The 111,782-nt window shown below is 37.3% G+C and overlaps 26 protein-coding genes across 26 annotated transcripts; 10 read left to right on the top strand and 16 right to left on the bottom strand.

The window, feature by feature from the left end:
• Nucleotides 1-16,529: 16,529 nt before the first annotated feature.
• On the top strand, nt 16,530-18,055 carry GCK72_021565 (uncharacterized protein; the record flags this gene model as incomplete). Its single annotated transcript, XM_053734356.1, has 2 exons — nt 16,530-16,823; nt 17,909-18,055. The coding sequence occupies 2 exons, from the start codon at nt 16,530-16,532 to the stop codon at nt 18,053-18,055; spliced, it is 441 nt and encodes a 146-aa protein (XP_053583269.1).
• Nucleotides 18,056-18,553: 498 nt separating this feature from the next.
• Nucleotides 18,554-19,014, bottom strand: GCK72_021566 (uncharacterized protein; the record flags this gene model as incomplete). The annotated part of the gene is made up of 2 exons (XM_053734357.1): nt 18,554-18,817; nt 18,922-19,014. 2 exons carry the CDS (start codon nt 19,012-19,014, stop codon nt 18,554-18,556), a joined length of 357 nt encoding a protein of 118 aa, XP_053583270.1.
• Nucleotides 19,015-19,142: 128 nt separating this feature from the next.
• GCK72_021567 (uncharacterized protein) lies at nt 19,143-19,455 on the top strand (the record flags this gene model as incomplete). Its single annotated transcript, XM_053734358.1, has 2 exons — nt 19,143-19,259; nt 19,303-19,455. 2 exons carry the CDS (start codon nt 19,143-19,145, stop codon nt 19,453-19,455), a joined length of 270 nt encoding a protein of 89 aa, XP_053583271.1.
• Nucleotides 19,456-20,317: 862 nt separating this feature from the next.
• On the bottom strand, nt 20,318-21,391 carry GCK72_021568 (uncharacterized protein; the record flags this gene model as incomplete). The annotated part of the gene is made up of 4 exons (XM_053734359.1): nt 20,318-20,398; nt 20,649-20,933; nt 21,030-21,140; nt 21,188-21,391. 4 exons carry the CDS (start codon nt 21,389-21,391, stop codon nt 20,318-20,320), a joined length of 681 nt encoding a protein of 226 aa, XP_053583272.1.
• Nucleotides 21,392-22,473: 1,082 nt separating this feature from the next.
• Nucleotides 22,474-22,677, top strand: GCK72_021569 (uncharacterized protein; the record flags this gene model as incomplete). The annotated part of the gene is made up of 1 exon (XM_053734360.1): nt 22,474-22,677. One exon carries the CDS (start codon nt 22,474-22,476, stop codon nt 22,675-22,677), a length of 204 nt encoding a protein of 67 aa, XP_053583273.1.
• Nucleotides 22,678-23,134: 457 nt separating this feature from the next.
• GCK72_021570 (uncharacterized protein) lies at nt 23,135-23,565 on the top strand (the record flags this gene model as incomplete). Its single annotated transcript, XM_053734361.1, has 2 exons — nt 23,135-23,172; nt 23,250-23,565. The coding sequence occupies 2 exons, from the start codon at nt 23,135-23,137 to the stop codon at nt 23,563-23,565; spliced, it is 354 nt and encodes a 117-aa protein (XP_053583274.1).
• A 3,442-nt stretch (nt 23,566-27,007) lies between these two features.
• Nucleotides 27,008-29,838, top strand: GCK72_021571 (uncharacterized protein; the record flags this gene model as incomplete). Its single annotated transcript, XM_003093450.2, has 3 exons — nt 27,008-27,329; nt 28,355-28,560; nt 29,668-29,838. 3 exons carry the CDS (start codon nt 27,008-27,010, stop codon nt 29,836-29,838), a joined length of 699 nt encoding a protein of 232 aa, XP_003093498.2.
• A 1,796-nt stretch (nt 29,839-31,634) lies between these two features.
• GCK72_021572 (uncharacterized protein) lies at nt 31,635-35,360 on the bottom strand (the record flags this gene model as incomplete). The annotated part of the gene is made up of 6 exons (XM_053734362.1): nt 31,635-31,694; nt 31,745-31,869; nt 32,803-33,273; nt 34,390-34,673; nt 35,017-35,067; nt 35,275-35,360. 6 exons carry the CDS (start codon nt 35,358-35,360, stop codon nt 31,635-31,637), a joined length of 1,077 nt encoding a protein of 358 aa, XP_053583275.1.
• Nucleotides 35,361-39,251: 3,891 nt separating this feature from the next.
• On the bottom strand, nt 39,252-42,191 carry GCK72_021573 (uncharacterized protein; the record flags this gene model as incomplete). Its single annotated transcript, XM_003093454.2, has 6 exons — nt 39,252-39,363; nt 39,407-39,561; nt 39,614-39,758; nt 40,991-41,264; nt 41,682-42,066; nt 42,117-42,191. The coding sequence occupies 6 exons, from the start codon at nt 42,189-42,191 to the stop codon at nt 39,252-39,254; spliced, it is 1,146 nt and encodes a 381-aa protein (XP_003093502.2).
• A 2,808-nt stretch (nt 42,192-44,999) lies between these two features.
• Nucleotides 45,000-47,727, bottom strand: GCK72_021574 (uncharacterized protein; the record flags this gene model as incomplete). Its single annotated transcript, XM_053734363.1, has 7 exons — nt 45,000-45,110; nt 45,378-45,652; nt 46,104-46,206; nt 46,336-46,530; nt 46,628-46,770; nt 47,481-47,555; nt 47,718-47,727. The coding sequence occupies 7 exons, from the start codon at nt 47,725-47,727 to the stop codon at nt 45,000-45,002; spliced, it is 912 nt and encodes a 303-aa protein (XP_053583276.1).
• Nucleotides 47,728-47,802: 75 nt separating this feature from the next.
• Nucleotides 47,803-48,799, bottom strand: GCK72_021575 (uncharacterized protein; the record flags this gene model as incomplete). Its single annotated transcript, XM_053734364.1, has 2 exons — nt 47,803-47,832; nt 48,620-48,799. 2 exons carry the CDS (start codon nt 48,797-48,799, stop codon nt 47,803-47,805), a joined length of 210 nt encoding a protein of 69 aa, XP_053583277.1.
• A 1,528-nt stretch (nt 48,800-50,327) lies between these two features.
• GCK72_021576 (uncharacterized protein) lies at nt 50,328-55,691 on the top strand (the record flags this gene model as incomplete). The annotated part of the gene is made up of 6 exons (XM_053734365.1): nt 50,328-50,420; nt 50,501-50,575; nt 50,974-51,179; nt 51,659-51,798; nt 54,988-55,423; nt 55,472-55,691. The coding sequence occupies 6 exons, from the start codon at nt 50,328-50,330 to the stop codon at nt 55,689-55,691; spliced, it is 1,170 nt and encodes a 389-aa protein (XP_053583278.1).
• Nucleotides 55,692-56,083: 392 nt separating this feature from the next.
• Nucleotides 56,084-58,364, bottom strand: GCK72_021577 (uncharacterized protein; the record flags this gene model as incomplete). Its single annotated transcript, XM_053734366.1, has 4 exons — nt 56,084-56,171; nt 56,840-57,100; nt 57,831-58,018; nt 58,284-58,364. The coding sequence occupies 4 exons, from the start codon at nt 58,362-58,364 to the stop codon at nt 56,084-56,086; spliced, it is 618 nt and encodes a 205-aa protein (XP_053583279.1).
• A 2,436-nt stretch (nt 58,365-60,800) lies between these two features.
• GCK72_021578 (uncharacterized protein) lies at nt 60,801-64,589 on the bottom strand (the record flags this gene model as incomplete). Its single annotated transcript, XM_053734367.1, has 4 exons — nt 60,801-60,962; nt 61,760-61,904; nt 62,539-62,996; nt 64,065-64,589. The coding sequence occupies 4 exons, from the start codon at nt 64,587-64,589 to the stop codon at nt 60,801-60,803; spliced, it is 1,290 nt and encodes a 429-aa protein (XP_053583280.1).
• A 1,447-nt stretch (nt 64,590-66,036) lies between these two features.
• GCK72_021579 (uncharacterized protein) lies at nt 66,037-70,243 on the bottom strand (the record flags this gene model as incomplete). Its single annotated transcript, XM_053734368.1, has 5 exons — nt 66,037-66,450; nt 67,330-67,570; nt 68,355-68,470; nt 69,445-69,651; nt 70,082-70,243. 5 exons carry the CDS (start codon nt 70,241-70,243, stop codon nt 66,037-66,039), a joined length of 1,140 nt encoding a protein of 379 aa, XP_053583281.1.
• Nucleotides 70,244-71,244: 1,001 nt separating this feature from the next.
• GCK72_021580 (uncharacterized protein) lies at nt 71,245-74,843 on the bottom strand (the record flags this gene model as incomplete). The annotated part of the gene is made up of 9 exons (XM_053734369.1): nt 71,245-71,391; nt 71,440-71,661; nt 71,711-71,859; nt 72,363-72,518; nt 72,584-72,699; nt 73,398-73,492; nt 73,543-73,758; nt 74,467-74,601; nt 74,658-74,843. The coding sequence occupies 9 exons, from the start codon at nt 74,841-74,843 to the stop codon at nt 71,245-71,247; spliced, it is 1,422 nt and encodes a 473-aa protein (XP_053583282.1).
• A 5,674-nt stretch (nt 74,844-80,517) lies between these two features.
• GCK72_021581 (uncharacterized protein) lies at nt 80,518-80,940 on the bottom strand (the record flags this gene model as incomplete). Its single annotated transcript, XM_053734370.1, has 1 exon — nt 80,518-80,940. The coding sequence occupies one exon, from the start codon at nt 80,938-80,940 to the stop codon at nt 80,518-80,520; it is 423 nt and encodes a 140-aa protein (XP_053583283.1).
• Nucleotides 80,941-81,304: 364 nt separating this feature from the next.
• GCK72_021582 (uncharacterized protein) lies at nt 81,305-82,698 on the top strand (the record flags this gene model as incomplete). The annotated part of the gene is made up of 4 exons (XM_003093447.2): nt 81,305-81,499; nt 81,545-81,689; nt 81,739-81,867; nt 81,917-82,698. 4 exons carry the CDS (start codon nt 81,305-81,307, stop codon nt 82,696-82,698), a joined length of 1,251 nt encoding a protein of 416 aa, XP_003093495.2.
• Nucleotides 82,699-85,768: 3,070 nt separating this feature from the next.
• Nucleotides 85,769-87,110, top strand: GCK72_021583 (uncharacterized protein; the record flags this gene model as incomplete). Its single annotated transcript, XM_003093448.2, has 3 exons — nt 85,769-85,960; nt 86,006-86,150; nt 86,200-87,110. 3 exons carry the CDS (start codon nt 85,769-85,771, stop codon nt 87,108-87,110), a joined length of 1,248 nt encoding a protein of 415 aa, XP_003093496.2.
• A 712-nt stretch (nt 87,111-87,822) lies between these two features.
• Nucleotides 87,823-90,704, bottom strand: GCK72_021584 (uncharacterized protein; the record flags this gene model as incomplete). Its single annotated transcript, XM_053734371.1, has 6 exons — nt 87,823-87,930; nt 88,227-88,494; nt 88,719-88,912; nt 89,570-89,970; nt 90,514-90,572; nt 90,700-90,704. 6 exons carry the CDS (start codon nt 90,702-90,704, stop codon nt 87,823-87,825), a joined length of 1,035 nt encoding a protein of 344 aa, XP_053583284.1.
• Nucleotides 90,705-91,796: 1,092 nt separating this feature from the next.
• GCK72_021585 (uncharacterized protein) lies at nt 91,797-92,368 on the bottom strand (the record flags this gene model as incomplete). Its single annotated transcript, XM_053734372.1, has 3 exons — nt 91,797-91,935; nt 91,986-92,192; nt 92,241-92,368. 3 exons carry the CDS (start codon nt 92,366-92,368, stop codon nt 91,797-91,799), a joined length of 474 nt encoding a protein of 157 aa, XP_053583285.1.
• A 2,259-nt stretch (nt 92,369-94,627) lies between these two features.
• GCK72_021586 (uncharacterized protein) lies at nt 94,628-95,929 on the top strand (the record flags this gene model as incomplete). Its single annotated transcript, XM_053734373.1, has 4 exons — nt 94,628-94,684; nt 95,253-95,397; nt 95,442-95,582; nt 95,778-95,929. 4 exons carry the CDS (start codon nt 94,628-94,630, stop codon nt 95,927-95,929), a joined length of 495 nt encoding a protein of 164 aa, XP_053583286.1.
• Nucleotides 95,930-95,985: 56 nt separating this feature from the next.
• Nucleotides 95,986-99,883, bottom strand: GCK72_021587 (uncharacterized protein; the record flags this gene model as incomplete). Its single annotated transcript, XM_003093472.2, has 10 exons — nt 95,986-96,150; nt 96,941-97,076; nt 97,135-97,306; nt 97,741-97,929; nt 98,455-98,585; nt 98,640-98,780; nt 99,147-99,243; nt 99,296-99,483; nt 99,543-99,622; nt 99,791-99,883. The coding sequence occupies 10 exons, from the start codon at nt 99,881-99,883 to the stop codon at nt 95,986-95,988; spliced, it is 1,392 nt and encodes a 463-aa protein (XP_003093520.2).
• A 408-nt stretch (nt 99,884-100,291) lies between these two features.
• Nucleotides 100,292-103,859, bottom strand: GCK72_021588 (uncharacterized protein; the record flags this gene model as incomplete). Its single annotated transcript, XM_003093455.2, has 9 exons — nt 100,292-100,442; nt 100,624-100,820; nt 101,335-101,817; nt 102,026-102,148; nt 102,194-102,425; nt 102,652-102,734; nt 102,784-102,969; nt 103,426-103,588; nt 103,834-103,859. 9 exons carry the CDS (start codon nt 103,857-103,859, stop codon nt 100,292-100,294), a joined length of 1,644 nt encoding a protein of 547 aa, XP_003093503.2.
• A 2,003-nt stretch (nt 103,860-105,862) lies between these two features.
• GCK72_021589 (uncharacterized protein) lies at nt 105,863-107,763 on the bottom strand (the record flags this gene model as incomplete). Its single annotated transcript, XM_003093452.2, has 2 exons — nt 105,863-106,228; nt 106,948-107,763. The coding sequence occupies 2 exons, from the start codon at nt 107,761-107,763 to the stop codon at nt 105,863-105,865; spliced, it is 1,182 nt and encodes a 393-aa protein (XP_003093500.2).
• On the top strand, nt 105,936-107,685 carry GCK72_021590 (uncharacterized protein; the record flags this gene model as incomplete). The annotated part of the gene is made up of 3 exons (XM_053734374.1): nt 105,936-106,087; nt 106,932-107,296; nt 107,393-107,685. The coding sequence occupies 3 exons, from the start codon at nt 105,936-105,938 to the stop codon at nt 107,683-107,685; spliced, it is 810 nt and encodes a 269-aa protein (XP_053583287.1).
• Nucleotides 107,764-111,782: the final 4,019 nt, after the last annotated feature.

Genomic DNA, 111,782 nt, shown 5'->3' on the forward strand with positions numbered 1-111,782 from the left:
TGTGGTCGAAATGAGAATGATGAGCAATCTATCATCTCTGGGAGAAGAAGTAGTGGGATGGGGACGGAGAAAGTGGAAGAAGATGATGGAGGCAAGATTGACACCCGCAATAATTGAAGTGATTTTTTGCTTGGAGGAAAACATTCGGAAAAATTCGAAAAAAATGGAAGAATTTAGGTGGAAGTTCGACATTTATTGGAATGGAACATGAACTCAGTGGTTTTCTCTTTGTCTATAATCCAAGAAATTTTTCCTGAATAGACCACAAAATAGCCTTTATTTTAAGCTAATTCTTGTCTGAAATGGACCAAAATGAATTGAGTTACAGATTTTCGAAAATTTTAAATTTAAATTTCCAATAATTCTACCGTATCTCAGCCAGTTTTGTGGCAAGACCCGGGAAATTTATATTTTCGAAATCAGCACGTCAAGACGCGTCAAATGAGTATAATCATGCCACACTTTAAAATTTTCCAAAATTTAGACCCGTGGGACCCAAAATTTCTGAAATTTTCAGATTTTTTCAAACTTAGTCATGATCATATTCATGTAAAAGCTCTTGATCTCCTGATTTCAAAAATATAGATTTCATTGGTCTTGACACGAAAATTCGGCGAGGTACAGTAGTTTTTGGGAAGTAAGGCTTATCATTATGTGTCAAGAGTGTTTGAGTTCAGAATTTGGTGAATGTCGGCATCTAGAATTTGAGTTAAGATGTTTAAAATCACGTAAAATAAATTTAAAAAAATTTTGCCGCCTAGAGGAATCGAACCCTGGTCGTTAGATTCGTAGGAGGTGTCCACCTTAGCCACTCGGCCAGGAATTTCAAAACTGTTGAAAATACCCAATCTTGATGGTTTTTGAAGGATTTTTCCAGATATTAAGGTATTTTAAGACATTTTGAACAATAATAAAGTATGCAAAAAAAGTTTGTCCTTATGTGGAGTCGAACCCTCGTTGTCTGATTAGTAGGAGGTGTCTACCTTAACCACTCGGCCAGGAATCTCAAAATTGACGAAAATTGTCGAAAATGATACATTTTCAGAATTTTTAGGTTATATTCCGGTGTTTTAGAATATTTTAAACCATAATAAAGTATGCAAAAAAGTTTGAGGGCAAGTGGAATGGAACTCTCGAGGTTCCTGCTATGCCTTACCCACTCGGCCATCACTTTCGCAAAAAAACCGATTTATAGTGTTTTTATTGATTTTTTTTAGCTTGTTCGAGCTTTCTAGGTGGTTTTAAATAACTGTGTTTCTAGGCTGGTGTAAAATCCGTTTTTTTGGATTTTGTTTAGATTTTCCTAACTATAATAAAACATGCAAAAAAAGTTTGAGGCTAGGTGGAATCGAAGTCTCGAGGCACCTGATATACCTCAACGAAAAAAAAGCTAAAAAAGTGTTCAAAAAAATGTTCAAAGAAAGGTGACATTTCCTTTTCACCCACTTTCACGGTGCTTTTATGTGAATTGAGGGGGGGACGAGGAAGAAAACGGGCGGCTCCCTTTTCGCCCCATTCAAAAAAGTAGTTTTTCTTGTGGAAGGATTATTTTATGGGCTCCGTATGTCACTTTTCTTCAGAGGGGCCACCCACTTTACGAAAAATTGTTCCAAACCTATAAACTATAATAGACTGAAATTCCAGCTAGAAAAAAACTATACCAAAAAGACTAAAAAAACCACCAACATTTCGTGACAAGCTTCTCTCAATTTTCGGAGGAGACGGGGGACCCTGTTGCCTAACGCCGGAAACATTGTCTCCGTCTATGTCAACTTTTGTGACGGAGGGGGGGGGGGGACATAGCATAATTTGTGTTGTGGAGAGAGATTTGGTAGGAAGAAAGACTTTTTTTGGGGTCCGCGAGAATCTGAGGATCCGAATCCGGTTCAAGGATAAGGGTCAGAGGTCAATAATTGGGTGTACTTAGTTTTTTTTCGGTTTTGAAATGCCCCGGTTTTGAAATGACTTGGTTTTGAGGAGGCCGCGTGTGGACACCTGTTTTAACCATACTTGTCAACCGGGCCGAAACGGGCCGACACGGGCCGGCGCGTAACTCGCTTAAAACTCAATATTATGAGCTGAAAAATATACCAAAATGTAGATCTCAACGAGTTCTATGTCTGTGACCTACTACGGGCCGGATGTCTATTTGTTAATATGCCGCGGGCCGGGATAGAATGTCAATTTTGTCCATTTTCGCGTTTTTTAGCACTTTTTCTAGGCCCGCAACATATTAACGAATAGCCATCCGGCCCGTAGTAGGTCACGGACATAGAACTCGTCGAGATCTACATTTTGGTTTTTTTTTCAGCTCATAAGACTCAGTTTGACGCGAGTTACGTGCCGGCCCGTGTCGGCCCGTTTCGGCCCGGTTGACAAGTATGGTTTTAACGAAACGTTGATAGTTTTTGTCGAAAATTACATTTCTAGCCAAAAAAAAACAGGTGTTTAACATAAAAATTGGCCAAAAACGGGGTTTCAACACTCAAAAATGAATAAAAACCGTAAAAAATGACTGAAAATGACTGAAAATCAAGAAAAAAATCGGTCAGATATTCTAAAACCATGACATCTAGAAACTAGAAAACATTTTTTTGAACCGGGAAAAACATGAGTGTAGTAACGTCATTTTGGTTTTGAAACATCCTGGAGCCGCCCAGAAATTCAATTTCCAAGAAGATATTAGAAAACGTTTTCAGCACCATTTTCAGACAAAAAATTTGACTAATTTTATGCTAAAACTCTTCAAATACATATTTTCAAAAAAAATAATTCAGCTTTTTCTATAACGCATAATTAAGAGCCCCCCTCTTCAGAAAATGTGCAATTTAATGTCTATGTACTCTTGACTTTGGGAGGTATTCAATAGAGCCAAGAAAGGAGAGGGGGAGGGAGCAATTATTTATGATAATGAGCCGAAAATGTTTCCGGTTTTTGGATGAAAAGTGGTAGGCAATTGTGGTGGGAAATAAGAGGGGTCTAGAGGCGGAGATTTTGGGGAGATCTAAAATTTTCAGTAAAATCTCAAAAATTCCAGACATTTTCTTGTTTTTCAGCCTAGTTTTCTTTTTCTTCTGTGTTTTACTGCTATTATAGGTCATTGAATATTCTATTAGAATATACAACAAGCAGACGAAGAATTGAAAAAAAGAGAGAGAAAAAGAACAGGGACGTTTTAAAACTGAGATAGAAGACGATTTTGGCCCTATTTTGTTATAAAAAGTTCATGAAAATGGTTAACTTTCTGTTAGGAAAAAATCTTAAAATGGCGGAAGGCGGAAGTCGGAACTTTGCCGTTTTAGAACCGTGCCAGTCTAGAACCGTCTGTTTCAAAACTGTCAGTTTTAGAACTAACTAACTTCGCAACACAATACGGGCGGCTCTAAAACCCATACTTGCAAACCGGGTAGCGCGCGCCAAACTCAATATTATGAGCTCAAAAATATACCAAAATGTAGATCTCAGCGAGTTCTATGTCCGTGACCTACTACGGGCCGGATGGCTATTCGTTAATGTGCCGCGGGCCGGGCTAGAATGGCTTTTTTGGCACTTTTTCTAGACCCGCGGCACATTAACGAATACGGTAGTAGGTCACTGACATAGAACTCGTCGAGATCTACATTTTCGTATATTTTTGAGCTCATAATATTGAGTTTGACGCTAATTACGCGCCGGCCCGTGTCGGCCCGTTTCGGCCTGGTTTGCAAGTATGCTAAAGCCTGGGTGCTTTCGTTTTTTTTACTCGAAAAAACTTCTTAGAACGATAAAAAATCATACTTGCAAACCGGTTTAACGTGCTTCAAACTAAGTTTTAAAAGCTGAAAAATACACCAAAATGTAGATCTCAAGGAGATCTATGTCTGTGATATAAGTTGGGCCAAATAGCTGGCCGTTAATGAGCCACGAACTGTGAAAAAGTGCCAATTGTCAAAAAAGCAATTCTAGCCCGGCATGCGGTAAATTAACAAATAGTTATTGCTAAAGTGCAAAAAATCGCTTAAAATGCTCCAAAGGGCTCCAAAGTAGTAGATCACTGCCATTGAACTCGCCGAGATCTACATTTTAGTATATTTTTCAGCTCATAATATTTTGTTTTAAGCGAACTACACTGCAAGTATGGTAGAAATCACAAAAACGCAAAAAATCTCTTCCAAAATCCCACAATCCAGACAACCAGCAGGTGTTCAGACGCATCTTCAGAAGAGAATTCTGAAGCCAGCCCCGTGAAGAATTCAAACCAAACGTGGCGTCACGCCCGGATGAACAAGTTTCTCTCCATCTTCACTTCTCTCTTAGGAGCCAAGAGAGAGCTCCAAAAACTATGTATATGCTCTGTGTAAGGGGGGACTCACGAATATTATATCACACTTTTGGTGAAAAATTTGAGAGAGAAATGGGAAGAGAGAGAGAGAGAAATTGGAAGTAAGTGACCAGTAGGAAAAGGACACCAACTAACAGAGAGAAAAAAGAAAAGGGCAAAAAGGGGGCGGGGCTTATTTGTCACTTTTTGGGATAAGGGAAAGGGGGGTGATAAGAGGAGGAGTTTTTGATCCCAAGACGTTTTGAAACCGAAAGTTACAAAACCGATTAGTTTTGAAAAATGTGTTTTCTGAACGTTGAGTTTCAATTAACGATGAGATTCGTATTTTTCAAAACCGTGACGTTCTGAAACTGGAAAAATATAACAGTTACATAGACTTATCATTTTTTGGTTTCAAAACGTACCAGTTTTGAAATGTTCCAAAACCGGACTTTTCAGAACCGGGGGAATTTCGGTTTCTCAACGTCTCAGTTCCAAAATGTCTGGTTTTTGAAATTTATCAGTTCCGAAACGTCTTGGTTTCATAATGTCCGGTACCACTGTGTCCCAAAACCGGGAATTTTGGCAATGAAGTTTTTACTCGGTTTCTAAACGTCTCAATTCCAAAATTTCTGGTTTTTTGAAATTTCTCAGTTTTGAAACGTCCTGTTTTCAAATAGAATAGTTTCAGAATATCTCAAAATTTATGCTTTGGTTTCAAAACGGCAGTACATCACAATTTTTAGTTTTTTTTTTTGTTTTGAAACGTCCCGGGTTCTAGAATGTCTGAATTTGTGAGCCTCTACTCTCAGTACATATTTTAAGATGGTTTCAGAACGGGATGCTGTGGTTCCAAAACGTCTCGGTTGTAAAACCGCTAAAAAGCAATCTTCCGAAAGCAGAAAAGAAACATTTCAATTTTGGAAGCCCCCCGCCTGCTTAATTTTGACCTTTTACGTCTTTCAATCCGGAAAGAATGAAATGAAAATCTTCTCGAAGCCATACAACTTCCCAAACAAAAAAACAAAACAGAAGGAAAAATTGAAGTAATTTCTCTAAAGGATGCGCGGTGTGCGCGCGCGAAATTAATTGGGTTCGAATATAAATTCCCCCTTGTTTTTTTCTGTTTTTTTTCACTCCTTCCAAACAACAATACTACATACTGGGTGAAATGTCAATTGGTATTCCAAGAGAACAATTTTATAGAGAAGAGACAAGAGACATGTTGTAGTTACTCGGGGACCCGGGTGCCCAAAAATGATAAATGATGGTGATGATGATGGTACTAAGCACTCCCTGGAGGGTGACAGGGTAAAACTAAGAAATGACTAATGGGTGAATATGGGCGACAGTAGTTTGGCACACATTTTGGAGGAAAACTTGGAAGGAATGCTTGTGACGTCATAGACGCCTTTCAAGAAAGATGGGGTGAGTGTGTATCTTTACTAATAATATTCAACAGATCCGTCTGTGTATTTATTTGTCGCCGATCATAACTCCCTTCGTAGTGGGCCGATTTTTATGAGACCCGGATAGATAGATTGGAAATTGCGCTTAGTTGATGCCCGAACTTTTCTTTTTTCAAAAATATCAAGTTTGACGTCTTCTGGAGACGATGAGGTTTTTAGTGCTAAATTTCGTCGATGAGGATGTGTCCCGACAGGGTGGTAGAAAGCTCAAAATATCAACCTAACACTACTGACTCGATGTTTCTTGAATGCACTCTCGACAGGCGCCGGCCGCGCGCGTGTGGTGTAGTGGTCTACATAGATGACTCTTACGCATGGGGTGGCGAGTTCGTTCCCATCAAATTGGAAATAATTTTTTTGCTTTTTCGTTATGGGACAGTAATTTATTGAGGCGCTTTTGGATTTAAATGGAGGGAAAGACAGCGACTACGATAAAAAATTTGTCAATAAGTCTGCTTCGCATCTTGCATTAGAGAGAAAATTGAATGAAAATTTGGTCAAGAGCCAGAAAACTCCCGTTGGCTACGGGTCAAAAGACTACCGTAATCTTAAAATTCATATTTCATCATGAACGACCCAGACCGATAGCATTCGGTATTTTCGGATTCGAAAGTTCGATTTGAGATTTGAATACCGCTCATCAGAGCTGTAAAATTTTCGAGAAAGGAAGTCGGAAGAAGGAAGAGGGATGTAAATTATTGAAAAAGAAAGACGGAAGAAGGAAGTCAGTCGGAAGTGGCAAAAAAATTTTCAACGGAAGACTGAAGCGGGAAGTCGGAAGAAAATTTTCTAAAAATGGAAGTCGGAAGAAGGAGGAAGAAAGTGAAATTTTCAAAACGGAAGTCGGAAGAGAGAAGAAGGAAGTGAAAAAAACCCAGAAGAAGAAAGAAGGTAGTCGGAGGAAGGAATTCCGCGCAGCTCTGCCGCTCACATACATAATGGGAATTGTAAGAACCGGGAGAGCATGTTTTCTGATAGCGAAGCCTAAAATAAATGGAAGACCACTACTCAAGAAGCTGATATGTGAATAAAACCCGTCGTAGATCGGCGTTGCCGCCGATCAGTTAAAAATAAAAATATATCGGCATGATCACTCGCCTTTTGAAAAAGGAAGAAAAAAGAGTTATCAAGTTCACGTTCTTCTGTGAGATTGTTTTGAAATGAGTAATACATAGGAAGAAAGTTCAAATTCGTAGGCGCTGTAAAACTGAGAAGGGTGGTGTAGGGAAGGAGGTTTAGTCGCCGTTAGGCGACGTAAACCGACTGGTTTACCATATTTGCAAACCGAGCCAAAACCAAGAAAGGCTTTTTGGCAATTTTCGCGTTTTTTGGCACTTTTTATCTCGGCCCGCGGCACATTAACGAATAGTCATCCGGCCCGTAGTAAGTCACGTACATAGAACTCGATGAGATCTACATTTTGGTATATTTCTGAATTCATAACATTGAGTTTGGCGCGCGCTACCCGGTTTGCAAGTATGGGTTTTAGAGCCGCCCGTATTGTGTTGCGAAGTTAGTTATGTAGTTCTAAAACTGACAGTTTTCAGTTTTATCTCTTCTGAAGATGAGTCTGAACACCTGCTGGTTTTCTGGATTTCGGATTTTGGGAGAGATTTTTTGTGTTTTTGTGATTTCTACCATACTCGGCAAGTTCTATGTCTGTGATCTACATCTAGCAAATTTTGCAATAATCTAGAGCACTTTGGAGCATTTTAAGCAATCTGTTTCGGGCTAGAATTGCTTTTTTGACAATTTTTGCGTTTTCGGCACTTTTTCAGAGTTCTTGGCACATTAACGGCCAGCTCCTTGAGATCTACATTTTGGTGTATTTTTCAGCTTTTAAAACTCAGTTTAAAGCACGTTACGCACCTCTAAGAAGTTTTTTCGAGCAAAAAAACGAAAGCACCCAGGTTTTAGCATACTTGCAAACCAGGCCGGCGCGTAACTCGCGTCAAACTCAATATGATAAGCTGAAAAATATACCAAAATGTAGATCTCGACGAGTTCTATGTCACTGATATAATACGGGCCGGATGGCTATTCGTTAATATGTTGCGGGCCTAGAAAAAGTGCCAAAAACCTCGAAATTGGCCAAAAAAGCCATTCTAGCCCGGCCCGGGGCAGATTAACGAATAGTCATCCGGCCCGTAGTAGGTCACTGACATAGAACTCGCTGAGATCTACATTTTGGTATATTTTTCAGCTTATAATATTGAGTTTGACGCGGGATAAGCGTCGGCCCGGTTTGCAAGTATGGTATTTACAGTAACTCGGGTATAGACAATATATAAACTGTCACTAATAAATACAGTAGCTGTAAAATGTCAGTGGAGCTTTACAGTGACTAATCAAAAGTATAATTTTTGAAAAAAATGACAATTTCAATAACTTGCGTAACTTATAGAACAAGATTAGAGCTTCATTTTTGTAGTTGACCATTTTTTTAATGCATTGAGTAAAAATATTGCTATTATTGAGAAATATACGGGATTTTTGGATAAAAAACCGAATTTCAGCTTAAAAAGGCATTTGGACTCGAAAAAACTGCACTAAGCGGGAAAAACACACGATATTGAGTAAAACTGCAAACTAGCCTTACTAGGGAAAGTCACTGTAGAGTTATGGGATGTAACTTATATCACTGGAAAGCTGATATCCCGCTGACTTCAAATATATATTTAGTTTTTGGCCTACGAGCCTTCGTAGGCGAGAAAAACGAGGTCAAAGTTTGGAGCACTGACAAGGGAGATTTATTTCCAAATGGTTTTCATCATAACTTTTCCAGTGTTTATCTTATCGGCGAAATGTTTATACCATTAGAAAGTCCGTATTTTTCTCTATCGATATAGACAGATTTCGAAAAGTTCTCTTCAAAAATAGAATTGGTCCAAAGGTTAATCTCGTTTTTTTTTTGAACGCCACGGTTTGAGGGCAAAAACTGAATATATATTTGGAATCAGCATTTTTTTCAGCTTTCCAATGATATAGGTCACGTCACATAACTCCGCAATCACTCGATACATTCTTAGAGGTAACCAGACTCTCCAAAAACCAACAAAAACTAACTCCAGGTAGAGTATAAGAAAACAAAAAAAGCAATCAGAAAACGTTGTCTAACTCTCTCCATTCCCCCTTCTAAAGTTTTACATATCAAAACGCTTATGTGAAAACAACAAGCGGAAGAGAGTGAGAGCAGATCTCTGAGTACCTATTCAATTTCCGGACATTTCATAACTTTTTTCTAGTCTTTTTAACCTCAGAAGCCTTAGAAATCGGAAATATCTCAATTACCGGTTTAATATCCGGAGATGGGATGACTGGGCAGAGGGAGGTGGGAGGAATTTAATAAAAGGGTATTAATCTGATAAAAAGGGGTAAAATGGATGTAACATCCATTAGGGAAGATGAGAAGAATACAAGGAGCGGGGAGGGATTTCAAAATTTCCTTTCTTTTAGAAATGAATAGGGGGGAGGTGTCAATGGCTATGGGGATAAAAGCAGAGGTTAGAATCTTAGAGGAGCAGTTAAGCATTCTCAGAATAAGGATAATTTCAATAATTTCAAATTAAAACAAAATAGACAAAATAAAAGTTATCCATATGTCTCAAAAACCTTTAAAACCTGCGAAAAATCAGTCTTGAGAAGTTTTTTTTCCATAAAAACAGGGCCGGAAGAAATCTTTTGGCATAAACATTATGGCGTTATTCAGGTTATGTAAAATTGTATATTGATACATATTTTAACATTTTCACAAACGGTGATAAATGTGTTTAAAAAAATATGTTTACCTCATTAAAAAAAATTTTATTTGTAAAAATAGTTTCTCGGACATGCCCTGAAAATAAATATACCGAACCCAAAAATATACCAAAATGTAGATTTCGGCAAGTTCTATGTCATTTTTGACGAAATTCTCTTTTTTGTTCGGAATTAATGTCACATCCTTCACAAAGAACTCGCAGGGATCTACATTTTGGTATATTTTTGGGCTCGTAAAATATATTTTGAAGAGAGTTACGTGGATTTTGAAAACAATTTGAAAAAGTCGAATACAAAAATGAAGAAACCACTATTAAGCGCTCGTAGGTCACATTCTAAGCTTTCCAAAAAGTACAAACTAGGTCAAAATGCAGGTCAAAAGGTGCCTCAAGCTCCCTGAGACATGAATCTGTGTTAGTGTTTGTAATGTGATCCCGGGAGAGTGGGGATTGAAAATTCATATTTATGAAGAAGAAGAGATTTAGTAGAGAGGTGTAACTTGAGAGGGGAGTAGGGTGCTAAGATGTTGAGCTTCTCTTCTTTTTTTATTGAGAATTAAAAAAAAAGTGAATTCGGAAAAAGGGGGGAGAGGAGGAGTCAGTTTATGAAATCGATAAAAAGTTGCCAATGTAAAACGTACATTCCACAACAAAAAGAAATATTTCCCCACATCTCCAAACATATAATAGTGTGAATGATCGTCTTCTAAACTTATCCCATGGGGGGACCATCATCTTCATCCCTCCCTTTTTATACTAAAGAGAGATGTTTAAGGAAGCGGAGGGGGGACATAAAAACGATGCAACAGAAGAAAAGGCGTTCGGAAAAACTGGGAGGGGGATGGAAACATGGCTAATGACAATGATGAAGTTCTAAAACTGAGAGGACAAATTGGTCCCAGGGGAGGAGGAGTTGGAGGGGTAAAAAGTGAGAGGGGGAAGGATTTTTGGGGGATCTGGATTACTAACTAGGGAATGACTCACACAAAGTATGGAGATACACAACATGGTATATATCGCTGGAACGCTGACGTTTCCCTGATTCCGAATCTATATTCAGTTTTTGCAGTGGCAGTCCCAGTTTTGAGAAATTCGGCTCCAAAGTTAGGGCAAATTTTAGTGCTCAAACTCAAGTTGCAAACCAACCCGCGTGTTGCATCAAACACGTAAATCCATTCGGTAAGATTCGTGAAAATGAGAAAAATTACACACTGTAAGAAATAGATTTTCCAGCTACCTGACAAGTTAACAAGTCAATAAAAAACATGCAAAAAACATTTGGCGCTAGACGGACTCGAACCCTGGTTGTCAGATTCGTAGAAGGTGTCTACCTTAACCACTCGGCGCCAGAAATCTCAAAATTGACAACAATTGTCAAAAATGATACTTTTTCAGAATTTTTTTGTAGTATTCCAATGTTTAGGATATTTTAAACCATAAAAAAGCATTTAAAAAAAGTTGGTCACTATGTGGGCTCGAACCCTCGTTGTCAGATTGGTGGTGTCTACCTTAACCACTCGGCCACCACTTGATTTTTGAAAATGGTCAAAATCGGATTTTGAAAGGTTTTTAGGGGTTTAATGTGGTGCCCAGCAGATTTTTCATGTTTTGGTACACTAAAACCATTATTGTCACAGAACGTTTGGTGAACATTTGGTGAACATTCGGTGAAAACCGTATTTGAAAATATACGGAAAGTCCATAGAATAGGCTTCTTTGAGACCGAGCGTACAAAAATTTGCATGTAGGAATTAGCGGTTAATTTACCATTCGATTTTTCTCAATTTCGGAAGAGCGGGGTTGTCAAAACTGAATTCTGCAGATAAAACCAAAAAATAGTATGTTTTCGGATGAAATGGGCGTGGTTTAGATAGAATTTACTTAAAATTTTTATAATTAATATGAAAAGTACTTGGCGACCTACAGTAAGGGTTACGGTCTTACCTATATACTGATCACAAATGACAGCTCTATCCGCAATTCCCAAAACCTACCTTCCCTTTTTTTTCACGTTTTTCACGTTTTTCACAGTAGTCCATTTTTTTAACCTTACCTGAGGACCAGAAACCAACAAAAAACCAAAATAAACTAACCTTCTAACGTCAAATTCACACTGAGATGATTGGCGGCCAGTATCAAATTGGTCAGCGGGAGATATAGCCCTGCCATGGCTGGAAATTGGGATTCTTCTTATCAGGTGTCTCTTCTATGGAGTCTTTTTTGGAGGAATGAGCAATGGGAACCTGGAAAAAAAGAAATAAGATTTCTTATTTTAGGTTGTCAGAGTTGAGATGTTGAGCGTGAGAAACATATGATATTCCGATTGAATTCTAAAAATTCAGAATACAGAAACCGTGGGAATTTATATGAAGTCATCAGGTACATGTAGATGTATAATATCGAAATATAAAGAATATAAAGAAAAAATCTCCAGGGGGTCCTGACAAATATAAGACAAAACGAAACATATGTAGAAATGAGAATGAATCAAGCGGAATCAAAATTCCATGAAAAAAGAAGGAAAAGGTGAGAGGGATATTTGTGTCTCAAAAAAGAGCCATGAGACAAGAACAAGAGAAAAGAAATTAAATATTCACAAGATTTGCTGGATTTGCTTTGATTCAAGTTTTTTTTTTGGTGTTGAGCACTTTTGGAAAAGTGGAAGTTTTTTGAACTTTTGGAAAGGGCATGGGACGCTATTAGCACGACACGCTTTTCAAAACCGCGCTCTACCAAAACCGAAGAAAATTGTGAGCAAAATTGAGAGGCTCAGAGAAAAATACACATTTTTTAAAGGCATTTCGGTAAACGCAGTTGTAAGAACAGTGCTGAGCTAGTTATAAAACCGAGACGCTTTGAAACTGTTACCACAGCAAAGCCAAAAAGGCTTTCATATTTCTTGTTTACAATGCAAATGACTATCTGAAATTTTTTACATTCTTGCTAACCGGGCCGGAGCGTAAATTGTTTAAAACTCAATATTATGAGCTGAAAATATACCAAAAAGGAAAGCTCAGCAAGATCTATGGGTGTGATCAACTAAAAACCGGATCTCAATTTCGAAATCGATCATGTCAAAACAGCGATGAGAAATGCATCCGTAGGTCAAAGCGGGAACACAGTGACACTTGGAGGTGAGTCTAGAAACTCCTCTTTAAAGGGGGACACCGCTATTAAAAAAATTGAAGATTTTTTTGGTGTGAGTCGATTCAGGCAACCAGGAAAAAAAGGAAATTCACTTGGAGCCCAGTCTGAAAATCAGTCTGAACTTTTTAGAACATTTCAAAGGATATTCCCTTTGTCGTGCATGTGAAAGGGATATTTTCAAAAATGTTCAAGGAAAAACCAAAAATGAACATTCACGTGCAAGCGGGGAGGATTTCTATTGAAATGTACTAAAAAAGTTCACAACGAGGGGCGATTATTGACACTTTGACTCGTTTCAGATTAATTTTTAAACAAGGCTCCAAAAGAGTTATCTCTTTTCCCTGGCTCTCTGAATCGATTCGTAACAAAAAACTTAAAATTTGGAATAGTTGTGAAACAGTTGTGTAAACTGGAAACGAGATTCAGAATCCTCACGATTTCCGGGGGTATCAAAGTCTTCTTAGATGATTTAAGCTAGATCATTTCCATAATTAAGCTAACATAATTAAGTAGACCCTTTAAGAATATAACCACACGAGAAAATACTTGAAATTTCAAACATGCTCACAGAAAGCTCCTCAGGTATAACCACCTCAATTATCTCCATCTCTTCAAAAGAAGGAGTGGAACGAATGAAATTGAGTGTGAAATTATTATACTTCGGAAACAGACACACTCTTTTATTTTATTGAGAGCCCCAGAGAGTAATTAGTTTCCGGTAAGCAATCTGGGGGAGAGCAGCGTTTTGGAATTCTGGAATACTTACTATGAGAAAAGAGTGATGTATTCTGTTCAAGTAAACAGGAAACTTCTGGAAACTAAAAAAAATAAGGATTTCTCAAGAAAACTAATAAATAAAGACTGGCGAAGGGTCACTGGTCAAAAAACCAAGAGGAAGAAATTGTCAAAAGTTAATCCCTCCACTCCCTCTGTCAACTCCCACACCATGATGGATGGTGTAAAATAAATTTATAGGAGAAAAAGGGAGAGAGGCTGGCGCGTCGTTGGCGCGAATGTCGGAATCCGGAAATCGAAATTCCACGCAACTCAGGGAAAAGGCTTTATAAAGGCCCGATGATCTGAAAACGCGCCAACGACACGCCAGCCGTTTTCATTTGAAAACAAAACAAGAGAAAGTTGTGGTGAGTCTAGTCATTTAAATCGGGGTAAATTGAGTTTAGGTAGAGGGAAACCTTTAAATTAGAATTCCCTTGATTCCATAGTGTGTCGGTTTGTCCGGATTTCCACAAAATGTTAAAGAAACGTTATGACCCGTGACATGTATGATTGGAAAGCTGAAAAAACACTGATTCCAAATATATATTCTGTTTTTGCCATCGAGGCGGTATTTGAGAAAAACGGGGTCGAAATTCGGCAAAAATTTTTGAAAATTTTTGTTGCAATTTTCAAAGATTCTTAATTTTCTGGAAACATAACCAAATTTTGGGATCTTTGAACATCCAGAGATTCGGACACACAAAACTCCACCAAATTTTCAAAGTATTGATACAATTTTAAAGGTCTTGATTTGGGTTTTCATATAAATTACGTTTTAAGGTACTTGGAGCCTTAGGCCTGAAGCCTTGGAGCTATAAATGCGATAATTCTCTATTTTACCGAATTTTGACCTTGTTTTTCTCAAATAGCAGATCTTAAGGGAGGCAAAAATTGAATGTATATTTGGAATCAATGTTTTCTCAGATTTTCAATGATATATGCCACGCCTCATAACTCCAACAGAATAAATGAACAAGAATTTTTTAAATTACCTAGAAAATTAAAAAGTGCAAACGGTTTCGTAATGTCTCGATTTCCCAATCTCTGATTTTGAAACGGATCGTCCATTTCTGGCAGAATCAGTCAAACTTCTCCCAATTTATCCAAAAAAAATTTGGACATCCGGACCAACCAACAACAATATCAAAAATAGAACACCACCCCGAGACCAAGAACAAAAAATATGTATATGTGCTCTTTGACTTTTTTCTTCCCTTTCCTCTCTCCTCCATTCTTCTCCTCCAGATGACAGCTCGTTTGACAGAATCATCACGATCTTTTTACACACACACACACCAGCATACTTATACACAAGTTGTAGGAATATAGAGGAGGAGGAATGTCTCATGGGAACAACCTGAATGTGCAATAAGAATGGGAATAGGGAAAAAGAGAAGCGAGAGAGAAGGCAGGGGTATTGGAACAAGACGCAAAAAATGTTTGGACTTGTAGATCCGTCTGTGTGTCCAGGTGTCCAGATGTCCATGATGTACAGTACTCGGTACTCAGAAACATTATACCGACTTTAGAGCTTCAAAAAAGGGTTTTTTACCTCAAAATTGCATTTTTCAACTCAAAAATCGCAGTATTGAGCGCAAAAATTGCGTTTTCCACCATAGTTACATGAAATTCCGACTTCCGACCCTCGTTTTGAAAAACATACTCCCTCACAGCTACGCTATTGAGTAGATAAGTTCCGGAACGATTTAAAACCAGACATTTCAAAACCGAGACGTTTCGAAATCGGGAACTGTAGAAGTTTGGAGTTTGAATACTGTGAACGATGGTTGGTTCAGTACTGTCCTGCTTTTCGTGTCGATGCCCGTAAAATGTTTTGTTTCGGAGTACTGTATGCTCTGTTACATCCTAAAACTCTTACCAACGATAAGAAAATTTCAATGAAACTGACAGACAGGTTGTCTGGAGATGACGAAACTTTATTAACTATCAGCTGAAACTAGAACCCCTTAGATAACATGTCAAATTCTGATGAAACTGTTTTTAATATCAACTGATAACAAACGATAACAACTATGTCAGACCACCATCTCGAGAAGTTTTTCGTTGAAATAACAAGATTGGGTAGTATAAAAGCAGGTAGTTCCCCAGATTAACCACCCACATTTTTGGCTAGATTTGAAGTTGTTCCGTTTTTCCCATTTTTCCCATTTTAACCTAGCCTCTTCTAATTTTTCTTTGTTACAGCTGAGCCTCTAAAACTCCCAAAAAACGTCAAAATGCACCACGACGAAGCCATCAATATCTACAACCGGTTCTCCGTCAAGAAGCAGAAATCGAATGGCTCTGAAAAGAGGTCTAAGTCTGAAACTTCTGGAAAATCTTCTTCATTTTCGAAACGACAAGACCGCGGCTCCTACGTAACCTCTTTGTGAATCTGGAATTTTGAAAATTCAAAATTTTGAAACTCTTGTTTAATTGTCTATTTTGGTGGTACTAAATGAATATTTCAACAGATTTTGTATAACAGAAAACGCGACAAATAGATTAATTCCAATTATACAAAATTTAAAAAAAAACGATTTAAGTAGTTTGAAAACGCGTCAAACGCGCACCAGTTTGTGTTTATGAGGTTTGAAGGTATTGACTAGAGTAAACGCGTCAAAAGTGCGCCAGATGGATTTCTTTTTTTATACTTGTCAAGGCCAGGAAAGCCTCAAAGGCCTGGCTTCAAAAAATGTTTCTTTTTTCGAATGTTTCATCGGAAATGTGAACATTTTGATGATTTTACAGAATTTCTTTGAATTTTGGTGCTTTGAATTTTGGTGCCAATTACCATGCCCAGGTATGCTTTTTCAAAAATTTTCAAAAACTCGCGTCAACGTCGCGCCAGAATTTCGATGTCAACATTTATTCCTTATCATTGTAGACTAAGTCTCCTCTCTTTCTCATCTTCATGTTTATCTTTCCTCAATCAACTATTGTTTACATGTTTGCCGATTGCTAATGATAAGAGAAAAGAGAGATAGAAATACTTTTTAACGATGAGAAAATTGTTCAGTTTCACAATTATTTCGGTCAGTTTCTTTTCATTCTTATTTCTATATTTCTCTCAACAGTATGCCGCACGAAGAAGTTCTCCGTACCGAGGAGAAATCCGCTAGCTACGAGATTCCTGGCGATAAAATCGATGGAGGTCTAATCTGTAAGACCGCAAAGCTCGAAGTGGACCAGGGAGTGAGCTCCTCTGCGAATTTCGCAATATTGGATGTTTCTCATCGAGACTATGAGAGTTCGAAGAGATTGGCTATCGGAAATATTGGAGCAAACTTCAATGTGTCGAGTAAGGACGGAGTGGATGTGGGAGTGGATGCGGATTTGGTGAGATACGCGTATGAAGGAGAGAATTTTAAGGTCAGTTATTATTAGAGCGCGTATGATACATAAGTAAATGAAAAATTGTTTTAATATTTAAAAAAAAGACCTTGAAATTTCCTATATTTTGGTAGAAAACAAGTAAAATCTATTTAAAAAACTGTCTGAATTACACTAACTTATCATTAGAGCATATTTTCATTTTCAAACTCTCAATAAATGTAAATCATTAATTAATTAATTAATTACCATTGCATTGTTCTCAAAATTTTCTACATGTTGGCATAATAATCATACTTGCAAACCGGGCCGACGCGTAACTTGCGTTAAATTCAGTATTATGGTCTGAAAAATATACCAAAATGGAGATCTCGACGAGTTTTATGCCCATGGCCTACTGCGGGCCGGATGGCTATTCGTTAATGGGCCGCGGGCCGGGAAAAAGTGACAAAAAACACGAAAATGGTCAAAAACGCCTTTCTAGCCCGGCCAGCGGCATATTAACAAATAGACATCCGGCCCGTAGTAGGTCGCGGGCATAGAACTCGTCGAGATCTACATTTTGGTATATTTTTGAGCTCATAATATTGGGTTTGAAGCGAGTTACGCGCCGGCCCGTGTCGGCACGTTTCGGCCCGGTTGACAAGTATGGCAATAATCATTAAAAATGACTGACTTACGTAGTTTTGGAGACCACAAAGTATGTTATCAGTAGAGCGCATTCTCTGAGTCTAGGAGTGGTTCGAACAAAATGGAAGTGCTTAAAATTTACTTTATTTTGTTATAAAATCATAAATTTCACGAAAATATTAAACAAGTTACAGTGTCTGCAAGTCAAACGTGTTAATTTTGAGAGGCAGATTGTCATTAGAGCGCATTTTCTTCCTTAAGAACGGAATAGAGTTTAAAATTGTCAATTACAGCTTTGTAGCCCTTTAAGTTTTAAACAAAAACTCATTTTTCTGTTTAGTTATCATTAGAACGCGTTTTCAGACCTAATTAGACGTCTAATCAAAATGAATTTTAATACAATTTGTAGCTCTTGAAATTCTCTACATTTTGGTATAAAAATCACTCAAAAAAAAAGAGTATCACGGATCTGGAGCTAACCTTGTTTATTTCAGATTGGTACCGGTCTCAGCTACTCGACTGGAGTAAAATTTCAACCTGAAAGTGTGAAGCTCCATTTCATGGGCTATGGATTCGAGTATGACGGAGATGGGTTTGGTGTGAGAGTCCCAATTTTGGAGTTGAAGTATAAGTGGTGGTGAATCAATTTGATTTTTTTTTGTGATTTTTTTTTGCATAATTCAGTGCTATAATAAACGGTTTTCCATATTTCTCTTTAGATTATTACCAAATCATATAAATTAGTACTGTGAAAAAATATAGTTCCGAAAAGGATTTTCAAAAGAAATTCGCGGACTGAACTGCAAGTGCGCCAGGAAGTTGTGGCTTAAAAGGAGATTCATAAGGTTAAAATAAACAAAACATTTGGGCTCTTGTCGGTTATTTTGGTCCTTAGAATTATTTTTGGTCCTTAAATTTTTTATTGGTTATTCACAGTGCCTGTGGCATTAAAATTTTTTTTAATTTAGCGTTTTTATTTGCCTTGTTAATTGTTTACAATTTCATAATTCAGTCTGCCTTCAAATTATTTATTAGCAAATATGGAACAACTGATAACGAAGTTGTAAACTCGTCGCGGCAGTCTATGAATACAATTTATTTAGTGTAATTCGTAAACTATTTATTTTCCTCTTTCACCTTTAGGCCTTCCAGATCGAGATGATTGTTACTGCTTCCGCCCTCGATGTTTGAACACGGCTGCTATGACCTCGTCTCAAATTTTGCCCTCTTCCTCTAGCTCTTGGAGCTCTTCCCGGTCTTCGTCCTCCTGTTTCAGTTGGCGATTGTCCACGTCGGTCACCCATGACACTTCCTGAGTTCACTCTAACTCGAAGTGCTCCTCTGCGAATCGTGACATCTCCACGGTCTTGATTATCGCTCAATTGCTCTTGTCTACCTCCTCTCTGTGTTTGACTACGGTCAGAACTTTGGCCTCTCCTTAACGGCGGCGTATTCCCATCAGTCCTTCTCTGTCCGCTTGTTGATTGAACTCTCCCAGCTACTGTACCTCTTCGTTGATGACCACGGACGTGGGTATTGCCACTCGTTCCTCCTCCTCCGTTAACAGACTCTCGACGACATTATTCTTATCTCTGTTCATGCTACAGGTTTGAGATATTTATCCACCACCACGGTGGTTACTCAGTAGTACCAATTTACATTTTGGTGTCTCCAAGTGAAGGGGTGAGACAAACGCGGGTTTTCCACTATAATTACATTTTTCAGATCATGACGTTCTCTAGTAAGAGAAGAAACAGGTGGGAGCTGGAAGAGAAGAAGCCTCTCCCTTCTCTTACTGGTGAACTGATAACGGTGAACCTTGCCGTCGAAGAGGATGGCTTCAAGGTAAGGCCTTACTATTACGCTACTTTAGAAACTTCAGTTACAGATTGTTGTAAACGAAGAATACCACCTGTATTATTATCAACGAATGGATCCCCATCATGCGGATCAAATTACCATTGCTGGAGATGTTCTCGTCAATGCAGTGGACATTGCTTATGCGGAGGAAGAAGAAGTGGAGGAAGATCATGATAATTAAAGATAGAGTTAATAATAAATTGTTATCAGCAGAGTCCCTTTCTGATTCTCATCACATTCACAAAACTATAAAGAAATATAGAAAACAAACAATGTGAAACATCAAAAAAAAAAGAGGAAAAAAAATTACGGCCGAACAACTTGGCGTTCTATGCGTTCGCGTTTTGCTGATCACTTTTTAATGTCACAGGCACTGTGAATAACCAATAAAAAATTTAAGGACTAAAAATAATTCTACGGACCAAAAATAATTCTAAGGACCAAAAATAATTCTAAGGAACAAAATAACCGACAAGAGCCAACATTTGCAGAGTCGCACCTTGGATTGATGGGTTTGATTGTCGTCCACGACACAAACTAGCCAACACAATTCTCTCTCTCCCAATTTCATGGATTGTGGCAGTCTTGCCGGAATTCGTATCATTTTCTGTTTAAAATAAGGTGGAAAACAAGAAAAGTTGGAGAAATTGAATCCAGGCTCGGAAATCAAAGCGACGACGAGATCGAATTCATCGAAAATTTTGAAAATGTGTTCTGAGAATTCTGAAGCCCAGAATCGATTTTCGACTTCAAAGTAATCACCGTCCAACAGAAAACGTCTGGAATTTTGTTATAATCTATGCGATGGCAGAAAATCTTGGGCTCAGCAAGTGCGCTCCAATGGCAAAAAACCACATACTCAAATAAGTTTATTTTCTGTTGAACTTTACTGTATCATTTTCAAAAACAACTTTTTTTTAATCCCAAAAATTACAAAAAAAAATTTAGAAACCCCGAAAGAAAAAAATCTTTTGAAAGTGTAACTTGTAAGCAAAACAATTAAATTATCAAAAGTTTTTTTCAAGGGAAAACAATTATCAATTTTAAAACGAAGTTTTATTGAACAATTTCATCATCTTTCCGGTTTTCATAGGTTTCATCAGACAGGTGTTATCGATACAGTTCTGAAAACATAATGTTTTAAATTTTAATATTTCAAGTCATCTTCCGAAAAACTATTAATAGAGGCGCACCCGCTAGCAAGAGTTTGGAGCATCCTATCTCGGGTCTCTTTAACGATATGGAAATTTTTTCAACTGAAGAAATATTCTATGAAAATTAAGCTTTTTTGTCAAATAGCAGCTTTTTAATATTTTCTCAGGCACCACTAGATGCGCCTCTATTACAGGTTTTACGGTGAGCTCCATTTCTTACCTGGCTTCTCTGCGCCATCTCAGCTAACATTGTTGCGTTGAGTGAGTTCTTATCATACATAGTTTTAATTGTTAAATCAAATTTCCATAGCAACACTTCGCATTGAAACTTCTGGAACTTGTCGTAAGGAGTATTGCATTTTCCATCTTCTGAGGGAGTAAGGTATTGGGACATTAGGATGTCGTATTTTAATGGCATGTATGTTTTGCAGTCGTGAAGATCTGAAATATTTAGGAAGCAACCCTTGCCTTCAGTGAACACTTTCTTTTTTAATAATGGATCTGTCTGAAAAAGAAATGTTTCTTGAGAAAAATAGAAAGACGCTCACCGTGAAAAAATCATATTTTTTAAACAATCCGGTTTATAGCTAGAAACGTATACGTCCTCCAATGCACCTTTGACGCATAGTGATTCGAACTGATGTACTTGAGTACCAAAAGACTCACAAGCGTTCCGGTAGTCTTCCAAAGCCCCGCAACGAGAAAGACAAGACTGAAACGTATTTCATTGAAAATAATAAGGAAGACTTTTAAACTCACCTCTGTTTCCTGGCACAGCAACTTAGTCAGATTGTACATATCCAGTGGTGGAGGGTAATATAAGTCGGGGAAGAATGTCAAGAGAGATCTTAACTCTAACATTTTTGACCGGCATTCTGGTGTCATGTAGGGACATGGACGGAAATCGGCGCCTATGTGGAGTAGGATGCAGGATAGTATGAGAATCGACGGGAGAAGATGCATTTCTGGAGGATTGAATGTTTGTTTGGAGAAGGTTAAATGGAAAGTTGAGAGTGATGGAGTAATTTTGACCCAAAAAAATGAGCAAAAATGGTTGAAAATGCACCAGAATGTATTAGAATGCACAAGAATGAACAAAATGCGTATTGTACATTTTTGAGCATTCTTGAGCATTCTTCTGAATCCTGGTGCATTTTCAACCGTTATGAACTAAAGTAGAGGACGATGGAGCTATCTAAGAGAAGACCTTTAGAATAAAATGACTGTCTCAGCCATTCAGGTGCCTCCTTTTATACCCGCCTGGTGTAGTTTTACTGGAGTTGTAAATCACAAAGACATCCCAGTCTGCTGGCTGCATTTTGGTTGCAGCTGTAAATCATGAGTAAGTACTTGTGGTCCTCGACTTCTGCACCAGCTGTATACCATCATAAAAAAACTCAAGATTAAAATCTATCAAGCACTCCACCGGCCATCATAAATTGTTCAGTAAACTGTAATTGTAAAAACCAGATTTGTCACGGGCAGAGCCGACTCGGACCGGTCCGATTTTCGACAAGCCTGGAAGAAACATGATAGTAAAAACGAATTCAAAACCTGCAACTCTAAAGCCAACACTTTTTAAAACGTTTTGATTAAAAAACGGTCTCCAATGAGAAGTTGTTAACCGTTTTTGTTAGAATTTAAAATCCGTTATTTCAAAAAACTACAAGTTTACCGTTTTCTCCCAAATGTTCCCTGTTTGAGAAAATGCGCTCTATAGAGAACATTTATTCTGCCCGTACAAAAAAGTTGTCAACTACAAAAATGAAGTTCTACTTTTGATTTGTATAATTCATTAAAAATCTACTAGGTGTGATTCTGAAGAGAACGGTAAAGCTGTGGATCTTTAAATTTATGGATTCTACATTTTAACAATCAAGTTGGTTAAAAAAGAAATTGCTTCAAAATTAAAGGTTTCGAATTCTTTTTTACAATTACATGTTTTTACCAGAATTGTCAAAAATCGGGCCGAGTTAGGTTTTTGGAAATTTTTGAATTTTCAGAGTAAAAGTGCTTAGATTAAATTAGATTTCTGAAGCCCAGATATGATTGTCGACTTCAAACTAGTCACCGTCAAACAGAAATATCTGGAATTTTCTGAAAATTTGGGTGTCCTTATCTCGGAATACGTGGCACGTCTTCAGAAGATCCCCGTCCTTGTCACCCTTCGTGACGTGGCCACTCTGACGAATGTGACGTCATCGGCGGAGAATACCGCACGGATTCCGTATAAGAAGCGGAAAATTTAGGTGATGTTGATCCCGATGGAATCAATTTCTGAAATTCTGGAACAAATGCGCTCCAATGCCAAAACTCCACACATACTCAAATAAGTTTATTTTCAGTTGAACCTTACTGTATCATTTTCGAAAAATCACAAAAAAAAATTACAAAAATAAATAAAAATTTAGAATCCCGAATTGACCCAAACGAGGGCGTCCTTCTTAATCATCAAAAACTCGCTGGTCGACTTGTCAAGTGTCTCCATTTCTCCATTCTCCGACATAATCTCCTTGATCTCGTTGACAAATTTCCGATTTTCAGCCAGAATATCGATTGATTCCATCTCCTCTAACAGGTAGATCATAACGGGCGATCCGTCCGACTCTTTCGAATGTTCCAGAATTTCAGAAATCGATTCCATCGGGATCAACATCACCTTCATTTTCCGCTTCTTATACGGAATCCGGGCGGTATTCTCCGCCGATGACGCCACATTTGTCAGAGTCGCCACGTCACGAAGGGTGACGAGAACTGGGGTCTTCTGAAGACGTGCCACGTATTCTGAGATAAGGACACCCAAATTTTCAGAGAATTCCAGATGTTTCTGTTTGACGGTGACTAGTTTGAAGTCGAAAATCTGTGGTGGATCCTCCTTCTCGTCTTCCGAATTCTCCGACGAATTCGGTGACGTCGTCGTCGTGGCGGCTTCTGAATTCTCAGAATCCGCAGATTCCGCCGAGATTCCCGAGTCGTCGTCTGGCATCGATTTCGCCATTTTTTCCGGTCTTCCAGCTGGTTTTGCACCAAAAATCGCACGAAGTCCGCCGAGAATCAAGCCGACTGGCACAATCATAATCATCCATGGAATCGAGGCGAGGAATGTGATGGAGAGGAACGTGTTGGCTAGGTGGTGACGCTGAAAATATGAAAAATTGAAAATCCGGTAAAATTTTATGAGAAATGAGCCTCATCACAGAAAAACAGGAGTAGTTATCATTAGAGCGCATTTTCTATCTCAGGAACTTATTGGATCAAAAAATAATCAACAAAAAAATTGTAGTTAAAGACATTCTCCACATTTTGTTATAAAAATCATAAATTTTAGACAAAAATTAAAGAAGTTTTAGCGGTTTCAAGTTAAACTAGTTAATTTTGAGCGGATTGTCATTAGAGCGCTTTTTCTACCTTTACAACTTATTGGATCAAAAAATGTTCAACTTACTGAATGTAGCTAAAGGCATTTTCTACAATTTGAGCTAAAAATTAATAAATTTAAGCTGAAAATAAAGAAGTTACAGCGTTTACAAGATTGGTACAGTTTATTTTGATAAACTAGGGTTAGTTAGAACGCATTTTCTACCTAAAGAACACTACAAACTAGAAAATTGTCTATTATAAAAATGTAGCTAAACACATTTCCTACATTTCGGTATAAAAGTCATAGATTTTTCAGCAAAAATTAAACAAGTTACACCGTTTTCAAGTTTTAACCCTGCTCCTCACAGTTTGTTTCGAAAAATTAGGGATAGTTATCATTAGGGCGCATTTTCTACCTTAAAAACTCAATAAAGCTAAAAATTGTTAATAACAGAACTGTAACTCTAAAAATTTCTTAAATTTACCAATAAAAATCATAATTTTTGAGAGAAAACTCAAAAAGTTACAAAACTTCAAAAATTGGAAAAAAAAATTCTAAATTTTTTTTCCAGTTTTTTAAATATTTTAACCATTCTCTACTGACAATTTTCTTTACTTATTTCTGTCCGAGGCTTACCATTTTCGAGTCGTGCCGAAACTTGAAGAGGTCGGGATATTTGAGATGGATCATTCTGTGGTGATGAAGAGGATCCGGCTGGTGGTAGGCGGAGAGGGCGGTCCTAGAAAAATGGTAAGTTTTTTTGATTAAAAAAAAAAGAAAATGAAAAAAAGCAGAAAATCGATTTAAAAAATACTAAAAATCGATTCAAAACCACTTCAAATTAGTGAAAATAGAGCTAGAAGTCAAAAAGTCAATCATTAAAAATTTCAGAACCAAAATGAAACCGTCATAGAAAAAATTTAGACGGTCATCATTGAAACACACAAATAATGAGAAAGAAGTGAGAAAAAATGCAGAGAAAACAATGAAATTGAAAGAGTTGGGACAGTAGATCAAAGAAAAAAGTAAGGTCAAAAAAATGTTTTTTGAAAAAATATATTGTATGTCTGAAATTAATTCCAAAAAGCATATTTAGGGTCCAGGACGTTTTGAAACCGGTCAGGATCAAAAGTAGACAAAAATACGGAAAACATGTCCGTTGAGCGTACTTGCTAAATTAAAAAAAGTGAGGTAATTCTTTTTTGAAAAAAAAAATCTTTCGTTTTTTTTTCGATTTTATAACTTATTGAGTTCTTACTCAAAACTTATGGTTTTTATGGGAAAATGTGAAACATTTATAGAGCTACAACTTTGTAGTTGACATCTTCCCGCTCTGTTGAGTTCCTAAATTAGAAAATGCGCTCCAATGACAAACTGCTCAAAATTAACTGGTTTGACTTGGAGATGCTGTAACTTCCTTGATTTTTGCCTTAAATTTATGATTTTTATATCAAATTGTAGGAAATGTGGTTGGCTACATTTTTATAAAAGACAAGTTTTAGTTTGTAGTATTCTTAAGATGGAAAATAGGCTCTAATAGTAACTACCTTTTATTTATCAAGAAAAACGGTAGTGAGCAAGCTTACAACTTGAAAACACTGTAACTTTTTTATTTTTATATCAAAGTGTAACAAATGTTGATAGCTTCATTTATGTAGTTGATAATTTTTTGATCCGTTAAGTTCTTAAGGTAGAAAATGCGCTCTAATGACAATCTGCTCAAAATTACCTTGGCAACGCTGTAACTTCTTCAATTTTTGTCTAAAATTTATGATTTTTACACCGAAATATAGGAAATGTCTTTAGCTACTTTTTCCTAATAAAAAATCTCTACACATCTTGTAAAATAAGCCATGACACCCTGTCCAAATTAGCACGTTCGTCCTACTCCTCCTTGATGCATAATGTGTCAAACAACCCCATAAAATCATCTCAATGAATATAATACAAATAATAATAGTCTATGTTTTTTTCTTGTCTCTTATTCTTTTTCTTGTAATAATAGAATAATAATACCACAATCATTTCTCATTCTTCACAAGACAAAAAACGAGAAGCGAAAGGAATAGTACATTTCTACGGAGAGAGTGAGAGATCACACTGGGCGGAGAGACGCAGACATTCTGAAAAGTCAACCGGAAGAAGATTGGACCAAGAAAAAAGTGAATGTGAACTGGTATTCAAAGATTTCGAGGTGGTATATAAGACGGGGAGTTTTCACAGGGAGAAGTATGCATCCGAGTGTTTTGTGTAGAGTTTTAGAGGTCTCTGGTTTTCTCATTGCTGTAATTCCGTCAGTTTTGAGAAATGTAGCATACAATTTATTTTATTTAATAGCAAATTTTGTTGGCTACATTTTATCTGTTAATTATTTTTCACGTAGATCAAATCCTGAGTCAGAAAATGCGCTCTAATGAACATCGGTGTAGTTTTCACTTCAAAAGTATTTATCTCACACAGTTTTTGACCATTTTTAAAGATTTTTACAGCTTATTATACAAATTAGCAAATCTTACTGGCTACATTTAATTTTTTTGTTTTTTTTTTGAATTAAATTAAATCCCGAGTCAGTAAACGCGCTCCAATGAACACAACTTCAAAATTGCTAGCGCATATTAAAATCTATATATCTCTGCCAGTTTTTGACCAGTTTTTGTGATTTTTACAGTTTATTATAGAAAATCAGCAAATCTTACTGGCCACAGTTTATCTTTTGGTTATTTTTTAAACTAAACTAAATCCAGAGTCAGAAAATGCGCTCTAATGAACACTGCCTCACAATTGCTGCTTCTCACTAAAAATGTATGTATGTTAGCTAATTTATGATCAATTTTTAAGATTTTTACAGTTAATTAAAGCGAATTTTATTGACTACAATTTACTATTTTTTATTTTTAAACAAAATTAAATCCTGAGTCAGAAAATGCGCTCTAATGAACACAACCTCAAAATTGCAAGCTTTCACTAAAAATGCACGTATCTAACCTAGTTTTTGATCAATTTTTACGGTTTTAACAGTTCACTGTACCAAATTTCATTGGCTAAAATTTACTAGCAATCTATTTTTAAACTCAATTATATCCAAAATCAGAAAATGCGCTCTAATGAACTCATGTCTCAAAACCATAATTTTTATCCGTTTCTCTTCATTTTTGCTCATTTTTACTCAATTTTACTCAATTTTTTCCAAATTTTCTTCACAATTTCAATTTCCAGCCATGACCCGTCGTGTGCTTCTCCTATCCGCCGCCTCCGTACTCATGGCCGCCGCCGGGTACGCGCCAGAGCCCGCCTACTACAACAAGTACGGCGGATACCACAAGGCACTCGACAAGAAGCACGGAGGATACGAAGCGGATCAAACCGGTTACGGTGGTCGCAACGGGATGTCGGATTACGGTAGTGAGCAGGGAGCATACGGTCATTACGACGGAAAGTATGGAGAGGCTGGGAAGAAGAGCGGTGGAGAGTACTATGCGAAGGGCGACGAGCACGGACATGGAGATGAGGCTCATGAGAAGGGGTTGAAGAAGAATGGAGGTGAGATATTTATTTGGTGTGAAAGGAGATAAAATTTGCAATTTTTTAGACTAAAAATCGGCTAAAAATGTGGAAAATGGATAAAGTTAAAAAAGTTTGAAAAATTTGAAAAAAAAATTTTTTCGGATTTTTTTAAATTTTCAAACTCCTCTAACTTTGTCAGTTTATACTCGTATTTCTTGATTTTAAGCTTAAATTAAAGCCAAAAACATTTGAAATTTTATAAGCTAAAAATTGGCTGAAAATGTTGGAAATTGGTAAAGTTAAAGCAGATTGAAAATTCAAAAAATTTTCAAAGAAAATTTTTTTTTTTTCGAATTTTTCAAATTTTCAAACACTCATAACTTGGTCAATTCTTGCCTATTTTCATTGATTTTTAGCTTAAAATGAAGCTAAAAACATTTAAATTTTTTTGAGCTAAAAATCGGCTAGAAATGTTAGAAATTGGTAAAGTTACAAAAGTTTGAACAATTCAAAAAAATGTTTTTTTTTTCGAAATTTTTAAATTTTCAAACCTTTGTAACTTTGTCAGTTTTTAGTCATTTTTATTGATTTTAACTTAAATTAAAGCCATAAACATTCGCAATTTTTTGAGATAAAAAACGGCTGAAAATGTTAAAAATTGGTAAAGTTTGAAAAGTTTGAAAGTTCAAAAAATTTCCAAAAAAACTTTTTTTGATTTTTTTTTAAATTTTTCAAACTCTTTTAACTTTGTATGTTTTTACTAGTTTTTATTGATTTTTAGTTTAAATTAAAGCCAAAAACATTTAAATTTTTTTGAGCTAAAATTCGACTGAAAATATCAAAAATAGGTGAAGTTTGAAAAGTTCAAAAATTCAAAAAAATTCCAAAAAAAATGTTTTTTCGAATTTTTTGAAATTTTTCAAACACTTCTAACTTTGTGAGTTTTTACTCTTTTTTATTGATTTTTATTTTAAATTAAAGCTTATAAACCGTACTTTCAAATCATATAAAATTTATATCATTTTTACACTTTGTGTCCCCCCACAACTCTCTCCTTCCAGACGCCTATGGTGGAAAGAAGTTCTCCTACTTCACATCGGGCTCCGGACCATACGGATCATACCAAAAGGGATATTACGGATCCGACGGTTATGAGCATGACGACCACAAGAGCAAATACTCATCACACAACGAGGATAACGGATTCAAGAAGGGTTACGATGGCGCCGGTGCGGGACATGATGATAAGTACACCAGTTATGATAAGGTATGTGGGGAATTTTGGAAAATAAATTTTATATTTGAATTCCGCATCAAAAACTGGTCTAGAAACCAGTTTTCTGAGTTTTTGGTTGCTATTGGGTTACTGTATCCCTGATTGTTTTTTGAACAGCACCCAAGAAAAATCTTGCAAATTAAACTTACCATAACTTTCACAATTTTGAAGATATTCTAAAAAAAGTTTTTTTTAATTAATAAGATATTTTATGATCTACAACTTTGTAGTTGACAACTTTTTTATCTGATGACATCTTGATGTAGAAAATGCGCTCCAATGATAATAGTCTCAAAAAAGTCTTCAAACCTTCATAACTTTGTCATTTTTTGATATTTTTAAAACTTTTTTGTTGTAATCAATGCAAAATTTCATGATCTACAACTTATCAGTTAGCAACGTTTTGATCTGTTAACATCTAGATGTAGAAAACGCGCTCCAATGATAGCAACTTTCAAATTCTCACTGATGAGTAGCAAGGGGCGTCCTGAGAGGAGTTTTCGACCGGTTTTAACGGATTTTATTGAAAAATGGAGAAATAAAACCAAATTTTTGTTAAAAATCATTTATAATCATCAATTTCTCACATTAAAAAATTTTTTTGAAAAAAAAAAAAAAAACCAAAAATGTTTTTTTTTTTGAAAATTACAAATCTCTCTAAAATTGCTCAATTCTGCTCAAATCACAGTCAAAACGGCTCAAAATGCTCCAAAATGTTTCAAACTGTCAAAATTCTTTAAAAAAAGCGGTTCGGAACAATTAGAATTTTTTTTTCAAAAATTCAAAAAAAATTTTTTTTTGAAAATTTCAAACTTCTCTAAAATCCCTCAATTCTGCTCAAAATCGGCTCAAAATAGCTCAAAATTCTCCAAATTTTCCCCATGATTCAAATTTATCAAAAAAGTTTTAGGAACATGGTTCGGAAACTTTTGAAACTGTTTATAAAAAATCCAAAAAAAAAATCAAAAAATCTTTTTTTTTCGAAAATTTCAAACTTCTCTAAAATCTCTCAATTCCGCTCAAAATCAGCTCAAAATAGCTCAAAATGCTCCAAATTTTCCCAATTTTTCAATTTTATCAACAAAAAAAGAATTCCAGGAGGACGGCGCGCACAAGAAGCACCACGACAAGTACGACGTCGGAAAGTACGGAGCGAAGCAGGGAGGATACGCGAAGCACGGACACGACGAGGGATGGAAGAATCAGGCGGAGAAAAATAGCTACGGATCACGTGAATCTGGATCCGAGTACGGTCATCCTTATTATTGATTTTATTGATTTTCTCTGTGCTCTCTGGTTTTCCATCATTTGTCTCTCTCTCAATTTCAAATTGCCCAATTTTTCGTTTTTTTTTTCAAAAATAAATTTTTAGTTAGTCCGGAATAAAACATATTTTGTACAAATTGATGTGGAAAAGAATGAAATTTGCCATTTTTTTCAGCTAAAATTCGCCTAAAAATGTTGAACATCGGAAAAGGTAGATAAGTTTCAAAAACTTTCTAAAAAATTTATTTCGCATTTTTGGAAATTTTCAAACACTGGTAACTTTGTCAGTTTTCAGTCATTTTTTTTTTTGATTTTCTGCTTGAATTGAAGCCAAAAACATTTGCAATTTTTTGAACAAAAAATCTACTAAAAATGTTGAAAAATTGTAAAGTTGGAAACGTTTAAAAGTTCAAAAAAAAGTTTTTTTTCGAATTTTTTGAAATTTTCAAACACTTCTAACTTTGTCAGCTTTCAGCCATTTTCATTGATTTTTAATTTGAATTGAAGTAAAAAACATTTGCAGTTTTTGAGCGAAAAATCAAGAGAAAATGTTGAAAATTGATGAAGATAGGAAAGTTTGAAAATTCAAAAAAAAATTCAAAAATTTTTTTTTTCAAATTTTTTGAAATTTTCAAACACTTGTAACTTTGTCAGTTTTCAGTCATTTTCATTGATTTTAGTTTAGATTAAAGCTGAAAAAATCCGCAAATTATTGAACTAAAAATCAACTGAAAATGTTGAAAAATGGGAAAGTTAGAGAAGTTTGAAACTTCAAAAAAATTCAAAAAAAAAGTTTTTTTCGAATGTTCTGAAATTTTCAAACTCTTCTAACTTTTCCAGTTTTTATTCGTTTTTGTTGATTTTTAACTTAAATTAAAGCCAAAAACATATGTAATTTTGTGAGTTAAAAATCAACTGAAAATGTTGAATAATGGAAAAGTTTGAGAAGTTTGAAACTTCAAAAAAATTCAAAAAATGTTTTTTGAAATTTTAAAACCTTTGTAACTTTTTCAGTTTTTAGCCATTTTTATTGATGTTTAGCTCAAAATGAAGCCAATAACATTTGCAATTTTATACATTAAAAATCAACTAAAAATGTTGAAAATTGATGAAGTTGGGAAAGTTTGAAAATTCCAAACATTTATTTTTCGAACATTTTTTGATATTTTCAAGCAGACGTAACTCTGTCAGTTTTTACTGGTTTTTATTGATTTTTTGCTTAGCTTAAAGCCAAAAACATTTACAATTTTTTGAGTTAAAAAATCTACTGAAAATGTTGAAAAATTGTAAAGTTGGAAACGTTTTAAAGTTTAAAAAAAATTGTTTTTTCGAATTTTTTGAAATTTTCAAACACTTCTAACTTTTTCATTTTTTATTCGTTTTTGTTGATTTTTAACTTAAATTGAAGCCTGAAACATTAAAATTTTTTTTAGTTAAAAATCAACTGAAAATGTTCAAAACTGATAAAGTTAGAGAAACTGATAAAGTTGAGAGAATTCACAAAAAATTCAAAAAAAAATTTTTCGTATTGTTTGAAATTTTTCAACACTTAAAACTTTGTCAGTTTTTAGCCACTTTCATTGATTTTAGCTTAATTTGAATTTAGAAAATTGCAACTTTTTGAGCTAAAAATTGGCTAAAAATGTAAAAAATTGGTAAAGTTAGAAAAGTTTTTTTTCAAAAATAGAAATTTAGTTAGTTCAAAATTTATTCATTTTTTTAACAAAACATAAATTAATAAATTAAAGCTTATATAATTACCTAGAACACAAAATTAATTACTCAAAATTTTAAAAAAATTAATCGCAAAACTGCTCACACTCTGCACGAGTCCTCGGGTGCGGTACGTTCTTCTCATGCTAAAAAATTAATTGATTAAATTGGTTACTGTACTTAATTAACCACTTACTAAACAATATCCATATGGAAACGACTGACAGACTCCGCCCACTTTCTCCCATCGGTACACGAATTGAGTGGGGGCGCCGGTGGAGCATAGGAGACGGTAGGCGGTGGCGGAGCAGGAGACGGATTCTGGAAAAAAATTGTATATTTTTATATTTTTTGAAAGCTGAAATTCCGGCGGTTATTTCGAGATAAAAATCACAAAATTTGGGCTGAAAATAGTGGAGTTAGAAGGTTTTGAAAAATGAAAAAAAAACTGGTAAAAAATTTTTCGAGCATTTTGAAATTTTTGTAACTTTATGAGTTTTGGGTGAGCTAAAATGGTTTTTATATGATTTGAAAGCTAAAACAATGACAACTATTTTAAGATAAAAATCTAAAAATTTGGGCTGAAACTATTGGAGTTAGAAAATTATGAAAAAATTGAAGAAATTTTTTTTTCGAAAATTTTCAAAATTTTATAACTTTGTGAGTTTTAGGTGTACTATGATGGTTTTTAGCTCAAAATAACCGCAAAATTTAGTACTTTTTATTTTTTATTAATACTAATGAATTATTATCCAAAATAAGTTTTTTTACCAAGCTGAAACAATTTGAAAAAAAAGCTTGAAAAATTTTTTCTCAAGTTTTTCTATCTTTTTCAATTTTGAAGATTTCTTTATGAATTTTAGCTCAAACTGCATGAAATTTATTGATCTACACATTGAACACAATTTTAAATGTTCAAAAAACGAAGTAAGGTCAGTAAACGCGCTCTAATGGCAACCTCCAATCGATACTGTTGCTCCCAACTTCAGCCATTCATATCTCTGCTAATTTTCAACATTTTTCTTCGATTTTTATACCAAAAGGTGCAGATTTTTAAACTCTACTTCATTCTGGTAATTTTTATCATTGCTTATTTTTTATCTGGTGAAAAAATGCGTTTTAATGACAAAAACAAAATTTTTTTAAAAAATTCTGCATTTTAGTCAATTTTCAATCAATTTTCCACTTTTTTCTTAGGTTTTTATCTTAAAAAACTCAAAAAATTAAATATTTTCAAATTTCCACTTTAATTACCTTTATTCCTCTGATAAAATCGCTCAAAACTGTCCTCCATCGATTTCACACTCTTCTTCCTCTGTTGTTTCTCAATTTTCAAGGGTTCTTCTTGGATTTTCGAACTTTTTTCTGAATTTTTGGATTCCAGGGATTCAGATGAGTCCACCACAGTATTAGATTCTTCAGAATTCTCAGAATTCTCCGTCTCCCCTGAAATCGTGACAGAAATGTGTCCGGACCCTTCTCCTCCATGGTCATCATTCACCACTTTCTCCAGAATTTCCAACACGTCTGAGGTTACTGTAGGAACTACAGTAGTCTCGTCTACAGTAGTCGTCAGTAACTGATTCTCGTCGATTTCTATGAATTTATGGCTGTCGGATTTCACGTGGATTACGTGAAGGAGGTCGGTTGGCGGCTCGATGGCAAACGGGCGGCCTCTGATGTGTTTCGACTCCTGGATGACGTCATCAATGGCTATTTGGGAAGCTGGAAAAAAAAAAATTAGTAATTTCGAGATTTTTGGAAACCTTTTAAAAATTCTTTGAAATTTTTTTTTTGAATTTTTTCCAATGGCTGTAACTTCGTCTATTTTAAAGGTAAACGAGTGTTTGTAGGCTCAAAATGTGCAGAATTTTCAAGCTTATTGAAAATATACATTTCAACTTCATTTGTAATAATCAGAGTAAAGAATTATTACTTGAAAGTTTTGGAAAAAAAATCTTTTTTCACGATTTTTGAAATTTTCAAACTTTTGTAACTTTTTTAGTTTTTAATCACTTTACTAAATCTTTAGCATAAAATACGCGAAATTTTCCGCAATGCTCAAAATATCAAAATTCATTAATTTCAAATAAGAAGTAAGCTTCAAAAAATACATTTTAAAACTTGAAAAAAATTATTTTTTTCAAAAATTTTCAAATTTTCAAACCTTTGTAACTTTGTCAGTTTTCAATCGTTTTTATTGATCTTTAGCTCAAAACATGCAGAATTTTTAGCACTGTTCAAAATCATAAAAATTTAATAATTTTAGCCAGAATGTAAGTTCCCCAAAAACATTTTAAAACTTGAAAACAAAATTATACAAAAAATTTTGAAATTTTCAAACTTTTGTAACTTGGTCAGTTTTCAATCGTTTTCATTGATCTTTAGCTTAAAACACGGCTAATTTTCCGCAAAGCTTAAAATTTTAAAATTCATTATTTTCAGTCAAAAAATAAGTTCACAAAAACATTTTAAAACTTGAAAAAAATTATTTTTCAAAAAAATTGAAATTTCAAACTTTTGTAACTTGGTCAGTTTTCAGCCATTTTTATTGATCTTTAGCTTAAAATACGCAGAATTTTTTGCACTGTTTGAAGTTATATAAATCATTAATTGCAGATAATAAGAAAACGGCCCAAAAAGCATTTAAAAGTTAGAAAAAAAAATCATTTTTCAAAATATGGTGAATTTTCAAACTTTTGTAACTTTATCAATTTTTATCATTTTTTTATTAATTTTTGGTTCAAAACATGCAGAATTTAAAGGTCTATCGTGTGTCAACCAAAATTTTTCAACTTTCCAGTTCCGAAAACTTCTGGAACCCCAAAACCAGCCACTCACCATTGACTCCCCTCGGCAACCCAATCGGTGCCTCCTTCTCAAAATTTTCAGTCGTCGTCAACGAGTTCTCCTTCAACTTATCAATAAAGAAAGTGTCTCCCAACGCCTCCTTGACTTTCGCCACGTCACATCTCTCCTCACATTCGGCACGTGTCCGGAGAGCCAGCTTATCCAGTGGGTCATCCTCACACATTCCAAATGGATACATCTCGCATGAAAGGGTTTGTAGATCAAAATACCATTTGGCAAGGGGTTGGGAGGTTGTAGTGTTTTTGCAGGATATTCTAAAATTTTTTTAATTAAAAAAAAAAGCTTTTTTAATTTTTTAATTAAAACCCACTTATAAGGAAACCGTTCACACGACATAGTCCTCTCGAACTCTGCGGAACTCTCCAATTGAAAATCTATGTTTTTCTTGCCACGAGGACCATGAGACTGCAAAAATAATCGATAATTTACCAAAGAAAAAAGAAACAAAAAAGAAAAAAAAGAAACTTCCCATGCCGGGAATCGAACCCGGGCCGCGTGGGTGAAAACCACGAATCCTAACCACTAGACCACATGGGAGGACAAAGGAGGGAGACGGCGAGGGCATAGAGGAGACTGCGGGGAAAAGGGGAGACTCACCTCAAGAGAAGGCAGCTGGGCAGTGATGGCCGTGGTGTTGGGGCAGCAGTGCTGAAACTTAAATGATTGTAACTTAATCTAGAATTGTCATAGAAAAAATCGGTGAACATCATCGGAAAGCCCACGAAATTCTCTATTAGTAGTGAAGTTTTTAAAGTACTGGTATTTTTCTGGAACTTGCTGTGCCGATTTGAAAATCATCCTTTGATTTTCAGCATTTTTTCAGCATTTTCCCAGTATTTTTCTAGTATTTCTCACCTGATTTTCACAATAAAAAGTGTCTGGACATCCTCTTTGACACGAAAAAAGGTGCAAGTTTTCATCGAGAAGCGGTCGATTCCCATCAAGACATTTTAGATCTGAAACTTGATTTTTAGATAATGACGCTGTCTGTGCCTCTGTCTGTGTGTCCGGATGTCTTCATTTTTATTTTCCTAATTGATACAGGTTATTCCAAACAATTCTAGCCAAAAATAATTTAGATACGTTGAAAATTCAAAAAGTTAGAGATTTTCGAAATATTACGAAAAGCAAAAAACGCTTTAAACTACCATAAGTCAGTCATTTTCGTGTCGAGACCCATGAAACCTAGTTTTTCGAAATCTGCAAAACGCGGGCTTTCAAATGAGTATAATCATGACTAGGTTCTGAAAATTTATTTTTTACGATTTTTTCGGTCTCACCACGAAAATTTTTTAGTAAAATCTTTTAGTGGCATGATTATACTCATTCGAAGCGTCTTGTCTCGCTGATTTCAAAAATTTAAGTTTCATTGGGTTCAGATTAGAAATTGATGAGTTGTGGTAGAAAGTGATTTTCGAAAAGTTTCGAAAATCGCTAATTTTCAAACCATTTCTCTTAATTTTTAGCTCAAAACAACCGGAATTTTTTGAACTTTCTGGGAAAATAAATTGAACCCCTAATTTCCGTACGGGCGGTTCAAAGAATCAGAAGAACATCGCGAACTTTGTATTCCCCTCATTTTGTGTCCGCCGGTCAAAAAAAGAATGAGAAAACCCAAAGGTTCAAGTGACCACTTGACTTAATTCTTCTTTCCCAATTATAGTCTCACCTGTAGCAAATGAGTACTGTAGCAATAGTAGTACGGTCAGTGGGGTACGGTAGTATACTGTCATGTCACGTGGAGAAGCAGAAAAAAATATTTGTGTAATACAAAAATTAAAATGAATCCTTTCGTGTTGGTATATTGGAATATGAGGCAGGAATGGAGAAACGGGCGGTATGTGTGAGAAATAGGCTCCGCCCCTTTTTGGCGCATCTCTCTTCATATTATCTAATAAACAAATCTCTTTCTTCGGCCCCCCTCCTTTTCTTTTGGAAATGCAACAATTATATTGGAGACCTCTTCAGAATCGGAAATGAATAATATTCTGCTGATTTTCCATTGAATGGAATGGACAAAAAAATGTGTGTAACGGGGGTGTTTTAAAGAATAAGGACAAAGATTAGACCTTTAGAATAGAGGATTTGAACGGTTTGAACGGCTTAAGGATAAAGATTTTGAAGAAGAACCAACACACAGTTGTCTTTTTGTAGTCTTTGTAGTTTGCGAGGTACTGTATGTCATTTTGAGAATGTGGTATTCTTCAGCAATCTCAATTTTTATATGAGGATTTAGATTGAACCTAGAGCTTCATTTTTGAAGTTGACAACTTTTTTGTATGGGCGGCCCCTAGCGAGATACAATGCCTAGAAGGTCAAACAACTAGCCACCACCACCTTCTACTTTTCTACCGTATCTTTTTAAGGATCGCCCGCACAAAAAAGTGATCAACTACAAACATGAAGGTCTAGTCTTGCTCTATAAGCTCCAATAAAGAATGAAGCAAATTGTTAATTTTTTCACTTTTTTCCGAAATAAAAAATTTTCAAATTTTTAACTTTTTTAAAAAACATTTTGCCATTTCGCCAAAAATGAATTTTCTGTCCTCAATTTTTGCCTGCCTGTAGATCAAACCTAGAGCTTCATTTTTGTAGTTGACAACTTTTTTGTACGGACATTCCCTAGAAAGTTATGGTCGTTTTAGGCATACTTGCAAACCGGGCCGGCGCGTAACTCGCGTCAAACTTAATATTATGAGATCAAAAATATACCAAAATGTAGTTATCGACGAGTTCTATATCCGTGACCTACTATGGGCCGTATGGCTATTTGTTAATGTGCCGCAGGCCGGGCTAGAAAGGCTTTTTTGGCCATTTTCGCGTTTTTTGGCACTTTTTCCCGGCCCGCGGCACATTAACGAATTCGGCCCGTAGTAGGTCACGGACATAGAACTCGTCGAGATCTACATTTTGGTATATTTTTGAGCTCATAATATTGATTTTGTCGCGAATTACGCGCCAGCCCGTGTCGGCGCGTTTCGGCCCGGTTGACAAGTATGCAAAAATCCCTTTATTTTGCCCTGAAATGAGACGATTTGAGGTAAAAATTACTGTAACTCTCTAGGGAGTGTCAGTACAAAAAAGTTGTCAACTACAAAAGTGAAGCTCTACCTTTGTTCTGTATGGTTTTAATATAATTTACTTTCTGGGGACAATTAGTGATACCGTAACACCCTCTGGTCATTTTCAACTGAAATAGGACCAAATTGTATATCTTACTGCACGATACTGTAGAAGATAGTCGTCCGGAATGCGGATTCCGGATTCCGAAATTCCGGAATTGCGGGTTTTTTTGACATTCCGGTTTTTGAGTTTCCTTTCTTCCGGAATCCACATTTCTTCCGGAATCCGAAGTTTGATCCTCAAAAATAGTTTCAAACTTTTTTATCATTAAAAACAATTTTTAAAGAAGGACTTGGCCTTGCAAGTTTAACGAATCATTCCGAATTCCGGAATTCCGGGTTTTTCCGTCATTCCGGAAATCGAAAATTGTCATTCCGTACAACTATGCTGTAGAAAATCAATATTATGAGATGAAAAATATACCAAAATGAAGATCTCAGCGAGTTCTATGCCCGTGACCTGCTACGGGCCGGATGGCTATTCGCTAATGTGCCGCGGGCCGGGAAAAAGTGCCAAAAATCGCAAAAATGGCCAAAAAAGCCATTCTAGCCCGGCCCGCGGCACATGAACGAATAGCCGTAGTAGGTCACGGACATAGAACTCGCTGAGATCTACATTTTGGTATACTTTTCAGCTCATAATGTTGCGTTTTGAGCGAGTTATAGTCAGTTTCCAAGTATGGATCAAATATATTTCCCCCACGTCATCTAACTAGTCTTCCGGTTTCCCCCATATGTCTCTTCCAGAATCTTTTGATATTTTGGAGGCTTACGCAACAAACCTCACATCCCTTTTTCTCTCGGTATTCTATAATTACCTTTCATTGTGTGTCCACTCGCATCAATTTGTAACTTTCTTTTCTTCTCGTGACGCGCGTTTTTGTGGATCTCTGGTCTACTGTAGGGCGCCTAACTGGATATTAATTATGGGAATTAGTTGGGGTAGCGGATCGGAGATCAAGAGGAGAAACCAATAAATATTTGATCTGTGTTTTGGATTGGTGGCCTAGAATCCCAAATTTTGAGTTTCTAGGCCACCAACAATAACTTTTTTGAAATCTTAAAAGTGCCTCATTTGCGCATTATTTCAATGTGCATGACCTAGAAATCCAAATTTTGCAAAAGTTAAGCCACCGGTATAAAACTCAGTCAGTTTATTTTACGAGTTTTCCCGTGCTCTACGATGTTTTTGGACCTGAAATTGGACAATTTTTAACCAAGTTATGACAGTTCAAAGTTGGTGGCCTAGAAATCCAAATTTTGCAAAAGTTCGGCCACTCGTACAAAACTTGGTCAGAAGATTCTACAAATCCTCCCGAGCTCAGAACTGCATCTAAAACTCAAATTGATCAGTTTCCAGCCGAGTTATGAACGTTCAAAGTTGGTGGCCTAGAAATCCAAACTAGGCCACCAACTTCAAACGCTTGTAACTTTGTTCAAAATCACTATTTTTTTACTCTGAAAAATTTGTCATATTTTTCACATTTTCAGCTACATTTTCTATATAAAACTCTCACCGCATACCGAAATAGGTGGCCTAGAAATTCAAATTTTGGATTTCTAGGCCACCAACTTCAAACGCTTGTAACTCGCTTCAAAATTGATATTTTTAAAATCTGAAAACACCATTCGATACTTCATAAAATAAACTTTTATTTCATAGAGATCTACAGTATGACACAAAATGAGATCAAAAATTTCAGATGACTTTTATAACTCCAACGTCTTCACAATCCTCTCTGCAATCAGTCGATGCGCCTCCTCGTTCGGATGAAAACTACCGTACTCATTGCCCTGCAGCATCATCGATTCGTTGCGGGACCTGGAATGGGTTACTGTGCTTTTCGGATTATTTAAATACCTACCGTATCAAACTCCTACTCGAACAGATGCCACGTGTCCTGAAAATGTCCGTGGTGTCTACAGTAATCCATCGGTGCTCCGCCGCTTTTCGGCGGAGTAGAGAATTCAAGCGTTGCAAAATTTTACGATCCGCTAGCTGGAGGTTTGGTAGGGATACCTGGAAAATTTAAAGGTACAGTAATCCAAGAGAAGTACAGTAACCCTCTCACCCGTCCAAACGCTCCACACGATCCGTCCACTTCTCCTTTTTCATTTTTGGTGACGTCATAGTAGTCCAAAAGGACTACACGGGAAACGTTCATTTCTTTGAGTTTCCAGGCGACACGATCGATTTGGTGGGAGACGAAGAAGAATCTGGAAGCTTGAGGGTGGCCGAGAATACAAAAGTTAGGCCAACAAGGGAATTTATAACAAAGTTAGAAAGGCTTGAAGTTGATGGCCTAGAAATCCAAACTTTGCAAAAGTTAGGCGACCGGTACAAAACCTGGTCGGAAGGTTCTACAAGTTTTCCCGAGCTCAAAAATGTTTTTGGAACTGAAATTGGACGATTTCTAGCCAAGTTACGAAGGCTTGAAGTTGGTGGCCTTGAAATCCAAACTTTGCAAAAGTTAGGCCCCCGGTGCAAAACTTGGTCAGAAGATTCTGCGAATCCTCTCGAGCTCAAAACTGTTTTTAAAACTTAAATTGTACAATTTCTAGCCGAGTTATGAAGGTTAAAAGTTGATGGCCTAGAAATCCAAACTTTGCAAAAGTTAGGCCACCGGTAAAAAACTTGCGCAGAAGAATCTACAATTCCTCCCTAGCTCAAAACTGTTTTCAACACTCAAATTGATCAGTTTCTAGCCGAGTTAGATGCGTTTAAAGTTGATGGCCTAGAAATCCAAAATTTGCAAAAGTTTGGCCACCGGTACAAAACTTGGTCAGAAGATTCTACAAATCCTCCCGAGCTCAAAACTGTTTTCAAAACTCAAATTGATCAGTTTCTAGCCGAGTTAGATGTGTTTAAAGTTGATGGCCTAGAAATCCAAAATTTGCAAAAGTTCGACCACCGGTACAAAACTCGGTCAGAAGATTCTGCGAATCCTCTCGAGCTCAAAACTGATTTTAAAACTTAAATTGTACAATTTCTAGCCGAGTTAGAAGCGTTTAAAGTTGGTGGCCTAGAAATCCAAATTTTGCAAAAGTTAGGCCACCGGTACAAAACTTGCGCAGAAGAATCAGCAAGTCCTCCTAAGCTCAAAACCGCTCTCAAAGCTCAATTTGATTGGTTTCCAGCCGAGTTATGAAGGTTAAAAGTTGGTGGCCTAGAAATTAGGTTTTGGTTTCCTAGGCCACCAACTTCAAACGTGTGTAACTTCGCTCGATTTCAATATTTTTCAAATCTGAAAAAAGCGTCATACTGGTGAAAACTTTGCGCATTTTTCAGGGTATTTGAGCTAATATGGCCTAGAAATCCTAACTAGGCCACCAATTTCAAACGTTTGTAACTTTGTTCAAAATCACTATTTTTGAAATCTAAAAAATGCACCATATTCCTCATTTTTTCAGCTACATTTTCCGTATAAAAACCAAAAAAAAAATCTCACCTCATATCAAACTTATCCGTGATTTTCGAGTCTCTCTGTATTAATGAAATGACATCGGTGAATCCAATATCATTCCCACCAATCGTCAAAAATAGCAAGTCGGGCGGTGCTCCGTGAGCCGTGATAAGACGTTGGAGATGTTCGAGCTGTCCATTTTTCGAAATAATCGAATTCTCGACGGTGGATCCGGAGCAGGAGAGGAAGGAGAGGGCGGAGTTGGGCGTGTGGCGGGAGATGAGGTAGGGGAAGGCTTTGGTTGAGCGGTAGCATGGTTCTGGAATGGGTTACTGTAGTTTGGGCTCCAATAATTCAAAAAAATCAAAAAATTCGATCAAAATCGATCGATTTTGAAAACTTTCCCATCCGGCGAGAAGGTTCGGTGGTCGAGGTAGACAGTGGTAGTAGACCGACCAGGGTTCGAGTCCGCCCCGTGGCAAAAACATGTTTTTTTCTTTTTTTTCGATTGTTTTGAATTCTCCGGATTTTCGGACACACAGACTGCCAAAAATTTTTAAAAATTGAGAAAATTGGCTGATTTTAAGCATTTTCCCATTCGGCGTGAAGGTTCGGTTGTCAAGGTAGACATCGGTAGTAGACCGACCGGGGTTCGAGTCTGCCCCGTGGCAAAAACGTTTTTTTCTTTTTTTTTTGTTGATTTTTTTTGCATTTTTTGGTTTCCTACTGTACCTACCATCCATCCACTCTGCTTTTTTCCCATTTTCGCTTTTCTTATCCGGATTCCCCTGTCCTGATGAAAACGAGTCGCCAATCGCAACCATCCAGAACTTTCCGTCCGCCTTCACCACCTCCGATATCCTCTGAATTTCTCCATGCGCCTTTAATATATCTACAGTAACCCGTTGTCCTCCCAGCTTATCGATTTTCAGTATCCGACTACAACTCGTTCCTTCAACTATGACGTCATCAATGCGCCACGTGGCCACTTGAATTGATACGTGACAAATCGATAGGTTTAGGGTACGGTAGTTGACATTGATGTCAGATGACGTCATCCATAGGCTTGGGGATACTGTAGATATCCGGAAGTGTTGAGATGAGTCGGATGGTGGAAATATCTGTAACAAAAAATATGCTGAAAAAATGCTGAAAATTTTTTTTGACCTACCATATTATTCCAGCTGAGCACCAACATCTTTGGGAGGTTTATAAGCATTTGTACAAAGTAGAGAAAGGCAAGCATTCTGAACTTGAGAGAATTCAAAAAAGAGATGAAATAAATGGGCGGTACCACGAAAATATACATTTTTTCAAAATTTTAAAATATGGCATGATTATACTCATTTGAACCGTCTTGTCCTGCTGAGTTCAAAAATATAAATTTCATGGGTCTCGCCACGAAATTGGTCTAGATACGGTAGTTTTAATGAGTTTCAGATTTTCGAAAATTTTCGAAAATCTGTAACTTTTTTAGTTTTTGGCCTAGCCAGCTGGTTTTAGGCTTAAAATTTAGGGAATTAATTGGACTTTTGGGAAAAAAATAGTATACTAGTTTGAGGTACTACTAGATACAAGACAATACCATTTTATCTTTTTGGTTTTTGGATTGAATTGTTTGAAAGAAGTTTTGGAAGATAATACGTTTAAAAAATTCAAAAAATTTGAGAAAAATCAGCCGATTTTGAGAACTTTCCCGTCCGGCGAGATGGTCAAGGTAGACAGTGGTAGTAGAACGACCAGGGTTCGAGTCCGCTCGGTGGCAAAAACTTTTTTTTCTTTTTTTATTCAAATTTTTGGGGATTTTCAGCAAAAAAAACAACAAAATAAATGAAAAATTCATAAAATTTTGAGAAAAATCTATCGATTTTGAGAATTTTCCCATCCGGCGAGAAGGTTCGGAGGTCAAGGTAGACAGTGGTAGTAGACCGACCGGGGTTCGAGTCCGCTCGGTGGCAAAAACATTTTTTCTTTTTTTTTGTTGATTTTTTTGCTTTTTTTACTGTAAGGGCGGGACATTCAAAAAATTCCAAAAAAATACAAAAATTAATACAAAAATGAAAGATGAAACCCTCTCATCTGGTGTCATATTGTTGTCGTCGGTGGTTGCAGAGTAAAAAGAAAAGATCAAAAGAGAAATGCCGCCAATTTGATTCTCGACCACACACACACACACATGCACACAGAGGGGGAGGAGACATAAACTTAATTCCCTAAAAATCTAAAGCCCCTTAACTCTCACGATCTGTCGGTCAACTTCAAAGAAGACGAAATAGAAAAAATACTTCAAAAACGAGACACCGCGTCTTAAATAAAAGTTTTGGGTCAATTTTTTTTTTGAGGAACGGATGATGCCGACAAAGAGAATAATTGTTGCAATATTAAGGGGAATGGTGTGGTTTTGTATAAAAATAGAATACTAGAAGGCGTAGCAGAGGGGGACAGGATGGGGTTACGGTAGGGAAAATCCTATCAAAAAATTAAAAAATGAAATTAAAAAAAGAGAAAAAAAAGTTTTTGCCACGGGGCGGACTCGAACCCTGGTCGGTCTACTACCACTGTCTACCTTGACCACCGAACCATCTCGCCGGATGGGAAAGTTCTCAAAATCGATCGATTTTGCTCAAATTTTTAAAATTATTCATTGATCTTGTTGTTTTTCTTCTGAAAATTCCAACAAAAAAAGAAGAAAAAAACAGAAAAAAAGTTTTTGCCACCATGCGGACTCGAACCCTGGTCGTTCTACTACCACTGTCTACCCTGTCCACCGAGACTCCTCGCCGGACGGGAAAAATTCTCAAAATCGATAGATTTTCTCAATTTTTTGAATTTTTTGAATTTTTTGAACTGTCTGTGTGTCTGTGAGTCCAGAGGTACAGTAATCCCAAAAGAGAGTACTGTAATTATGACTAGTCCTGAAGAACCTTACGAAAAGGTACAGTAGTCAGATCTAGGAATATTTTTTATCGAATCCTGAGGTACAGTAATCCTATTCTAGATCCTAGGAGACACTAATCCTATCTACAGTACCACTATTCGAAGATACAGTAACCCGATCACTGAGAAACAGATCCTGGGCTAGGAGTACTGTGATCCTACCCGCTGCTACAGTACCCCTCTCTTCCCATCTACAGTATTCCATGACCGATGGCCTAACTTTTGCAAAATTTGGATTCCTAGGCCATGTACACTGAAAAAATGCAGTTTTCATCAGTAAGACACATTTCAGATTTCAAAAATACTGATTTTGAACCAAGTTACACGCGTTTGAAGTTGGTGGCCTAACTTTGGTTTTCTAGGTCACCCCCATTTCATGATTATACTCATTCGAACCGCCTTGATCTACTGATTCCAAAAATATGAGATTTATGGGTCTTGATACAAAATTGGCCGAGTTACAGCCATAAATCTGAAAATAAGATTTTCGAAAAGTTTCGAAAATCCATAACTTCCTTAATTTTTGTCGGTTAGCGATGGTTTTTAGCTTAAAATGTAGGAAATTGAAAGGCCTATCTGGGGGAAATATAAAATTTTTGAAATAAATGAAATTTTGAAGGAAAACCCTCAGAATTCAGGAGACGTCTAGACTTCTGAACTAATAATAACATCTTCTCTTCTCTTTTTGATAATAATCTCTTTTGAGAAGACGGGCGGTCCCCCCCCCCCTCTTCCTCATCAATTACATTTTAACCCTTTACCCTTTTGTCGGCAACTTCAAAGGGGAGGGTAATCCCTTTTCCGTTGAAGTTTCTCTGTCTGTCTGTGTGTCCGAATGTCCCAAAACAATTCATTTCTTCCTTCTAAAATCACACATTAATTAACACTGATATGCATTTAAAGGGGTATATCCTAATAGATGGGGGGCGGAGCTTCAAAGAGGGGCGGAGCTTCAAAAAAAGGGGGCGGGGCTTATGAAAGAGCAAACTGGGCTGAAAATGGGTGTATATGACAAGTAGAAATGGAGAAAAAAGCATACAAGTAAAAAGAATACAATTACAGTAATACATGTGGAAAAAATTTTTGGCGGGAAAAAAAAATTTTTGGAATTAAAAAATTATTCATCCTGTGGATCGTCCTGCTCTTCGCCGAGCTCTCGTTCCAACTTTTTGATCTCCAATTCCATTTTTCGAGATTTCATACGGTAGTAGGTGCACATCGCGTCTTCCTGCAAAAATTTGTTGGAAAATTTGAATTTCTCACAAAATCTTTGAATTTGGCGCCAAAAATTCGAATTTTCGACATTTAAATTTTGGCGCCAAATTCAAAAATTTTGTGAGAAATTCAAATTTACAGGAAAAACGTCATTCATTTCTTGATAATTTGAAAACTGACCAAAATTTCAAATTTCGCGCTCAAAAAATTGAATTCTTCAGCTTTGGCGCCAAATTCAAATTTCGCGCTCTTTTTTCAATTTTTCCCGCCAAAACCGTACCCTAGCAATAGTCGAGTGCAACGACTGATTATACAACACTTTCGCCTCGAAATCCAAAATTTGCACCGCCTGTGCGTTATACTTCGCCGGGATCGCCGGGACACCTCCTTGTTGGATCATCGGCTGGTTGAGGAGTACGGTAGGTGGGAGTACTGTAGGTGGCGATGACGTGGCGGCGGCGGATAAGAGATGGTGAGGATGATGAGGAAGATGATGTGGTGTATGAAGTTGTGGTGGTGGTGGGCGCCGGATTGCAGACAGAATCGACATTGGGACTGAAAATATGAACATTTTTTATTTTTTCTTGGCAAAATGTGCTGTCTTTCTGCTGAAAATGCCAAAAAATCAACAAAAAAAAGAAGAAAAAGTTTTTGCCACCGTGCGGACTCGAACCCCGGTCGTTCTACTACCACTGTCTACCCTGTCCACCGAGACTTCTCGCCGGATGGGAAAAGTTCTCAAAATCGATAGATTTTTCTCAAATTTTTTGAATTTTTTGATCGATTTTGTTGTCTTTCTGCTGAAAACCCTAAAAAATCAACAAAAAAACAAAAAAAAGTATTTGCCACCGAGCGGACTCGAACCCTGGTCGTTCTACTACCACTGTCTACCTTGTCCACCGAGACTTCTCGCCGGTTGGAAAAATTCTCAAAACCAATCGATTTTGATCAAATTTTTTGAATTTTCTGTCTGTTTGTCTGTCTGTGCGTCCGGATGTCCACTCACATTTTCCACTATTCAATCCTGGCGGCATTTCCATCGGCTTCATCATCAACGCCTCCTCCATTTTTCGTTTTTTCGCACTTCCAGAACTCGAAGTGACTTGTTTCTGCAAAAAGTCGATAATTAAAGTAGGCTCCGCCCATTTTTTCGCTAAGCCACACCCCCTTTTCAGTTCAAATAAAAATTTCAAAAAAAAATTCGATTAAAAAAAAATTATCAATTTTTCGCTACCAACCTCCTCATCCGGATTCATCATAATCTGCTGTTGTGGCTGCTGCTGAATAGGCTCCGCCCCTCCAATGATGGCTCCGCCCCCCGTGGACACCGTCGCAATCACCTCCTCACACTGTCCATCGTCCATTCCCAACAGTTTTCGAAGGTCCTGATCGGGTTGTTGTTCTGACACTGGCACTCCGTTTTGAGCGGTTTCCTGAAAGAAAAAAATTAAAAATTTTCAAAAAAAAATTTTTTTTTTTTGGGAAAAATTTTTCTGAAAATTTCAGCATAATTTATATATGTATACTAACTTTTTTGAGACTTCTGATCACCTCGTCGATTTCCGAATCCGCCCGAGATTGTGGTTGACCAGTGGCGGCGGCGACGGTTGGTTGGGTGTGGAGGATGGGAGCAGGTGATGGGGAGGTCGATGATCCCGGATGGATACGTTGCACTGGAAAAAGAAGAAATTATTGATTTTTTTGAGTTCTTGACTTTGAAATTGCAGAAAAACACTAAAAATCAGCTCCGGAGCTCAAAAAGTGAGCTAATCAAGTTTTTAATTTTGAAAAAACATGTTGGCTTTGAACAATGCGCTGTTTTTCTGTTGAAAATTTTGAAAAAAAACTTTTTTTCGAAATTTTTTTGTTCTGGCGGGAAAGATAGGTAGTTATTGTAGGGAAAATTCCAAAAAAACCAACAAAAAAAGAAAAAAAAAGTTTTTACCACCGAGCGGATTCGAACCCTGGTCGTTCTACTACTACTGTCTACCTTGAGCACCGAACCTTCTCGCCGGACGGGAAAATTCTCAAAATCAATCGATTTTACTCAAATTTTGTGAATTTGTTATAGATTTTGTTGTCTTCCTGCTGAAAATGGCAAAAAACCAACAAAAAAAAAGAAAAAAAAAGTTTTTGCCACCGTGCGGACTCGAACCTCGGTCGTTTTACTACCACTGTCTACCCTGTCCACCGAGACTTCTCGCCGGATGGGAAAATTCTCAAAATCGATCGATTTTTCTCAAAATTTTTGAATTTTTTGATCGATTTTGTTGTCTTTCTGTGTGTCTAAGCAGCGCCAAAACCTAAAAATCGCTGAAAAATCACTAAACTCCACCTAAGCCGCTCCATTCTCCCAAATTTTTTTGGTAGCTGCTTAGCCTACCTGTATCATCCTGCAAAAACTGCTCCAACAAGTTATCCATATACGATTTGGTGTCCTCGGTGACAATTGTGTAGTCTGCAATTATTGATATTTTCGAGAAAAAAAATTCTGAAATTTCCAAAAACGCAAATGTGCTCCACTGCACAAAACTTTTCGAGTAACAATGCAAGTGCGCTCCACCGCACAAAATTTTTCGAGTAATGTTGCAAGTGCGCTCTATCGAACTTTTTGACCTACCTTCCATCATTTTCCGTTTTTTTCCGCCGAATAATTGGCGGCGGATTATCGGGATCGAAATTGATGGCGGCGGGGTGAATGGTTTTCAGGTGACGGAGGAGAGCAGACGTTCCGCCTGGAAGACTTTCAGAAAAAAGTTTTGAAAAAAAAATGTTTCGAAATTTTTTTGTTATGGCGGGAAAGATAGGTAGTTATTGTAGGGAAAATCTCAAAAAAATCAATTAAAAAAAGAAAAAAAAGTATTTGCCACCGGGCGGACTCGAACCCCGGTCGGTCTACTACCACTGTCTACCTTGACCACCGAACCTTCTCGCCGGATGGGAAAGTTCTCAGAATCGATCGATTTTGCTCAAATTTTTTGGAATTTTTTGAATGTCCTGTCCTTACAGTGAATAAAGCTAAAAAATCAACAAAAAAAAGAAAAAAAAGTATTTGCCACCGGGTGGAATCGAACCCCGGTCGTTTTACTACCACTGTCTACCTTGACCACCGAACCTTCTCGCCGGATGGGAAAGTTCTCAGAATCGATCGATTTTGCTCAAATTTTTTGGAATTTTTTGAATGTCCTGTCCTTACAGTGAATAAAGCTAAAAAATCAACAAAAAAAAGAAAAAAAGTATTTGCCACCGGGTGGAATCGAACCCCGGTCGTTTTACTACCACTGTCTACCTTGTCCACCGAGACTTCTCGCCGGACGGGAAAATTCTCAAAATCGATCGATTTTGCTCAAATTTTTTGATTTTTTTGAATTTTCTGTCTGTCTGTGTGTCTTGTGATGTCCGGATGTCCAAATTCGTCCAATTTTCACCGTTTTTCTTCGTTTTTCACCGTTTTTCTTCGTTTTTTTCCGCATTTTTTCGTATAACCAAGATTCTTTTCAATTTTTCAGACATTTGACCTACCCTTGATCTGAAATTCCGCCGGACAATAGTTACAAGCCGCCCGTTGGCTCTGAGGTACCCATGTGATGTGTTCCCACACAATGGACCGCCCTTTCGAGGAGGGAAACCACGCGGGAGCTTTCGGATCCGATGAATTCGGATTTTCTGGATTTTCTGAAGATTCTGCGCCGACGTCTTCATGGTTGAAGGCGTCACGATAGTCGTCGGTCGTCTCTTCGGTTTTTATCTCTTTTACTTCGGACATTCTGGAATTTTCCGCAATTTTTAGCGTTTTTAGGGGTTTTTATGTAAAAAAAATACGAAGAAAACGATTGAAAAACTTAAAAATTCGAAAAAATCGATTTTAAAAAATTAAAAAACAGTCAGATTACTCGAAAAAAGGAAAAAAACCAAAATTTCCACATTCCACACAATATAAAACCGAAAAAAACACGTTTTTCTACACTAAAATCAATGAAAAATTCGATTTTTCCACGAAAAACCACACAAAACACGTGAAAAATTAATTAAAATAGCAGAAAATTCGAGTAAGAGGGTACTGTAGGTTTAAAGGCGCATGCTCCGAAATTTTTTTCCGAAAAAAAAACTAAGATTTGAAAAAAAGCTAATTTCTAGTGTTTTTCAACTATTAAATATATTAAAACTATAGTTTTATACTAAAAAAAACTCCAAAAAATGCATTTTTCACTTGAAAATCAATAAATTTATCGAAAATATAGACGAAAACCCTCATTTTTCAAAAGTACTGTAGGTTTAAAGGCGCATGACTTAAAAATTAATGCGATTTTTCAGATTTCAATGAAAAAACTATTTCGAAGTGGTTCTTGCTGAGAAAATCATTGAAAAATAGGAATTTTCGGTTGAAAATTTCAAAAAAAACCGCGAAAATGACTGGAAATTAATTGACTGAGCCATTTTCAGCATGAGCAAGGGTACTGTACTTTTAAACCCCAAAAAGCCTAAAAACTCTCAATTTTTGACAAAAAATACGGAAAAATCGGTCAAAAACAGTCGAAAAACTCTATTTTCGTCGGAAAAAATCAGTTTTTACATGGAAAATTCAAAAAAAGTGCCATTAATCTACAAAAATATAAAACATTTGAGTAAAAAATAGGCTCTCACAACCGTAAAAAATCCTTAATGAAAGAAAATTGTTATTGATGGGAGGGGGAGGGCGAAAAGGATAAACGGTGTCGGTCCAGACCGCCCGTCTGTCTAGATAGTACTCTCCCTAGAAGAGACGCAGACATTCAACAACAACGCAGGACGGCCCGATCAATTCAGGCCCAACCAGCCTCATCTCACGCGGCCGCTTTCCGATGAGAGACTATGCAAAACGAGGAGGGTGTGAGAGAAAGCAAGGCGGCTGCGGCGAGCGAGGTGGCGGGGAGACACACTCTCCTCATGGCAGTGGAGGGGGAGAGTCATTGTGTGCCTTGATAGCTCAGTTGGGAGAGCGTTAGACTGAAGATCTAAAGGTCACCAGTTCGATCCTGGTTCAGGGCAATCGTTTTTTTCTTTTTTGATATGAATTGGGAAATGAGTTGGGAGCCATTTCAGTGGCCTCTTTCCCTATTTTTACTATATCCCTGGTGTCTAATCCTCTAATAGCGTCTAATAAGCGAGTGGGGGGGAAGACACGCAGAGAAAAGGTTGCCATGGTGATCCCCGCCATGAGAGCCCTCGTATGCTGCCAGTTTTCCTCAAAATGCTCCCGAAAAACGAGCGAGAAGCGCTTTTTGATGTGGATGATCGAATTTTGATGCTGGAACGGAGGCTGAGCAATGCCAAGGCAGCGAAGGTAAATTATTTTTTTTGTTTTTGAAATGAAAATTTGGTTTTTTTATTTTTTTGACAAAAACTTAATAAGAACGAATTCAGGACGCCTTCGTACACCATCTGCGTGGAAAATACCCGAATTGGACGCCGCCTCTCCCGGCATTGAGCTATCAGGAGGTAAATTTTCGAAACTATTTTGAAAACTTTCAAAAACAAAGCGAAAATGGTATTGTCTTGTATCTAGTAGTGCCTCAAACCAGTTATACTATTTTTTTCCCAAAAGTCCAATTAATTCCCTAAATTTTAAGCCTAAAACCAGCTCGCTAGGCCAAAAACTGAAAAAGTTACAGATTTTCGAAAATTTTCGAAATTCTGAAACTCACTAAAACTACCGTATCTAGACCAAATTCGTGGCGAGACCCATGAAATGTATATTTTCGAAATCAGGAAAGCAAGACGGTTCAAATGAGGATAATCATGACCGGGTTCAAGCAATTTTGAACATTTCGAATTTTTGGGTCTCGCCGCGAAAATTTTTTTTGACATTTTTTTTTTGACAAATTATCGATTTTCAGGGAAACTTCCCCGTACTAACATCCTCCAATCCCCATACCACTCCCAACTACCAAATAAACCGGGAACCCCTTCTGAGCCGCCTGTCCACTGGGGACTATCAGTGGGATGTCAACGAGCAGAGGGGGAATCAGAATCGGATGGCTATCAGGAGAACACCGAATTATCCGTCAAACTTCACAACGTCTCCAATCGATATTCCGACGAGGTACGGTATTCAGTTTTCGTGGTGAGACCCAAAAAATGCCGAAAATTCAAAATTTTAGAATTCGACCATGATTATACTCATTCGAAAGCCCTTAATTCGCTGATTTCAAAAATGTAACTTTTTTCGAATTCGGATGAAAACTCACTGAGATACTGTAGTTTCAAGTTTTTGGGTCTCACCACGAAAACTCAATTTTTTCCAAATTTTCAAAAACTAGGCATGATTATACTCTTGTGAAAGCTCTCAGCCCGCTGATTCCAATGATTTCAAAATTTTTGGTCCTACAACGAAAACTAGCGGTTACGGTAGTTTCAAACTTTTTTGCACTCTTGAAAAATGAAAAGTACCGTAACTCAGCTAATTTCTATAATTAATTGCTGATTTTTAGTGCAAAATGACCGTAATCTTAACGGCTACAAGATCAAACAATAAAAAATGTAGATCACAGATTCATAAAAGAGAAAATTTCCGATTTCCAGTGGTCCCCTCCTGGAAAGTGACATTCGTCGCTCGAAAATCCGACTCCGTGAGATTTCCGAAGAGTTGCGATCGATGAGAATCGATCGAATGAGTTTGAGTACGGATCAGTGGCTAGCCGAGCAGCCGTTCAGACAGAGAAGTGAGTTTTGGCTGGAATTAGGCCACGCCCCATTTCAGACAAAAAAAAAATCAAAAAAAAATTAGAAAAAATCGATAAAAATGGTAAAAAATAGGAAAATATACAGAGCAGACGCGCAAGTTCGATGGAGCACGTTTGCAGTGTGAACCGAAAATTCAAAATTTTCAAAAAAAAATTTTTTTTTCAAAAATTCCAAATTCGCGCCAAATCTTAAAATTTTTGACTGATGGAGCGCTTAAAGTAAACTAACCAATTTTTTTGATTGCATTGAGTCCGGCATACGCCAAAATCTCACGAAGAGCCATCTCATGCTTCGCCTCGAAATGACGTCGGAGAGCAGCGACACCGTCTGAAAAATAATTCGAAAATTGGATGATTAGAGGGCGTGGCTTAGCGCCCACTACTGAAAAATCAAATTTTTCGTGAAAATTTGAGTCATTTTCATCCAAAAACCATTGAAAACGGTCAATTTTCAAAAACGCGCCGGAGGCGCGCCAGTGTACAGTATTTTTTTGGCTAAATTGTGTGTTTTTGGACGGAAAACTAGATTTTTGAATCATAAAAGTAGATTTCTAAAAAATTCCCATACAAAGTACGATAATTTTCGTCAAAAAACCATCGAAAACGGTCTATTTTCTAAAACGCGCCGACGGCGCGCCAGTGTACTGTACTTTTTGGCCAAACATTGAATTTTTGAATCGAAAAAGAAGTTTTCTGAAAATTTCCATGCAAATTTTGTATATTTTCACACAAAAATTGCTGATTTTCGTCGAAAAACCATCGAAAACGATCGATTTCCAAAAACGCGTCGACGGCGCGCCAGTGTACAGTACTTTTTGACCAAATCGTGTGTTTTTGGACGGAAAATTAGATTTTTGAATGATAAAAGTATATTTCTAAAAATTTCCATACAAAGTACGATAATTTTCGTCAAAAAACCATCGAAAACGGTCTATTTTCAAAAACGCGTCGACGGCGCGCCAGTGTACAGTAGTTTTTGGCCAAATCGGGTCTTTTTGGGCAAGAAATTGAATTTTTGAATCAAAAATAGGTGTTTAAAAAAAAATCCATGCAAAATACAATAATTTTCGTTAAAAATCCACCAAAAACGGTCGATTTTCAAAAACGCGCCGATGGCGCGCCAGATATATATACATTTCTACTCATAATCAATAGTTTTTGATCAAAACTTTCAGATTTTTTTGATTTTTCTGATATTTTGGACTACTTGGCGTATCATTTAAGCAAATTTTTGCCAAAAAAGACTAGATACAGCCTACTTCGAAAAACGCGCCGAAGGTGCGCCACATTCACACATTTCTACCCAAAATCGGCCGTTTTTGGCTCAAAATTTTTGGATTTTTTTGGTTTTCTTAACATTTTCGGCTGTCTGGTGCTCTTAAACACAGAAAAACTCACTTTTAACATGATAATGCTTGTCACAACACCGACACTGGAAGACGTCTGGTTGGACCTCGTGTCCGAGAAGATATCGAAGAGCAACCATGGTTTTCAGGTGGTTTTGAGTGTTTTGGAGCTGAAAATCACTCAAAATGACAAGAAAATTATGAGGAAAAAGTGAAAAATTCAAAAAAACTGAAAAAAATTCTCGAAAAATTCAAAAATCGACAAAATTAGACCGCGTCTGGAAGGATCTCGATTGGGGGACACTTTTCCAGAATGTCAATTTTTTTCGTTTTCTCGCGTGGCCCAACACGGAAATCCGGATTTTTAGACGACGCGGGCGGCCCCGTCGGGGGGTCAATACGTAAATAACAACAAAAAAAAGATTACGGTGGAGGCCTTAGGCCAACGAGGCCAGGGTCACGTCTTTTTTGTTTTTTGCGTGAATTCTTTTTTATAGATTTTCACTTTTTTTCGGAGAGAAAACTCTTGAGATATCGACCTATTATTCGGATTTCTTCAAAAAAAAAATTTTTTTTCGAAAATTTTTTTCAGCATTTTTTTGATGGAAACCCTCTAAAACTGTGTAATTTCTCCGTTTTCTTGTGAGATTCCGACAGAAAGAAACAAAAAATCCAGTTTTTGAGACAAAAATTCAAATTCTGAGTGAATTCTCGGCGAAGTTCGGTAGAGCGCACTTGCATCGCCCCCTGCTGCCGAGAATATGAATATTTAGTGATTTTTCAGTGATTTTCTGAATTTTTAGCGGTAATTTTGTGTTTAGAATATAATGAATTGCTTTTTGAACCAAATCAACCATAATATGGCAAAAATTTCAGATTTTCCAGAATTTTTGAAAAATTGCAAAAAAAAATTTCGAAATTTTTTTCAGAATTTGTTTTTTTCAAAAAAGGTACTGAAACTGTGTGGTTCATTGTTTTCTCTGCTGATAGTCTTACAAAACATCCAGTTTTTACTCAAAAATTCAAATCGGAAGCGAATTTTATGTGGAGTTCGATAGAGCGCACTTGCATCACCGCCAGCTGGCGAGAATTTGAATTTTCAGTGATTTTCTAAATTTTTGGCGGTAATTTTGTGTTTAGAATACAATTCACTGTTTTCAGAACAAAATCAACCATAATATGGCAAAAATTTCAGATTTTCCAGAATTTTTTGAAAAATTGCAACAAAAAAAAATTCGCATTTTTTTCATATTTTCTTGAGAATGGTACTAAAACATCAAAAAAAAAGAGAAAAAATCCAGTTTCTGACACAAAAATTCAAATTCCAAACCAATTTTAGGCGAAGTTCGGTAGAGCGCACTTGCATCACCACCTGCTACTGGCAATTTGAATTTTTAGTGATTTTTGGCGGAAAAATTGTGTTTAAAATACAATTAATTGCTGTTTGAACGAAATTAACCATAATTATAGCAAAAATTTCAGATTTTCCAGAATTTTTGAAAAATTGCAAAATAATTTTTTTTTTCGAATTAAAAAAAAAGAATTTCGTCGCAAGAGCTCAAAAACTGCGTAGTTTTTGTATTTCCTTGCACTATTCCAACAAAAAACCCAGTTTTTGACTCAAAAATTCAAATTCCAAGCCAAACTCAGGTGAAGTTCGGTAGAGCGCACTTGCATCACAACCACGTGAAAAAAAAAGTGAAAATCAGTAGAAAAAGGTTTCTAGCAAGTGTTTTGAACATACCCGAGCACATTTTCAGGAAAATTTTTTACTTTTTGAGAAAAAAAATTCCAATTTTTTTTTCAAATTTTCCATTTCCAGCCGTCTCCCTTCACTTCCACCCCTCCGACCATCACCAAACCGATCATCTGGAGCAAGCACGTCTTCATCTCTCTCGTCTCGATCTGACCGAGACCACGCCCATCGACACGCCCACCGAAGAGCGAAAAATCGATATTCAAATGACTGAAAATCACGAGAAACTGTTGAACGAGATGAGGGCGGAGTCTTCGAGTGCGGTGGGCGTGGCCTCGGTGGCTCCGCCCACTCAAGCTCCACCCCCTCGTGTTGTCCAATGGGAACTTCCTCAACAACAAGTGGCTCAAGTTCAAGCCCCGCCTCCTCCAGTAGTCCAGGCTCCGCCCCCTCAGGTCGCTCCGCCTCCTCCGGTGGTCCAGGCTCCGCCCCCAGTCACCGGAGGCGTCTCTGACCTTTTCAAAAATATGGATTTGGACACGGATAGTGATGACACCCCGAGGTATGTAGATCAAATTTTTTTGCTGTTGAAAAAAATCAATTTTTTCAGACAAGCCCCGCCCCCTCAGCAACCACAACAGACAGTGGATTACGGTCAACTACTGAAAACTATCGGCAGTATGGCGGGAGGAGATTCAAGTAGTGATGAAGGGGATGCGAATCCTAGGCCATCGTTTGGGATTTCTAGGCCACCAGTAAGACAGCAACAGCAAAAAAGTTTGATGTTTAGAGATGATGAGGAGTCGGATATTGATGAATTTTTTCATTGATCGTCGGTGGCCTAGTTTTTGGAAAGTTAGGCCACCTAATTTCTTTCATATATTTATTGATGGCCTAACTTTTCAGGAAGTTAGGCCATCTTGAGTAGCACTGCATTTCTTGTCGGTGGCCTAGCTTTTGGGAAGTTAGGCCACCATTTCCGTTTTTTCCTTGGTGGCCTAACTTTCTCAAAAGCTAGGCCACCATTTTAAGTTATTGGCCATAATGAATAATAATCATCGCTATTACCCATCCCGTTTCAGTTTTAATGTCGGTGGCCTAATTTTCCTTTTAAAATTTCGGCCACCTTTCGATTTTCACTATTTAAAAAAATATTTTCTTCTCAAATCGATTCTCCTTGAATAAATGATACATGATACGAATAAAACACGAAAAAATATTATTATTGACTATGCTGAGCACTCTTTTTCGCCGCTTCCAATTTGGCCAAGTGTGGGAACATGTGTGGTGGGTTGGCCGGTGTGGTGAATCTGCAAAAATAGGTTGGAATTGTTTAAAAAAAAGCGAAAAAATCAACAAAAAAAAAGAAAAAACGTTTTTGCCACCGCGCGGACTCGAACCCCGGTCGTTCTACTACCGATGTCTACCTTAGCCTTCTCGCCGGATGTGAAAATTCTGAAAATCGACCGATTTTTCCCAATTTTTTTGAGTTTTTTGGCAGTCTGTGTGCCCGAAAATCCGGAAAACGGAAAAAAATCAACAAAAAAAAAGAAAAAAAAGTTTTTTGCCACGGTGCGGACTCGAACCCTGGTCGTTCTGTCACCGATGTCTACCTTTACCTCCGAACCTTCTCGCCGGATGTGAAAATTCTCAAAATCAATCGATTTTTCTCAAATTTTTTTTAGTTTTTCCGGCTGTCTGTGAGTCTGTGTGTCCCAATGTCCCCCACCGTACCCTGCAGCCGCTTTGGCCGGCTGATTAGGGCGTTTTGAACGATTCCGGTGGCAAATTGTGTGGTTGTTTGATGGGCGGTTGGCACGTTTTTGATTTCGATCTGAAAAAAAAAATCTGAAAAAAATCGATAATAGGCCACGCCCCCTAGCCGCTCAAAACTCAAAAATTGATGAATTTTAGCCTATTTTAGCCCATTTTTGGTTGTTTTGAACCAAAAAAAACGCGCCAACGTCACGCCAGTCACCTCAAAAACGCTGGAATCTCTGAAATTCGCTTCTTCTTCTCCGTTTTATCACTTTTCGGTGTCCGATTATACATAGAGTCACTGAATATGCGAATCATCGACGGCGTCGTCATTGTGTCCGCCGATTTCATTGACGGTTGAGGAGGGGGCGGAGCTTGAGTGAAAAGGGGCGTGGCTTGTTGAGCGACAGTCAGAGACGATTTTAGTGCCGAGATTTCGAGATCTTTCGCTTGAAGCAGTTCGTACGCCGTCTCGAGTTGTCTGGAAATGTTGGAATTTGGAAATTTTGGAAAAACGAGTCAAAGGCGCGCCAGACTCCATTTTTTTTCGTGAAATCGGCTCCCATCTTAATGTCTGTCTGTCTATCTGTGCGTGCTGATGTTCCAAACGCGCCCAAGGCGCGCTAGCCGCTTCATTTTCTCATTTATGTTCGATCTGGCGCGCGATTGACGCGTTTTTCAATTTTTTCCCTATAAATGGTGCATCGACTCTCATTTTTCTGCTGTTTCCAATGTCTGTGCGTCCGGATGTCCAAACCGCGTCCAAGGTGCGCCAGTCTTCTATTTTCTTGTTTTTCGACTACCTGGCGCACGTTTGGCGCGTTTTTTTCAAAGTTTTCCAATAAATGGTCCATCTGATCTTTTTTTTTGTTCCTGTTTTCAATGTCTGTGCGTCCGGATGTCCAAAAAGCGCTCAAGGCGCGCCAGTCTCCTATTTTTCTAGTTTTTGGAGTATCTGGGGTGCGTTTGACGCGTTTTTTCTGGAAATAATGCATCGGCTCTCATTGTTCTGCTGTTTTCAATGTCTGTGCGTCCGGAAGTCCGAAACGCGTCCACGGCACGCCAGAAACTCCACTTCTTAATTTTGAGCGTAGCTGGCGCGCGTTTGACGCGTTTCTAACGGATTTTCCTCGTTTTTGGGTTGAAAAGCTCCAAATTCTTGGAATTTTTCCGAGTTTTCCGTCTATTTATCGATTTTTCCGTCTTCTCACTTCTTATAATTATCTTTTTTCGCCTTCTGCTCATTGTGTGCTTCTCTCAATCGGTCAAAGTGTCGCTCCTTCTTCGTCAATCCCATGAATAGATTCGCCCGTTGGCGGGCTTGAAAAGTGATCGATCGGCCGAGATCCTTTGTGATTTTTTGAATGTCCTCGTGGATTGGTGTGAACATTTCTTTTACCTGACGAAAAAAAATTAATTTAAAAAAAAATTGTTTTGAATTTTTTTTCAACAAAGTTTTTCCTTGGGAAAACAACTTTTTTCCAGATTTTAGTGGTTTTTGCCCAAATTATGCATTTTCAAAAAAAAAAATTTTTTTTTTCGAAATTTTTTTTTTGAATAAAATTTTTTTCTCCAAAATTCGAAATTTTTAACTGTTCCAGACCAATTCCACCCCGAAAAATTCATTTATCACATCAATTTTCACCCCAGACGCCTCCTTCTACCTGTTCCGGCATCGTCGGTCCCATTTTGAGGAGACGGATCGGTTGGACACCACACTCGATGCATTTCAGTGGTTGGGACATTCCTGAAATTGAAAAATTTTGAAGTGGAAGATGGAAGGATTGCTGGAGCGCCTGTGGCGCGAATTTCACGGAGATCGCGTCAAAGGCGCGCCAGCTCGAACAAAAATAAGAAAATGAAGCGGCTGGTGCACCTTCGGCGCGTTTCGGACATCCGAACGCACAGACATTGAAAACAGCCAGATTTTGCGAAAACTTTAAAAATTCATAATTTTTTACTGAAAAGTTGATTTTTTTTTAGGATTTCTGGGCTGAAAATAGGAAATTTAGCTGTTTTTATTGGGTTTTAATATAAAAATCTGAGTTTTAAGCCATAATATGCATCATTTGACCAAAAAATGACTTCACGCATCAAAGGCGCGCCAGTAATTGTCAAAAATGAAATTTCGGTAAATTTTCGCTTTTTTTAGATCTAGTCGATCAATTTCAGTCTTCTAGAACCAAAAAAATGCGAATTTTCATCGAAAAATTGCTTATTTTTATGAATTTTCAGTCAGAAATCGCAATTTTTCAAAAAACGCGCCAGTAAACCGATTTTCAGCTAGAAAATTGGATTTTTCGCAGTGTAAATTCGAATTTCTAGCAGTTTTCCGTCAGAAACAGTGAAAAATTCTGATTTTTTGGTCAAAAATCGCATATTTCCGGTGAAAATCGCTATTTTTCGAAAAAGCGCCGAAGGCGCACCAGTAAGAGCATCTGGAGCCGATTTCCAGTTAGAAAATTGAATTTTTCGAGAAAACAAACAAGAAATTTGAGTTTCTAGCAGTTTTCTAGAGAGAAACAGTGAAAAATCAAGTGTTCTCAGGCAAATGAGGCTATTTTTCGAAAAACGCGTCAAAGGCGCGCCAGAATTAAACTCATTGAGCCGATTTTCAGCCAGAAACTATAATTTTCGCAGTGAAAATTCAAATTTCCAGCAGTTATCAGTAGAGAAACAGTGAAAAATCAAGTGTTTTCAAGCAAAAATTGCTTATTTCCGGTTAAAACCGTTTTTTTTGCAAAAAAGCGTCAAAGGCGCGCCAGAATTCAAATCAAAAGCTGATTTTCAGTTAAAAATTGGATTTTTTGGTAAAAAAAACTGCAAAAATTCGAATTTCTGACAGTTTTCTATATAGAAACAGTGAAAAAGCCAGGGTTTCTTCAATTTTTTAATAGTTTTTTGGCTGAAAATCTGAAATTTTCCGTACCACAACTATCCTCTGTCTGACACAACTGTTTACAGTCGACACAGAACAAATGCATACAATTTGAAATGTAGAAATCGAGAGATTTCGACGGAAACTGGAAGCAGTGGAAGCAGTGAACGGATTCCATCTGGAAATTCAAGTTCTGAAAATCTGAAAATGCGCTCCAATGATAAATTATCAATGGAGCACATTTGAAAATGACAAAATAGTAGAGAAAAAGATGAAAAATGGAGAATTTTCAACTAAAAAATACAAAAAAATGTCGAAAAACTTGATTTTGGAATTTCATTTTTGTGCAAAAATCAACAAAAAACCAAATGGAAAATCAACAAAATTTTAACAATAATTGGGGATAAGGGGGCGGAGCTTAAAAAGGGGCGGAGCTAACAATTTGAGGGGAAAACAAAGAAAAATAGGCCAAAAATCGCCATTTTTGACAATTTTCAGATAATGTCTGGCGCGCTTTTGGCGCGTCGATTGAAAAAAAAAACCATTTTTGACCGAAAAAAAACGATTTTTGGTGGGAAGTGAACTTTTAGAGGAAAAATCCAATTTTTGTCTAAAAAAATCCAATTTTTGACCGATTTTCTGAAGAAATTTCAGTAAAAAAAAATGACAAACAAGTAACAGAATATGAAGATAAGGGGCGGAGCTTAAAAAGGGGCGGTGCTAACAATTTGAGAGGGGATAAACGAGAAAAAATGGGACAAAAATAATTAATTTTCCAACATTTCCATCACAAAAACCGTCAATTTCATGTTGGCTGGCGCGCTTTTGACGCGTGGATCGAAAAAAACCGTTTTTGACTCAAAAAATGAAATTTGTGGAGCAGAAATTGGAGTTTTTGGAGCAAAAAAATAGAAAAAAGGTATAAAAAGACAAAGAAAACGATAGAAAACGAGCAAAAAGTGAAATTTTAGAGAAAAAATCCGTCAAAAATCCAATTTTCAGCCTTAAATTATCATTTTGAGCTAAAAATTCAGTTTTTGACAGATTTTTTAAAGAAATTTCAGAAAAAAAGGTAAAAATAACAATGAAAACAAGGAAAAACGACAAACATTTTTAAAACAGTGATTGAGGATAATGGGCGGAGCTTAAAAGGGGCGGGGCTAACAATTTGAGGGGAAAACAGAGGAAAATAGGGCTAATTTTAGTCATAAAATACCAATTTTGATGCTAAAAATTAGATTTTTGACCGATTTTTTCAGAATTTTCAGTAAAAAATGAGAAAATAACAATGAAAATTCAAAAATTATTGTGGTTTTCTTCCCGACTGTCGCATCAAATAATTGCGAAGAGACTTCTGTTGATCACGGAATGATCGTTGACGATTACGGCCACGGACCTTATTTTTGACCATTGCGAATACCTTCTTCTTCGAATTCTGTTCATTCGTACGACCGACGTGGGGACCCTGGAAGAATATTGGAAAATGATGGAAAATTGGTTAAAATCCAACATTTTTCTATGAATTTCGACTAAAATCATGATTTTGGAAGCAAAAAAACGCGTCAAAGGCGCGCCAGACACTATTTTCACCTAGCTGGCGCGCGTTTGACGCGTTTTCGGCATCAAATGAAGCATCGGTTATCATTTATCTGGTAAAATCCCGTATTTTTTACAGAATTTCGACCAAAATCATGATTTTAGAAGCAAAAAAAAGCGTCAAAGGCACGCCAGACTCGTCTTTTTGGTGAAAAATGGTCTCTCCGAATGTCCACAAAGCGCCAAAGGCACGCCAGACTCAATTTTTTTTGAAAAATGGTGCTTTATGTCTCTGTATTTGTCTGTCAGTCCGAATGTACAGAACACGCCAAAGGCGCGCCAGACACTGTTATCACCTAGCTGGCGCGCGTTTGACGCGTTGTTCGGCATCAAATGAAGCATCGGTTATCATTTTTCTGCTGTTTTCAATGTCTCAATGTCTATCTGTGCGTCCGGATGTCCGAAACGCGCCGAAGGCACGCCAGTCTTCTATTTCTCTAGTTTTTGGACCATCGGGGGTGCGTTTGACGCGTTTTTTTTTTCTATAAATGGTTCTCTCTGTCTATCTGTGCGCCTGGATGTTCGAAACGCGTCCAAGGCGCGCCAGCCGCTTCAATTTTTCATTGTTGTTCGCTCTGGCGCGTTTTTATCAGATTTCTCTCGTTTTTTTGGCTCAAAAACTCCAAATTATCGATTTTCTATCGAATTTTCAGAAAAAAACCGCACATTTTTCTTTGGTCTTCCGAATTTGTAGTCCTCATCGGCTCTTCCAGCAGTAATATCAGCCATTCTCTCCTCTTTTGTCTGTCGTTTCTTCTTGTAGAAGTGCTCGATGTCGGAGAGACGAGCCAATCCATCGGTCGAGCGTTTCCTGGAAAAAATGCGATTATTTTCATGGATTTTTGTTAAAAATAGGCTAAAGACACGCCAAAAATGCTAAAAAATCTTCTTGTGAGATAAAAATGACCAATTTCCGTCAATTAGAGCCGAAAAATCAAATTGTTCAGTAGAAAATGGCATGATTGAGCATTTTGACCCGATTTTCAGATGGAAAAATTATATTTTCCGTACGAAAACAGTTGTTTTCAGATGTTTAAAAGCAAAAACAAAGTTTTATGTATCAAAAATCGTATTTTTCAAAAAAGCGTCGAAGGCGCGCCAGAAAATGAAATCGGAGCAAATTTTCAGCTAAAAAATGCATTTTCGCAGTGAAAATTCAAATTTATGGCAGTTTTCTAGACACAAATAGCGAAAAAATCAAATTTTTGAGCTGAAATTCCTAGATTTTTAAAATGAGAAAGAATCGTTTAAAAAATCATTTTTCTCTTAATTTCAATCGATTTCTTTCATATTTCTTCAATTTCTGTTAAAAAATGCGCCAAAGGTGCGCCTGACTCCTCATTCGTTCATTTTTGTTGGATCTGGCGTGCGTTTGGCGCGTTTTTAACGGATTTTTCTCGTTTTTTGGCCGAAAATCTCCAAATTTCCATCCTTCAGTTGCTTACATCTCCAACTTCTCAGCCATGTCCTCAACAATCTGTTCATCGGCATTCGATCGTCCCTTTCCCATTTGTTTCTTCAATCGTTTCTCTCCGATCAGTTGTTTTTTCAACTGATAAGCACGAATATTCTTGAAATCCTCTTGAGTCAGAATACGATCCATCGAATTCTTCGTCGCCTTCTTCTTCGGGTCCTCGACTTCTGGAGTCACGACGACGACGTCAGTAGCGGATTCTGAATTCACGTCTTCTTCCTCTTCTTCATCCTCAGCCTCCTCATCCTCTTCGTCATCCACTTCGACGTCTTCTTCTTCATCGTCAACGTCTTCTAATTCTTCGTCATCCACTTCGACGTCTTCTTCTTCATCGTCAACGTCTTCTAATTCTTCGTCATCCACGTCTTCTTCTTCATCGTCAACATCACTCTCATCGTCGTCTTCTTCATCGTCATTGGCAGCTGGTTTCTGAAAATTTGAAAGTTAAAAGTCTGGGACGCCTTTGACGCGTTTTTTAGGGATTCGAAAAGATTCTGAAGCTAAAAGAGGTCTAGAAATCGTTCAAAAATTACAAAAAGTTAAAGTTCTGGGGTGCCTTAGACGCGTTTTTGAGCTCATCTTAGGAGTTAGACGAATTCTGGATGGCTGGGGTGATTTTGACGCGTTTTTTTAATAGGTTTTTGAAAAGATTCTAGAGTCAAAAACGGTCTAGAAACCGTTCAAAAATTTCAAAATACACAAGACCTGGGGCGCGTTCGACGCGTTTTTGCGCAAATTTCTCTAGATTTTCAGCCTTCTGAGCTATTTTTAAGTGATTTCTAGAGTGATTTTCAACAAATTTCAGCAGATTTAACTCATAATTTTGAGAGATTTCGCCCAATTGTTAGCCAGTTTTAGCTCATTTTCAGCTTTGAGCTTTTCTGCTCCCCACAAGCGAACTTACTACAGACTGGGCTGCCTTTGACGCGTTTCTCACTAGTCAGTTTGAATTGGTTAGGAAAGATTCTAAAGCCAAAAGGTCTAGAAGCCGTTCAAAAATTTCAAAAATGAATGAATCGGGGGCGCCTTAGGCGCATTTTGAAGAGTTTTGATGAAAATTAATAGATACAGGGTCATTTTCGGTCAGAAACAGGTACTTTTTTGAATTTTAACGGGGTTTTTGCTTATTTTTCAGCACATTCCCGCTTATATTGGTTGTCAACCGATTTTTAATTAATTTCGGCTATTTTTAGCCTATTTCAGCTATTTCAGTTGATTTCAGCCAGTTTTAGCTCATTTTCAGCAAAATTTCAGCAAGTTTCATGTCAGTTTCAGCTAATTTTCAGCTTTTCTGCTCTCGACGAACATATTTGCTCCAGTTCTCGACCATTTCGCTTTTCATCAATTTCAGCCAATTTCAGTCATATTTCCGTTTTTTTGCTCATTTTCAGCCAATTTTCAGCCGATTTTAAATTATTTAAATTGAGTTCAGCCGATTTCAGCCTGTTTTTGCTCATTTTTTGCTCATTTTCAGCTGATTTTCAGCCGATTCCTCACCTGTTCGACCTTTCTCTTCTTAGCCACCGGCGCTCCCTCATCATCATCCTCCTCTTCCTCTTCCGTATCAACTTCATCCGTATCAATATCAGACACATCTAAATCACTCTCCTCCTCCTCATTATCACTCAAATGCCCCTGCTCTCCACCATCATCATCTTCATCGAGAATCTCGGCTCCCGAAATGAAATCATGAACTTTCGGTCGTGCGAATCCATTATATTCCTTCTCCTCATCATCTTTTTCTTGTGGTTTTCCACGATCTCTTCTCGCGAGCAACTTTGGATTCACTGCTCTAAAGAGAGTAATCAATGAGCGAGCCGCCATTGATACATTCTTATTTTTGTATGTTTTATACTCGGATAAATCTCTCAATAACTCCTCAGTCGCTGCGAATGGACAATTCGAGAGAATCTCTCGGATCGCGTTGATTCCCACGGTCATCGCTTCTGGAGAGTTTCGATCAGTGACGAAATTGTTGGCAATGACTCGAATGAGTTGTTCAACCGTATCAGGGGGAATCATTTCGTGACAAGCTTGTGCTGCGTATAGAAGGATTTCGTGACGTCACGTTGTTTCGGTTGAAGGAATCTGAAATAATTTCAGACTGAAATTTGAAATGGATTCGGGGTTGAAAAAGATGGTTTTGGAGTCAAAACTGATTAAATGGTAGTGTTATAAATGATTGAGTTATCGCGTCAAAGTTGCGCCAGCCACAGAAGCGATGGAGCATTTTGAGCCGATTTTCAGATGGAAAAATTTAATTTCCGCATGAAAACAGTTGTTTTCTACAGTTTATAAGGAAAAATGAAGTTTTATGATTCAAAAATCGTATTTTCAAAAAAGCGTCAAAGGCGCGCCAGTAAATGAAATCGGAGCCAATTTTCAGCTGTAAAAAATGCATTTTCGCAGTGAAAATTCAAATTTCTAGCAGTTTTCTAGACAGAAATAGTGAAAAATCTAATTTTTGAGCTGAAATTCTCGAAAATCGATCAGTTTTCTGTCTAAAATCGTCGTTTCTCATGAAAGCTGTTTTCAACCAATTTTAAAATTAAATTAATTTTTTTAAACAATTTCAGCCATATTTCAGCTGGTTTTCAATAAATTTCGGCAGTTTTCAGCCTATTTCAGTTGATTTCGGCCAATTTCAGCCAGTTTTAGCTCATTTTCAGCAAAATTTCCGCAAGTTTCATGTCAGTTTTAGCTAATTTTGAGCTGTTGTGCACCCAACGAGCGACCTTGCTTCACTTCTCGGCCATTTCCCTTCTCATCTATTTATGCCAGTTTTCAGCCAATTTCTGCCCCGAATTTAGTCGATTTCACCTAATTTCAAGCCGATCATAGCCAATTTCTGTCATATTTCCTCTTTTTTGCTCATTTTCAGCCAATTTTCAGGCGATTTCAGCCGATTTCCGTCATTTCTCAGTCGCTTCACTCTCAATATTTTAAAGGATTCGGATTCGAGCCAATTTTAACCGATTTTCAGCCGATTTAAACCAATTTGAAATCATTTTCAGCCGATTTTCAACCGATTTCAGACGATTTTTCTTACCTATGAAGATAAGAATAGAAGCTCAACGTATGCAAACGATGAATTCCGATAATTCGTGCACAAAGTGCAATCTTAAACAGTCTCATCTCTAACTTACTACAGACTGGGGTGCCTTTGACGCGTTTAAAGTTTAAATTGGATAGAGAAGATTCTAAAGTCAAAAAGGTAAAGAAGCCGTTCAAAATACGGATATCTGGGGCGCATTTTTGAAGAAAATTAATAGATATAAGGTCATTTCGTTTTTCATCTATTCTTGTCAGTGTAAAATGATTCTGTTGCGATTTTCAGTCAATTTTCAGCCGATTTTGCTCTTTTTCAGCCGATTTTAGGCGAATCCAACAGGTTTCAGCCGATTTCAGCTAATTTCTGCTCATTTTCAGCCAATTTCCACTTTTTTGCTGATTTTTTAGCCGATTTTTCTTACCTATGAAGATAAGAATAGAAGCTCAACGTATGCAAACGATGAATTCCGATGATACGTGCACAAAGAGCAATCTTAAACAATCTCATCTCGAATTTGTCCATTTTCTTCGATTCCAACGCTCCGAATAGTTTATCAGCGAACTCTTGTGGATCATACAACGATTGAATAGCCATTAGATTACACTCTTTCGATCGTCCCTCCTTCTTTTGCTTCTTCTTTTTCGATATCATTTTCTTCGCTCTCTCCACATTCTTTGCTCGTTTTCTCGTCTTCTTTACATTTCTGAATGACGTCATCACTTCTTTCAGTGTCTTCGTATTATCCTCCGCTTCTGAATCTATATCCGAATCGTCGCCTTCTTGCTCTCCGTTATCGTTTTCAGATCCCAAGAAGAACTTCATTGATGTCACCTGGAAATTAAAGAGAGAATTGAGTGAAAATGGTGAGAAAATCGCGTCAAAGACACGCCAGATATGGATTTTCTGACGGAACGCGTCAAAATCGCGTCAAAGGCACGCCAGATATGGATTTTCTGACGGAACGCGTCAAAATCGCGTCAAAGGCACGCCAGATATGGATTTTCAGACGGAAGATTTTCAGACGGTTACAGTTTTTATGACTTTTCACTGCATTTTCTCCCTGATTTTTCAAAAAAAATATCGCGTCAAAGGTGCGCCAGTTTGCTTTGAAAAATGCGATCAACCGCTTTTCAATAAGTTTCTGAGCATTTTCTTCTCAAAAATAGCGCCAAAGGTACGCCAGTCACGGTTCCAGATAATTTTGAGTGATTTCAAGCAGTTTTTTCGATAAATTTATGTGAGAATTTAGTAAAAATCGCGTCAAATGCACGCCAGGCGTGGATTTTGAGCGGGAAAACTATTGTATTAATGACTTCTTGCTGCATTTTCTTCCTGATTTTTCAAAACTGGGAAAATTTGCGTCAAAGGTGCGCCAGATAACTGAAAATCCATCAGACCGTAGAGGTTTCTCTAGTTTTGGCGCATTTTTTTCTCAAAAATCAGTGGAAAAAGCGCCAAAGGTACGCCAGACGAACAGAACTCGAGTACCATTTTTTTGAGTGGAAACGGGTTTTTCTTGACTTTCTACCTCTTAAAATTTCTACTTTGAGCTGAAAATCCACAAAAACGCGTCCAAGGCGCGCCAGACACAATTTTAGAGCATTTTGAGTTATTTGAAGCAGTGTTTTCGATCAAAAACCTGTTTTTCAATGATTTTTGATGAATTTTTCCCAATTTTCAGTCGATTTTCTCTCAAATTATCGATCTCACCTGAATTTTGGGGACCTTATGAAAACAGGCCTCCGCGATGACGTTGGCCGTCCTCTCGTCTCTCCAAAATTTGCGACGAAACGCATCGATACACACGAGTTGAGCACAACGGGCGACAATCGACCGGGAGTCTTTCATTTTCGAGAAACAGAGATTCTGAATCTTTCCGAGCATTTTGACGTCCTTCTTCTTATGATAGACACGTTTCAGATGAGCACTGATCGAGGCGAGAAGGAATTTTCTGGAAAAATTGCATTTTCCGTTGAAAATGGGCGGAAATTGTTGAATTTTCATCAAAAATTACTCAAAAATGTGATTTTATAGTCTGAAAAAAACCTAAATCATTGAATTTTTATCAAAATTGGCTCAAAAATGTCATTTTTTCGTAGAAAATTGACTCAAATCATAGAATTTATAGCAAAAGTTGCTCGAATACGTCATTTTTAGACTAAAAATGAGTCAAAATCATCGAATTTTTATTAAAAATTGCTCAAAACTATCATTTTCTCGTTACAAATGGGTAAGCATCCTCGAATTTTTATTGGAAAAATTGATTTAAAAAAAGTAATTTTTCCGTTTTTTTTTGCTGAAAAATTGGTCAAAATCATTTAATTTCCATCTGAAATTGTTTTAAAATGTCATTTTTTGTGGAAAAATGGTTCAAAATCATCCAATTTCTATCAAAAATAGATTAAAAATGTCATTTTTCGTCTAAAAATAGTTCAAAATCATCGAATTTCCATTAAAAGTCACTTAAAAAAGTCATTTTTTCCATCTATAATGGGTCAAAATTACTGAATTTTTTTCAAAAAATCCTCAAAATCACAGTTTTTTGTTGAAAATGTGTCAAAAACAACGAATTTTTTTTCAAAAATTTCTCAAAATGACATTTTTTCGTAAAGAATGGGTCTAAATCATCGAATTTTTGTCAAAAATTGGCTCAAAAATGTCTTTTACCTTCTAAAATAAGCCAAAATCACCGAATTTTCATCGAAAATTGCTCCAAATTTCAGATATTTTCTCACCTCAACACTTTATCCTCCACTTTAACCAACTCGAAGAATGTCTCCAGAAGGACAATCTGATCGAGCATATCCTGATTACGGAGCAAGACGAGAGCTTTGCAGAATGACATTCGAACCTGAAAATGATAATTTTTCACTAAAAATCATCAAATTTTGTGTATAAAATGCGACTTTAAGAGCCAAAAACACATTTTTTCCGCCCGAAATCACCAGAAAATCGACTTTTTAAACTGGAAAAGAGCCTATTTCTCTTTCCAGATGTCCGTTTGTCAACGTTTCTGATCTGTCTGTGCGTCTGGGTGTCCAGATGTCCCCAGTTCGTTTTCTATCGTGTTTGATAGCAGAAATGCGATTTTCAGAGCACAAATCACTATTTTTAGCAGAGTTTTTGCACTATTTCACTTTTTCACACAGACAAGACATCGACTGGAAACGTCTATTTCTCCTTCCAGAAGATCTGTCTGTGTGTCCCTGTATCCAGATGTCCATTAGACCGTTTTCTATTGTTTTAGATGAATGAAATGCGATTTCCAGCCCCGACAGTGCATTTTCAGCTGAATTTTCGCGTTTTTTCCACAAAAATCACTAGGAAATCGGCATTTTCGTCAGGATAAGTCTGTCTGTGTGTCTGTGTATCCAGATGTCTACTCATAGAAAAAAACTCGATTTTCAGATGCAAAATCGCACTTTTTTGCCAAAAAACGCTCAATTCTTTCGATTTTCTCTTATTCAAACTCACATCATCCTCTGGGCTGGAAAAGATAATTTTTCATCAAAAATCATAAAATTTTATGGATAAAATGCGGTTTTCAAAGACAAAATCCCATTTTTCCGCAAGAAATCACCAGCAAATCGACTTTTTGCACTGGAAAAACCTATTTTCCTTCTGTCTGTGTGTCTGTGCATCCAGATGTCTACTCATTGCGAAAATGTGATTTTCAGATGCAAAATCACACTTTCTAGCCAGAAAACTTATCATTTTTACGAATTTCTCCCAATTTTCACCCTTCCATATTGATTTTAAGAGCCAAAATCGCGTTTTATCCAAAAAACCTTCAATTTTCCACCATTTTCTCCTGCTGAAACTCACATCAGCATCCAATCCGGATCCCTGTTCTCTCAACAACTCAAACAGACTATCTGAGAATTGTTTCGCCTCTTTCGGATAGTGTTTAGCGAGTCCTGAGAGAAAAAGAACAGATTCCTGAAGGGATTGCATTTCAGTTCGAGATTGTTCCGGTTGTAAGTGGAGAAGTTTCATTGTTTGAACGAAATAATTGAATTGTTCCATGAATTCCTGGAAAAAAAATGAGGGAAAATGAAGTTTCTGGTGCTGAAAATGGCATTTTTAAGCCGAAAAATGCGATTTTAAGCTGAGAAATACGATTTTGAGCTAAAAATGCGTTTCTAAGCCGAAAAAATGACATTTTTTAGCAGATGTTTCATTTAAAAATCCGAAATTTTCACTATTTTATTACATTTTAAGCAGATTTTTCCACATTTTCCGCTAAAAATTCCAAATTTTCGGCTGAAAATTTCAATTTTTCACTACCATATGACATTTTGAGCAGATTTTTTGGTTTTTGGTTAAAAATCGAATTTCTCTGCTAAACATCGCATTTTTAAGATAAATATGCAATTTTAAGGTGAAAAGCAGGATTCTGGTGCTAAAAATGGCATTTTAGCAGATTTTTTGGCTGAAAATACCATTTTCCTTGGGTTTTTACCTCCTTATAACTCTCCGGATCCTTTCTGATAATCTCCTGCATCAAACCCAAATTCCTTTCAGACATTGTGAAACGAGACGTTTTTCCAGAGTTTGCACGCTCTGGAACCGCATTTTTCGCTCCTTTTCCGGATTTTCCTCCGGTTTTCGACATTTTACCCATTTTTTGGCTGAAAATGAGGGTTTTTAGGTGGAAAAAGCTGAAAAATAGAAGGAAAATATGAAAAATGGCTGAGAAACCATTAAAAACCATGAAAAACACAATGAAAAGAGTAAAAATGACACTTTTATAGCAATTTTTGTACAGAAATGAGAGTTTTTAGTGGTAAAAAGTGATAAAATGGTGAATTTTTGGAATTAATCGATATTTTTGAGTTCCGATGCGAGAATTGTCCGTTCGAATGGAGAAGTGGAGGGGAGAAGCGTCATTAGCTGAAAAATATAAACATTTTGAGCTGAGAAATGCGATTTTAAGCCGAAAAATAGGATTTTAAGCTGGAAAAACAAGATTTTAAGTTGGATAATGCGGTTTTGAGCTGAAAATCACTATTTTAAGCTAAAAATCGAGATTTTGAGTTGAAAAATGGGATTTTAAGCTGACAATGCAATTTTAAGCTGGAAAATGGGATTTTTAACTGAAAAAAAAGCGATTTTGTGCTGAAAATAACGATTTTTAGGCTGAAAAATGCGGTCTTAAGCATAAAAATCGGATTTTGAGCTGAAAAAATTGAATTTTTAGAGGAAAAATAAGATTTTAAGTTGGAAAATGCGGGTTTGAGCTGAAAATCACTATTTTAAGCTAAAAATCGAGATTTTGAGTTGAAAAATGAGATTTAAAGCTGGAAAATGGACTTTCGAGCATAAAAATGGGATTCTTTAGCTGAAAAATGCGATTTTAAGCAGAAAAATAGGGTTTTGAGCTGAAAAAGCGATTTTTAGTCAAAAATAACGATTTTGCGCAGAAAAATGCAATTTTAAGCTGAGTAATAAGATTTCAGCCTAAAAATGCAATTTTTAAGCTGGAAAATGGGTTTTTAATCTGAAAAATGCGATTTTTGGCTGAGAAGTGGGATTTTAAACAGAAAAATGAGCTTTTTAGGGTAAAAAAAACAATAATTTATCACTTTTTTCTATTAAAAATGCTCCAAACCTTCTGTTTCATCCTCAAAACGACTCTTCTTGATATTTCTCAGCATTTACTTCCTCCGACAGTAAAACTCCATCTAGAATGTCTCTGGCGCCGATTTCTCTCGATTTCTCGTCATCCGGATACAATTTCGTCGCGTTTTCCAGCAAATCCTTAATTATTACCTAAAAATTCCGAAATTTCCGATAAATTTTGCTCTCCGAAAGCCTTACATTACCTGCCAAGTCCAGTAGACTTGAAATATACAAAAAATCGCTGAAATCCATGAAATTCTCGCGTTTTTCCGGATTTTCCGAGCGAAAATCGATAAATTTGAGTAGCAAATGCGTGTTTATAGGCGTTTGGAGCTCGTGCGACAAGTTTTGGAATGTGTTGAGAAATTTGAGCAGGAATTTCGGGAAAATGGAGGCGAGCGAGGGATTTAGGCGTTCTATCTGGAAAAAATTTGATTTTTTTTCAAATTTTTCCCTGTAAATCCCTTACCTGTTTCCCCGCTTCAAACATATCCAAATTATGACACGCAACTCGCACAACTACCCTCTGAATCTGCTTTTTTTGTGAATTTTTCGACGAATTTTCGAAATCCTTCGAAATCTCACGCCAATCGTCGTAAATCGCATCGGAATAGAATTCTAAACATCGCAAAATTGAATTTTTAATTTATTTTTCCACTTACGATCAAAAATTTCCCGAAAAATATCGGTGGAATTCATAGAAATAGGTGGGAACTCCGCCAGAAAAGCAGTGTGGATTTACGGTAAACAATAAGCGCTAGCGGGATTTCGGAGTGTCGTTGCAGCGTTTTTAGCGGGAAGTTTAAATTTGAGAATTTTTGGTTTGTAAGGATTTTTTGCTTTAAAAATGCTTAAAAAACATAACAAAGATTTATTAAAACACTTGAAAAAAGTAGGGATCTGATATTTCCGCTTTATAAATGTCGAATATCCAAATGACCTCCTTGATTTTCGCTTTTTCTCGAGCAATTGTCTGAAAATTTTTTGTTTTTTAGAAAATTTTTTGTTTTTAGTAGGTTCCAGCGTGTTTTCAGGTGAATCTGACACTAATTAACGGCTAAAAATATCAAATTCAGTGTTAAAATTTGAAAAAAAAATTTTTTTTGAAAATTTTTTTTTACCTACCGTCATAGAATTAACCAACTTCATCAGTTTCATGATCCGATGTGAGTAGATCTTAAAATTCGTCGAATTCATGTAATAATTATGCATTTGATCAGAAATTATCTCCTTGAATTTGTGCAGAATTTCCAGCGTCTCCGGAGCCAATCCAGTCACTAAAATTGGATTTTTTTGATGCTACAGTAATCCCCGTGGGTACAGTAACCCTAAGTTATCTTACCATCAAATCCTAAAATGTGAACCATGCAAAAAACCACTTCCTCTTCGGTCAAATTGAGTTCGGATAGGGGACGGGCGACTTCTTCGATGTACTTGTTGAGAAATGGATGGAATAGTCTGTAAAATTTTATTTTGAAAACAAAAATAAATTCAAAAATAAAACATCCAGAAAATTCCACGTTTTTTGAGCTAAAAATCAGCGAAAACCCATGAAAACTCGAAAAGTTACAAAGATTTTACGTTTTTGAAAAATTGAGAAAATTGAAACTACCGTAACACCGCTGGTTTTCGTGGTGAGACCCATGAACTTTTTTAATTAAAAATTCAAAAGATTCTACAACTTTTGAGCCTAAAATCATTGCAAACTGACAAAAACTCACCGAGTTACAGAATTTCGAAAATGTTCGAAAATCTGAAATTCACTAAAACTACCGTAACCCGCTAGTTTTCGTGATGAGACCCATGAAATTTGCATTTTTGGAATCAGCGTGTCAAGAGCTTTCATATGAGTATAATTATGCTTAGGTTTTAAAAATCTGAAAATTTCAGAATTTCGGGTCCCAGGGGTCTAAATTTTCGAAAATTTTAAAGTATGGCATGATTATACTCATTCAAACCGTCTTGAAACGCTGATTCTGAAAATCCGAGTTTCATGGGTTCCACATCAAAATTATGTGGGTTACGGTAGTTTTTGTGAATTTCAGGTTTTCGAAAAGTTTCGAAATTCCATAACTCTTTCAGTTTTTGTCGGATTCTGCTGTTTTTTGGCCTAAAATTCGCGCTTTTTTTGAAAATTTCATTTAAAAAATACTCACTTCTGAAAATAATCATCAGTCAGCTCGGAGATCTCTTCGAAATGAACCAAACTTTTATTCACTATCATCACCGTGTCATCACTAACCAATATAAACTGAAATAATCTGTCTGTGTGTCTGATGAAATGTCCGGATGTCCACTCACATTCCCCTCAAACATTTCGTGTCCGTAGTGTTTCCAAGTCATCGCTATTCGCTCGAACATTCTCATCACATTCCACGATGTCCGATATAATTGAAATTTCTGATCCATCGGAAGCTTTTCCATCAGATACGTGGCATGTGAGAACCATGTTGCGTATTTTCGAATGCGGACATTCAACCAGATGAACACTTTCTTCATGTCCGCATTGCCGAGTTGCTGGAATTTTTTAATATTTCTATTTTTCATCAAAAATTCTACAAATTCTACAAATTTTAAGCCAAAAATCATTGCAAACAGACAAAAACTCATTGAGTTATAGAATTTCGAAACTTTTCGAAAATCTGCAATTCACTCAAACTACCGTATCTCCTTCAGTTTTTATCCAAAATGATTAAAAATTATATTTTCAGAATCAGCGTGTCAAGACGCGTCGAATGAGTATAATCATGCCTAGATTTGATTTTTTGGGTCTCGAGTGGAATTTTAGATTTTAAAGGCGCATAGAGTAGGTCAAAAATAAATTTCCTCGAAATATAGGCATGATTATACTCAAATGAAAGCTCTAGAATTCCTGATTCTAGATAATTAAGTTTCAAAAAGCTCAGGTCAAATCTAACGGAGTTACGGTAGTCTGGGTCCCACCACGAAAATTGTGAAAAACTCAAATCTGACTAAACCTAGTCATGATTATACTCATTCGAACCGGTTTGTTTTGCTGATTTTGAATATATAAGTCTTAAGGGTCCCGCAGCAAAATTGAATGGGTTACGGTAGTTTTTGTGAATTTCAAATTTTCAGATTTTCGAAATTTTTCGAAAATCTCTAACTTTGTTAGATTTTGATTGTTTTTTATGATTTTCAGCTTAAAATTTGTAGAATTTTTCAAATTTTCTATGTAATCAAAATTTTATAGAAATGCCAGACCTGAATCTCCCCTTTTGACCATATTGGTGCTCGAAACTCCTCTAATCCTTTGGTCAAATTTTGTAGATCATTCAGATAGACAGAATCAGAAAGACCCAGATCATCTTCTTCTTCTTTTGATGTCTCTGTTTTGGTCTGGAAATTGAGAAAAATTTTAGAACAAAAAATTTCAATTATAAAAAAATTTTTACCTCAAAAATCTCCTCAATCTTCTCGACCAATTCCGAAAAATCAATTTTTATTATCTTCATGTTTTCTTTGCTCTTTTCCGGTTCAGAACCTTGTTTTTCCAAAAGTTTCGAATCCATTTTTGTCATCGTCGGCACTTTTTGAGAAGCCGTGGGGTCGTAGTCAAGTATCACTTTTTCCGGATCCATCCCGATTTCTTTGCATTTTTCGAAACGACACCAACGACATATTGATCTGTATATATTTTTTACAGCTAGAAGAAAAAATTCCGCGTTTTTTGAGTCTAAAATTTAAGATATTGGTTGTAAATTAAGGGAATTATGGAATTTCGAAACTTTTCGAAAATCAGAAATTCACTAAAACTACCGTATCTCCATCAGTTTTTCTCCAAAATGAGTAAAAACTAGATTTTCAGAATCAGCGTGTCAAGACGGTTTGAATGAGTATAATCATGACTATCTTTGAATTTTTTGGGTCTCGAGTGGAACTGTGGATTTTAAAGGCGCATCGAGGTAGGCCAAAAATTGATTTTGTCTGAATACATGCATGATTATACTCAAATGAAAGCTCTTGACTCCCCGATTCTAGATAACTAAATTTCAAAAAGCTCAGGTCGAACCTGATGGATTTACGGTAGTTTGGGTCATACCACGAAAATTATCAACAACTCAAATCTGACCTAACCTGCACATGATTATACTCATTTTAACCGTCTTGATACGCAGATTCTGAAAATATGAATTTCGTGGGTCTCGTCGCGAAAATTATGGAGTTACGGTAGTTTTATTGAATTTTAGATTTTCGAAATTTTTCGAAATTCAATAATAACATGGTGAATTTTGGTCTGTTTGCAATGCTTTTTGGCTTAAAAGTTGTAGATTTATTCGAATTTTTGATTAAAAAAGTGTTCAAAACTCACCTCCCATTCCCTTCCAACTGGCACATGTTCCTCTCTTTACAGGTATACTGTAGTTTCAGCACAACTGCTCTTCTAAAAAACGCGGCACAGGCGCGACAGGTCATCGCGCCGAAATGCATTCCGTTGGATGGTTTCGCGCATATTTCACATTGTCTTTCGGGGTTCATTGTTGTGAGTGGTGAGATCAGGAAATTGGCAGGAATTCTAGAACATTTTTTTTTGAAAATTTTCAAAAAAAAAAAAAAAACTGGCTAAAATTGCAGGTGGAAACCTTGATTTTCTGATTTTTGCGTAAAACCGGTGTACTACAATCTACAGTAAAGATCTACAAAGTGCCTTGGCCATGACCAAGGTTGATGAGATAAGGGAACAGAGAATGTTAGACAGTGTACTTTGTAATTGTATAGAAAAATGTACAGAGAGGATTGACTAACTTTAAAAGGCTTTAATCTTTTCTGGTATTGCTTGAATTTGTTGGAATTTTGTAGGGTTGTGTAGAAAAAGTATAGAGGTACATTTTTGTAGTCGACAACTTTTTTGTAGGATGCTTATCTTGCAAGTTATAGACGATTGAAGTCGAGAAGTTCATGACGGAGTTCACACAAAGTCTCTTGTCAATTATCAAAGTCAATTATGAACAATTTGTGTTAATTACAGGTGGCTTTTTACTGCTAGCAGTCAAGGCGATCTCCCAAAACAAGATATCAAACTATATCAATCCGTGTTGTTGCAAATTATCGCGTACCTAATTTGATAGATCAAAGACACAAATACAACGGTTTGGCTAGAGAAGAACTGTGATTTGTGTTCTAAATTGTGATTTTGTGTTTGACGGGAATTAAATAACGGGACGGGAATGAATGATTTCATATAAGGATAGCTAATTACAGAGGTAGGGAAGAAGAAAAGGTTATGAATACCGTAAAACCTGTACTACTATATTTTGAACTACACTTTGTTAGTGGACAACTTTTCGATATGTCTTCTGGGAACCAAGATATACGGCTTTGAAAGAACACTGCTGCGTGGGGTGCACCCGGTAGTTCAGCTAGACTACTGACACCAGAAATTGGAAAACTGACAAGCCACATAATATCCAAAGCGTACCCAAAACTCGAGCTACATTTGAAAACCAAAAAATAAGGTTGTCCATTACAAATATAAAGCTGTAAACACATATAATTTAGAGCAGCTGAAATTCTCCGGACCCTCGGGAAGCCTTTGACTAGAAAGATTCCCAAATATCAAACTACAGTTCATTCTGAATGGAAAAGTGTAACAATCATAGTTGTCACCGGGCCGATCCGGGCCTTGTGCGGGCCTTGAGATAACTCGCTTCAAAATCACAATTAGGAGTCGATCAACCTGTCAAATTGTAGGTCTCGGTAAGCTCTACTCGATTCTATTTTCATTTTGACTAAGAGTTTAGTGAGAACCGCTGTACAATCCATTTAATGGCCGGGCCTTGATTCAAGGCCCGGCTGTTCAAGGCCCGGCCACTAAATGGATTGTACAGCGGTTCTCACTAAACTCTTAGTCAAAATGAAAATAGAATCGAGTAGAGCTTACCGAGACCTACAATTTGACAGGTTGATCGACTCCTAATTGTGATTTTGAAGCGAGTTATCTCAAGACCCGCACAAGGCCCGGATCGGCCCGGTGACAACTATGGTAACATTTGATTAACTTGATATGAGACTGGAAGACACGCTCTCAAAACGTACTTTGTGTTGTAATATAACATTCCGATGAGAACTAATGAAGTATCTGATGAAATCAAAGGAAATTAGAAGGGGAATGTCTGGAAGTGACAAAGCCATGAGAAGTCAAATTTCGTAGGACCAAACCTTTTCAGAATTTCAGATTCTTAGCTATAAAAGCTAAGATCTTGATTTAAAGATCCAACGTTTGAAGCCGAAACCCCTCTAATGGAAAAATAAGTCACATTTCTAGAATCTCTGAAATTTCAGCTTTCTAATAGTATAACTCATCTCTATTAAATTTTTCATAAGTGAGAAAGAAACACTGGTAGAAATCAAAAAAACAAAGTAGATGGACAGACAAAGTACACAGATTGCTGATCTCCCTCTCCCTAGGTAACATGACACCAGTAATGCAATCTTAGCACAGCTTACTCGTTTATTTCTTAGGCTATTTCAAGCCGCCATAAACTCCAGGAGCAGAGTAGAACATAGTTAGGTGTATGTTAGCTAATATGTATCTAGAAAATCAGGAAATTTATGGCGATCTTTTAACAAAAATTGTTCAAAAATCACAAGTTATAGCGCCAATCGTCTAGATCACTTAGTTCTAAATGTTCAAAGATCTATCAATAAACAGAATAAAACATTCTCACACAGACAAGGAATGTATGATGGTCGTGAAGTGGTGGTCTCCCTGATGGTGGTGGTGGTAGTAAAATGATATTTCTACGTCTCTTCTCTCTCTCTCTCTTTCTCCCTCTAATGTTGGATTAAACGGGCGGTGGAGGAAGGGTACTTGAACTATTGTAAAGGTTTCTCATTTATTGGATTGAATACTAAGTCTAGAGATCAAAAAATTTCCGTGATCCAAAATTCGGTAAGACTTGGTGAACCGTTTTGACACCAAGCATCGAAAACTCAATTTCACCAAAACTACCATAACCCCCCTAAATTTCGTGTCAAGACCCATGAAACCTAGATTCTCAAAATCAACAGAACATTTACATTAAAAAATGTTTTGTTTAAATTTTAAAAAATTTTCCAGATTCTTCTGCAAGCCATGCAGACTTCAACGATGCTTTGAGATGGGAATGGTTACTGCTAGTTAGTTTCCATTATTATTAAATTTTTTTATTATAATCAAGAGAACTAAAAATCCAGATTTTTGAGCTGAAAATCACAAAAATCAGTCGAAAATTGACAAATTTATGAAAATCTGAAAAAAAAATCAACTTTACTAAAACTACCGCGACCGCCTAAATTTCGTGTCGAGATCCAAAAAAACTAGATTTTTAAAATTAGCATCACAAGACGCGTCGAATGAGTATAATCATGCCACACTTTAAAATTTTCGAAAATTTTGACTCCTGGGACCCAAAATTCTGAAATTTTTCAGATTTTTCAAACCTCGGCATGATTATACTCATTTTAAAGCTCTATTTTTGGTGATTCCAAAAATATGAGTATCAAGAGTCACGCCACGAAAATCACAAAGTTACGGTAGTTTTACTGATATTCAGAACATATTCGAAAATCCCTAACTTTCTTAGATTTCAGCCGATTTTATTGATTTTCGGCTCAAAAAAATGTGGATTTTTTTGTTAATCACTAAATTTTTTGTCGAGACCAATAAAACTAGTATTTTTAAAATCAGCACGTCAAGATGCGTCGAATGAGAATAAGAAATTTCAGACTTTTCAAACGTAAGCATGATTATACTTTTTTGAAAGCTCTATTTCTGGTGATTCTAAAAATATAAGTTTCATGGGTCTTGACACAAAATTCAAAGAAATACGAAAGCCCCAAAGATTTGGGTCTCGCAACGAAAAACTATCATGACTTATCCGTTTTTATTGGCTTTCCACTTTGAATTCGTGGAATTTTTCGAATTTTTAGTGAAAAATGATTGCTGTAATATAGCAAGAAACAAAAAACGTAACATGATCAGATTTTGCCCTCAATGATTTTAACCTAGAATGTTTTTTTGAATTTCTAATTAAATCGCGATTAGACAGAAAACTAAAAAAACATATTCAATTTCAAAAAAATAAGAAATAAATCAATTCACTTTTGCTAACATACAAGAAAATGAACCGAAAAAATCTTCTCTGCAGAAAATTCGAAATACTAATGGAAGTGATGTTTCCAGTCTCCATTTTATTCAGGTTGTTCTAATCGACCGATTTCATCTCTCCACCTGCGTCTCCACACTTGCCCATACTCTCTCGTTTCTCTCCCCGTTTTGTCAATTGTCATTTCATTTGGCGAATCTATTCTGTTTCTGTCATTTGCCACTGGCAAAAGAAAGTGGGCGGGGCTTGAGAGATTACGAATGGGTAACGTGTGCTTTGGATGGAATGAAGTGTTGGTCACAGATTCTGTGATGAGGGATCAGAAGTCAGAAGACAATGTTTATGGAAAATTGGATGGAGAAGATTTAGTGAACCAACTGGTCTAAAAGCTAGATTCTAGCCAGGAGGTGTTGATCAAAGATAGACATTCATCTTTTGCAGTTCACAACTTTTTGTGCGGACCAGTTTTACACTGCCAACATGGTTTCACTGTCTGAGGTCCTAGTGCGCAGGAGGTAAATGTATGTATTTATTTTATAAGGATAAGGAACTATAAAGATACAAAGAAAATTTAAACAAGAAATTCGTACAAAAAAGTTGTCAACCTCAAAAATGAAGCGCTAAACATGCTCTCTCGTAAAAATCGGAGGACGAAAACGATAGTTGGTGGTAGAAATTTAGTTAACTATTGGCTCCCTCATTTTTTCCTAAATTATCACAACGTTAGAGAGAAATCCGTACGAAGAAGTTGCCAACTACAAAAATAATTGTTTTAACAAATCTTATTTGAGCTCACGGGGCTATCAGAGATACCATGACTTATGATCGAATCTGCTCATTTTCAATTGAGAACATTCGTCATGGATTCTACTGAGATATTTTTTCTACTTATAGTTCTTTGAAAAAAAGGGGGGGGGGGGGGTAAACAGATAACAGAATACAAAAAACAAATGAACTCATTTATTGAAACAAACTCTTCCATAAAATCATCAAATACTATTAGAATACTGATAGTGAGCAAAAAGTTGCATTGAATCCAGTGTAACTCATCTGTCTGGAAGAACCTACACGGAAATTAACGCATATTGTATTACCAGTTGATGTGTATGCGCGGTAACCAGAACCATATTGTCCGGTCAGTGTAACTATCGTATCGGTTGTACCACCATCATATATGTCCACATAATTGTAGTTGGGATAATTGCTCATCCAATTGAAGTCTGATTTTGTTGGAGCCATATGTTGTGAGAGTGTATGCACAACCTGAACTGTAATAGCCAGCATAGTTGGGAGACGAAATGCTTTCAGGTGCCACGTGAACTCCGGTAGTGCTGGTCGGTGGAGCCATCGTTGGTGGGGCTACTGTAGCAGGTGGAGGAGTCCCACTACAGTCAGGAACTCCAATCGGTCGTTTGCAAACGAAATGTCCGAGAGTAGAACAATCATCAGTGTACCATGCGCCTCGCGAGTGATTATCCGTTGACTTGAGAGCCATTTTCAGACAATTACCACCAGTACTGAATGTCTCTAGATTACTGTAATCTACTACAAAGTCACTTGACGTTCCAAGTTTCCACAAAGTTGTTGGCATTAGAGTTGAGCAGTACTGAATGCAAGCTCGTTGAAACGGAAATGGCATTTCCAATACAAAACACACCCATCCAAATGTGATCTATTCCAAAGCTATTCGCATAGTTCCCAACAGCTCTGTTGTCCTGAAACCATCCTTGTTACTTCTTTTAACCTTCAGAAGCTCTTGCAATTGCAGTTTTTGCCATGAACAAAGTAGCTTCCTCCCTTATCATTGAATTTCCCTCTCCTCGTGAGCATCTTCTGGAATCAACAATTTCTTATCACCACATCCTTTCTTCTCTTAATGATTACTAACTTTTGATCTTCTCCTCCAAATTCTTGCTATAAAAAGAACCCTGCTCCCGTACTCTCTAATAGTGAACATGAAGTTTATCATATATTTGTTCCTATTCATCGCCGCTTGCAATGCTGCTTCGAACAACACCATCTGCACGAATGGTTTCAGTTTGATCAACAATAAATGCTGGAAGTTATTCCAAGAACCCGCAAACCACACGATGGCGGAAAAGACTTGTACAGGATATGGTGGTACTTTGTTCATGGCAAAAACTGCAATTGTGAGAGCTTTTGAAGGTTAAAAGAAGCAACAAGTATGTTTTCAGGACAACAGAGCTGTTGGTAACTATGTGAGTAGCTTTGGAATCGATCATATTTGGATGGGCGTGTTTTGTATCGGAAATTCCAAGAGTCAGTGTTATTTTGACAATCAAGTTGGGTCTACGGCCATTTATGATAACTTTGCACCAGGTAACCACTCATCTTCATTACATTTTTTCTATTAAATGACAATTTCCAGGATTCCCAAATTCTGGAACCGGTCGTTGCGTCTACTATGCTGTGCCAGGCTCTCCAAGTGGACAATGGATCAACGGGGACTGCATGGAACAACTCCCCTATGTGTGTGAGCTTCCCACCACTCATTCAGGTATCTGAACATTACGATTTACTTTTAAAACACTACTGAATGATTGTAGACATTTGTGATTATAACTTCAATGATCACTGCTATTTCCGTTTCAACGAGCTTCCATTCAGTACTGCTCAACTCCAATGCCAACAACTTTGTGGAAACTTGGTGTCGATTCATTCCGCGGAGGAAAATCGTTACATTACATCCATTTATTCTCAATTTTCTTATGATTTCATCCGGATTGGAGGCATCGCAACGTCAAATGACTTTGTTGTATGGGCGGATGGATCAGTGATGGATTACAGTAATCTAGAGACGTTCAGTACTGGTGGCAATTGTCTAAAAATGTCTCTCAAAACAACATATTCTCACTCGCGAGGCGCTTGGTACACTGATGATTGTTCTACTCTCGCACATTTCGTTTGCAAACGACCGATTGGAGTTCCTGACTGTAGTGGGACTCCTCCACCTGCTACAGTAGCCCCACCACCAATCACTCCAGCGACCTGCACTACTGGAGTTCACGTGGCACCTGGAGTTATTTCGTCTCCAAACTACCCGAACGCTTTCAGATCCGGCTGCGCATACACTCTCACAACATATGGCTCCAACAAAATCAGACTAACGTTCAATTATGTGTACACTTATTCCAACGCCGATCCTATTGACATATATGATGGTGATTCGACAGATGCACCATTGATAAATACACTGTACGCAACATGTGGTAGTAGTTGCACTGATTATTTTACATCTACTGGTAATACAATGTATGTCAACTTCCGTTACTCTTCTAACTCACAGAATAACATTGGCTTTAATGCAACTTTTTACTCAGTATTCTGATAGTGATTGATTATTTAATGTTGGAAGAATTTTGTTTCAATAAATGATTACTTACGTTGTTTGTAAACTTTTATCTGTTTTCCCGAGAATTCTTTATGAATTTGCGCCTCGATAGTTTTGAACCTGTTCATTTGAATGACAATGGGCAAAAAGTTCAAAAATCCAACTTTTGCGGTTGTTAGAGGAAGTTTAGGGAAACTCTCCTCGTGAGCATCCTCTGGAATCAACAACTTCTTATCACCACATCCTTTCTAAACGATTACTAGCCTAACTTTTGATCTTCTCCTCCAAATTCTTACTATATAAATACGCGCCGTCCTACTCCTTGACAGTGAACACGTTTTACAGAAAACAGAAATAATATTGAAACAAATTCTTTCATGCAATAATCAATAACTATGAGTAGAGTTCCTAATCATTAGTTAGTCATTTTTCGTCACGCGATTAATGACGTAAAATGATAATCAAAATATCATAAATTGCAAAAACACAGTGTAATTTGACTATCGGAAATGAAAAAACAACTATTAAAACGACGTAAATGACTGAGAATATGAGTTTTCATTTTTAAAATTTTCTGACATTCTTCCTTTTTTCTGCTCTGAATACTCACGTTTCGGCTATTTACGTTTGTACTATTTCGACTTTTTTTAAAAAGTTTTGACGAAATAGCTGAATCGACTATTGTTTTCGTCATTTCCAAAATGATTATGACTACAGTGCGTAACACAAGTATAAGGCCACCCTTGAAACTGAGTTTATTGACTCAACGGAGCATTTCTGGTTAAAACTGATAACGGAATCGGATTCCTCGTCCAAAAATACCCCTAGAAAAATGTTTTTGTGACATGGCCTCCAAAACTAGGATGGGGACGTGGCCAAATGTGAAAAAAGCACATTTTCAAGCGTAACATAAGTATAAGGCCACCCCCGCAGTTGAGCAAGAATCGTCGACAAAAAGCAAAGCTGCATTCTAGAATTGTATTTTAGGATTGTACAAATTACATTCAAGAAGAAAATATCAAAACCATATAGTCCTGGCCCCACTGGTCTGCTGGGAACCTGGATTCAAGTCTCTCTCCATTTTTTCTCTTTCAGGCGCTGAATCTGTGCTCTAAAAGCGGCGTAAGTGGGTAAATTCTTTGAGAAACCACGTCTCCAGATGCTCATCCGTTGATTTCAAAAGTTTAGAAACATATCTTGTACGTTTCTGTGAAGAAATTTAAAGTTGGACTCCACCCACAGTCTGCACAGCTGTCAACATTAGAGGGATTTGAGTCGCTAGCTCGTCGAGATCTTGATAATGAGAGCTGGAAATGTTCTGTAATAATGCAGATAGATACTCAGTATCTGCTGGATACAAATACCGTTCAGTTCAAATGATGTAGTCAATTTTCCGAAACCCCATTTGAGTTACTAAAGCCAGGGCAGTACTGTTACTAATGATGTAGCTAGACTGCTCTCGAAAAAACCTTTGTTAGCACTTTTCCACTTTAAAAAATTATGTTACTAACATAATAAAACTTAAAAATGCATGATACAACTCTGTATATCGATCGGAGGAAGACCTTGAGCACCCACGACATAGCCCACTTTTCTTAATGCTTAATTATGATATGTCGGCAGTTTGACTCAAGACAATCCATCAGATATCCACAAATTTGAACAATATTTGCATCCAACAGATACTGAGTGTCTGTCGGCAATATCACAGAATATTTCCAGTTTGCATTTTCAAGATCTCGACGAGGTAACCACTCAAATCCCTCAAATGTTGACAGTAGTGCAGACTGTGTGTAGAGTCCAACCTTGAATTTCTTCACAGAAACGTACAAGAAATGTTTCAAAACGTTTGAAATCAACGGATGGGAATCTGGAAACGCAATTTCTCAAACAGTTTTCCCACTTACCTCGATTTCAGAGCCCAGATTTAGCTCCTCAAGAGAGAAAATGATGAGATACTTGGATCCAAGTTCCCAAGGGACCAGTAGTGCCAGGACTATATGGATTTGATATTTTCCTTATTTATGTAATCTCTACACTCCTAAAATACAATTCCATATCGAAACTTTGCTATATTTCGACGCTTTTCGCTCAATTCTGGGGGTGGCCTTATACTTATGTTACGCTTGAAAATGTGCTTTTTTCACATTTGGCCACGTCACCATCCTAGTTTTGGAGGTCATGTCACAAAAAACTTCCCCCAGGGGTATTTTTGGATGAGGAATCCGATTCCGTTATTAGTTTTGCACAGAAATGCTCCGCTGAGTCAATAAACTCAGTTTCAGGGGTGGCCTTATAATTGTGTTACGCACTGTATATCGATAATCATTTCCTTTCGACTAGTTGACGTGAATAGTATAAATGACTATCAGTTTAAACTGATTTCGTCATTTCTTTACACTGACTAGGAACTTTAACTATCAGAATACGGAGTAAAAAGTTGCATTGAAGCCAAAATAATTCGTTACGCCGGAGATATAACGGAAATTGACGTACATTGTATTTCCAGTAGACGTGTATGTCAAATCAGAAGAATTACAGTTTGAAGAATGTAGCAATGAATCATACTGTGAAAAAAACCAAACTTGGCCAAGGATTTTCAAAAAATGTTCGCGGACTAAAACACTTTAGTGCACATTTGCACTAAAGTGTTTCTGCTCGCGAAACTTTTTTTACAGTATATTGAAACACCATCATATATGTCAACAGATTCGGTTACATAAATTGGTTTAGAATTGAAAATTAATCTGAACCATATGTTGTGAGAGTGTATGCCTAACTAAATCTCTAAAGGTTGGGGTAGTCTAAATGAACTTTTTATCAGAACATTTGGAAAAATACTCACACTGTAATATAAAAAAACTATCTTGAAAAGTCTTGGAAATAAAAGAAATAAATAAAAACGTCCTACCTTATCAGTGAATTTCACTTTCCTCGTGTACATCCTCTGGAATCAACAACTCCTTATCACTACATCCTTTCTCCATAATTACTAGAATAACTTTTGATCTTCTCTTCAAAATTCTTACTATATAAAGATGCGCCACTCTACTCTATAACAGTGAACATGAAGTTTATCATCTATTTGTTCCTATTCATCACTGCTTGCTATGCTTCGAACAACACCATCTGCACGAATGGTTTCGATTTGATCAACAACAAATGCTGGAAGTTATTCCAAACCCCCGCAAATCACACGATTGCGGAGAGGACTTGTACAGGATATGGTGGTACTTTGTTCATGGCAAAAACTGCAATTGTGAGAGCTTTTGAAGGTTAAAAGAAGCAACAAGTATGTTTTCAGGACAATAGAGCTGTTGGGAACTACGTGAATAGCTTTGGAATAGATCGTATTTGGATGGGCGTGTTTTGTATTGGAAATGCCAAGAGTCAATGCTATTTTGATGATCAAGTAGGGTCTACTGTCATTTATGACAACTTTGCACCAGGTATGCATTAATATTTATTAGATGTTTCTTATGAAAAGATACTTTCTAGGATTCCCAAATGCTGGAACTGGTCGTTGTGTCTACTACGCTTTGTCAGGCTCTACAAGTGGACTATGGATTAACGGGGACTGCATGGAATCATTCCCATATGTCTGTGAGCTTCCCACCACTCATTCAGACTATTGTGATTATAACTTCAATGATCACTGCTACTTCCTTAACGACGAACTTTCATTCAGCGGTGCTCAACTTCAATGCCAAAGTCTTTGTAGCAATTTGGTGTCGATTCATTCCGCGGAGGAAAATCGTTACATTACATCTCTCTATTCTCAATTATCTTATGATTTCATCCGGATTGGAGGCATCGCATCTTCAAATGACTTTGTTGTATGGGCGGATGGATCAGTGATGGATTACAGTAATCTAGAGACATTTGGTACTGGAGGTAATTGTCTGAAAATGGCTCTCAAGTCAACGGATTATCACTCGCGAGGCTCTTGGTACACTGATGATTGTTCTACTCTCGCACACTTCGTTTGCAAACGACCGATTGGAGTTCCTGACTGTAGTGGGACTCCACCACCTCCTACAGTACCCCCACCAACGATGGCTCCACCGACCTGCACTTCTGGAGTTCACGTGGCACCTGGAGTTATTTCGTCTCCAAACTACCCGAACTATTACAGATCAGCTTGCGCCTACACTCTCACAACATATGGCTCCAACAAAATCAGACTAACGTTCAATTATGTGTACACATATCCAAACTACGATCCTATTGACATATATGACGGTGATTCAACAGATGCACCATTGTTATACTCGCTGAACCGACAATCTGGTGGTGGTTACTGGACATATACATCTACTGGCAATTCAATTTACGTCAATTTCCGTTATACTTCCGGACAAACATCTACTTACACTGGCTTCAATGCAACTTTTTACTCAGTGTTCTGAAAGTTATTGATTTTTTCATGGAAGAGTTTGTTACAATAAATGATTACTTCAGTTTGTTTGTAAACTGGTATCTGTGGTCATGACGGAAGTTCTCACAAGGGAATTGACGATCAGTGAGAATTCTCTATAAATTTGCACCCCAATAGTTTCGAGCCCGCTCTTTTGAATTACAGTAGTCAAAAAGTGCAAAAAGTCACAGGTAATCAAAGCCATTTCTCCCTGAAACCTATTGACTTCAGGGCTTTTAAGGGAAATTTTGAACTTTTTCACTTTGACAACCTGTAACTTTTGTGGTAGTGTCCCTACAAAAAAAGGTCAACTACAAAAAAGATGTGATGCTTTCGCTCCGTCCAACCCATACAAAATTTACTTTGTGGAAGAATCAAGGGACACCGAAAAAAAAATACACTATCAAACTTTGTCATTTTCCGCAGAAAAAGCCACAGTTGATAACCTTTCGAGGAGTACTGTAGTAATAAATCGGCAATGAAGATCAAAAGTTAGTAATAATTACGAGAAGAAATGATGTTCTGATAAGAAGTTTTCGATTCGAGAGGATGCTCACGAGGAGAGTGAAATTCACTGATAAGGGAGGAAGTTTTTCATTTATACATTTTATTTGCATGGTTTTTCTAGGTAGGTTTTTATTTAAGGGCGAGTTTATTTTATGTACAAAAAGCCTACGATAATAATCACAATTAACATGATAATCTCAATTAAAACCCGAATCCAAAAACATTTCCGGATGTGTGAATTCCAACTTCAGAATCCGAAACGTGTGAATCACTTCCATTCGATCTCGACCTCGACGGATGTTGTGCTGAAATTGATTTGTGTGGGGTACTGTAGGGTCAAACAGGGTTACTGTATTTCCTAGATTACTGTAACGTAATAAAGGTTATGGTAGGTCTAGGAATACTACGACTCTAAAATAGATGTGGAGTCATCAGGGTTACTGTTTTTCTTAGATTAGTCTAGATCGTCTCGTAGATTACTAAATTACTGTAGTTGTGCCACCAAATTTTTTCTCGAGATTACGGTAGCCTAGTCAGGGTTACTGTATTTCCTGAATTACAGTACCCCTCGCTCCCTCCCCTCTCAGTTTTTCGGACCTACCTGAATCTCATTATTGATCTGCATCATCTTCGCCAACCTCTTGAAATACCTTGGCATATTCAACTCGTTCACATAATAATCGTGTAGATCATCCGACAGAATCGTCATTAATCGATCACAGACCTCCTGAATCTCTCCCTGATATCGACTGCCGGCGTATTGGAAGCATAGCTGAGCCAGCATGAAGGTCAGCTCCACATCTGATAACTCCATTTCAGTAAGGTGATCGGTTACGGTGAATTGGTCACACGAAGAGTGCATCATGAATCTAAAAACAAAAAAATGGTACAGAACGAAAAACGCGTCAAGGCACCAGAAGTGCGTCAAGGCACCAAAAGTGCGCCAACGTCAGAAAAAACGTTGTCGGTCAACTTCTTGACGCATTTCTAGTCCCCTAGGACTTTTTTTGAGCCCTGGCGCACTTTCGGTGCCTTGACGCAATTTCGGTGCCTTGACGCATTTTTGGTGCGTTAACGGATTTTTGATACTAACCTCCTAACTTGATCTGTTGGATAGTCACTCATCCATTTTGAATCAAAATCCACCTCAGAAATATCAATGAGCACCCCGGACTGCACCACGATTTCTGATCTCTTATTTCTTCCGGAGCTTCTCCTGTATTTTGCAGTTGTCGATAATTTTTCTAATCGACTCCAAATGTGCCAAATGGTTTGCAACATTTTCATCTGAAAAATTGGGAAAAAAATTGAAAAAAATTTGAAAAAAAAACAACTTTTGAGATTTTTTTCAGAAAAGCTACCGTAACTCAGTGATTTTCGTGTCAAGACCCAACGAGTTAGTTGATTCTCTTTAAACTTTAAATTTTTCTAAGTAAATGGAAAATTTGACATTTTTTGAGCTAAAAATCCCAAAAATCGGTTAAAAATTGACCAAGTTATGAAAATCTCAAAATTTTCGAAAACTCAATTTTACTGAAACTACCGTAACCGGTGAACTTCGTGTCGAGACCCATAATACCTAGATTTTTGAAATTAGCAGGTCTAGACGGTTCAAATGAGTATAATCATGTCATACTTTAAAATGTTCGAAAATTTTGACCTCTGGTCCCCGAAATCTGAAATTTTCAGATTTTTTCAAACCTAGTCATGATTATACTCATATGAAAGCTCTTGACTTGTTGTTTTCAAAAATATAAGTTTCATTGGTCTTGACACGAAATTAAGGGAGATACGGTAGTTTTTCAGAATGTTTGATTTTCGAAAATTTTCGAAAATATATAACTCACTAATTTTTCCACATTTTTGACGGATTTTTAGCTTAAAATGACCGTCATCGTCTTGACTTATCGTTAAAAATGTATAAAAGTATTTCCAGCCACCCACCTGCATACCAACTGGTAACTTCTTGAACTCATCGAAATGTGTCAGCCACGTGGCCACTTTCTTCACATAAAACTCCCAATTTCCAGCGATTTCTGTCTGTGTCATCCGAGTCGCCATTTTCAATTTCCGTAGATCAAATTCATTCTTCATTCCGAAACTCAACTTCTTCAGTTGGCTACCATCACAAAAAATGGGCGTGGCCGGTCCGAGATTCAGAATTTTCGTGGCTTCTCCGAGAAGTCGGTGTAGATCAATTATTGTCTTTTTAGGATTTTTATCGGATAAAATTACGAAATGGGGCCGCCCGAGATATTGCTCGAGGGATGGTGTGATGTGGGATACTGTAGAGATTGTGGTAGGAACTGATGGGGTAATTATACCGTCTCGGTTGTATTGGAAATCTGAAAATTCATTATTGACAAAATAAGAAAATTTTTTCATAAATTTTAAGCTAAAAATCGAAGAAATCGGTTAGAATTTAAGAGAGTTACAGATTTTCGAAAATTTTCGAAAATTTTCGAAAATCAAAAATTCACTCAAACTACCGTATCCCACTAAATTTCGTGTCAAGACCAATCAAACTTATATTTTTGAAACCAGCAAGTCAAGAGCTTTCATATGAGTATAATCATGACTAGGTTTGAAAAATCTGAAAATTTCAGAATTTTGGGCCAAAAAGGTCCAAATTTTCGAAAATTTTAAAGTATGGCATGATTATACTCATTCAAACCGTCTGAACCAGCTGATTTCAAAAATCTAGGTTTCATGGGTCTCGACACGAAATTCAATGGGTTACGGTAGTTTTAGTGAAACTGAGTTTTTTCAGATCTTTATAACTTTGCCAATTTTCAACCGATTTTTGTGATTTTTAATTCAAAAAACGTGGATATTTTTTTTTTGTTTCAATAGAAATTTGAAATGAAAATTTGAAAAAAAAAACTAACTAGCTGTAACCATTCCCATCTCAAAGCATCGTTGTAACCGGCATGGCTTGCAGAAGAATCTGGAAAAATTAAACTTTAAAAAAAAAATTTAAATTGTAAAATTCATTAATGGAAGACACTTATAATAAAACATAATTAAAATATAATTTTTTTTTTAATTTTCAAAAAAAATTTTTTAGTACTCACGTCATTTTATTACAGCTGCCACCCTGGCACTTCAACTGGCTCCATCTCGAGTGAACGGTTCGTCTGAAAAACGCGGCACAGGCGCGACAGCTATTCACCCCAAAATGATTTCCGTGTGACTTCTGAATCTTGCATACTTCGCAAGGGATTTGAAGATGAATGGAATTATTTTTTGACGGGGATTGGATTCTAGCGATTTTCAGCATATTTTATTGTCTGAAAATCAGAAAAAATCGTGAAAATTGTGATTGCGAAACGAAAAAAGAACAAAAATTGCAATTGAAATAAGAGAAAGAGAGAGAGAGTGCCCAGAAAAGAGAGACGCAGACAAGTAGAGAAAAGAGAAAATAGAGACTTAGACACCCCGAGAAGTCAGGGGTTGGTTCGATAAACTTTGGAAATAGAGGCTGGCGTGTCGGAGGCGCGTTTTGCATTGAAGAGTAAAGAATGAAGAGACTTCGATTTCAAAGGGGTAGGCTGGCGCGCCTTTGACGCGTCCTCGTTTTTAAAATGTATTGATAATGAGATATGTTATTCAAACTTAAACTTGAGGTGACTAAGCTGGCGCGCCGTGGGCGCGTCCTCATTTTCATTTTTTTATTCCTTTTCTTCTTCCTTGTTCCTTCTTCCGTTGAAAAGTTTACTAAAATTTTGTAATTTTCGACGGAATTTTTGCGGAATTTTGGGGGTTTTTGACGGAATTTTGTATGAAGCAACATCAAAATTCGTTTTCAGAGATGACTAGAAAAAGTTTCCTCAAATTTGTCATTTTCAAAATTAACTTCCGATTTCCCGGTTCGGAACCCAACTTCATTCTTCCTTCCTTCTTCCTTCCTTCTTCCTTCTTCCGGGCTTTTTTCACTTTTTTCTTCCTTCTTCCTTCTTCTTTCTTCGTTTTCAAAAAATTTTACTTCCGCACAGCTCTGATATAAGAATTTAGAATCCGTTTGAATTTTTGCTTCAGGTGAAAAATGAAAAGGAGATGCAATTATTGAAAGAAAAAATGATTGAAATTTTTCAGATTCGGAATCCTCATGGCTTCAGTTTTTTTTTCGATAAACATTCATTTGTTAGTTTTCATGAAACACATGAAAAAATTATTTTTGAACTTTGCATCCGCTGTCCACCGGCATCTCGGTAGTGGGGTGCTCAGTGGGAACCTCGATCGTCACGGCGCTACTGCTTCCATATCCTGCGCCAAAAGGACAACTCACGTTGCACTCAAATATGACGTGCCTGCAAGAATACAATACTTGTACCTATATTAAACGTGGCTTATAACTCACTTCCCTTTATACATGTATCCGGCGGTTGTAGGGGACAGTTCTCCGCACACAATCTCGGTAGGAAAAGCAAATGTACCTTGAACATGGTCACCCGCTAGACTTTCTTGGTAATCAGCAGTCCGAATTAGAACCATAGTCGTGCAAGCTGGCTCAGGAAGCACACATGTCACGGTGACTACTTTACAGCCATCCGAATTAACAGAGTTGCTGGAAAACTATAGATTATCACCGTAATTACCTTAATTAGTGACTTACTTGAAAGTCATGTTGAGATTTGTGAACTGCCTATCTTCGATATTGGGGCATTTGGTGCAGAGCTGACCCAGGGCTCCGAGAGCAATTACTTGAACAAGAACCAGTGAGAAAAGTAATTGAGAACTCATGATTTGTTGATGGAATGAGGGAAATCTTGCGCTTGAATTTTTCTGATTTTGAGTTGATTTGCAAGTGTAATGAGAGTTGATTTGAATATAAAGAGGGGTGTACTTTAGTCTTTGCAAAATTGTGGGAGAGATTCAAAGATCAGGATAAAAGAAAGTGCGTTCTATTGAACTTTTAGATGAAGCCTCCGCGACATTTCGTTACCAGTCATTTCGGCACCAGACCATTTCGGCACCAGCCATTTTGGCACCAGTCATTTCGGCACCGTTGAAAAACGAGTAATATTTTTTCTCAAAAAGGAGGTGGTTTTAGGGTTTCAAAGGTCCGGGGTTCGACACCGGGTGCTTGGAAAAGTGTTTTATTTTTATTTTTGGTTTTTTTGGTGCCAATCTGACAACCAGGGTTCGACCCTCACGGGTGTCGAAAATTTTTGTTTTTTGTTTTTGGCATTTTGGTACTAATTTGACGTCCGGGGTTCGACTCTCGGTGCTGGCAGATCTTTTTTGACTTGGATTTCTGACAGTTTTCTTCATTTAAGCTAGTTAAAACAATAGTTGCGATGAAGGTAGGAACAAATGTTGATCAAATGACTTCTACATGTTTTGAAAAACTATTTCTTATTTCGTAGCCTTGAGAAAAGTTTTTCCGTATTCCGGGAGCGTTATTCTCGAAGATTCGAATTATCATCATTTGAGTTGATGCACATACAAGTCATTTGATCAACATTTGTTCCTATCTTCATCGCAACAATTGTTTTAACTAGCTTAAATGAAGAAAACTGTCAGAAATCCAAGTCAAAAAAGATCTGCCAGCACCGAGAGTCGAACCCCGGACGTCAAATTAGTACCAAAATGCCAAAAACAAAAAACAAAAATTTTCGACACCCGTGAGGGTCGAACCCTGGTTGTCAGATTGGCACCAAAAAAACCAAAAATAAAAATAAAACACTTTTCCAAGCACCCGGTTTCGAACCCCGGACCTTTGAAACCCTAAAACCACCTCCTTTTTGATAAAAAATATTACTCGTTTTTCAACGGTGCCGAAATGACTGGTGCCGAAATGTCGCGGAGCCTAGATGAACATGGCGGACCGGACCGGGCCTGGAAAGCTTCAGACCCTTCTGGTCAGGGATATAGGATTTATGGAAAATAATTTCTTTTCATTTTTTCATGCGGAAAAACATCTTAATTTACTCATATTTTCATATTTTCTTCGTAATAGTTTTTCACAAGATTGACTGAGCTTTTCAGCAAAAGTTTGAAAATTTTTGGAAAAATTTGAAAAATAAATTTCTCCAAAAGACGGCCCTTGACAAGTTTGCTTTAATGAGAGCAGTTATCTAAGCTGGCGCGCCCTTGGCGCGTCCTCATTTTTGAAAACGTGTTGGTAATTAGGGCTGTTAAAACAGGCGTTTTCGGGCGGCAACGCCGGTTTCATTTCCGGCGATTGTCGCACACGCCGAAAATAAAACCGGCGATTGCGGCAAACACCGGAAATGAAACCGGCGATTGTCACACACGCCGGAAATGAAACCGGCGATTGCCGCCGCTTTCAAATAAAAACCGGCGAATGACGCCGGTTTTTCAGCATTTTTATTCATTTCCAGTATATTTTCTACGAAAAAAACAGGCGTTTGACGCCGTTTTTTGAAATGAAAACCGGCGAATAACGCCGGTTCAGAAATAAAAACGGCGTTTGACGCCGGTTTGGAAATGAAACCGGCGATGGAAGCAAGTTTCGGAAATGAAATTGCTTTTTAGGCAATTAACGTGAAAATAAGCGGCGCCTGCTTGCCGGTGATTGCCGCAACTAACAGCCCTATTGGTAATGAGAGCTGTTGATGAAGTTACAAAAAATAGACTGGAGCGCCTTTGACGCGATCTGAAACTAGTGAGAAGGTGGAATACTTTGGCAACTAAAATTCAGAAGACTGGCGTGTCTTTAGCGCATTAAAAGTATAAACTTTTGTCATTTTCTCACGGTGCAACGTGTGCATTGCGATATAACAACAATGTGTACTTTACATATAGATCAAACACAGAGATACTTTTTTCATAGATTTTCAATCATATATAGAGAAATTCAATTAACTTGAAAGGGTCTCAGTCAGTTTTCCCTAGGGGTTTTCATTTTCAATTCGAAAACTAATTAGTGGGAAGAGCACCTCCTCTTTCCAGCCTTTTGTTCCGAAGAGGTGCTAGTTTTCTCGGTTTTTTTTTCAATATTTTTACTCACTGACACATTTCTTTTCATTTGCGGCCATGGCTGGAAGTAATCGGTACCTGGTTGGAATATTTGGTGGAGTTGGTGCTGGAAAAGTGAGTTGTCTTTACGCGTTTTTGTTTTTCTACAAAATAAGGAGATATTTCCACAAATTTTAAGCCAGAAATCAATAAAATCTGTTAGAATCTAAGAAAGTTACAGATTTTCGAAAATTTGTGAAAATCAAAATTTTTGAAAAACTACCGTATCTCACTGAATTTCGTGTCAAGACCTATAAAACTTTTATTTTTAGAATCACCGAAAATAGAGCTTCAAAATGAGTATACTCATGCCCAGGTTTGAAAAATCTGAAAATTTCAGAATTTTGTGCCTCAAGAGTCAAAATTTTCGAACATTTTAAAGTATGACATGATTATACTCTTTCGAGGCGTATTGTCATGCTGATTTTGAAAATCTAGATTTTATGGGTCTCGACGCGAAATTTAGGGGGTTACGGTAGTTTTAGTAAAATTGAGTTTTTTGAGATCTTCCTAACTTTGTCAATTTTCAATCGATTTTTGTGATTTTAAGCTCAAAAAACAAGAAATTTTTACTGGCGCGTTTCTAGTGTCCCTGACGCATTTCTAGTGCACATTGACCAATGATTTCCTACTTCTTTTCCAGAAACTCCTCTCCGAAACCCTCACCAGACACCTCCGTGATCCACGCATCGAAATTTTTCATACTTTTCACAAAACCCCACCCCCAGCTCACCTGGACTACCGAATCTACATCGACCGCCCGTTCGATAAGCTCCTGGAGAAATATGGTAGCTTTTTTCTAATTTTTTTTTTGAAAATTGTTATTTTTCAGTTCTAAACCTCCCGGTGAAGTCTCTGATCGACAAAAAAGTGCTGGAAGAGAATTTAAAAGAGTTCCGGCGGTTTCATATGGAAAATGTGGTGCTGCAGAAGGTTCTGGCGGATTTTTGGTTCACAGGGGAGGCGGAGGATGGTGAGTATCGAGAAATGCGTCAAGGCACGAGAAATGCGTCAAGGCACCAAAAGTGCGTCAGGGCTCAAAAAGTCATCAGGTGACTAAAAAGGAGTCAAGAAGTTGACTGGCAATGTTTTTCTATCGCTGACGCACTTTTGGTGCCTTGACGCACTTTCGGTGACTTGACGCATTTTCGGATCTCTCGTTTTTCAGACAAAATCCATCAGTTGGCTATGGAAATAATGAGAAAACGAAGGAATTTTGATGAGGAGGAAAATGTGAGAATCTATCTGGAAGCAAATCATGGAAACGGTGGAAAAAACCATCCGGACAAGTTGAAAGCAAGGAATTCAATTATTTTTTGAAAAAATTAAATATATTTCAATTAAATAATCAAATATTTTTTAATTGAACAAATAAATTATTTCTTCTCCTCAACTGTCATCTTTCTCTCCATCGTTTGTGTTCTTCTGGCAGTCATGAAGAAGAATACGGTAGCGATGATCAAATGAATTGATATTCCGATTGTATAGACATACAATGGGATTATTGGAGAGAGGAAAAACAGGATGCATGAGCCGAGCGCCTGAAAAAAAAATATTTTGAGCTTTTTACAAAAAGCGCTTGAATTTTGGATATTTTTGAGCTAAAAATCTCAAAAATCGGTGGAAAATTGACAAAGTTATAAAAATCTGAAAATTTTCGAGGACTCAAACTACCGTAACCAAGTCAACTTCGTGTCGAGACCAATGAAACTTAGATTTTCGAAATCTGCATGACAAGACGCTTCGAATGAGTATAATTATGCCATACTTTAAAATTTTCTAAAATTTTGACTTCTGGAGCCCAAAAGTCTGAAAATTACAGATTTTTCAAACTTCGGCATGATTATATTTGTTTGAAAGCTCTATTTTTGGTGATTCTAAAAATATAGGTTTCATTGGTCTTGACACGAAATTCAGTGGGATACGGTAGTTTGAGTGTTTCAGATATTTTCGAAATTATTCGAAAATCAATATTTTTCTTAGATTCCAACCGATTTCATTGATTTTTGGCTTGAAATTTTTGGAATGTTTTTCTTATTGACATTAAATTTTAAATTTTCAGACTTGCATAACATATTTTCAGAAGCTTTTTTTTTGAATTTTTGACCCAAAAATTCGAACAAGCAATTTTTTACTGAAATATAGCCATGAGTATACTCATTTGAACCGTCTTGACTTACTGATCTTAAAAATATAAATTTTATTCAATTTGGAGTAGACCCGACTGAGTTACGGTAGGTTTTCTAATTTTCAGATTTTCAGATTATTGAAAATCTTCAATTTGACCCAATTTTTTGGTTTTTGGCTTAATTTTTTCCAATTTCCACAAACCTGATACAACTTTGAAATCGAGAAAGCTTGAGCTCTTCTATCCGGCATAGCCAATGCACAAATCACAGATCTGCAACTATTCAAACAGCAGTCTCCAATTCCAAGGATGACTCCGATCATGAAAATGAAGAAGTAGCTGAAAACAAAAGTATCACGAAATGCGCCAGCACCGAAAACACGTCAGCACTACTCACCTGTGCCCAAAGAGCAATGCGTCGTCTCTGGTCGGTCTGTGTGGGGAGTCATAAGGAGTCGATACATGTACCATAATGAATGCAATTATAGAGAAAATAGTTCCCAGAGCCATCGTTGGTTGGAGGCAGAAATCTTTGTGACGGCGACTCATTTGGGTGATGAATAGGGCCACTGAAATATAGTGCACTGAAAATGCGCCAAAGCACGAGAAATGCGTCAAGTCACCGAAAATGCGCCAGGGTACCTAAAACACGCCTTTAAATATCTACGATACTTCAGAGAATGTTTAAATCCATCAAGCCTATGAATTATCCAAAAATGCGCCAAGACACCGAAAATGCGCCAAAGCACCGGAAATGCGCCAACACACTCGAAATATATTGGCCAAGATTGAAATACCTAAGGAGTTGCTTAAAGCCATCAAATCTATGAAGTATCCGAAAACACGCCAAGACACCGAGAATGCGTCAAGGCACCAGAAAAGCGCAAACTGAGTTTTCTTGATATTTAGGTAGTTTTTCATCATTTCAATCATATTTATCGGTGTCAAGACACCAGAAAAGCACCATGATACCGAAAACGCGTCAGCAAACCACCAAACTCACTGAAAATCTCGCCGACACCGATTCCCAACGGATAAATAGCGCAGAGATACGTCATTCCCGAGTTGGCGACGGTGAAATTCATAGCAGTCGGAAAAATGGATAACCAGAATGAGGAGCTGATACCAAGTACTGAGAACAGGGGAAACAGTTCCAGCATACTTTGGGAGATGAGAGCGGTACAGGTTTGCTCTGGAAATTATTGGGAATTTATTTTTGGAAGACACTCTAAGAAATTTTGCGTTAACTGAGCTAAAAATCACGGAAAAATGTTGGAAATAAAGGGAGATATCGATTTTCGAAAATTTTCGAAATACTGAAAATCCTTTAAACTGCTGTATCTCACTCAATTTCAGCTTAAAGAGAATAAAAAATACATTTACTGAATCACCAGAAACAGAGCTTTAAAATGAATATAATCATGCCTTGGTTTGCAAAATTTGAAAATTTCAGAATTTTGGGTCCCGAGGTCAAAATTTTCGAAAATTTTAAAGTATGGCATGATTATACTCATTCAACGCGTCTTGTTCTGCTGATTTTGGAAATCTAGATTTTATGGGTCTCGGCACGAAATTCAGTGGGTTACGGTAGACTTAGTAAAATTGAGTTTTCGAAAAATTTTCAAATCTTTATAAATTTGTCAATTTTCATCCGATTCTTTTGATTCTTAGCTCAAAAAATAAAGAATTGTTCGTATTTCCCAGCAAAACTACTAACTAAAACTCTCAAGAAAAGTCCCCTTCTTTTTGGTCTCCTGAATGCAATTAGTGACATCTTTTCCAGGCGAAGCAATGAAAGTGATTATTCCAAGGATAGAAGCACCCAGAAAGATTCCGAAAAGGAGATTTCTGAAAAGGAAAATCAATTGATAAGGTGTAGATCAAATCTAAAATCTTTCTTACATCTCCAAATCACTGAATCGTCTCTCCACAAGATTCTCCAAATCCAAATTTCCCTTGTCATCTGTGATTGTCAAGTTTCCGTGGGTTTGAGAGTATGTCATATGGGTGACACTAGCCAGGATGCCGGAGGAAATGAGAAGGCTGAAAAGTAGAAGACGTCAGGATCCAGATGACATCGAGATGGTCTTGGTAGGTCAAAAATGGGCGAAGTTATGCAAGGATCGAGAATTGCGTCAATGCACGAGAAACACGTCAAGGCACCGAAAACGCGCAAACTCCGAATCTTTTAGATTTTAGCTTTTTTTGTTTACTAAGCACTCCCAATCATGTTTTTTGCGCTTTGACGCATTTCGCGTGCCTTGACGCATTTCCCGTGACCTACCTACCAACGTTTGTAATTCTCTCAATTTTCAACCTATCAAAATTCTAAAACCCGATTCAGAATCTCCACGTCTTCAGTTTCATTTTCATATAAAAATTTTGAAAAAAAAAACATTTTTGGCTCACCAACAACACCCGACACTCCACGCAATATTAACATTCGCCTCGATAGTTTTCCTAGTGGAGTGTGATGTCATGTACCCGCCATTTCCTTGGTAGTATACTGTAAGGGGTTACTGTAGTTTTTCTATGTCCCGAAATCATTATAGACATACATGCATAACCCAATCCTAGTAACATTTGAGAAAAGTAATAGTAATAAGAATTGACGAAAAAAAATCCCAATGGAAATGCCGCATAACAAATCGCGGCGAGAATCAAAATCCGTTTGGAGCCGATTTCATTCAGAATCGATGGTGAGAATAAACATCCAATCATATAGACAATATACATCACTGCTTGGCTGAAAAAAGAAAAAAAGTATCCGAAAATGCGTCAGCAACACAAATTACGCCAACTTACCCATAATACCCCTCATACTTGCTGATAACATCCGGAGTTCTTTCATGAATTGAGTGGATTACCGATTCCAGGACGAATGACTGAAAAAATGCGTCAAAGACACTGAAAATGGGGCAGCAACCTCTAGATCCAAAAATGCGCCAACTCACCGAAAACGCGCCAACTCACCGAAAACGCGCAAACACCCAATTTTCACCCCAAATGGCTTATTTGACCTAAATTTCTCGAAATTTTTGATAAAAACTCACCTCCGAATCGTATCCAACCATAATACAAAGATGTCCGAATCCCAACATCGCCGCACTCAGCAACTCATATCTCCTGGTGGTTGGTTGACCCATTTTCACTGAAACTTTTTGTCTGAAAATGTCAAAATGTCAGAAAAGAACTGTTACAAAAAAACTTCCGGGGAAAATGGTTTGGTGTCCTCCAGTGTCCTCTCGAATAGTTTCAGTGTGCGCGCGAACCAAAAATTTGAATAATCCGATTGAATTTTGTGTACCCACGTTTTTCCTGGACAGATTAAAAGGCCAGAGTTTCAAACGTTTCAATTGTGTAGATCAAAAACAGTGTAGACACTAGAAATGCGCCGATGCACCAAAAGTGCGTCAACGCACCAAAAGTGCGCAAACACCCTAGAACCATGTAAAAAATTTATTTTTTAATATTAAAAAGTTTCCAGTTTTACTCTTCTTATTTCTTTTGAACGTTTCATCGTTTTTTTAGTTGCCAGAAAAGTTGTAGGAGATTCAAATCCACACGAATTCCTCGTTTCCTTTCGAGTAGTGGGGATGGCACGTGGCATGGTACACGTGGGTTCCACGTGGCAGCACGTGGTTGTCACGTGGACGATAGATGTCGAGTTGGCGGCAGGTGCCGTCGATTTTTCGGCTTTTCAGGCTGAAAATAGTAAATATCGAGAATTGCGTCAAGGCACTAAAAGTACGGCAAGACACCAGAAATGCGCAAAAGTCTGGTTTTAGCATCACAAGAACTACGTATGCGCGTTTCAGGTTCGCTTGCGCACTTTCGATGACTTGGCGCACTTTCGGTGCCTTGACGCGTTTTTCGTGCAACTCACTTTTTGACCATTTGATCATTCATCGCCTCTTTCTGTCCCTTTTTTGTCAGTTTTCCGCGTAATGGAGTGGCTTTTGACTTCTTGTCCCATTTGAAGTAGATTGGAGTACCACGTGGCAATTTTTGACGGAGGAAGAGTGTCTCCGAGTGGTGAGGGGTATGCATGTTGACACCACGGGTCAGGGATATTATGGTGAGCTGGAAATTGTTGAAATGATGGAAGTTACCTTATAGTGTTTAAGATTTTGAGCTGAAAATCACAAAAATCGGTTGAAAATTGATAAAGTTATAAAGATTTAAAAATTTTCGAAAACTTAATTTCACTAAAACTACCGTAACCCACAGAATTTCGTGTCGAGATCCAAAAAACTTATATTCTCAAAATCAGCAAATCTAGACGATTTGAATAAATATAATCATGCCATACTTAAAAATTTTCGACAATTTTGACTCGTGGGACTCAAAATTCTGAAATTTTTAGACTTTTCAAACCTAGGAATGAGTATACTCATATGAAAGCTCTATTTTTGATAATTCTGAAAATATATGTTTTGTCTATTTTGAACGGAAACTGAGTGAGATACAGTAGTTCAAAGGAGTTTCAGATTTTTGAAAATTTTTGAAACTCCATAATTTTCTCAATTTTAAGCTTTTTTCACTAATTTTTTATTCAAAATTTCAGAAATTTTCTGAATTTACTATTTAAATTTACCATGGGCTCCTCCAACACGAACCCCACCGCCGGCATCAACCGCAAGTCGGACTTCTTAGGACACTTCACAAATCTACCGTAATCCACCAAAAGTACAGTACTCTCATCAATAATAATTCCACGACGGACAGCATTGAAGCGCGGATTCCGGATAGCAATCACTTGTCCCTCTTTTCTCATTTCCAGGGGAATCCGTGGGAGGCGGGGCCACGTGACACACAGAAACTCATCGAGCTCAGCGCGTTTCTCGATTTGATAGGGGTACTGTAGGTAGATCAACTGGGAATTCTCAATGTGCTCAACGTGGAGAGTGTCCTGTTGGAATCGTGGGGCACGGGGACATTTCGGAAGACGTGAGATGTATTTGACACGTGGGGAGATTTCTCGAGGAATCTGTAGGCCGGGAGATTTTGGACAGATTGGCGACGGAAAGTAATCGCCATGCTCCTCCTCGAAATCCTCATCATCTTCCACTTCTTCATTCTGAAAATAGAGAAAATTGAGTCAAAATTATCGAAAATTGACAAGGATCGAGAATCGCGCCAATGCACCAGAATCGCGCCAAGGCACCGAAAACGCGCAAACTAGAAATCTTCTGGATTTAAGCTATTTCGGCCCTACTAAGCACACCTAAGCAAGGTTTTCGTGTCTTGACGCATTTTTCGTGCTTTGACGCACTTCCCGTGCCTACCATTTTCTTGCAATGTGCATCCCAACTCCTCTCAATTCTATCCAACTTTGCCGTATCTTCTGGAGGCGGGAGAAATCTCTCGCACACGTTCAACCCGGATATTGTGGGATGGTACAAGTCGATCTGAAAATTAAATTTCAGTTTTTTTAACGAAATATTTCAAAAAACCAAAAACGGCTCGTCCATCGATTTGATCTCCACTCGGAATAGCGCGTTACACTCGGAAACGATATCTTTGAAATCGTGTAGATCCTTGATCTCCAGATCGTTAATCGATAATCCATCAGTTTTGCACTTCAGACAAAGGGGCGGAGCCCGACCGAATCGGCGGAGAAGGGGAAGAATGTGGTGACGTGGCACAAGAATTTGGGTGCCAAAATCCACAAGTTCAACGACGACACTAGAAAAAAATGATCGAGAAATGCGTCAAGGATCCAAAAATGCGTCAGGGATCCAAAAATGCGTCAAGGATCCAAAAATGCGTCATGGATCCAAAATAGCGTCAAGGATCCAATAAATGCGTCATGGATTCAAAAATTGGTAAAGGATTCGGAAATGCGTCAAGGATCCAGTGCTTGCGCATTTTTCGTGCCTTGACGCTATTCTCGTGCTGGCCCGATACTCACTGTTCCTTTCCAGATATCTGCGAAATCCTTCCGCGATACCATATCCCCAACTCTTGCACCGCACACGCCACGGGAACAAAAATCTGCAACCCAACATTTTTCTCTACATGGTTTAATCTAGTTTTGATCTACCTGATCCTCCTGAAACCCATCTGGTCTACTCAACGCACTTTGATACGCGGCATTCAATTGATTCATTATCGATTTTCTGGCGGATGTCAAATATTTCGGTTGGAGAGATATCTCGACAGGAGACATGAAGTGAGACACCTTCGCGTAGAACATTTTGAGATTTTCGTCTTCTGGAGTAGTGGAGGTCTGGAAAATTTCAAAATTTTGAATGAATTTAAAGCATTTTGAGCAAAAAATTGACAAAGTTTGAAAAAGTTCCAAAATTTCAAATCATGTTCACTATAACGGCTGTAACTTGGTCAGATCTGCACTAATCTTAATATTGCTTAAATTTTCAAAATCAGCAGCTCAAGACAGTTCAAATGAGTATACTCATGACTATACCTCAAAAAATTTCACATTGAAAATTTCAGTCAAATATTTTTTCAGTCTCAAAAATTTTTGTTTCACTGAAATTGCTGTAACTTGCTCAGATCATTACCAATTCTGAATTTGATTAGAATTTCAGAATCAGCAGCTCAAAACGGTTCAAATGTGTATACTCATGACTATACCTCAAAAAAATTTCAGATCGAAAATTTCAGCCAAGAAATTTTTTGACATTTTTTTTCAGCAAAAATATATTTTTCTTAAACTCTTCACCTGCAATCTCCTAAAATGATAATTGACAATAACTGAAGCTCCCGCGTATTTCCAACAGAATCCATCAAAATCCTCTTGTAATTTCCGAATTCTCCATTCAGAGCCACCAGGCACCTCCACTATTTCTCGACACAAATTCTGGATTGGTGGGGAGATGGCGAATCTGAACAATATGGGAGAAAAATGGGTTGTGGTGAAATTTTTAAAGAATTTGAGCAAGATTTTCGAAAACTTCACAAAATTTCGGTCTAGAAACTTCTAAAAAATTTGAATTTCAGAAAAAAAATTTGGCGCCAAAATCGAAACTTCAAACTTTATCGCATTTATGGCGTATTGGGAGGTACTGGGACGTTTCGCAACCATGTGATATCATAGTTTCAAAACGTCCCAGTTCTGAAACGTCCTTACCTGCCAAGACCACCGCCAAACTCCATTCTTTTCTTCTTTCTCTTCTAGTCGCCTTTTTGAATTCTCATACTGAATTTTTGAATTTCCCGCCTGGTTGTTTGTTTTTTTTTGGTACACGTGGATAGCCTGGTTTCGTTTTTTTTAAAGAATTGTCATCATTTCATCACGTTGAAAATATTTGAATGAAAAAATCACGTTAAAATGGTTTTTGTTTTTTAAGTACCCGAAATCCACACACGCGCACTTTTTTTTTAGAATCTAAATAGGTTATTGAAGATAATTAAGTGATTAGGTAATAGGTGATTAAGTAATTGAACAGATTTATTTGTTCACACAAAAGTCTACATAAATTGACATGACAACGGTGGACACTTGACAATGTTACTGGGAATTTGAAGAATGTTGAGTTGAAAAGGGTAATTATGGCATTTGTTTGGTCGTTAGCACGATGAAATGAACATTTTTGAATTCAGGAAGTCAAGGCGCTTCTAATGATTATAATCATGACCAAAATTGAAAGAATTCGAACAAAAACTCATCCAGTGAGGGATTTTCGAAAATTTTCGAAAATCTGAAATTCACATTTCTTGATGTATCTCAATCAGTTTTGCTCCACAAGCTCTAACTTATATTTTTGTGTTCAGCAAATCAAGACGGTTCAGAAAAGTATAATCATGCCTAGGTTTGAAAAATTTAGAAAATTTAGGATTTTTTGGGTCTCGCCACGAAATCACATTTTCTATTGTAGCTCGGCCAGAGCTAAACCAAATTTGATGAAACCTATATTTTTGTGTTCAGCAAATCAAGACGGTTCAGAAAAGTATAATCATGCCTAGGTTTGAAAAATTTAGAAAATTTAGGATTTTTTGGGTCTCGCCACGAAATCACATTTTCTATTGTAGCTCGGCCAGAGCTAAACCAAATTTGATGAAACCTATATTTTTGTAATCAGCAAATCAAGGCGGTTCGAATGAGTATAATCACGACCAGGTTTGGAGAATTTTCGGATTTTGGGTCTCGCCACGAAAATGCAAAAATCATCGTATCTCAGCGAGGGTTGAGTTTTGAAGGAAAAATGAAAACATGACTGGAATTAGCAGAACATGATGTATATTGTAATGTTTCAATTTTCGTATTTTAGCCGATCTCCACAGATCTAAACCCCTGGACATCCGGACACACATATTAGCTCGGCACAGTTGTCTCTTTTTCTCTGCGTCTCTCAATTTTGCACACAATTTTTGATAAGAAGCGTGATACATACTGACAAGTCCCTTCACCAATTTTTTTTCAAATTTTTCGATTGTTGCATACTTTTTCTATTTTCATATTATCATCAGTGACCGAGAATCAGCAACTCTCGTCTTTTGTCTCTCTTATCACCAAATTTGCAACATTTTTCGGTTTCATGAGGCTAATGAGCACAAAGCACGCATATAATCGGTTTGGAGTACGAAAATGGAAATTATATCATTTTTTTCTGGAATATTCTACGTGTTTTAAGCTAATAACCGAAGAAAATCGAAAGTCTGAAATCCAAACTTCTTGATGTATCTCAGCTAGTTTTGCGCCATAAGCTCTGAAACTAAAATATTTGTAATCAGCAAGTCAAGACGGTTCAAATGAGTATAATCATGACCAGGTTTGGAAAATTTTGAAAATTTTCGGATTTTGGGTCTCGCCACGAAAAGACTAAAATCCTTGTATCTCAGCGAGTTTTGAGTTTTGAAGAAAAATAAAAATATGGTTAGAATCAGCAAAACGAGGCGGTTTTAATGAGTATAATCTTGAAATGTTTTGAAAATTTTGGATTTTCGGATTTTTAGCCGATCTCAACCGATCTCAACCGATCTCAACCGATCTCAACCGATCTCAACCGATTTTAACCGATTTTCTAAATATTTATATTTCCAGAATCCCCATATATATGATACATACAATGAATATTTGGAAATTAATATTTTATTAGGAGAAAGGAAGAAATGTGTCCAAATTGTACACTAAAGCAATTCATATAGAAGAAACGCGCTTAGAAGCTGTGGTGAGCTTGAGCGAATCCGATTTGGGCGTTTCCAATATCGTAGATGTTACAATATTGACGGATGAAGGTGTCTCCAAGAATCCATGTTGGTCCGAATCCTCCGGATCCCATCGAGAAGACGGCGAGAGCGCACTTTCCTCCTCCGAGTTGGAGGTCGAGAATGTATTCGACAGACTTCACGTTGTATTTGGTTCCTCCGATGGTGAAGATAAGGTCTGGTTGAGTTTGCATGGTGGTGCAGTCGACGACGTAGAGCTCAGATGACCAGTCGAAAGTGGCCTTGGTCTGCTTGACGATGGCGGACATGACGGTGGCTGGGGCTCCGAGCCAGGAGGTTCCGGTGTCGGAGATGACCTGCAAATTGGGAAAATTAGAAAGTTAAAATTGGTTAAAATTCAGAAAATCAAAAACTTTCAAAAATCTCAAAACTATACTCATTAAAACCGTTTTTTTTTGCTGATTCTAACCATATTTTTATTTTCCCTTAAAACTCAAAACTCGCTGAGATACGCGACGATTTTAGTGTTTTCGTGGCGAGACCCAAAATTCAAAAAAAAATTCAAATTTTCTAAACCTAGGCATGATTGTACTTTTCTGAATCGCCTTAACTTGCTGATTACAAATATATAGGTTTCATAGAATTTGGTTTAGTTCTGACCGATTTACAATAGAAAATGTGATTTCGTGGCGAGACCAAAAAATCCTAAATTTTCTAAACCTAAACATGATTATGTTTTTCTGAACCACCTTGATTTGCTGATTCTAGCCATAGTCTTATTTTCCTTCAAAACACAAAACTCGCTGAGATACAAGGATTTTAGCGTTTTCGTGGCGAGACCCAAAAAATCCTAAATTTTCTAAACCTAGCCGTGATTATACTTTTCTGAACCGACTCAACTTGCTGATTACAAATATATAAATTTCAGAGCTTGTGGAGCAAAACGGATTGAGATATATCAAGAAATGTGATTTTGATATTTTCAGATTTTCGATTATCGAGAGTTTCTGTTCAAATTCCTTGGATTTTGGCTTAAAATGTTGCCTTTCTAGCTTAAAGTAGTAGATGCACTCACTTGGTCCTTCTTGGCCTCAGAGTAGGTTCCGACGGCGAATCCATCAAGAGCGAATTGCCAGTAGGTCTTGGCGGTCAATGGAACGTAGGTGATCTGGGAGTCGCAGTTGACATTGTCGACAGCTCCGTAGGTGATGAGTCCACCGGATCCTCCTTGGGAGATGGTGAGCTTACGGTCGAGCCAGACGGTGAAGAGTTTAGCGTCCAATTGTGGGAGAACGTTCTGCATTGGTGGGGTAACCTTGTCGACAGCGAGTGCTGGCCATCCCAATCCGAGGATTCCGTCAACTGGTTGGTATCCGAAGACCTCAGCCAAGTGAGTGGCGACTCCGAATTCTTGGGTCTTGATGGTGAGTCCTCCGAAGGTGATGGTGTCGGTTCCGAGGTATCCGTTGCATGATCCGGATCCGTATTGGATCGAGAACTTGCGGGTTTCCTTGGTGAAGGTGGACGACTTGGTGGTGTCGAACTTTTGCTTCTTGTATCCAGAGTCTGGGTATCCGTTGCAAGCCTGGGATGTGCACGCGGCGTCAATGACCCACAAGTTGGAGGATCCAGTGTCCAAAACGATGGTGGCTGGTTGAGCTGGAGTTCCGAGGGTGATGTTTCCGAGGTAGAAGTCGTCAAAGTAGTCGACGAATGGCTGGGATCCAGTGTTCAACTGCTCGATACGGGCGGCGTGTTGGGCGGCCAAGAAGGCGGTGTACTTGCCCTCCTTGATGAGCTTGGCACGGAGTGATCCGGATTGGACGGTTGGCACCTTGAAGACGGCGGCGGAGCATGCCGCCACGAGGGCGAGCAAAACGAAGGTCTTCATACCTGCAAGAAAAGATGGTTTGATAAGGGAATGGGGTTTTAGGAGAAAATGGTGAGAGCGGAAACTGAAATCGGATAAGATCGCTTAAAATCAGCTGAGATCGGCTAAGATCGGTTGAGATCGGTTGAGATCGGCTAAAAATTCAAAAATCCTAAATTACACTGACAATAATCTACACTGACCAATGTTACACTGACCAATTACAGTGACAAACAACTTTACAGTGACCAAACTAGTTTCCACTTGAGGTACTTGCTCAGTAGGCCTCAGGAACGAAGCCCTGTGTCCTAATTGCCTAATTAAGTCTAAAGTTACAGTGACCAAGGATCACTAAGGACCAGATAGCTAACAATAACTAGGCCTGTTAAAAGACAAATACACTGACAATGTTACACTGACAAAGTTACACTGACAAAGTTACACTGACCAAAATTGGTCACTGTAACTAAAGACGGGCGAAAAAAAAATAATAAAAATTCCTGGCCTAAAACCAAGAAGACTAGAAATAGAAAAAGTGTTTGAAGAAGTATATCACTCTGCCCTCACCGTCCCCCTTTTATACTTTTTCCTAATCCGGCTCCCTCTCCCCTCCCCCTTCAAACCGTTATCACCACAGACGTCACTACGCTTTCCATTTGTGCCATTTTATTTCTTTTTCATCACTAACTTTTCCTCTTTCTCTTGCTACTTTCTTATCAGTTGGACTTGATTCACTTTCTCTTCTGGAGGAATAGAGAGTGTTAACTTTGCTCTTCGAGCATCGGGATAGTACAATGAAAATGGAAGTAATGTACTAAGGATCAGGTGGGAATTTGATAAAAAGGACATTGGAACACTTGATTTTAGGTCAGAATTGCTATTTTTGGCGTGCACATTGGTGTAGTACTTTTAGAACTGTTCAGATCGGTTGAAATCGGTTGAAATCGGCTAAAAATCTGAAAATCTAAAATTTTGTAAACCATGACATGTGTATATTCATTCGAACCGCTTTGTTTTGCTGATTCTAACCGTGGTTTTATTTTCATTTAAAACTCAAAACTCGCTGAGATACTAAGATTTTAGTGATATCGTGGCGAGACCCAAAAATCCGAAAATTTTCATAATTTTCTAAACCTAGGCATGATTATACTTTTCTGAACCACCTTGTTTTGCTGATTCTAACCGTAGTTTTATTTTTCTTCAAAACTCAAAAATCGTAGAGATACAAGGATTTTAGTGTTTTCGTGGCGAGACCTAAAATTCGAAAATTTTCAAAATTTTCCAAACCTAGTCATGATTATACTTATTCAAACCGTCTTGACTTGTTGATTTCGAAAATATAAATTTTATTTTATTTGGACAAAAATTGACAGAGATACGACTCTAAATGAAAGGGAGTTTGCGAAAATTTTTAACATTGTTAGTTCTGGTTTCTGGCGTGAATAGTAAGAAATTACTAGTTCTGCTTGCAGAAAATACAATAAAACCCTTATTTTTTTAAACTTCCAATATAAGTTTTGGCAATTCTGAAAATTCAAATTTTCATTACCAAGATGCTGAAAATCCCCACAAATTAGTATCTTCCATATCTCAACAGCCCCCCTGTATTCCGATGTCCACCAAGAAAACATTTTCCTTTAAATAAAGCGAAATCCCAAGCAATCCCAAACCAAACACTACAAAGTATCCCATTACCAAGACGTCATTTTTGCTTGGACAAGGGAAAAAAAGAAATGCGTTAAGAATGTGGAATTGTTGAGAAATAATAGGCAAATATTCAATTTCATCGAGGAGAAAAAGGTTTTATTTCCAAATTTTCAAATTTTAAGCAATATGAGCAAGAAGCTATTTTCCTTCCGTTTCCGGTGTTCCTTATCAATAACTATGTGCATGTTCAACTTGATACCTGAATGATGTCAATTGAACCTGTCATATCGAAAATAAATTGCAATAATAAACATTGATGTTGGTGGTAAAATTAGAAACAGGATCCGATTCTTGCTTTGTGGAAAAAAACCGTATTTTCTGTATAAAGTTAATTGTAGGCTAAAATTCTCAGATTTTAAGGTTCCTAGAAAGATCTGGAACAGTTTTCCAATTTTGGAATTTTAGGTGTTCAGAAAGGTCCAGATTTCTTCGAATTGGTCCACACACAGCCTCAGGAACTAAACCCTGTGACCAATTTTGATCAGTGTAACTTTGTCAGTGTAACTTTGTCAGTGTAACTTTGTCACTGTATTACAGGCATAGTCCTTGTCGGGTCCTTAGTGACCCTTAGTGTTGGTCACTGTAACCTTAGAGTTAATTAGGCAATTAGGATACAGGGTTTAGTTCCTGAGGCAAGCTATCACATGATAAAATGAAGCTTGATTCCAATGTCGCTTCGAATCTCAGCTGATAAGGTATAGCATAATGTCATAAATAGATTTTTGCACCCATCATTGAATTTTCCAAAATTAAGAGTATTAGAAAAGTCTGCTAAGCCTAAAAACTAGTTTTCACATTCAGATTTCTCTGAAAATCCATTACTCACTTCCGGTTTTCAAAATGTTCTAGAGTCTAATTCCTTTGTGCCTAGAGCCTAAGCCTAACAAGGGAAGTATATGACGGACCGAGTTGAACTTTCTCTATAAATTGGACCGTAGGTATTTTGGATCTTGAGAATTCAAAAACTGCAATAAAAATCTGCTAAATGCTCACGTGAACCGAGTTATGAATCGTCAAACGTTTCAGTAGAATATTCGGTGAATTGAAAACTCACGTGAAAAGCTAAACCATATGAAAGAATATGAAAGTGTGACGGGTCATAACTCGGTTCACGTGAGCATTTAGCAGATTTTTATTGCAGTTTCCGAATCCTCAAGGTCCAAATTACCTACGGTCAAATTTATAGAAAAAGTTCAACTCGGTCCGTCATATACTTCCCTTGTAAGAGCCTAAGAATCTCCAGTGTTTCCAAGTTTCTAACTCCATGTGTATATAAAGGCCCAGAGCACTTTTCCTTAAATTCCGGTATTCAAGGGTTCAGAATGGTTCAAATCTCTAAAACCTTGTCAAATCCCGAATACCAGCATCAAACATTAAAGACACATTAATGAATAGCCATTCGGCCCGTATTAGGTCTATGCACGCCGAGATCTTCATTTTGGTATATTTTTCAGCTCATAATATTGAGTTTGAAGCGAGTTACGCTTTTCGGCCCGGTTCCAACATCTCACTCCTGGTCTAATTTCCAATTCTGGGTCCATCACAACGTTACCATATTGTTCCAAAAGTCAAACATCCCCTTGACATCAAGATTTCAGCATTTCAGAACAGTCCAGAATCCTAAAACCTTCCAATTCCGGGTTCGAACACACTTCCTTATCATAGGTAACCAGCTACCTTGTAATGACATCAAGTCAAAAGTAGGTCAATAATTGTGGTGTCAAATCCGGTTTCCTTTCTGAAAAAGTGCTGACAATACTCTCCCCTCGTGACTATAATATTCTCCCCAAATGTTATCAAAGACAAATAATTACGTTTTCCATTATTTTCAGCAGCCTCTTCCAACCAACGACTCCAACACGATAAGGACAAGAAACGCGAAGTGTGATAAAAATGAAAGTGCCGACAAAATCCGCTTACGTTATCTTTATGTAGCACGACGGGCAAATGATCATGTACAAAATTACAGAAAATGAAAAAAGTGTTTACAGAATAAAGGGGGGAAATGATGAAAATTAGGAGAGGTAAAGGGTAAGACATGGTAATGGAGAGTATGGAGTGTGGTCAGGGGAATCTTCTGGAAGTGGTGAAACATCTGAAAATTGAAAAATCCGGAAGACATCCGGACAAACAGGAGGATTGACAGAGAAAGGAATACTGCATGTTACAGGACAGAACCTTTAGGGACATCTGGACAAACAGGAGGAAGGACAGACATACTTTCCTCATTTGAAGACTCTAATTACAGTAACCAAAAGAAGGCACACAAAGGAACGAAGGAATCGGCTAAAAATCTGAAAATTCAACATTTTCAAAACCTAGACATGTACATA

The sequence above is a fragment of the Caenorhabditis remanei genome, chromosome V, assembly GCF_010183535.1.
Source record: "Caenorhabditis remanei strain PX506 chromosome V, whole genome shotgun sequence".
NCBI classification, from domain to species: Eukaryota; Metazoa; Nematoda; class Chromadorea; order Rhabditida; family Rhabditidae; genus Caenorhabditis; species Caenorhabditis remanei.